This window comes from Bufo bufo, chromosome 2, assembly GCF_905171765.1.
Source record: "Bufo bufo chromosome 2, aBufBuf1.1, whole genome shotgun sequence".
Classification (NCBI taxonomy): domain Eukaryota; kingdom Metazoa; phylum Chordata; class Amphibia; order Anura; family Bufonidae; genus Bufo; species Bufo bufo.
In genome coordinates, this window is record NC_053390.1 from 251,105,450 (window position 1) to 251,249,628 (window position 144,179).

The window sequence follows — 144,179 nt, forward strand, 5'->3', positions numbered from 1 at the left end:
GGGTGGTAAGTTGTATGACCGAGCAATAAACCGTGAAAGTAGTGTAGTGCAGAATTGTAAAAAGTGGTCTGGTCATTAACCGCCTCACGTCCGCCCATAGGATATAAACGTCCTATGGGTGGACGTCTATTTCTGACAGCACGTTTTAGAACGTCCTGTCAGAAATAGCAGCTGCACGCTAATCGTGCAGCTGCTGATCGGGTTGCCCGCTGTCAGTGACAGCAGGGCAACCCTAAGACAAGGCAGGGACAGTGCCCAGGTGTCCCTGCCTTCACGATCGCTGCAGACACAGCGCTCACCGAGCGCTGTGTCTGCAGAGAAGGAAGTGCTGTCATGTGACCGGAGTGTGCAGGAGCTGTGTGAGGTCTCTCAGAGACCTCGATCAGCTCTGCTGTGAGGCTGTACAGCGCAGGATTGCTGCTGTACAGCCTCTATAGGGGTGCATTTGTCCTGTAACTGGGGCTACTATGTCAGCCCCAGTTACAGGAGAAATAAACAGTAAAAAAAAAAAAGAAAAAGTGAAGCAAATGTCCCCCAGAGGTCTTGTATGACCTTATGGGGGACGAAAAGTGTAAAAAAAAATAAAAAAAATAAAGGGTTGAAAAAATAAAATAAAATAAAGTTTGACATGTAAAAAAAAAAAAGTTCCCAAGTAAGGAATAAAAAAAAAAAATTAAAAATAGAAAAAATAAAATAAAATAGACATATTAGGTATCGCTGCGTCCGTAAAAAACAGCTCTATAAAAGTATCACATGATCTAACCCCTCGGGTGAACACCGTAAAATTTTTTTAAAAAAAACTGTCAAAACAAGCAATTTTTGTCACCTTGCATCACAAAAGGTGCAACACCAAGTGATCAAAAACGCGTATGTCCCACAAAATAGTACCAATAAAACCGTCACCTCATCCCGCAAAAAATGATCCCCTACATAAGAAAATCTCTTAAAAAATAAAAAAACTATAGCTCTTAGAACATGGAGACACTAAAACATCATTTTTTTGGTTTCAAAAATGCTATTATTGTGTTAAAGTGAAACAAATAAAAAAAAGTATACATATTAGGTATTGCCGCGTCCGTAAAAACCAGCTCTATAAAAATATCACATGACCTAACCCCTCGGGTGAACACCGTAAAAAAAAAAAAAAAAAAAAAACAGTGTCAAAACAAGCAATTTTTGTCACCTTGCATCAGAAAAGGTGCAACACCAAGTGATCAAAAACGCGTATGTCCCACAAAATAGTACCAATAAAACAGTCACCTCATCCCGCAAAAAATGAGCCCCTACATAAGAAAATCTCTCAAAAAATAAAAAAAACTATAGCTCTCAGAACATGGACACATTAAAACATATTTTTTTGTTTCAAAAATGCTATTATTGTGTAAAACTTTAAATAAATGAGAAAAAGTATACATATTAGGTATCGCACGTCCGTAACAATCTGCTCTATAAAAATGTCACTTGACTGAACCCCTCAGGTGAACGCTGTTAAAATAAATAAATAGAAACTGTGCTAAAACAACCAATTTTTTGGTCACCTTGCCCCATAAAGTGTTATATTGAATGATCAAAAAATCTTATGTACCCAAAAATAGTACTAATAAAACTGGCACCTTATCCCCTAGTTTCCAAAATGGGGTCACTTCTTGGGAGTTTCTACTGTAAGGTGCATCAGGGGCTTCAAATGGGACATGGCATCTAAAACCATGTGGAGTTCCTTTTTCTTCTGCGCCCTGTCGTGTGCCCATACAGCAGTTTATGACCACATGTGGGGTGTTTCTGTAAACCGCAGAATCTGGGTAATAAATATGAGTTTTGTTTGGCTGTTTAACCATCGATGTGTGTTAAAGAAAAAAATTTATAAAATGGAAAATCTGCCAAAAAAGTGAAATTTAAAAATTTGAATCTCCATTTTCCTTTAATTCTTGTGGAAACGCCTAAAGGGTTAACAAAGTTTGTAAATCGGTTTTGAATACCTTGAGGGGTGTAGTTTACTACAATGGGGTCATTTATGGGGGGTATCCACTATGTAGGCCCACAATGTGGACCTTCAGACTGAACTGGTCTTATAAAGTGGATTTTGGCACATTTTCTTAAAATTTGAAGAATTCCTTCTAAACTTCTAAGCCTTCTAACGTCCTAAAAAAATAAAATGACATTTCCAAAATGATGCCAACATAAAGTAGACATATGGGGAATGTTTAAATAATAATTTTTTAGAGGTATCACTTTCTGTTTTAAAAGCAGAGAAATTGAAATTTAGAAAATTGCGAATTTTTCAAATTTTTGGGTAAATTTGGGATTTTTTCATAAATAAAGGTGAAATATTTTGACTCAAATTTATGACTATCATGAAGTACAATGTCTGAATGACTTGGATAAATAAAGGCGTTCCAAAGTTATTACCACATAAAGTGAGATATGTAAGTTTTGCAAAATTTGGCCTGGTCAGGAAGGGGGCAAAGGGCCCAGATGGGAAGTGGTTAAGGGGGTTTAAGCTAGGGGAGCTGAGGTGGTTAACACACTCCTGTCAGATATCGAGAGATGCCCCTGATGAAGCGCAAAAGCGAAACCCGCGTCAGGCAGGAGTAGGTGTTTTATGGATATATGGTATGCTTTTACCAAGATCTGCTCTTGTGAGTATAATAAACCTTTTTATCTGACTGGACTAAGCAGAACTTTACTATTACTCTCTCGATATCTGACAGGAGTGTGTTGGAAGAGAGGAGTGTGCCTGTAGAAGGAGGTCTGGTTCTCTGTGTCCCAATATGCTGACGGCTCTGTGCTAGAGTGAAGATTCCCAGATTGGCTAATACAGCAGCGCAGTCCAGTTTTGAAAACTTTTTGGCTATTGGTGTGAACACTTCCCACTTTACATTTTGGATCTGCGACGCTGGCAATACAGGCAACGTACCGAAGTGTTTTTATATTTTATTGACATAATTACAGTGTGGGTTCACTAAGGGGGTATGACCACCGTGTAGGGAGCGTAATGGGGGTAAAAAAACTGTGTTGGGGCACTATGCAGGCATGATCACTGTGTAGTGGGCACTATAAGGATATAAATACTATGTAGGGGCATAATTACTGTGTGGGTGCACTACTGGGTATAAAAAGTGTGTGGGGGCACTATAGGGGTATGACCACTGTGTAGGGGTCACTATATGTGCACAAATACTATGTAACAGCACTATGCAGGCATGACCAGTGTGTAGGGGGCACTATGAGGGTATACATACTGTGTAGGGGCACTATGGCAGTGCTGCTGCTATTGTCCCTCTTTGGTCTTTTCAAAACTTATAAGAAGCGCTGTAGCATACCTTTCAACACTGTAGACCTTTGTTTACCAACCTGTGGCTCTCCAGCTGTTGCAGACCTACAACCTCCACATGTTGGTAATGGAAGGTCTACAGTATTGTAAAAGTGTTGTAGTAAAATGAAAGCTGTGCTGTGATTGGTTGCTATGGAATGAGAGGCAGCATCTTCCAGAATTCTGTTGGATGGACTTGACAACCCCTCCAGTATTTTAAGTTTGATCATGAATATATGTATCAAGTTTAGTTGAAATCCATGAAGACACATATGAGCCTATGAAGATCAAGCTTTCACACATATATATAAAATATAGCATCAAACTTGATATTGACAGCTGAGCACAACTTGCAACAGTAGGGAAATTCCTACTGACATCACAATCAGTGTTACAACACATTCCACAAGATTCCATGAACAGGTTGCTGAGGCTGCCAAAGCCTTAGTTGCCATTGGCTTCTACTACGATATACTTATGGGGTTTGTCTTTACATATAAATTATTTGGATTATTGCCCTGTTGTCATCTTTTGATAAAACCTGGGCGCCAAAAAACAGAAAGAAAAAGCATTTAACAATCAGCAAAAAGAAAGGAGAAGGAAGTCAGAGAGGGAAACCAGACATGCCAGATGGAGAAGACATACAAAAAGAAGGAATTTTCACCAAAAAGTAGGAAGATTAATTGTAAGAAATATGGAGAGCAGGTTGGTCAAGCATGCAGACAAAAAAGGTCCCTGAGAATATTTATTTCCTAAAAACTGTAAAAAACAGATGGGACGAGCTTGTAGTATACATTAAAATCAAGCTGACAACACTCTAAAAAGAGTCCATGTGAGAGAGGCGGCGAGAGAAAGGTAGTGCAAAACCAGGAGAAGAGGGAATTAGGAAGAAAAGGAAAGATCTGGCCCCAATTCAAGATCATGCTTCAGATGAATGTAGAAGTCTGTGAGGAATATCGAGTATGATTTCATTCCTACCATTTGCTCCAGGAGTGGCAGAGGAAATCAAACTCCACAGGGGGGCCCTGCTTCAAAGCGCAGCCAGATAGCAGAAAACTCATAGCAGGCCACATTTGGTTACATTTTACACCTCCATTCAGACAGCACGGATCCAGCAGGAAAACTTCCCTGCAGGGGGTCCAAGTCATTCCTTAGAACAAAAGCAACTATCAGACATCATGGAACCGGCGTTTCATAAGGAATTATGAATCGTCCATCCATCACAGGCATAAACCAGATATATATTTGCGACCCTGTAGCCAAGATGGACAGGCTCTTGCTCGTAGTTGGGTGGTAGGATGCCAGGGAGGGGAGATACGGAGATCTCCCCACAGAAACCTAATAATGGTACCATGTGTGGACTCTACCTGTAGCCGGAACCCAGGCAGACCCGTTGGTCCCAGAACTATCTCCCTGTGACCTTCTGGTCTGGAGCTATGGGCCCTAATGGGTTTTGTGGGTCGTTTGGCTGCCAGGACCAGAAGGCAGGGAGGGACGTGGCCGACTAAGGTGAAAAGACCCATGCAGGCAGAGTCCAGCGTCTTTTCTCTGAAGGGGGGTCACGCTAAGCATCGTGTTTGGAGGGACCTTTAAAAACTGCTGACATCACTGCCTCCCATGTGACGACAGCCAAGGATTACAGGAACCATTATTCATCAACCCAAAGGACTCATCCATCTGGTAAACTGACTTTTTGCTCTGTTTAATCCTGTTTGTACCATACCACCTGTATTCTGCACATCGGACCACTATATATATTCTCTGTTATATTGTGTACTGTCTAGTGAGCCCTTAAGGCAATTAAATATATAATTTAATCTTGTGCTGTCCTGTATCTCGATCACGAATCCCCACGTCCATGTTTCGGCATAGTTATATGTTACTGTGGGTTGGTTTCTCACCCTATATAATCCCGTTAGCGGACCAGGCTTATATCAAACGAGAAACTGGTGGCAGTATCCACGGGCTGAGGAAGCGCTGTTTAACTGGGGCAGTGAAAAGGCTGTCTCAGCTTGTCAGGGTTGTGAGCGAGTGTGTCTAACCCTCTGCATCTCTGTGCCCGCGTGGACAGGAGGCAACTGTGTAAACTGTACTAAGCTCACCTTACCTGCTCCTCTGGGAGGGCGTAACGTCACGTCTTGGTAACCAAGGGCATAACGTCACGTCTTGGTAACCAGTGACTATACCGTATCTCGTGAGCTCCACGTGAGGTGCGATATTCGTCACAAGGTCCAAGGAGAAAACAAAAGGAAGACCTCTAACATTTATCTTCCATAGTTTCCTTGGAGAAGGCACCTATGGCAAAGTGATACTGGCTACAGATTTCATCCGTAATGCAAGTGTGGCCCTAACAACAGTGAAGAAGAGAAGCTTAATAATCTTAAGTCAATACCTTGTAAAAAACCAAGTCCTTAGGATTTCCCACAAAAGCAACTTTCTAATTCACAGTTATTCTGTGTTCCACACTGAAAACGATGCATATTAAATCACCGAACTGGTTTCTGTAGGTAATTTAGTACAACTCCTATGTGAACCAACTCCACATCAACACTATGACATTTTTAACTGCAGAAATCATCTGTGGCTTACAGTTCTTGCACACTAATAGAATAGTTTACCAGGACATAAAACTAGATAACATTTTGCTGACTGGAGATGGCTATATAAAGATCACAAATGGACTAGCTCTTTATAATGTCTATGAAATGAGTCAATGCCACAGATTACCTGGAACACCTGGATATGGGGATCCTGAAATGATACTGGGACAGTCATATAATCGGGGTGTAAACTGGTTTGCCTTTGGTGTCATGCTATATGCCATGATATTCCACTGTAGAGCATTCCTGGGACACCATCAACAGTTCATAATATCAAAAGATTTAGGGAATTAGGAGAATTCCATATGCGCAAGGGAAAGACCGCTGGTCAATACTTGATGCTTGTGATCTATGGGCCCTCAGATAGCATTGATGCCCTCAGATGAATTGAAAACAGGCAAGATTCTATACTGGAAATCACTGCATAGGCTCAGGAACACTTCTAGAAATCATGGTCTGTGAACTCACTTTGCCATGCAATCTACAAATAGCTGTATCATGCAGGGAAGAAGCCATATGTCAACATGTTCCAGCAATGCCACCATCTTATCTGGGCCAACGCTTTTTTTAAATGGACTGAAGCAAAATGGAAGCTGTTCTGTGGTCAAATGAATCAAAATTTGTAGTAACTAATATAATGTAATAGCCAGCTCACCCCTTTGCATTTAATGCACTGTTCAAGCGCCCATAAACTAAAGAAAAAGTGCAGAATCCAGCATGTAATACAATCTTTCATTTCGACATGTCCTTGAGCCTCTAGAATCCTACATAAGACAAGAAAGGGACAACATTAATTTCCCAAAACTACAGCAATTGGTCTTCACAGACATTTACAGACTGTTGTTAAAAGAAGAGGGAATGCTACACAAAGGTAGACATGGTCCTGACCCATCAAGTTGTAAATGAGTTAATACTTTTCATGAAATGGTAAAGTTTCCCACTTTAAACATCTAATACGTGTTCTATGATCTACTGTGAATAAAATATGGGTGTATGAGATTTGCAAATTATTGCATTCTGTTTTTATTTACATTTTACGCAGAGTCCCAACTTTTTTGGAATTGGGGTTATTATAGTGTTTAAAGCCAAAATTAGGAGTCGGTTAAAAAAAAGGAGAGCTGACTGCATCATAGTGTTTTAAAATAGTTCCTATATGATTGCAGGTTTATTACATCATCATGTGCGATCAGATCAGATATTGACAGCACCATAAATCTATAATGCAGCGTGTTCGGGTTAGGGAAGCTGTGGCCGACACAAGGGCTATGTTTCACGAGCTTATCACGGTCATATAAATCAGCCCTTAATACCTGACTGTGAGATACAGAGAAATAAGCAATAACGATATGTCCATTTTTTATGTCATGTATGTCTCCAATATTTCTGGACTGCCTAGGTTCATTAGAGTTTGAAGCATCTTCTGGTGACACTTCCGGAGAGTGTAGGGTGGCTTTATTGTTCTCTTTATTTAGTTTGTGGTCCAAAGACCCAGTGTAAGTAAATTGTACAAACTGTGTATTTGTACACAAATTGCCACTATTTGATGCATCTACGGTTTCTATGCTTCTTTCCGACAAGCTCAACAAGGGGTGGACCTTCACCAGAAAGGGTATGGAGAAACTTCTATATATGCATTATGGTGGCTTTATGGGAACGAGATTCTGCTATGAGAGACCGGATAGAAGAGGTCCATGGCTGGGGTGTTAGGCGTTTCAGAACTTTGTTTATATAGGTGGATAATTGCAGGTAAGGAAAGAAAGGGAAGAAGGAGTATGGAAATTTACACTGTAGTTCTGCAAGAGGCAAGATGCGTTTTCATGAATAGTTCAACATAGCAGCTATTGAGGTAATCCCCCCCTCTTGTTTAAAAGTCTATAATATCCAATGAGAAGTGCCCTGCTGAAACTGGGAATTTAAAGTTAGAGTAAGAGATGCTGAGTAAAAGGTACTAAGGTGTTTCAGTGTGCTGATTTCAATAATTGCCTGATATATTGGTCCATGTAAAAGGATCTTTAGACTAATGGACCAGTGTGAAAAAAGGAGACTTTTGTATTACTTACCAGTAAAGTCTCTTTCTCGCTCTTCCTTGGGGGACACAGGAAACCATGGGTATAGCTCTGCTCCCTAGGAGGCGTGACACTAAGTGAAAGCTGTAAGCCCCTCCTCCATCAGCTATACCCTTCAGCCTGGAGAAGAGACTGCCAGTTGCGTGTCCAAGTAGTGAAAGATAACCACCAACCGGAAAAAAGAACTGTCAAGCCCCAACGGGGGCAACCAAGCCGGAACCACAACTGTAACCCAAATGAAGGGCGGGTGCTGTGTCCCCCAAGGAAGAGCGAGAAAGAGACTTTACTGGTAAGTAATACAAAAGTCTCCTTTTCTCGCCCATATTCCTTGGGGGACACAGGAAACCATGGGACGTTCCAGAGCAGTCCCAGAAGGGAGGGACCAGAACAAACTAGACCAACACCAGAGGCATCAATCAACTGTCGCCTGCAACACCAGACGGCCTAAAGCAGCGTCAGCATGCACCCTGTAGAACTTGGTGAAGGTGTGCAAGGAGGACCAAGTGGCCGCCTTGCAAATCTGCTCCGTAGAAGCCCGATTCCTCTGAGCCCAGGAAGCCCCGACCGCTCTAGTGGAGTGAGCAGTAACACCAAGGGGCGGAACCTTGCCCTTGGCGAGATAAGCCTCAGTAACAGCCATCTTGACAAAACGGGCGATAGCAACTTTGGATGCCGCCATCCCTCTGCGCGACCCTTCCGGGACCACAAAGAGCGAGTCAGTATGCCTGAAAGAGCTGGTTACTTCCAGGTAAATCTTGAGCGCCCTGACAACGTCCAGGCGATGAAGCTTCCTCTCCCGCGGGTGGGAAGGGGAAGGACACAAAGAGGGGAGAACGATGTCCTCGTTCAGATGAAAGGCGGAGACCACCTTAGGAAGGAAGGAAGGGACCGGACGAAGAACCACCTTGTCCTGGTGGAACACTAGGAAAGGTTCCAGACAGGAGAGTGCAGCCAATTCGGACACCCTCCGAAGAGAGGTGACGGCTACAAGGAAAATAACCTTGCAGGACAGAAGTCGCAAGGAAACCGTCCGCAGAGGCTCGAAAGGAGAAGCCTGGAGCGCTGAGAGAACCAGGTTCAGGTCCCAGGGCGGTACCGGAGGGCGGTACGGGGGAACCGCGTGAGCCACGCCCTGAAGGAAGGTCTTGACAGGACCAAGGGGGGCCAGTGGGCGCTGAAACAAAATGGACAGCGCAGACACCTGACCCTTCAAAGAACTAAGGCCTAGACCTTGGGCCAGTCTGCTCTGCAGGAAGGACAAAACGGTGGGGAGAGAAAAGCGGAGCGGAGGAATCCCCAGATCGGCACAGAACCCCAAAAAGGTCCTCCAGGTCCTATAATAGATCCTAGAAGAGGACGGCTTACGGGCGCGGATCATGGTGCGGACGACGTCAGGACGGTGGTCTCAACAACCACGCCGTCAAACGTAGGGACCCTAAACGCGGGTGGAAGATCGGTCCCTGAGAGAGAAGATCTTCCCTGGCGGGCAGCGGCCAGGGCGCGTCTGCCAGGAGCAGCATGAGGTCGGCATACCAAGACCGGCGGGGCCAGTCCGGAGCGACCAGAATCACCGAGACGCCTTCCGCCGCGATCTTCCGAAGGACCTTGGGCAGGAGAGGGATGGGAGGGAATATGTATGGGCGCGCGAAGCCTCGCCAAGGAAGAACGAGGGTGTCGGCTCCGCAAGCTCCCGGATCCCTGGCCCTGGACAGATAGGCGGGGACCTTGTGATTGAATTTTGAGGCCATGAGGTCCACGTCCGGTATGCCCCAACGAAGGCAAATGGCCTCGAATACCTCCGGGTGAAGAGACCACTCGCCGGGGTCGACGGTGGTGCGACTGAGGAAGTCCGCCGCCCAATTGTCCACCCCTGGAATAAAAATTGCAGATAGGGCCGGGACGTGGGCTTCCGCCCAACAGAGAATGCTGGTGACCTCCCGCATTGCTGCAGCGCTGCGAGTGCCCCCCTGGTGGTTTATGTACGCCACAGCCGTGGCGTTGTCCGATTGTACACGAACTGGATGACCCTTCAGCAGATGAGTCCAGTGTCGTAGAGACAGAAGGGCCGCTCTCAGCTCCAGGACATTGATCGAGAGTTTGGACTCCGATGGAGACCAAATGCCCTGGACGGATCGGGGAGGAAAGACGCCTCCCCAGCCCAAGAGACTGGCATCGGTTGTAACCACCAACCAGTTGAGTGGCAGAAAGGACCTGCCCAGAAGAGGGGACTGTAACCACCAGCGGAGAGATGACCGCACCGAAGGCGATAGATGGAAGGGATGATCCAGAGACTCCGGCGATTTGTCCCAGGAGGAGAGGATCGCCTGTTGGAGAGGGCGGGAGTGAAACTGCGCAAATGGGATCGCCTCGAAGCAGGCAACCATTTGCCCCAAGACCCGCATGCAGAAGCGGAAGGACGGTTGACGGTGGAGAAGGAGACCCCGAACCGCCCCACGGAGGATCAGACGTTTTTCCGAGGGAAGACGTACCTCCGCCGCTCCCGTGTCTAAAAGCATTCCCAGGAAGACTAGTTGTCTGGAGGGGGGAAGGGAGGACTTGGGGAAGTTGATGACCCAACCGAACCTCGCCAGAGTCTCTAGAGTGAGATCCACGCTGGCAACCGCTTGAGAAAGGGACGGAGCCTTGATGAGGATATCGTCCAAGTACGGTAGCAGAAAAACACCCCTGGAACGGAGTAAGGCCAAAACCGGGGCCAGGACCTTGGTGAACACCCGGGGGGCTGTTGCCAGCCCAAAGGGAAGGGCGACAAATTGGAAGTGGAGGTCCCCCACGGCGAATCGGAGGAAGCGATGGTGACACCGGGCTACCGGAACATGGAGGTAGGCATCCTGTATATCGATGGAAGACATGAAATCTCCCTGCTCCAGGGAAGCCACCGCGGAACGGAGGGACTCCATCCGAAACCGTCGAAGGAGGAGAAAACGGTTGAGCTTTTTGAGGTCCAAAATGGGCCGCACCGAACCTCCCTTCTTGGGAACTACAAAGAGGTTCGAGTAGAACCCTTGGAACCTTTCCTCTAGAGGAACGGGGGTAATCACCCCCCTGTCCAGTAAGGCTTGAACGGCCGCGGAGAACGCAGCCGCGCTTTTCGGGTCCCGCGGCGGGCGGGAGCAAAAGAACCGATCTGGAGGGAAGGATGCAAATTCGATTTTGTATCCGGAGGACACAATTTCGAGGGCCCAGGCGTCGGAGACGTGAGCCATCCAGACGTCCCTGAAAAGGAGGAGCCGGCCCCCCACCCGGGTGGGTGGGGGCGCGCCTTCAGGCAGAGGACTGTTTTGCTGCGGGTGTGCGGGCAGCCTGCGGCTTGCGCCAGGAGGGCTGCGCCCGAAAAAACGGCTTCCTACGCTTATCCTGGGGAGGAGCCGAAGCGGCAGCTGTGGTGGGAGCCCCAGAGGCCCTGCGGGAGGACCGAAAACGAGACGCACCAGGGCGTCCGCGGGGGGCGCCCCTGGCTTGGGGTTGAGGAAGATGGGTGCTTTTACCACCCGTGGCCTCCGAAATAAGTTCGTCTAAGCGGACCCCGAAAAGGCGGGAACCCGCAAACGTAGCCCCGCCAGGGGAACTGTTTGGAGGCAGCGTCCGCTTTCCAAACCTTCAGCCAGAGCTCCCTCCTGACGGCAACTGCCAGGGCGGAGGAGCGTGCAATAAGGGCTCCCGCATCAAGGGGGAGGCGATGTAGCAGTGGCCATGGGGGATGTAGCAGCGGCCATGGAGATGTAGCAGCGGTGGGAGGGAGGAAGGGGAGGCTGGAGCAGCCACTCTCACCATACGCTGTCTTCGCCCTCAGTCCATCCAGCGGGGGTCGCCCCTTCAGCTCCTGGCACCGCAGTGGCTGGAAGCCGGGGGAGGGACTTGGCGTGCGGGCGACCCTGAGCTGGCGGGACGCAGGGGAGCGAGGCTGCCCTGGTCCACCTTGTCTTCTGTGGGGGAGGCGGCAGTGCGGAATTACCGGCACTGGCGCAACTCAACCCCGGGAGAAACAGAGGGGTCTAATGCGCCTCTGTTGTCCCTGTAGGTAGAAAAAAATCGAATTAAAAACAACAAATAACGCAAAAATAAAAAATCATAGGAAAACAACCCTGCATAAGCAGGGGGTGTCTTGCCTCCTTGGACACTAAGCAAAAACTGGCAGTCTCTTCTCCAGGCTGAAGGGTATAGCTGATGGAGGAGGGGCTTACAGCTTTCACTTAGTGTCACGCCTCCTAGGGAGCAGAGCTATACCCATGGTTTCCTGTGTCCCCCAAGGAATATGGGCGAGAAAATGCTGACATCACAAATATTTTAGTGACAGCTCTAGGTGCTAATATAAAAGGTGAAAAGGAAAAATAAAATTTTTTAGCAATCTTGAAGAACTCTGTAGGAAGTTTATTCACGCGTGTACTTACATTCATATACTAGCAGAATTACCCGGCTTCAGTCTATTTCAGTTATTGTTTGTGTGTGTGTGATTAAAAGATATTCACAGTGGCCCCATAACATCGACATCCACAGCATCACCATACCAGTGGCTTCAACAGTGCTCCCCAGAAAAGAGACGTCCACAGTGCTCCCATAATAGTAACATCCAAGTGACCCCACAAGTGAAATCCACAGTTCGTCCATAACAATAAGATCCCCTATCACAGTGACCTCACCAGTGACCCATTGCAGTAATGAGAACAGTGACATCCACAATGCCCCCATAACAGTGATATCCACTAGGGCTATACAATTGAAGAAAATGGAAAAATGGAGGCAAAGTGACTTGTGAGCTTCTGTTGGCCAATAAGGGTTATGTGACCATGGGTATATCAGTTAGAATATGAATGAAGGACCTGCGAGCTTCTATTGGCTAATACTGGTTATATGATAATGCCATATTTGTGAATACCTTAAGAACATTATGTCCTAGAGAGCTGAGACCTGTATAAAACCTTTGTAAGCACCTGATGTAGCTATACGCCAAATCTAGTGCAGATCAGTCCAGTCGTTTGGCCATGAATAAAGAACCGAGAACACAGAAATTCATTTTTTTACACAGTGGGGAAAATAAGTATTTGATACACTGGCGATTTTGCAAGTTTTCCCACCTACAAACAAAGGAGATCTCTGTAATTTTTATCGTAGGTACACTTGAGAGACAGAATCTAAAAATAAAAAATCCAGAAAATCACATTGTATTATTTTTAAATAATTAATTTGCATTTTATTGCATGAAATAAGTATTTAATACAATAGAAAAACAGAACTTAATATTTGGTACAGAAATCTTTGTTTACAATTACAGAGGTCAGACGTTTCCTGTAGTTTTTGACCAGGTTTTCACACACTGCAGCAGGGATTTTGGCCCACTCCTCCATACAGATCTTCTCCAGATCTTTCAGGTTTTGGGGCTGTTGCTGGGCTACATTAAGTTTTAGCTCCCTCCGAAGATTTTTGATTGGGTTCAGGTCTGGAGAATGGCTAGGCTACTCCAGGACCTTGAAATGCTTTTTATAGAGCCACTCCTTAGTCGCCCTGGCTGTGTGTCTCGGGTCATTGTCATGCTGGAAGACCCAGTCACAACCCATCTTCAATGCTCTTACCGAGGGAACGGAGGTTGTTAGCCAAAATCTCGTGAAACACGGCCCCATCCATCCTCCCTTCAATACGGTGCAATCATCCTGTCCCCTTTACAGAAATGCACTCCCAAAATATGATGTTTCAACCCCCATGCTTAATGGATGGGACGGTGTTCTTGGGATTGTACTCATCCTTCTTCCTCCAAACACAGCAAATTAAGTTGATACCAAAAAGTTCTATTTTGGTCTCATCTGACCACATGACCTCCCATGCCTCCTCTGGATCATCTAGATGGTCATTGGTGAACTACAAACAGGCCTGGACATGTGCTGGCATGAGCAAGGGGACCTTGCGTGCCCTGCAGGATTTTAATCCATGACGGCGTATTGTGTTACTAATGGTAATCTTTAAGACTGCAGTCCCAGCTCTCTTCAGGTCATTAACCAGGTCCTCCCATGTAGTTCTGGGCTGATTCCTGACCTTTCTCAGAATCATCCTTACCCCACGATGTGAGATCTTGCATGGAACACCAGAGGAAGATTGACAGTCATCTTGTGTTTCTTCCATTTTCTAATAATTGCGCCAACAGTTGTTGCCTTCTCACCAAGCTGCTTGCCTATTGTCCTGCTGCCCATGCCAGCCTTGTGCAGGTCTACAATTTTGTCCCTGGTGTCCTCAGACAGCTCTCTGGTCTTGGCCATGGTGGAGAGGTTGGAGTGTGATAGATTGAGTGTGTGGACAGGTGTCTTGAGTGTGTGGACAGGAGTGCAGAGTAGGAGGGCTTCTTAAAGAAAAAGTAACAGGTCTGTGAGAGCCAGAACTCCTGCTGGTTGGTAGGTGATCAAATACTTATTTCATGCAATAAAATGCAAATTAATTATTTAAAAATCATACAATGTGATTTTTTGTCTCTCACAGGTGAAGTGTACCTACGATAAAAATTACAGACCTCTCCATTCTTTGTAGGTGGGAAAATTTGCAAAATCAACAGTGTATCAAAAACTTATTTTCCCCACTGTACTGATGTAGCAGAGTTAACAGTCACAACGCGTTAACTAAATGTGATAATTCACCAAGTATGTGTGTTAACTCTGCTGCATCTGTATATAAGAGACCAGCAGAATGACCCAGCTTTGCATGGGTATATTTTGACTATTTCCACAGTGTTCATACCACAGTGAACTCCACAGCACCTCACCCCCTTAAAATGTGACCTCCACAGCAGCCTACCTCCTTGAGGGTGACCTCCACAGCGTTAGCCCCCTTAACAGTGACCTCCACAGCAGCCCACCCAACTGTCACCTAAACAGCGCCCCGCTCCTTCACAGTGACCTCCACAGAAGCTCTCCTCCACAGTGACTTCCAGAGCAGCCCGGTCCCTTAACATGACCCCCCTCAGCACCTTACCCATTTAACAGTGACCTCCACAGCAGCCCTGCCCCTTAACTGTTACACCCTCACAACATCCCACCCCCTTTACAATGACTTCCACAGCATCCCGTCCCCTTAACACAGTGACCTCAACAGTGGCCTGCCCCCTTAACAGTGACCTCCACAGCTCCCCGCCCTTTTAAAATGTGACTTCCACAGCACCCTGCCCCTTAACAGTGACCTCCATAGCAGCCCACCCCCTTAACAGTGACCCCTCACAGTAACGTGCTGCCTTAACAGTGACCTCCACAACACCCCATCCTCTCACAATGACCTCCACAGCAGCCCTCCCCTTAACAGTGACCTTTACAGAAGCCTGCCCCCTTACCAATGACCTTCACAGAACCACGCTCCCCTTAATAGTAACCTATAACAGGGAAGAAAAATGGTTGAGTTGTTATGGAAACCTGGTCTAAAACTGTGTGTATGTCAAAACTGAAGGACCTGCAAGCTTCTATTGGCTAACAAGGGTCATGTGACCGTGTGTGTGGCAGTTAGGATATGAGCAAAGAATCTGCAAGCTCCTATTGGCCAATACATTTTTTGAGAATATCTCAAGAATCGTATGTCCTAGAGAGCTCAATCGTATGTCCTAGTGACCTCAACAGTGGCCTGCCCCCTTAACAGTGACCTCCACAGCTCCCCGCCATTTTAAAATGTGACTTCCACAGCACCCTGCCCCTTAACAGTGACCTCCATAGCAGCCCACCCCCTTAACAGTGACCCCTCACAGTAACGTGCTGCCTTAACAGTGACCTCCACAACACCCCATCCTCTCACAATGACCTCCACAGCAGCCCTCCCCTTAACAGTGACCTTTACAGAAGCCTGCCCCCTTACCAATGACCTTCACAGAACCACGCTCCCCTTAATAGTAACCTATAACAGGGAAGAAAAATGGTTGAGTTGTTATGGAAACCTGGTCTAAAACTGTGTGTATGTCAAAACTGAAGGACCTGCAAGCTTCTATTGGCTAACAAGGGTCATGTGACCGTGTGTGTGGCAGTTAGGCTATGAGCAAAGAATCTGCAAGCTCCTATTGGCCAATACATTTTTTGAGAATATCTCAAGAATCGTATGTCCTAGAGAGCTGAGACCATTATGAAAACCCAATGTACAGTGGATATAAAAAGTCTACACACCCCTGTTGAAATGTCAGGTTTCTGTGATGTAAAAAAATGAGACAAAGATAAATAATTTCAGAACTTTTTCCACCTATAATGTGACCTATGAACTTTACAACTCAATTGAAAAACAAATCTTTTAGGTAGAGGAAAGAAAAAAAATAAAAATAAAATAATATGGTTGCATATAAGTGTGCACACCCTTAGGCTACTTTCACACTAGCGGCAGGACGGATCAGACAGTCTGTTCACCCTGTCGGATCCGTCCTGCTGCTATTTCGGGGGCCGAGCTCCGGCGCAGCACGGCAGTTCCTGGTGAGAAGCCGCCGGACTAAAAAGTCGGACATGCGGTACTTTTAGTCCGGCGTCCTTTCGCCGCGCTGCACCGGAGCTCCGCCCCTGTCTCCATTATAGTCAATGGGGACGGAGCGGCGGCACGGTGAAATAGCGGCAGACTGATCCGACAGGGTGAACAGCCTGTCGGATCCGTCCTGCCGCTAGTGTAAAAGCAGCCTTAAACTAGTACTTTGTTGAAGCACCTTTTGATTTTATTACAGCACTCAGTCTTTTTGGGTATGAGTCTACCAGCATGGCACATTTTGACTTTGCAAGATTTGCCCACTCTTCTATGCAAAAACACTTCAGATCACCCCACAGATTTTTAATCGGATTCAGGTCTGGGCCATTCCAAAACATTAATCTTCTTCTGGTGAAGCCATTCCTTTGTTGATTTGGATGTATGCTTTGGGTCGTTGTCATGCTAAAAGATGTTCAGCTTTCTTGCAGAAGCCTGAAGGTTTTGTGCCAATATTGACTGGTATTTGGAACTGTTCATAATTCCCTCTAGCTTAACTAAGGCCCCAGTTCCAGCTGAAGAAAAAAAGCCCCAAAACATGATGCTGCCACCACCATGCTTCACTGTGGGTATGGTGTTCTTTTGGTGATGTGCAGTGTTGTTTTTGCGCCAAACATATCTTTTGGAATTATGGCCAAAAAGTTCAACCTTGGTTTCATCAGACCATAACACCTTTTCCCACAGGCTTTTGGGAGACTTCAGATGCGTTTTTGCAAAATGTAGCCTGGCTTGGATGTTTTTCTTCGTAAGAAAAGGCTTTCGTCTTGCCACTATACCCCATAGCCCAGACATATGAAGAATACGGGAGATTGTTGTCACATGTACCACACAGCCAGTACTTGCCAGATATTCCTGCAGCTCCTTTAATGTTGCTGTAGGCCTCTTGGTAGCCTCCCAGACCAGTTTTCTTCTCGTCTTTTCATACATTTTGGAGGGATGTTCTTGGTAATGTCACTGTTGTGCCATATTTTCCCCACTTGATGATGACTGTCTTCACTGTGTTCCATGGTATATCTAATGCCTTGGAAATTATTTTGTACCCTTCTCCTGACTGATACCTTTTAACAATGAGATCTCTCTTATGCTTTGGAAGCTCTCTGTGGGCCATGGCTTTTGCTGTGGGATGCGACTAAGAAAATTTCAGGAAAGACCAACTAGAGCAGCTGAACTTTATTTGAGGTAATCAGAGGCACTTTAAATGATGGCAGGTGTACGCTGACTCCTATTTAACATGATTTTGAATGTGATTGCTTAATTCTGAACACAGCTACATCCCCAGTTAAATAGGGTGTGCACACTTATGCAACCACATTATTATTATTTTTTTTAGTTTTCTTCCTCCCCCTAAAAGATTTGTTTGTTTTTCAATTGAGTGGTACAGTTTAGGCTACTTTCACACTAGCGTCGGGGTTCCGCTTGTGAGCTCCGTTTGAAGAGTCTCACAAGCGGCCCCGAACGCATCCGTCCAGCTACTAATGCATCAGTCTGGCAGCGTTCAGCCTCCGCGCTTCCGCTCAGGCAAGCGGACACCCGAACGCTGCTTGCAGCTTCGGGTGTCCGCCTGGCCATGCGGAGGGCAAACGGATTCCGTCCAGACTTACATGTAAGTCAATGAGGACGGATCCGTTTGAAGTTGACACCATATGGCTCCAATTTCAAACGATCCGTCCCCCATTGACTTTCAATGTAAAGTCTGGACGGATCCGTCTGAAGCTACTTTCACACTTACAATTTTTCTACAATATAATGCAGACGGATCCGTTCTGAACGATCCCAAGTCTGCATTATATGAGCGGATCTGTCTGGGGCAGACCCCAGACGGATCCGCTCTGAACGCAATTGTGAAAGTAGCCTTATAGGTCACATAAAGGTGGAAAAAGTTCTGAAATGATTTATCTTGTCTCATTTTTTACATCACAGAAACCTGACATTTTAACAGGGGGTGTGTAGACTTTTTATATCCACTGTACCCATTTGCACATTTGGTGCAGATCGGTCCAATAATTTGGCTGTGCACAATAAAAACAGGCAGACAGAAATATATATACACACTGTATATAAGAGATAATATATACTATCATTTTAAAACTTATGACTCCATATATTGTCTCTGCAGTAGTATTTATATTACCACTGACCAAAACTAAGCTGAAAGTGTAAAACCTCCTGAATATTATTTAAAAACATATACAAATGGAAAGGTTGTCTCAGCCATATATTTATTTTTATGAACGTTAATCAATTTTGTAGCCTTCTTGACTCCACACTGTTAGGCCTCATGCACACGACCGTATGTATTTTGTGGTCCGCAAAAAATACGGATGACATCCGTGTGCATTCCGTATTTTGCGGACGGAACAGCTGGCCCCTAATAGATCAGTACTATTCTTGTCTGTAATACGGACAATAATAGGACATGTTCTATTTTTTTGCGGAACGGAAATACGGACATACAGAAACGGAATCACACTGAGGTACCTTCTGTTTTGTTGCGGCCCACTGAAATGAATGGTTAAGCATACAGTCCGGAAAAAAAACGGAACGGACACGGGAAAGAAAATACGGTTTTTTATTTGGGAATGATATAGATTATATAACGGAGCCACAGGGGTCTTGTTCCATATACTGGCACAGCCTGCAGCCAAGTAAACAGATACCAGAGGGAGGCAGAGTAGAGGTGGTGGCAGCAAGCAACAGGTAAGGGGAGTGTAAGGCTACAGTCACACGCCGTGGTGGTTGCGGACCCGCAATTTGCGGGTCCGCAACACACCAGACCGTCACCCCCATAGAAATGACTATTCTTGTCCGCAAGCTGCGGACAAGAATAGGACATGCTCTATCTTTTTGCGGAGCTGCGTACCCAAAATCGGGGGCGCGCTCCGCAATTGCGGCTGCAGACAGCACACTGTGTGCTGTCCGCATCCATTCCGTCCCCATAGAGAATGAATGGGTCCGCACACTTTCCGCAAAATTGCGGAAAGGATGCGGACCCATTTTGCGGACGTGTGAATGGAGCCTAAAGCAGGAGAGTTTTTTGTTGTTGCTAAAGGAGTTGTGCAGGGGTTTTATATTGATGACCTCTCCACCCAGATCTCCTGCTGATCAGCTGTTTAAAGAGAAGGCTAGCGCTGCTAGCAGTGTTGTAATCACAATTACTTGCTACATTCACTTGAATGGAGCGAGTACTTGTAATTATACTACACCACCGCTACAGGGGAGATGACGAGTAGTGTAATGTAGAGGAAGCGTGCTCGCATGGAGCGCAGTCACCTCTTCAAACAGTTAATCGGAAGGGGTGCCTGTGTCCAGACCCCCGCCGATCAGATATTGACGACTTAGGGTGCATTCACACGACCGTATAAATGGATCCGCAAACGTCCGCAAATTTGCGGAACGGGTGCGGACCCATTCATTTCAATGGGGCCGCAAAAGATGCGGACAGCACACCATGTGCTGTCTGCATCCGTTGTTCCGTTCCGTGGCCCCGCAAAAAATATAGATCATGTCCTATTCTTGTCCGCAACCGCGGACAAGCTTAGGCATTCTCTATATAGTGCTGGCCATGCGCTGTCCGCAAATTGCGGAACGCACGCGGCTGGTATCCGTGTTATGCGGATCCGCAATTTGTGGACCGCAAAACACTTACGGTCGTGTGAATGCACCCTTATCCTGAGGATAGGTCATCAATATAAAACCCCTTGAATGTTGTCACAGACTCTGCCTTTGGGCACATTTTCCATAAGGGCTCACGCACGGAACAGCTGGCTCCTTATAGAACAGTACTATCCTTGTCCATAATGCGGACAATAATAGGACATGTTCTATTTTTTTGTGGGAACGGACATGCGGACATAAGGAAACGGAATGCACACGGAGTAACTTAAGTTTTTTTTTGCAGACCCATTGAAGTGAATGGTTCCGCATACGGTCCGCCAAAAAAACGAAACGGACACGGAAAGAAAATACGTTCGTGTGCATGAGCCCCAACTCTGACAACCCCTCAACAGATAATTACACTGTGTAGGGCCATCGAGCAAATCTGACAGGATCTTTTATCATGTTCGAAATAATCACTATAGCAGGCAGAAATTGCAGATCTCCAAAATTATAAAAATAGATTTTATTGTGCGACAAAAACACTTTGTGATAAATACTGCTGAGGTTCCAGACAATATCAGTCAATAAATATCATCCACTGTGGCATCACTGCTGTAAAAGAATCATTGAAAATGAATGGTCAAAGGAAATGTTCCAAAGAAAATGTCGACTGAAGGGTTTATAGAGCTAGCAGAGAAGTTTACAGAGTTGGAAATCCCTCGCATAGTCATATACAGTACTTCAATGATTTAAGTTTGTCTTCCAGTAGCTCCCGCTGAGTGAAGCTTAGGAGCTTACTACATACATTTACCATAATAAAAACACAGTATGCAGGAAGCTCCCTCCCTTTATACTGTATAAAGAGACCACAAAAAATGACAGAAATAAAGCAGAATGTTAGACCTAAAATTACTTGGTGTTAAAGAGTGAATATTCGCTGTATAACGGAGGTGGCCCATCAATTAAAAATGACTTTGTTAGATCAGAGAAATTATGTTTATCAATTGGATTTAAACATAATACATCTGTGACTACATATCGCTGTTACACGCTTGTTAAGGAGCCCCTGGTGTTCTTTGGATTTCTTCTCAGAATGCCTGGCTCCTGCCACCCAAATCCATAACTGGCAGAATGATTCCTGCTATTGTGCCAGGCAGCTAATAAGAATCAGCATTCTAGACATGGCTTTTTTTCACCAGCAAGAAAATCTTTATAAATTAGAGAATGACATTTCTTTCCCTGCTCTCGACAGATCTAGAGGTGGGCATAAAACCCCCCCCCAATAACCATAGTTCTTTAATAGACATACAACAATGATGGCTTTTTATCATCATTTACACTATATTCTAGTATACTTGCTAAGACACTGAATCTCCATTAGACAGGAAATGTTTCCGGCACAGTCTTACATTAGTCACTATATTGGAAAATCCAGAAATACCATGAAGTTCAAGCTCTGTCTTTAGCTGTGCTAGCTCCTTGGTCAAAGAACCTGGACAGACTTTCAAGTGTGCTATCTGGATGCCACTCTCTAGTAACATCTCATGAGCCTTAAGGAGCAGTTCACTTCGAACCAATAAACCTAGGACAGCAGAATGTACACGAGAACAAGCAGAGGCTCTTATTGACAGAAGCGATACAGATCCTACAGAAGAAAAAAAAAAAGCAAAATATTTCAATATAAGCATCAGGATAAAAAAGTAGATACAAGAGTAGGTTCATATGTGCTTAAAATGCTTCTACCCTAGGGTTACAATGATCACAGACTATATGCTTCAGTATTTTATCAGTAAGTAGTGCTCACCACAGGTCCACAGCTTTTTTCAGTGTTGACTACAGAACGGAATATAAATTTTTTAGTGTGTTTTATATTTCATTCACTAAAGGATTATACATTTTATAAAATATGAACAGGGGAGCCCAGAGCATGGGAAACATTGAATTTAGTGTACATTCATTATTTACCTCATACTAGGCACAGCTTGCTCCTACCGTCTTGACTTACCCTGTTCATTCACCCAGCTGTGCCATCTTTCTATCTGCTCTTTCACTGGAATTGCTGTACTTGCTACCCAATGTTGTACTACAGAGCAAAGGGAAGATTCCTGAGCCATAAGACTGAGCAGATGCTGGATCAATGGACACAGCAGATTACAAAGAAAATTGGGGTCAGCAAATACATTGGGCTCATCCTCCTCATAGAGTGTCATTGACCTGTAAGAACAAGGGGAAGAATAATTTTATTCACACCTTATCTGATTCTTTTTACAATTGGTGATACCAAAGTAGTGTCCTTCAAATAACCTGTCATGAAGAGAGGAAAGTGCAGCATAAAGATCATAAGGAGGTAGGCGAAATAAGAGAGAATGGAAGGTCTCCTCACAGCTCCAGAAATTATCTCTTAAAAGCTTCAGGAGGCCAAGAATGGCCCAGTCACTGTGCAAGGATCTCTCAGCTGGATCATTCAGGGAAGAAACAGCAAATCCAGAAACAAGGTCCCGCACACTTCGGTCCTCATCTTGCAGCAGATCAACTCCACACAGTATAGCACTGAACAAAAGAAATATAGTTTAAAAAAAAAACAACAATATGGGATAACAGAAAGATAAAGAGAAGATCTCCTGGGAGTTGTCTAACCTCACAGCCAGCTGTGTGAGACCAGGCGTAGTAGTTTGGAGTGCTCGTCTCACCAGGTCACCTCCAGCAATGTGCAAAGCCTCTGCTGCAGCTAGGCGCAGTTTCTCACACGATATTGCTGGATCTGCACATGCAAGGAGAGCAGAGAACCAGCGGGTAGCAACGGACAGATCTTTCCAAAGGTCGCTGTCAAGAAACAAAATTTATATCAGAGGACAAACCAGGAAGTGGGATTCGAGCATAGGAGGATAAAAGAAAGCTGCAAATTGGGTAAATTTGAAAAATATTGGGGAAAAAAACAAGGGAATAAAATAAAAATAAACTTTAGAGTGAAAAGTAGTTTATGGCACAACCCCTTTAAGGAGGTGTCTGAATGTGATAACACGGATTTTGTCCCAGACCTGCAGAAGAACCAGACAACTCCACAAACAGTGAAGATAATGCTAAAGTGGTGATAATGCTTTCTCTAACGCTGAGTTCTATTCGGTCTCAGAAATAAAATAAAAAAATATTTTATAGATTTAACTATGGGCTTGGAGTGGAGATAAGGAAAAAACGTTATCTGAACTTTCATTTGGAGGTCAGATAGAAACAAGATTTTGTGGGTTTCCATGTCTTTTTTTTTAATCAGATGTCATTAGGTTTTAAAACAAATAATACAGAAAGTACAAAACAATGGTGGTGCAACCACCATACCATAAACCCCAACCCCATCACCAAAATCACCCCCACCTCCATGCAGTCACTGATCGGGTCACTTCCACTAGAGCAGTGGTGGCGAACCTATGGCACGGGTGCCAGAGGCGGCACTCCGAGCCCTCTCTGTGGGCTCTCGCACCCTGGAAAAAAAAGTCTATGGTGTACCAATATGCCTTAGGGACTTTTCCTGCCATTCAGCAGCGCTGGGTGCACTATGAACAGCAGAGGCAGTGCACTGAATGTAGGCAGGCTATTATAGCTACATGATAAAGTACATGGAAGATATACTATATTGGACTGTAGTATTCAGGTTAAATTGCCGTGTTGGCACTTTGCGATAAATAATGGGTTTTGGGTTGCAGTTTGGGCACTCGGTCTGTAAAAGGTTCACTATCACTGCACTAGAGTAATCTATGATCAACAATAGGGCAATAACCGTATATGCAGCAAGGCCCCTGGCCTAGCAATCCAAACATTACATTGTTTCCTAAGACTGCCATAAAAAACAAGATTTTTGTGGACTCACCTTCAAAATCTCTTTCTCGCTTAGTTCATTGGGGGACACAGGACCGTGGTATAGCTGCTGCTGCGACTAGGAGGTGACACTAGGCTGAAAAGTGTTAGCTCCTCCTCTGCCGGCTATACTCTCTCCAGCCTGGAGAGAGCATATCACAGTTTATGCCCAAGCAGTAGGAGAAAAAAAACATACATGAAAGGAACCATAACCCAACCAATGTCAGTTGGACCGAACCAGAACTGAGAACCCTACCGGCAAACCAACTGCCATCACCTGCGGTAAAAATAGAACAATAATGGGTGGGAACTGTGTCCCCCAATGAACTAAGCGAGAAAGAGATTTTACAGGGGAGTCCACAAAAAACTAATTTTCTCGCTCGTATCATTGGGGGACACAGGATCGTGGGACGTTCCAAAGAGGTCCACGGGAAGGGAAGAACCACACACCCATGGACAATGTCCTCGCAGAAGCTTTAGACACCGCTGCCTGCAAGACCTTGCGGCCCAGAGCGGCGTCTGCTGACGCAAAGGTATGCACCTGGTAGAACTTGGTGAATGTGTGCAAGGAAGACCAAGTCGCTGCCTTACACAGCTGTGAGGCGGAAGCATGGTGGAAACGAGCCCAAGAAGCGCCCCGGGAGCGGTATGCCTCAGCAATTGCCGAGCTAATCCACCTGGCAATCGTCACCTTAGAGGCTGCCAAGCCCTTGCGGGGACCTTTAGGAACAATAAATAGGGAATCCGTACAGCGGAACGACCTAGAAATGGACTAGTAAATCCTCAGAGCCCAAACCACGTCCAGCTGATGGAGAGCTCGCTCCCTAGGATGAGAATCGTCTGGATGCCCTCCATCCTGATTCTGCGCAGGACTCTGGGCAGGAGGGGAAGGGGAGGGAATACGTACAGTAGAAGACTGGCATCGGTGGTAATGACCGTCCATGAGACCGGGAGAAAGGACTTCCCTGCCTCCAAGGTTGGGGCCGAGAGCCACCACCTGAGTGCCGAACGCACCCTTGGGGACAGGAGGATGTGCCAGTCCAAGGACTCCCAAGACAATAAAATTGCTCATTGAAGGGAAAGGGTGTGAAATTGTGCAAATAGAACTGCTTCGAAGGAAGCGACCATTGCACCCAAGACCCGCATGCAAAAATCTGATTGATGGACCTGAAGGAGCCTCCTACCTAACGAGCCCAATCTCACCTAATGAGATTAAACAAATAATAAACAGCTTCCCTCCGGGGAAGAGCCCAGGCCCAGATGGGTTGCCCCTGGCATATTATAAAAAGTTTGAGGACGTGCTTATTCCCAAGTTCACGGAGGTATGCAACGTACTTATACAAGGAGAAAAGCTGACGAGACAAACACAGGAATCTTTCGTTACTCTGATCCATAAAGAGGGTAAAGATCCAGAACAGTGTGGAAGCTACAGGCCTATCTCTTTATTAAACCTTGACCTTAAAATATGGGCAAAAATACTGGCTACCCGTCTTAGCGGGTTTCTCCCGGACTTGATAGGACCTGAACAGGCAGGGTTTGTGAGGGGGAGAGAGGGGAGAGATAACTCTCATAGGGTTTTTCATGCCATGCATATAGCTCAGACGAAAAAGCTGCCACTAATATTGCTAGGAATAGATGCCGAAAAGGCATTTGACAGAGTAAATTGGAAGTTCATGAGAGAAGCCCTTAGTAGGTTTGCCTTCCCTGAGGTTTTCATTAATGCTGTCTTTACTTTATACGAACAACCAAATGCCAGGTTGAGAGTTAATGGCACGCTCTCACCGACATTCGAAATTACAAATGGGACCAGACAGGGCTGCCCTCTCTCCCCCTCACTATTCATTCTAGTAGCTGAAACGCTGTTACAGGCAATCAGGCAGGACCCGAATATCACTGGGATCAGGTTCGGAGAGAAAGAGATTAAATGCACAGCTTTTGCAGATGACCTCTTATTTCTTGTAACAAATCCTAAAGTGGGATTAAACAGCCTAGAAAGAAAACTAGCAGAATATGGTGAACTCTCAGACTTCAAAGTGAACACTTCAAAATCAGAGATCCTCAACATAACACTTCATGAAGATATAGCCCTAAAACTTAAAAAAACTTCCCCCTTCTGCTGGTCAAAAGGACCTATAAAATACTTAGGAATCAAAATCCCACAGAATTTAGATGATCTACATAAGCATAATTTTCTGCCACTAAAGGAGGAAATCAAGCAAATGCTTCAAAAATATAATATACCTTTCTTGTCATGGATGGGAAGGAAGAATGTCTTGAAGGCCTATGTAATGCCTAAGATCTTGTATATCATGCAGATGGTCCCCATCCATATCCCCCGGAGATTTATTTTAGATCTGAAACAATTGTTTTCCAGATTCCTATGGTCTGGGAAGAGGCCTCGCATATCACACAAAGTTCTAGTAAAAAGCAGAGAGAGGGGAGGCCTCGGGTTACCAGATGTAGACACATACTATAAAGCGATACAGCTTAATAGGTGGATAGAATTAGCAGACCCAAAAAGACAGAAAGATGTTAAAGAACTGTGTGAATACAGTGTAGGAGATCCCTTCCAAAAATACCTCTGGCTCCCGGATAAAAAAGTAGATAAAATAGATAACATGGACCCTCTATTTAAAGGGGTATATGAAACATGGTGCTCTGAGAGGAGCTCTTTAGCCCCTATGCCATCCCCAATGATGCCAACGAACCTTCTTCCAGATCTCTTAGATCTACCAATAAAAATATTCCCAGAAGTGTGGTCTTCCTTAAGGCAGATCAAAGTGGGCGACTTTATGAAAGACAGAGAACATTATTTAAAAGAAATGATCACGGAATCAACAAGAAAGTCCCCAATCTTTTTTCTAATAGACTCACATGTTAAAGCTGTGTGCGGGAGAGCGGCTAGGAAATATAGGTTTCAGAGGTCTCTCACAGACTTTGAATCATTGCTCGAAACAACCCAGATAAAACAAAGAGGAGTGTCTGCAGTCTCTTCGGTGCTGGGAGGTCAGGGTGAGATCAAAAAACCGCCATACCTATTGGCATGGGAGAAAGAACTAGATATCGTACTCTCAGAGCAAGAAACTAAACAAATATTAGCAACATCACACGGATTTACACAATGCGTACGTATGCAAGAGAATCATTTTAAATTACTTGCAAGGTGGTACAGAACGCCTGAGTTCTTGTTCAAGAGAGGTCTTTCCGACTCCCGGCGGTGCTGGAGGTGTGAAGGAGGGGTGGGATCTTTATCGCATATTTGGTGGTCATGTCCCCAGATTGGAAAATACTGGGAGGAAGTAAATAAGGCGATTAAAAAAATAGCGCTACCTGACTTTGAGATAACTGTTGAGATGATAGTTATCTCGAAATCTTCCTCAAGTTACACCCCTTCAAAGAAAAATCTATATCAATAACACATTTATTAGCAATAGCTAAATCACTCATACCACTACATTGGCTGGACACAAAACCTCCCACAATTCAAGAATGGAAAGCTAAGGCTGATCAAATCTACAATTTTGAGGAGATGACTAGCTGGATAAATAGAAGTCATGATAGGTTCCTCAAGATATGGAACCTTTGGGATCTGGTGAAAGCAGATGGATAGGGTGTTTGTGAAAATGGGACGTTAAGACTACCTGCAAAATATATGTTAAGCAAGATGGCCTAGCCGATTTAATCCTCATGGCTTGAAACTAGCTTTCTGGAAATCATAGGAGATTTAGAACACATCACCCCCCCCCCCCCCCCCCCTCTTCTCTCCCATCCATCCCTTCTCCTTCACTCCCTTCCCCCCTCCTTCTCATTCACCTTCATTTCTAGTTAATTTATTGTGGTCCTGTTGGCCGCAAGTACTAATGGAAGAGTCAACATACAGGGTCAGAATGCGCTGAATAGGCAAATGTCATTGAGAGACCAAAGTGATAATAATACATCACAGATTTTCACTTGGGCATCTAGATACCGCTATGAGCTCTGATTCTGATTATTATCTCTGTCAGTTATTTGTACTGTCTTTTGCATAAATGTATAAGATTGTATTTGCAAGTAACTGTGTAATGATATATACTTTCTGAAAATAAAGAATATATAAAAAAAAAAAAAAAATCTGATTGATGGGAACCTGCGCCGGAAGAAAAGACGGACCAACCGCAGAAGGGCTAGCCGCTTGTCCAGAGGGAGGCGAACTAACGTTGCGTCCGTGTCGAGGACCATACCAAGGAAGGTGACGTAGGAAAGACTTCTGGAAGTTTACCAGCCAGCCAAAGCGTGTCAGGGTATCGAGAGTGATAGGTAGACCATCCTCGTTCTGACATAAGGTCGCCGCTTTGACCAGGATGTCGTCCAGATAGGGAATCAAAGTGATACCCTTGGTATGAAGAAGGGCCAGGAGAGGAGCGAGCACTTTCGTCAAGACTCTTGGTGCCGTTGCCAGGCAAAAGGTAAGGGCGACGAACTGGTAGTGGTGGGGACCTACTGCAAAGCGGAGGAAGCGCTGATGCGCCGGAGCAATGGGGACGTGTAAGTACGCGTCCCGGATGTCTATTAAAAAGAGGAATTCTCCCCGCTCCAGTGAAGCAACAACGGAGCGACGGGAGTCCATTCTGAAGTGTTGAACCCGGAGGAACCGGTTCAGCAGCTTGAGGTCCAGAATCGGTAGAACGAATCCTTCTTTCTTTGGGATGACAAATAGGTTTGAATAAAACCCTGTGAAGTGTTCCTCCAGGGGAACAGAGGATATCACGCCGTGAGCGAGGAGGGACCGAATTGCCTGAAAAAAGGCGATGACCTGATCCGAATCTCTGGGTGGCTGGCACAGAAAGAATTGTTCTGGAGGAGGAGAAGCAAACTCGATCTTTTAAACCGAGGTTACAATTTCGAGCGTCCACGCGTCTGAAATCTGGGCCTGCCAAATGTTCTGAAACAGGAGGAGCCGACCCCCCACCCATGAGTCCTTCATGCGGAGGACTGCTTGTTGGCCGAGGGACGAGCGGGCAGTGCTCACGGGCGCCAGGCTGGTTGAGGCCAAAAGATAAGCTTCTTCCGCTGGTCTTGCGTGGAGGACTTGGGAGGGGCTCCTGCTGTTGGTCGTGTACCCGAGAAGTGGCAAAAGGAGTGAGCCCGGGCATTTCAGGGCTTAGCGCGAAACGTGCGCTTGGATCTGCCCTGCGGGAGGTGGGTACTTTTACCACCCGTGGCCTCGGAGATAATTTCATCCAATCGGGCCCCAAATAATCGGGATCCGGAAAAAGGGAGGCCTGCCAGGGAACGCTTTGACGATGAATCCGCTGCCAAAACCTTAAGCCACAGTTCGCGCCGTAAGGCTACAGTGAGAGCCGATAAGCGGGCAACTAGAGCACCCGCGTCCAAGAAAGCCTCACAGAGATACTTCCCCGCCTGTGAGATTTGCAGGGCCAAAGATTGGAGCTCAGCCAGAGGGAGGTCCACCGCCATGTCCTGATTTAACCGGAGTGCCCATTCTGAGACAGCCTTAGCCACCCAGGCGGAAGCAAAAATGGGCCGAAGTGCTGAGCCACTTGCTACGAAAGCAGACTTAGCAAAAGACTCCATGCGGCGATCTACGGGGTCCTGGAGGGATGAGCCAGCGGCCACAGGAATGGCGGTATGTTTGGCAAGACGCGCGACCGGAGGATCCACCTTATGAGGAGAGGACCACTTAGCTACACAATCCGCCGGAAAGGGATACAGCAGTTTAAGTCGCTTGGATGTGGTAAAGCGACGATCAGGACAGTCCCACGCCTTTGCAACGACCACCGAAAAGTTGTCATGTAAGGGAAAGGCTTTAGGAGATTGTCTGGAGCGGAGAAAAGACACCACCTGGTGGCTCGTGGAGGGGGAGTCATCCTGCACCTGGAAGGTGTCACGGACAGCAGTAACTAGGCTCTTCACCATGGAAGCAATCTTAGAAGACTGTTCTGGATCCATGTCAGAGTCCCCAATCTCCCCATCGGACAGAACTTCCCCTGGTAGGGAGGATGCGTCCGAGCATGACTCATGTGGGAGTGGAGATGCTGAGGCGTCAGAGGAGGAATGATGTCCTGCTCTGGGCCGCTTATGCGAAGGTCTGCCCCTAAGCTGTTCACCCGAGGAGAGTGCGGACTGTGCAGGTGGGGATTTATCAACCAAACGACCCATGAGAGAGGGTGGATTGGGATATTTTCGATAAGGCACGGGCCCAGTCCGGATCCACACTGTCAGGGTGGTCATGCGGTTGCGTAGGCTCGGGGGGCAGAACCGGTCTGGGTGCACAGCATGCGGAGCATACGGAATCTGGCTGGCCGCTAGGGAACTTAATTTTGCATTTAGTGCATACATAATAAGTGGTGGCATGTGAGGGTCGCTAGTGGGTTCGGACAGGGCTGCTAACCAAACCCAATACTGGTCTCAAGGCTGGAGAGGGGTGTAACCGTCCTACCAGTTTGCAGGGGATGCAGGTCCTGTGTTCCCAGTAGAAGCGTGAGCTGAGTGAGGCAGCCTGAATCAGCGCGGTAAATGCGAAGGATCCTCCCATGGAGCCGCGGCGGGAAGCCTGGCCCCGCCGAATTGCAGCCTACATTTCCAGGGAAGCCGCGGCCTAAATTAGCCACCCAAGGCCGACCGTGATGCACTTCCGGTCTGCCGGGGAACAAAGGGACCCAGAGTAGTGCGGGCGGCCGCCCGCTTGTCGGGAACGGCCGCGGAGACCCCCCGGGGAACAAGCCTGGAACGGGTGCGACCCGAATTGCGAGTAGGCCCGAAAAGAAGCCGGGGCATGAGGTATCTGGCCTGCCTAACGGTGGCACCAGGGGAAAAAACGGGGGCCTCTTTAAGTGCTTCCCCGTGGTCCAGTAAAGCGGACGAGACCCGGAGAGAGAAAAAAGGGGGGGTAAAATACTCACCTATTCCCGATTACTCACCTCATCTTCATCCTTTTCTCTTCCCACTCCCTTAGTGGACCAGCAGGGTCACCTCTTCAGCAGCTGGAACCCGAAGTGGCAGGAGTCTGGTATGGCGGGAGGGTCTTAACGGATCCAGGTGACTCTTTGGCTGGCGGGAAACAGGGGAGCGAGGCTGCCCTGGTCCACCTTTTCTTCTGTGGAGAGGTCGGGCGGTGAGGGAAACCGACATCGGTCTTGCTCCCCGGGTAGACAGAGAGGCTAAGCGACTGTCTCCGATAACTAAAAGGAAAAAAACAACAAAAGGAAGCCGCCCTGCAAGCACCAAGGGGATCACCATAGTAGCAGGAAGTATGGCATTATCATCCGCTGGCCATAATGGCATCAACACGGATTCTGCCCAGTTGATGGTAAGGCCCGAGTACCTACCAAATCCATCTATGATACCCATTATAGTAGGAAGTGAGCGATGAAGATCATCCACAAATAGCAAAAGATCATCTGCATAAAGTGAGACCCATTCCTCGTTAACCCCGATATTTAAACCCTGCTATATCTGTAGATGACGGTAGTAGGGCCACCAAGGGCTCTATCGTCAAAGCAGATAACAATGGAGAGAGAGGTCAACCTTGGTGGGTACCTCTCCCCAAGGAGAATGGGGCGACAAGGCATTGTTCACCATGATTCTAGGTATGGGGGCAACATATAAAAGTTTTACCCATTTAATAAAAGAGGAGCTGTCACAGGTACTCAACACTATCAAACGCATGGGTTTCCATGTCTATTATTTGGATGATTCTATACATCCACAGGACATGCAGGAATTCAACCATCTTAAGGAGGAGGCTCTACCAACATATGAAAGCGGTAGATTTCTCCAACTTTTGTTAGACTGGCCTCCAAGGATGAAAGATAAGGTGTGATGTTCGCCCTGTATAAGTGTGATGGTGATTTTGTGATCTGTATTCCTAGATACTGGGAGGCCCAACCTGGTTTGGCCAGACCTTGTAGAAGTAGCCCAGTTGATGATATACCAAGATAAACACTAAAGAGCAGTACATTTTACTGTAAGTCCTAAAAAAAATCAAAAAAAAAATCATTCACATTCTTTCCATACTTTTGATCATTACAAATTCTCGTCTACAAGAAAGGCCAATGACATCAGCCTAAAACTTTCAATTACCTATGTACTAGCAGCAAGCTTAGAGTACAAAGGACATGGCCGCGGACTTGTGGTCCTCCTTTTCTTGATTCCAGTAGATACAGGAGGCTGTGTGCACACTGAATGGTCTTAGTGAAGGGAAGATGATGAACTGCCAGAGATGGACAAACTCTGTGCAGGTGAACAAAACCTTCTAAAAGCAGCCTGAGACTCCTAGAGTAATCCATGGTCAGCTGTTTGCACAACATATCCTGACAGAGAAAATTAAAATAATTAAACATTAAAGTGATCCATCCTGAAGTGATTATTATATTTTTTTTTATTTGGGCATACCTGCAATATGTCTTTTATAAACTGTCCAAATGGAACAGGGACATCTCCAATCTGCTTCTCAATTAGCCACCTAAGTACATTTGTATCTCCAGCCTGAAGGAGCTGTGACACTAGTTTATAACTGGAGTGTCCCAAGGAACTGATGGCCTCATTGCAGATATACTGGACCTGTGCCTTATGAAAAGCATCAGCTCCCACCTGTAAGAGATAAAATAGACATTCCAAGAGTATTCTGGCAATTAGAAGTTATTCCTTGTCTACTGTATCTGGTAGACTGGTGGGGCTCTGAGTGCTAGGAATGTGACCAGGAGCAGTTGAATGGAGTGGTGGTTGAGAATTTATACTACTGCTCCGTTTTCATTGTCTGTGGCACAGACTAAGGCCTCTTTTACCGTTTTTTTTTTTTTTCCATTTACAGGCTGTTTTTTCGGTTCCATATACAATCTGTATACAGAACCATTCATTTCAATGGTTCTGCAAAAAAAACTAAATGTGTTCCGTATGCATTCAGTTTCCTTTTTTCCGTTTTTCCATTCTGTTAAAAGATAGAACATGTCCTATTATTAAAACAGAAAGAGGGAGTGAGCACTCACAACACTCGGACCACAGGATATTAGGATCAATAGGATATTTATTAGGACCTGTTAGATCCAATCACATACATATAAAATCACTAAAATTGACTAGAAAATAAAAATAATTGGTACCAATGTATAAACTAACTGACAAGGGGTAACAATGATCCAGTATTAATAACACAATTCAGCAAGCAGTTATATATAACACTTGAGTTGCTAAAATATACTCCTGGTACTTGTGGTACCACAAACTGTAGACCTTATATTACCGCAGGCCGCTTCTCAGATAACCATGTCAAAAGGATACTTTTAACGGATAGTTTCCAAACAGTCTATGTCGGTATAATGGATTCAATGTCCCATAGAGCACTCCGTAATTGTTTTTAAATGGCAATGCAGCCGCTCAGGGTAGTATATTAAGACTACTTATATCCAACTCGGAGGTAAAGGTTCCTACCTGGTTCCTGATATTCACTCCCGCTACCGCGTCTCAGAGTCCTCCACGAAAGGCGAGCTGCGCCGGCTGCTTCGGCGTCTCGCGTCAGCCGTCTCGTACTGATGACGTCACACTATCGCGGGATTCAACAGGCAATGGTGGTACCTTGATAATATCCGTAGTTGTATGGTAGAGCGGTCTTTGTGAAAATGTTTCTCCTTTTTAAATTCTTATCGCATGGCCATGCAATGGAGATCCAAGAGATTAGGTGGGCGCTTCTCTCCTTAACACCAGACGCGTTTGGTTGGTGTTAAGGAGAGAAGCGCCCACCTAATCTCTTGGATCTCCATTGCATGGCCATGCGATAAGAATTTAAAAAGGAGAAACATTTTCACAAAGACCGCTCTACCATACAACTACGGATATTATCAAGGTACCACCATTGCCTGTTGAATCCCGCGATAGTGTGACGTCATCAGTACGAGACGGCTGACGCGAGACGCCGAAGCAGCCCGCCTCTCGTGGAGGACTCTGAGACGCGGTAGCGGGAGTGAATATCAGGAACCAGGTAGGAACCTTTACCTCCGAGTTGGATATAAGTAGTCTTAATATACTACCCTGAGCGGCTGCATTGCCATTTAAAAACAATTACGGAGTGCTCTATGGGACATTGAATCCATTATACCGACATAGACTGTTTGGAAACTATCCGTTAAAAGTATCCTTTTGACATGGTTATCTGAGAAGCGGCCTGCGGTAATATAAGGTCTACAGGTGGCCTTTTTGGACATTCTCCGACATAGTTTGTGGTACCACAAGTACCAGGAGTATATTTTAGCAACTCAAGTGTTATATATAACTGCTTGCTGAATTGTGTTATTAATACTGGATCATTGTTACCCCTTGTCAGTTTATTTATACATTGGTACTAGGGGTGGGCGATATAGACGATATAGGCGATATGCGATATAAATTTGTGCCACGATATGGATTTTGAGCAAATCGCCTATATCGCCGGACCGCGATATGATCCTGAGCCGGCACAGTGGAGAAGGAGAGAGTCCCTCCCCACTGTGCGCGGCTGCCGCTGACCACCAATGACAAAAGAGGAGGAGGGGAGGGACTGACAGTAAATCATTGAGTTTTCACGATCTCAGTGAGCGTGTGAAAACTCAAATCCGATGGTATATTCTAACCCCCAGGCGTTCCCATGGTGACAGGGACGCTTGCCTGGGGGTTAGAACATACAGGGCCACGCCGCTGACAGTAGAACATTTAAAAACTAATCAGTAACTTTAACTTTATTCATTGGTGATCTCTTTACTGTATACCTTACTAGGTCTTAGCTCCGGTAACAGCAGGCAGTGCGGGCGGGCGGCGCTCACTCACTGACGTCACGCGCCTGCTCCTCCCACTAGGTGGCACCGTTTGGGAGGGGGGGTGTCTGTGGATGGCACCGTTTAGGGGAGGGGGGGGATCTGGGGATGGCACCGTTTAGGGGAGGGGGGGGATCTGGGGATGGCACCGTTTAGGGGAGGGGGGGGATCTGGGGATGGCACCGTTTAGGGGAGGGGGGGGGATCTGGGGATGGCACCGTTTAGGGGAGGGGGGGGGGGATCTGGGGATGGCACCGTTTAGGGGAGGGGGGGGGGGATCTGGGGATGGCACCGTTTAGGGGAGGGGGGGGGGATCTGGGGATGGCACCGTTTAGGGGAGGGGGGGATCTGGGGATGGCACCGTTTAGGGGAGGGGGGGGATCTGGGGATGGCACCGTTTAGGGGAGGGGGGGGGGGCATCTGGGGATGGCACCGTTTAGGTGAGGGGGGGGGGGGATCTGTGGATGGCACCATTTAGGGGAGGGGGATCAGCTCCCTGCTGTTGTGTGCACAAAGCACAGGGCAGCAGGGAGAGTGTAAAGTCCTATTCACCCTAATAGAGCTCTGTTAGGGTGAATATGACAAGGGTTCTAGCCCTTAAGGAGACTAATAGTTATTAAATAAAAAGTAAAAAAAAGTTTAAACACGCCCCCCCAAATATAGAAAACAATATATCGCAATATATATCGCACATGCTTAAAATTATATCGCAATATAGATTTTAGGCCATATCGCCCACCCCTAATTGGTACCAATTATTTTTATTTTCTAGTCAATTTTAGTGATTTTATATGTATGTGATTGGATCTAACAGGTCCTAATAAATCTCCTATTGATCCTAATATCCTGTGGTCCGAGTGTTGTCAGTGCTCACTCCCTCTTTCTGTTTCTATTTGCCTTTTTTGGGTTGGGCACCCAAGTTGAGTTAGTAGCACCCGTCATAGCCACTAGTTGTGAGCCAACCACCTATCTATATGTCCTATTATTGCCTGCAAATCATGATCCGTGGCTCCATTCAAGTCAATGGGTCCGCAAATAAAACGCAACACATACCGAAATGCATCTGTATGTCTTCCGTATCCGTTCCGTTTTTGCAGAACCATCTATTGAAAATGTTATGCCCAATTTTTTCTATGTAATTACTGTATACTGTATATGCCATACGGAAAAACGGAAACACAACAGAAACAAAAAACGGAAAAACGGCCCACAAAACACCGAAAAAGCCATACGAAAGAGGCCTAAGATAACCTAGTGCAGAGATCAGCACTCTCCTGCACTCCAGCTGTTCTGAAATTACAACTCATTATTTCACTTCTATGATAGTTACAACAACAGCCAACTAAGGGTCCATTCACAAGTCCGTGTGTGTGGATCCGCAAAACACGGACATCGCCGGCACTTAATCGAAAATGCCTATTCTTGTCCGCAATTGTAGACAAGAATAGGACATGTTCTATATTTTTCGGGATCGGAATTGCAGACCCGGAAGTGCGGATCCGCAATTCCGGATACGGGCAGCACATCATGCTGCCCCATAGAAATGAATGGGTCCGCAATTTCGTTCCGCAAAATGCGGAACGAAATTGCGGACGTGTGAAGTGACCCTTAGTGTGCATGCTGGGACTTGTAGTTTCACAGCAGCTGGAGTGCAGAATGCTGCTGAACCCTGGTCTAGCAGATAATTTGTAATTACCAGAATACCCTTTAAAGCTGACTGAGCAAAATCTGGGAATCATAGACTTCCATCATTATTTTGTTGACAACTGCTCAACAGATGCTCTCACCTGAGATAGATGTTCCTCTACACTCATCTCCCTACAGAGTGTCTCGTGTACTTGACTTACAAAGTCCTCTCCACAACTGGGCAGTAACAGGCAAACAACTTCCAAAAATGCATTTCTAACCAGAAAGCACGTTTGTACTGGTGACAGCAGCCAAAGAAATGGGAGAAGCTGCTTTGCCGCTTCCTGTCTGACATCTTCTGAAATACTGAATAGAAAACACAGAAATATAAATTAAAGGGGTTATCCGACTCTTGGTAACTGATGACCTATCCTCTAGATGGGTCACGAGCCTCTGATCCTGCCGATCAGCTCTTTGAGAAAGACCCGGCTCTCCTGTGAGCGCTGCGGCCTTCTTGAAGTTTACCCTTGGCTAGTGACGTCATGACTAGTGTTGAGCGAACTTTTCAAGTTCGGTGTACAAGGTTCGGGTTATCTAAGAATTCCGTTATGGATTCTGCTACCACGGACTATAACTTATGGTCCATGGTAGTGGAACCCATAACAGAATTCTTAGATAACCAGAACATTGTACGCCGAACTTGAAAAGTTCGCTCAACACTAGTCATGACCATCGGTCATGTGGCCTAGGCACAGCTCATCTCTATTCAAGTGAACTCCCTAAGTGCACCTGCGCCGATGACGTCACCGAAAGAGAAGACGTCATCGGCGCAGGCGCACTGAGGGAGTGATGAGGAGGCGAGCGTCCTTCTCTCAGAGCGTCTGCGCCGAATGAAGACAGGCGCGGGATTTGAAATGCTGACAGGGCCAGCCGGAGGAGGAGAGTGCTCGCTGGCCCTGTCAATCAACAGGAGGAGGGGGCGTTTTTTTGCGGCGGCTACCAGCAAGTAGACGCCCTACTTGCTGGTAGTGAAGTCATTTGCATATTTTAAAAGATCGATTTTTAAGGAAACGAAGCCAGAGACAAAAGGGAATAGTCGTTAAATAAGGATTTTAACAAGCCCCCCCCCCCCTCCCAAAAAAGGGTTTTGGGGGTGACAGAAGCCCTTTAAGTAAGTGATTGACAGGTTATAAAAACCTGTTTTTTGGGCAAATAGAGCCACAGTGAGGTTTAATAAGGCCAGTTTAGGATTCTTCGTATTAGTCTGGACATGAGCATATGTTTAGGTTAGAGGGGTTAAATCTGATGACAGAATCCCTTTAATATAGGAAAGCTCTAAAATGTAAGAACATATACAACTTGGACTTGTACATTCTCACCAGTTTTCCTTTAACGCCAGTGACAGCAGAGCATGAATCTGCTGCAGTCGTCCATGTAAGGCATTGTGGGACACTCCATGCTTGGTATGAGGAAGGTCTTTTATCAGTTGAACAATTAGTGCCTGATAGTCCATCACCTGGACAACAGGCACAAGAGCATGTGCAGCCATGACACGCACAGCATAAATGGGGTTTTCTCTCAGGTACAACAGAGGCTTCATAAAACATCTGCATAAACATAATAGAAAATGAAGTTCAGCTCATCAAATGCATTCCATGATCCTACTGCGTATTATAAGTGATTTCGCTCGGAGTGACGTCACCTCAGCGATGTTGTCGATTTTTTTATCAATGGACTACGCCAGGCATGGCCAACCTGTGGCTCTCCAGATGTTGTAAAACTACAACTCCCACCATGCCCTGCTGATAGCTGTAGGTAGTCTGGGCATGCTGGAAGTTGTAGTTTTGCAGCAGCTGGAGAGTTTCAGGTTGGCCATCCTTGGACTATGCCATGTTTTATATAGTTTACTAATAAATACATTGTTTTATGGACATATTCCTTATTGCAAGTGCTGCAGGTTTTTTCAAGATTACCTAGAAAGATTTTACTTAATAACATATTGTAGTAGGCCTAGCAACGATTACCAAGAAACACCTTTCCAAAGGCCCATCACCTGGCTTCACTGTCTCCCCCAGGCTGTAGCTTGGCAAGCAGTGTAAGGATAGGATGCAGACTGGGATGCAGTATTTCTTTTGTCTTTGTAGCCTTCTGCAGTTCCTCCAGCAATACATCACTCAATCCTGGATATCTCCGCAGAAGAGCTCCAGCATGCAGTGTGCTCTGTACAGAACAATCCACATCACTACGAGACAGTCCCAGCATTCCAACAGTGAGGGCAGCTGGGTAAAATGGAAGAGATAGATATACTCATTACATTAAAGAGGTTTTCCAGGATTTAGTTACGGAGAACCTATCCTCAGGATAGGTCATCAATATCAGATAGGTTGAAGGTCCAACACTCAGCACCCCCACCAATCAGCTGTTTCTGCCAGGTGCTGGAAACTATATAGTGAACAGAAGGTTTCATTCACTGTGAAGTTTCCAGAGCAGCCATACTGAGGCTCAGCTTTCTTTCACTTGAACGAGAGCTGAGCTGAAGTACCCCGGCATGGGTACAGAATCTTACGCTTCTTGTTCCGTCTACTGTATAGTTTCTGGCGCTGGCAGGTGCCAGACCCTCACCAATCTGATAGTGATGACCTCACTTGAGGACAGGCCATCAAAATCAAGTACCAGAAAACCCCTTTAAATAATTCACAGTTAATGTCGGGTAAGGCTTTGGTGAAACACAACTTACTGAACAGCTGTAGAGCTGCATTGCGCATAGCCCAGCAGGGAGAGCACAGACTGTGGACTGCCAAGGACATCATAGGAACTGCATGATAGAGCAGTGTAGAGCGAAGGCTAGCAGATCGGAGCATGGTCTGTAGGGCATGAACTGCAGATACCTGGAAACCAATAAATATAGAAAAAGTCATGGATGTGTCCTACCTTCACAAAATGAACATATGTTGACTCTTTAGTTGACTCCAGGCTTAGTACCTGTGGAAGGTCTCGTGTCTGGTCCCAGTTAGAGGGCAAGGGCTCTTTAGCTAACGTGAGTAAAGACAGAACACAGGTTTCAAGAAGTGGATGCTGTGGTCCCTCTGCAGATAAGATGCCCTGCAGGAGAACTGGAAAGCCTGCAGCTCTGCGGGTAACAGAGAGAGAGTTCTGAGACTTTGCCAGTAACAAGGCCTGCAAAACATAATGCACGTTAAGAGGTAACAGAGAAAAGACAGGAAGGCCTGATTTATACAGTATATAGTGTATACCACACCTGCTCCATCATTCTTCTTGGCATCTCTCTAAACCTTTGATCCTCATGGTGAAGTAATGCAGAACAAAGCCTGGTAAATCCTGTGCTGCATCCGTCTACAGCCCCCTGCAGGCAAAAAAAGGAACATACAACCTTGAAAATCCAACACAGAGATCTTGTAAAGACATAGATATTTAACCATTTCCAGTGAGGCAGGTAAACTACTACTATGTGACAATGTAAAAGATTTTATCATCGCACTCTTATTACTACACAGGGCTGGGCATTCAATATGGTTTGTGTAATTATTTTTTTCAGGCTTCTGGAAAAATCTACTGCGTCTCCATGCAAGTTTAACCATATAATTCCACAAATAGTGTAATGATACACGAGAATGGAAAATTTTGCATACACCTCTGCACATTTCATATATTTTTTTATCTGAATGGAACAGCCTAAAACAGACCATTACTCAGGTTTAGCTGCTCCTCCTCAGTTCACATGCAGAGGATTTGCTGCAGATTTCCAGTGCTGATTCAGGACTGCAAATCTACAGTAATTTACAGCACAATTAAAAGGGGCTTTTCAAAACCTCATTCTCATTTAGCGGAAAAAATCTGCAAGAAAATAAGAGTATGCAGCAGATGTCCACAGCATGCTCATTCTTGTGCAGAAAAACTGTGGATTTTCACAGAGGATTTCCATTTTTGCAATGCATTAGGGTGAAACCAATAACAAAATCTGCATGTGACCCAAGAAGATTTTGCCACAGATTTGTTGGGGATTTGCAGCCAAGTATGCAACAGAACTTATCTGCCATGTGAGAACTTGGCCTAAAAGGTGGAGATTGCATTATACTTATGACCCAGCTAGTTGACAAGTCATAAAAGTTGACATGTTGTGCAACACCCATTTAAGCAATTCATCCATGAAACTTACCCAGTGACGACATCTAATGAATATATCGTGATAGGTTGCCATAGAAGCCTCTACTGTGGTGTCAGAAAGTATTGGTGTAGGAGCAGTAATCAACTTCTCTACAAGTGGCCCAAGAAACATTCCAATTTCCTGGCAGGGTTAGACGGATAAGCAAGTTAATAAAATAAGTCGACATTGCCATTCATGCCAAGCAGACTATTGGGTTCTTGAAGGCTCACCTTTAAGGAGACCCAGCAACAAGTCATGATGAGGCTGTGCTCTTCTGAAATGAGAAGGTCTTCCCGGATTTCATCTAGGCCTCTACCATGTGCAATCAAAGCACCAACAGCCTTGCCCATATCCTGAAAAGATGGCGCAGCTACCTCTGTGTGAGGTATAAGACTGTGTTAATGCAATGAACAGAGACAAATACATGATGTGACGGAGAGGTAGGCGGGGTCAGATGGGTCCAAATTGACAGAAGTCAGGACAACACAAGTAGGTGGGGGGTCAGCAATACCATAGTGCAAAATACCATCCCAGCAGAACTAAATACCACAGTGCAGCACAATATACTGCCCCAAAAGCTGTCCCCCTGTGGTGGATATCAATATCTTCTATCTGTCCTTCTCGGCTTCTACTTGTCTCTGATTAAGATATGGAGCAGGGGGCTTAGGAGGTGAGATGCGGGCACAACAGTTGAATTCAGGAGGGCATGTGCCATCACTGGCCAGGAACATGAGTACCTGGTTCTCACAACGTTAATTACCGCTGAGAGCTGCCAGGAGGGCTTTGACCCACCAGGAAGTTTCAGTAGACAGTCCGCCCCGGAGGTAGGCAAAGGGGGTTTACAACAGATGGACAGTGACACAGCGCATAAAAGTCCACTCAGGGCTTACCCGTGATTTATTTTTCAGTCCAGAACAACAGAAACCTGCTTGTCTGAGCACTAACTACACACGTATAAGTCCCTTTCTACACCAGGCACCTTGCTTCCGCAAAATGACTTTTTACTCACAGGCACCATGCAATGTCCGAGCTCAGTAATGAGTCCTCCAACACGGAATCTGCACCTCTTGTGCACATGCTGCAGGTGCAGCCAACCGTTCAGCAGACTAATCCTAAAGGCAGAGATGGACTAGGTATTGGGAACCCCTTTTCTCTGGCTTCCTAAGACATATGACAAGATTCTAGGGGAAATGTACCTTCCTTCAATAAATGTACTTGTCACGGTCTCACAATGATGACTTGCTGAAAGTCTAACCAAATGTGGTATTGCATAATTTAGTTGTTTTCCATTGCAGTGAGCACCATAAAGTCTGCTGTGTACATGATATGCTATAGAATTGTGAATAACCCTGTAATTACAAGAACACAGCTTTCTCATCCGTACTTGTGGTCTCGCTGGTATTTCAGCACTTAAATGAAGGAGGTTGAGCTGTAAAACTACACACAACCTGTGCACGGTGTGGCGGTGTGAAAGCAGCAATGCTATTTGAATCCTTACCTTTAATAAAGAGAAATAATTCTAGAAAACCTGTGAGTATAATGTTATTAGCACCTTACCTGAAGGCTCTGCCCTCCATGATTTGTGCAGCGTGCTCAGGATGAAGGATGCTATTTCTTGCAACAAGCTAACAAGATTTTGTAAGAGGTAACGCCAGCAGGTGGCATCATGAGCTTGTAAGATGGATTGTGAGAACGAGGAGACATCCAACAGGCATAACCGCAGAGCAGAGAGCACCCCTAAGTGGTGACAACATGTAAATGGAGTCTATATGACCAGCAAGTAATATGTTCTCCAGCTGTACAATGCTTTATCTAGTCCAGTGTTTCCCAACCAGCGTGCCTCCAGCTGTTGCAAAACTACAACTCCCAGCATGCCCGGACAGTCATTGGCTGTGCGGGCATGCTGGGAGGTGTAGTTTTGCAACAGCTGGAGGCACACTGGTTGGGAAACACTGATCTAGTCAACCAAAAAGAATATATGGATCCCCACTGAATCGTATGACATAATATACCAATGCAAAATATAATGAAACCATGCACAATTTTATTATAATTATCACAAAAATACGATTGACAAAACACAAAATTAAAAACACAATTAAAAAAGAAACTAGGGCTGGTGGTGCATGATTGGTGGGTCAGAAAATAAAGTGCAAGTGCAGAGTGATATCAGCAAAAAAAAAAAATAGAAAAATACATATCTTCATCAACAATGATGTAGTCACTAATTTGATCATTAAAGGGGTTCTGCACTTTGTTTAAACTGATGATCTATCCTCTAGATCAGGCATCTCAAACTCGCGGCCCTCCAGCTGTTGTAAAACTACAACTCCCACAATGCCCTGCTGTAGGCTGATACCTGTAGGCTGTCCGGGCATGCTGGGAGTTGTAGTTTTTCAACAGCTGGAGGGCCGCGAGTTTGAGATGCCTGCTCTAGATAGATCATCAGCATCTGATCGGCGGGGGTCCGACACCCGGAACTCCCGCCGATCAGCTGTTTGAGAAGGCAGCGGCGCTATAGCAGCACCGCGGCCTTCTCACTGTTTACCGCAGGCCCAGTGACGTCACGACTAGTATAAACTTGCGGGGGCGGGGCTAAGCTCTGTTCACTTGAATGGAGCTTAGCCCTGCCCAGGCCAGTCGATACTAGTCGTAACGTCACTGGGCCAGCGGTAAACAGTGAGAAGGCCGCGCCACACTGCTGGAGTACCACTGCCTTCTCAAACAGCTGAACGGCGGGGGTCCAGGGTGTCGGACCCCCGTCGATCAGATGCTGATGATCTATCCAGAGGATAGATCATCAATTTAAACAAAGTGCAGAACCCCTTTAAGCATTAATGCTTTATCTAGAACAGGAAAAACTTACTGGAAATTATCTATTATTACACAGATTTGATTAAAGAGGACCTGTCACCGCTCCAGACATTCCTGTTTTAATAGCTTCATGCATTCCCCATGTAATAACAATTCTAGAACATCTAGTCTTATGGCTCTATGTTGTGCCATTCCTTTATTATTTCTACTAGAAGTTATGAGTGAACTGCTAGCAGTCTGCAGTAAGGGTACAGAGGGGTGGTAACCAGTTGGGGGGTGTACCTGCACAGTTTGAGAATTGCAGCACTGATCGCACAGAATGAGTCTGGGCAGGTACACACAAACTGGTTACCACCCCTTTGTACCCTTATTGCAGACTGCTAGCAAATCATTCATAACTTCTAGTAGAAATAATAAAGGAATGGCACAACGTACAGCCATAAGAATATATGTTCTAGAATTGGTATTAAACAGGGAATGCATGAAGCTATTAAAATAGGAATCTCAGGAGTCCTCTTTAACTTCTCCTTGCACAGAAGCAATTATTCACTATAATGTTAGGGCTCTTTCACATCAGTGTTTGTTATTTCTGCTCTGTTATAGGAGCAGAACAACAAAACTAATGGGAGTGCCGGATTCGGCACACGACTGAAGCCAATGAAGCAAAACAGACCCTATTGGCTATAAAGGGATCTTTTTGGTTTCCGTTCAGGGGAATGCTTTCTTTTTAGCAGAGAAAAAGTCTTGCATACTATTTGCATCAAATTCTGCCCCGAGCAGAGCTTCCAACGCAGTTGCGAACCGAGCCTTAATCATACACATAGAGTATCTGTGAGTAATGAGAATAATCACACAAAACCAACCAGTAACCAGATGCTTACCATGGATGGGCTTCTTGCTAGCTGCATGTAAGAGGTTTTTCTGTGCACAACAATAATGATCCTTGAGCATCATGGTGAGATAGGTAACAAGTCCTAGAGCAGACAGAGAGACACCTTCGGCCAAGAACAGACACTCATTTGGCCTTTACAGGGAACAAAAGTGAAGCTATATCAATATTTAATAAAAACCTACTTTTTGCATAAAAAGTGACACTATGAATGATTTGCTGTTATGGTGTATTTTACAAAAAGAGGTGAAGCAGCTGCCAGAAACACATATTGTCCAACATTTGTAAAAATTAGTCATCTGATGACTCACATTATACAAACAGGACTTGAAACTGTTTTGAATTATTTTTTTATAATAAAGGGGTATTCCCATCTCAGACAATGGGGGCATATCGCTAGGATATGCCCCCACTGTCTGATAGGTGCGGTTCCCACCGCTGGGACCCGCACCTACAACGAGAACGGAAATGGGAGTGCACCGCACACACGCGGCCCCTGCTGCCATTCATTCCTATGGGGCAGACGGAAAAAGCCGAGCCAGCGCTCTGCTATTTTCGGCTGCCCCATAGAAATGAATGAAGGGAGGCTGCACCCTCCGTTCATTTCCCCGATACATTCTCATTGTAGGTGCGGGTCCCAGCGATGGGACCCGCACCTATCAGACAATGGGGGCATAACCTAGCGATATGCCCTCATTGTCTGAGATGGGACAACCCCTTTAAGGAAGCACAGATTTTTCTTCTTTATTCGTTCCCCAATAACGGAGAGAATAGTACATTGAAGGACGTCTTTATTCTTGCATAAAATAATTCCCTTCCCAGCGCTGCAGGACCATGTGACCTGCAGTCTGACCACCACATGGTAGTCAGAAGGAAATAAGCCTTTCTATCCAAGTCTATGACAGCTTCAATGTTAGATTCACAGACTTGCATGACACAGGCTGTATTAGTCATATGATCCTGCAGCACTGAGACAGTTATTTTAAAATGGCTGGTAGTTCCTTGAAGTACTACTCTTATCAGGGTTATAAACGGGTGACCAAATAAAAATACATTCTGAGTGCTTCTTAAAGGTCTAATCAACTTTTGTTTCTAGATGCAGACAGGAAGTCATTATTTGGTGCAGAAGAGGGCATTACACACAAAACTGAATGCAGATGGAGTGTTGGATCTGTTACATAATTCACATGTTTAAATTCATAAATATACACTCACCTAAAGAATTATTAGGAACACCTGTTCTATTTCTCATTAATGCAATTATCTAGTCAACCAATCACATTGCAGTTGCTTCAATGCATTTAGGGGTGTGCTCCTGGTCAAGACAATCTCCTGAACTCCAAACTGAATGTCAGAATGGGAAAGAAAGGTGATTTAAGCAATTTTGAGCGTGGAATGTTTGTTGGTGCCAGACGGGCCGGTCTGTGTATTTCACAATCTGCTCAGTTACTGGGATTTTCACACACAACCATTTCTAGGGTTTACAAAGAATGGTGTGAAAAGGGAAAAACATCCAGTATGCGGCAGTCCTGTGGGCAAAAATGCCTTGTGGATGCTAGAGGTCAGAGGAGAATGGGCCGACTGATTCAAGCTGATAGAAGAGCAACGTTGACTGAAATAACCACTCGTTACAACCGAGGTATGCAGCAAAGCATTTGTGAAGCCACAACACGCACAAGCTTGAGGCGGATGGGCTACAACAGCAGAAGACCCCACCGGGTACCACTCATCTCCACTACAAATAGGAAAAAGAGGCTACAATTTGCACGAGCTCACCAAAATTGGACTGTTGAAGACTGGAAAAATGTTGCCTGGTCTGATGAGTCTCGATTTCTGTTGAGACATTCAAATGGTAGAGTCCGAATTTGGCGTAAACAGAATGAGAACATGTATCCATCCTCTGATGGCTACTTCCAGCAGGATAATGCACCATGTCACAAAGCTCGAATCATTTCAAATTGGTTTCTTGAACATGACAATGAGTTCACTGTACTAAAATGGCCCCCACAGTCACCAGATCTCAACCCAATAGAGCATCTTTGGGATGTGGTGGAACGGGAGCTTCGTGCCCTGGATGTGCATCCCTCAAATCTCCATCAACTGCAAGATGCTATCCTATCAATATGGGCCAACATTTCTAAAGAATGCTAGCAGCACCTTATTGAATCAATGCCACGTAGAATTAAGGCAGTTCTGAAGGCAAAAGGGGGTCCAACACCGTATTAGTATGGTGTTCCTAATAATTCTTTAGGTGAGTGTAGACATCTATACTAAACCATCTCAATCTAAGGGCTCGTTCACACGACCGAATGGCTTTTTCAGTGTTTTGCGGGCCGTTTTTAACGGATCAGTTTTTCCGTTTTTTGTTTCAGTAGCGTTTCCGGTTCTGTTTTTCCTTATGGCATATACAGTATACAGTAATTACATAGAAAAAATTGGGCTGGGCATAAAATTTTCAATAGATGGTTCCGCAAAAACGGAATGGATACGGAAGACATACGGAGTACATTCCATATGTGTTCCGTGTTTTTTTTTGCAGACCCATTGACTTGAAAGGAGCCACGGAACGTGATTTGCGGGCAATAATAGGACATGTTCTATCTTTGAATGGAACGGAAATGGAATGTATACGGAGTAGTAGAGTACATTAAATTTTTTTGCGGAACCATTACAATGAATGGTTCCATATACGAAACGCAAAAAACGTTTGCGTGAACAAGCCCTAATCTACATGTTTTTCATATAAACTAGTTGATAGGGAACAAATACTAATCACCTGTCTGGAACTTCCCTCCAGCACTACAAATTCCAGAAACCCAACTATACAAATAATAAGGGCAACGCAGTTATACACTGTTGGAATATGAAAAGAGATCAGCTAGAAGGAGCTAGGATAAAAAGCCTATTTTACAATATGGCAATGCTGGGGTGTTACCTGTTCAAAGATCCAAAAGCCTTACTGTACATACTAGCCATCCTGTCGGGCCGCCAGCCACATCTGTAAATCATGAAGATGTGATGCTTTCAGCATTAATAATGTAGGCGCATCAGACACTTATGCACCTGGCCAGTGGCCGCAGGTGCCCTCCTGAATTCTACTATATTGCCATCCTCAGGGCGATGATACAGTTTCATAATGTGGTGCGGGCGGCAGTATTTTTTGCTGCACTATGTTATTTGGTTCTGCACTACAGTATTGCTGGCCCCGCCTACTTCTGTTGTCCCATCTTCTGTCAAGTTAGACCCGTCTACAACATGGGGCCACTTTTAAGTATTTTTCCAGGGCCACTTTAAATTCCCAGTCCGCCCCCTGGGATGGGGTGACGGATCTCCCATGCACTGCACCCAACAACGATCTTGGCTGAATTATGGGTCTAAGTTGAAAGAGCTTGGACTGACATATCATAGGAGGATATTCAACATCTGAATGACTGTTACCATGCCAGAGTGGCAGCCTGTATCATAGCAAGGAGATATGCCACCCAGTATTAATGTGACCCTGCCTTATCGTGTACCCTGCTGCAGAACTCAAAATAAAGGGTGCACCACCTTGGTTGTGGGATCAGTGCCCCACTAGCAGCTTATACTTTGTCAGTCTCAGCTCAATCGCATAAAGTTTCTTTTTTCATTTTCCACTAGTGTATATTACAGGAGGTAAGAATGCTCCGAAAATGAATGTCGGTCTTTCACAAGCATTCTGAATAAAATAAAACTTTTCTCTTCATAAGAACAGCACTGTGTAAAATGGAATCTGGAATAAAGTGACAAGTAAAAGATTAAAGGTCCCTTGAAGTTCTACTAGTAATACCATTAAATTCTTTACATTTAAAACAAGCTATATATGCCATGTGCCTATCTTTATAATGATAATAATGTATCAGAAATGAAGAAAGATACAGTAAATCTTAGCCCTTCCATTGCTGTTTTCTCATTTTCTGATTCCCTAAGCACCTTTGCAGCAAAGTCTTCATAAGAAGAGCTCCAGATTCTGCCATCGGTACACGAGGACTACAGAGAAATGCCTGCCCTAGTTCAAACAGACTAACAGTCAGCTCTTCTGAGGCTGGCAGGAAGAAACGGGCAAGCAAATCAGACGCCATTTCACGTAACTGTGGGGTAAAGAGTAATGCAACATATTAGAGAGCTAAAAATGGGAATTACATTTGTCAGCTTTTCATTGTGTGTACATTTTCTATGACTATAACCCCCTAACAACAGCCTCATGTAATTCAGCTTCCTTGCATTATCAAGAGGGGGCTCCCCCTGTAACCTAAGCAATATGATCATCGGTGGAGACCGGGAAATCGTGAAAGCCATGGACAAAGGGCTGTCTAAGGGCCCTATTACACAGGTCAAGCTCGTTCCCGATAATTGGCCCATGTCAAAGTGCCTCCGATCACCCAACAAGCAAGCAAATGGGTGATCACATCATTCATTCAGTACCTAAAAGTGTTGTTAGTCAGCAGCACATCTCCCTGTGTAAACAGGGGATGTGATAATGACAATATGCAAACTGAATCGGGTGCGAATGATAGTAATGATGATAGTTTGTCCCAATTCATTTTGCATTGAGTCGTGTGAAAAGCCCTTTAAATGAGCATTGTTTGAACGTGCCACCATTGGCTCATGTAACAGGACCTTTAGCTTATCGAGTGTCTGTACATTTTATATGCACAGGCAAGAATGTACTGCCATACAGACATAAAAAATAAAAAAAAAATAAGTAAAAACTCCCCTTATATTTAGGCCTCTTGCACACGACCGTATGTATTTTGTGGTCTGCAAAAAACTGATCTGCAAATAATACGGATGACGTCCATGTGCATTCTGTATTTTGCGGAACGGAACAGCTGGCCCCTAATAGAACAGTACTATTCTTGTCCGTTATGCGGACAATAATAGGACAAGTTCTATCTTTTAGCGGAACGGGTATACCGAAATACGGAAATGGAATGCACACGGAGTACCTTCTGTTTTTTTTGCGGACACATTGAAATGAATGGTTTCCGCATATGGTCCGCAAAAAAACCCGTAACGGACACGGAAAGAAAATAGGTTTGTGTGCAAGAGTCCTTAGATTTATCTATGCTAACTTCTAAAGAGGAACAATATCTTGTATTTAATCTTCAATGGTAATACTACCGAAATAAAAAAATAAGAAAAGGACTGACATAACTAGACATGCACCAAATTCTTTTTACCATGGTTTGTCAAAAGAAGCTCCCCCGGGCAAAAAAATGCCTTAATAAAATATTACTCATCTATGTCATCCCACAACTTCGATCCTACATGCCAGCCAGGCTTTGTTTGTTTGCCTTGCCTGTATACCACAAGTGACCACTTCAATCACTGGTCTCATTTGGTGCCATAAATGGCTGAGGCCAGTGATTGGCTGCAGTGGTTACATGCAGTATACGAGATGCCAACACTGCAGCCAAGAAGCAGTAGTTACATAGTTAATACGGTTGAAAAAAGACAAACATCTATCAAGTTCAACCAAGGGATAGGTGGGGACGCGAATCCCAGAAGGAAGTAAGACTCAGATTTCTACACGTTTTCATAAGCATTAATGTTTTTAACTTTTAAGAATTCATCTAAACCCTTTTTGAAACGGTCCACTGTTCCTGCTGTGACCACGTCCTGAGGAAGTCTATTCCATAGATTCACAGTTCTTACAGTAAAGAAGCTTTGAAGCTTCTGGAGACTGAACTTTTTCTTCTCCAGTCGGAGGCAGTACCCCCTTGTCTTTTGAGCACATTTTACATGGAACAGCTTTTCGCCGTATTTTTTGTATGGCCCATTTATATACTTGTATAGGTTAATCATGTCCCCCCTGAGACGTCTCTTCTCAAGACTAAATAAATTAAATTATTTTAATCTTTCTTCAAAACTAACATCCCCCCATGCCCCTTATTATTTTAGTCGCTTTCCTCTGTACTTTTTCCAGCTGCAGTGCATCCTTTCTATGGACTGGTGCCCAGAACTGAACTGCATATTACTCTTTGTAAAGTGGTAGTATTACATCCCTGCCCCTGAGTCCATGCCTCGTTTAATGCATGAAAATATCCTGGTGGCCTTAGAAGCAGCTGATTGACATTGTATGCTGTAATTTAATCTACCATCCACAAGGACACCCAAATCCTTCTTTATAAGTGACTCTCCCAGTGCTACATCCCCTAGGACAGTGGTGGGCAAACTTTTTTGTCAACTGAGCCAAATATCGCCAAAAACACGATTGAATTTTTTTTGGAGAGCCATATTTTTAAAACCTAAAATATATAGGAAGGAAGTGCATGCTGAAGTGAATGGGTCCATGATGTGGGCTGCACACGGCCGTGTGCAGCCTGCATCATGGACCCATTCACTTCAATGGGTCCAGGATCCGGGATATGAGTGCTACAGAGTGCTTCCATGGTGCTTCTGGCTGTGCCTCCGCACCGCAAAAAAGTAGTGCATGCACTGCAATTGTAATAGACATGTCTGATTTAGGCTACTTTCACACTTGCGTTGTTCTTTTCCGGCATAGAGTTCCGTCACAGGGGCTCTATACCGGAAAAGAACTGATCAGGTATGTCCCCATGCATTCTGAATGGAGAGTAATCCGTTCAGTTTGCATCAGGATGTCTTCAGTTCAGTCGTTTTGACTGATCAGGCAAAAGAGAAAACCGTAGCATGCTACGGTTTTATCTCCGGCTAAAAAAACTGAAGACTTGCCTGAATGCCGGATCAGGCATTTTTTCCCATAGGAATGTATTAGTGCCGGATCCGGCATTCAGAATACCGGAATGCCATTTCCGTCCTTCCGGTATGCGCATGCGCAGACTGAAAAAAAGCTGAAAAAATAAATGCCGGATGCGTTTTTGCCGGATGACACCGGAAAGACGGATCGGGCATTTCAATGCATTTTTTCGACTGATCAGGATCCTGATCAGTCTTACTAATGCCATCAGTTAGCGTACATTTTGCCTGATCCGGCAGGCAGTTCCGGGCGACGGAACTGCTTGCCGGATCTCTCTGCCGCAAGTGTGAAAGTAGCCTTACCTCTACATATCCACAAGTATTTTAGCCTCCGTACCTTTCATACTGCAGCCATGGACGCGGTCATACACGCACTCTCCACATACATGGACGCGGTCATACACGCACTCTCCACATACATGGACGCAGTCATACACGCACTCTCCACATACATGGACGCGGTCATACACGCACTCTCCACATACATGGACGCGGTCATACACGCACTCTCCACATACATGGACGCGGTCATACACGCACTCTCCACATACATGGACGCAGTCATACACCCACTCTCCAAATACATGGACGCAGTCATACACGCACTCTCCACATACATGGACGCAGTCAGTCATACACGCACTCTCCACATACATGGACGCAGTCATACACGCACTCTCCACATACATGGACGCAGTCATACACGCACTCTCCACATACATGGACGCAGTCATACACGCACTCTCCACATACATGGACGCAGTCATACACGCACTCTCCACATACATGGACGCAGTCATACACGCACTCTCCACATACATGGACGCAGTCATACACGCACTCTCCACATACATGGACGCAGTCATACACCCACTCTCCAAATACATGGACGCAGTCATACACGCACTCTCCACATACATGGACGCAGTCAGTCATACACGCACTCTCCACATACATGGACGCAGTCATACACGCACTCTCCACATACATGGACGCAGTCATACACGCACTCTCCACATACATGGACGCAGTCATACACGCACTCTCCACATACATGGACGCAGTCATACACGCACTCTCCACATACATGGACGCAGTCATACACGCACTCTCCACATACATGGACGCAGTCATACACGCACTCTCCACATACATGGACGCAGTCATACACGCACTCTCCACATACATGGACGCAGTCATACACGCACTCTCCACATACATGGACGCAGTCATACACCCACTCTCCAAATACATGGACGCAGTCATACACGCACTCTCCACATACATGGACGCAGTCAGTCATACACGCACTCTCCACATACATGGACGCAGTCATACACGCACTCTCCACATACATGGACGCAGTCATACACGCACTCTCCACATACATGGACGCAGTCATACACGCACTCTCCACATACATGGACGCAGTCATACACGCACTCTCCACATACATGGACGCAGTCATACACGCACTCTCCACATACATGGACGCAGTCATACACGCACTCTCCACATACATGGACGCAGTCATACACGCACTCTCCACATACATGGACGCAGTCATACACGCACTCTCCACATACATGGACGCAGTCATACACCCACTCTCCAAATACATGGACGCAGTCATACACGCACTCTCCACATACATGGACGGACGCAGTCATACACGCACTCTCCACATACATGGACGCAGTCATACACGCACTCTCCACATACATGGACGCAGTCATACACGCACTCTCCACATACATGGACGCAGTCATACACGCACTCTCCACATACATGGACGCAGTCATACACGCACTCTCCACATACATGGACGCAGTCATACACGCACTCTCCACATACATGGACGCAGTCATACACGCACTCTCCACATACATGGACGCAGTCATACACGCACTCTCCACATACATGGACGCAGTCATACACGCACTCTCCACATACATGGACGCAGTCATACACACACTCTCCACATACATGGACGCGGTCATACACGCACTCTCCACATACATGGACGCAGTCATACACCCACTCTCCAAATACATGGACGCAGTCATACACGCACTCTCCACATACATGGACGCAGTCAGTCATACACGCACTCTCCACATACATGGACGCAGTCATACACGCACTCTCCACATACATGGACGCAGTCATACACGCACTCTCCACATACATGGACGCAGTCATACACGCACTCTCCACATACATGGACGCAGTCATACACGCACTCTCCACATACATGGACGCAGTCATACACGCACTCTCCACATACATGGACGCAGTCATACACGCACTCTCCACATACATGGACGCAGTCATACACGCACTCTCCACATACATTGCCGGATCTCTCTGCCGCAAGTGTGAAAGTAGCCTTACCTCTACATATCCACAAGTATTTTAGCCTCCGTACCTTTCATACTGCAGCCATGGACGCGGTCATACACGCACTCTCCACATACATGGACGCGGTCATACACGCACTCTCCACATACATGGACGCGGTCATACACGCACTCTCCACATACATGGACGCAGTCATACACCCACTCTCCAAATACATGGACGCAGTCATACACGCACTCTCCACATACATGGACGCAGTCAGTCATACACGCACTCTCCACATACATGGACGCAGTCATACACGCACTCTCCACATACATGGACGCAGTCATACACGCACTCTCCACATACATGGACGCAGTCATACACGCACTCTCCACATACATGGACGCAGTCATACACGCACTCTCCACATACATGGACGCAGTCATACACGCACTCTCCACATACATGGACGCAGTCATACACGCACTCTCCACATACATGGACGCAGTCATACACCCACTCTCCAAATACATGGACGCAGTCATACACGCACTCTCCACATACATGGACGCAGTCAGTCATACACGCACTCTCCACATACATGGACGCAGTCATACACGCACTCTCCACATACATGGACGCAGTCATACACGCACTCTCCACATACATGGACGCAGTCATACACGCACTCTCCACATACATGGACGCAGTCATACACGCACTCTCCACATACATGGACGCAGTCATACACGCACTCTCCACATACATGGACGCAGTCATACACGCACTCTCCACATACATGGACGCAGTCATACACGCACTCTCCACATACATGGACGCAGTCATACACGCACTCTCCACATACATGGACGCAGTCATACACCCACTCTCCAAATACATGGACGCAGTCATACACGCACTCTCCACATACATGGACGGACGCAGTCATACACGCACTCTCCACATACATGGACGCAGTCATACACGCACTCTCCACATACATGGACGCAGTCATACACGCACTCTCCACATACATGGACGCAGTCATACACGCACTCTCCACATACATGGACGCAGTCATACACGCACTCTCCACATACATGGACGCAGTCATACACGCACTCTCCACATACATGGACGCAGTCATACACGCACTCTCCACATACATGGACGCAGTCATACACGCACTCTCCACATACATGGACGCAGTCATACACGCACTCTCCACATACATGGACGCAGTCATACACGCACTCTCCACATACATGGACGCAGTCATACACACACTCTCCACATACATGGACGCAGTCATACACGCACTCTCCACATACATGGACGCAGTCATACACACACTTTCCACATACATGGACGCAGTCATACACACACTCTCCACATACATGGACGCAGTCATACACGCACTCTCCACATACATGGACGCAGTCATACACGCATTCTCCACATATATGGAAGCACTCACCACATACAGATGCATTCATACACACACTCTCCACATACATGGACACACTCATACACACACTCAACATATACATAGATGCATTCATACATGTGCTCACCATATACATAGATGCACTCATACATGTGCTCACCATATACATAGATGCACTCATACACGCACTCTCCACATACATGGACGCACTCATACACATACTCTTCACATACAGGGGCGCACTCATACACACAGTCACCACATACATGGACGCACACATATACAATACACATATATAGACACCCAGCTTTCCTGCTGTGCCTCTCCCCCATACTCTAATGCCTCTGCACTTGTGCCATGCAGGATAGCAGGGAAGCTGGATGACATTACATGATAAAATTCACCCAGCTTTCCTACTGTACTGCAGGTTACATGTGCACAGTCTGGGAAAGCTGAATATAACCGCAGTAATTCCCCTGCTACTCACATCAATGGTGCAGTTGTGGCAATACACCTGATGTTTAGCTTGCTGGGCATGGAAGATTGGAAGGTTCAATCAGGCTGCAGGAATCGCGGGTAGAAAAGGGGCGGGGCTATTATAGCTCCGCCCACAACGGTCCGTCCTGTTGCTGGTCACTGTCCATCATAAGAACAGAGGAGAGGGAGAGGTGGAGCAATGTCACTGATGTCAGGTCAGTGACAGAGGTGCAAGGGCAGGACTCTGGACCCGATGCAGGAGCAACACGCCCTCTCTTGCTTTATGGAACGCAAATGCGTCCCACAGGCAAGATTCCTCTGTAGTGCAGGATGGGTTGATTTCGCCGTGGGAGCCCGCACCAAAGAGCCGCATTCAAGAATCTAAAGAGCCGCTTGTGGCTCGCGAGCCGCACTTTGCCGACCACTGCCCTAGGACATATGAAGCACAGAGATTATTACTACCAAGATGCAGAACTTTACATTTGTCCACATTGAACCTCATTTGCCAAGTTGATGCCCAATCACTCAGAGTGTTCAAGTCAGCTTGTAGTTTATGGACATCTTCCATAGACTGTACAGTTCTACACAGCTTAGTGTCATCTGCAAAAATAGAAATGGGGCTATTTATCCCCTCCTCAATATCATTAATAAATATTACTGGATGTACTAACAGCCCCAGCGCCACAGATATCGGCTCCTTTCTCTTCTTTTGTAAATACAGAGCTAAAAAAAACTATTTAGGAAATCTGCCTTTTCCTTATCTTCAGTGACTACCCCCCTCCTTTACCATTATTTAGGGGACCTACCTTCTCAGACATAGTTTTTTTTAGCATTTATATATTTAAAAAACTTTTTGGGATTTGTTTTGCTTTCTTGGGCTACCTGCTTTTCGTTTTGTATCTTTGCTAATTTTATCTCCTTTTTGCAGACTTTAAGCTCTTTGTAATCTTCAAACGCTACAGCTGACCCCTCAGATTTGTATTTTTTAAATGCCCTCTTTTTGTCTTTTTTTGCTCTTTTGACAGTAGCTGTAAGCCATGGGGGGTTTAATTTTAGCCGTTTATACTTGTTACCTAAAGGGATACATTTTTTTGTGCAATTACTCAATGTGGATTTAACCACTTGCCATCTGGGCCATTTGCCCCCTTCCTGACCAGGCCTAATTTTGCAAAACTGACATATCTCACTTTATGTGGTAATAACTTTGGAACGCCTTTATTTATCCAAGTCATTCAGAGATTGTTTTCTCGTGACACATTGTACTTCATGATAATCATAAATTTGAGTCAAAATATTTCACCTTTATTTATGAAAAAATCCCAAATTTACCCAAAAATTTGAAAAATTCGCAATTTTCTAAATTTCAATTTCTCTGCTTTTAAAACAGAAAGTGATACCTCATAAAATATTTGTTACTTAACATTCCCCATATGTCTACTTTATGTTGGCATCATTTTGGAAATGTCATTTTATTTTTTTAGGACGTTAGAAGGCTTAGAAGTTTAGAAGCAATTCTTCAAATTTTTAAGAAAATTGCCAAAACCCACTTTTTAAGGACCAGTTCAGGTCTGAAGTCACTTTGTGGGGCCTACATAGTGGATACCCCCATAAATTTACAAACTTTGTTAACCCTTTAGGCGTTCCACAAGAATTAAAGGAAAATGGAGATCAAATTTTTAAATTTCACTTTTTTGGCAGATTTTCCATTTTTATCCAATTTTTTCTTTAACACATCGATGGTTAACAGCCAAACAAAACTCAATATTTATTACCCAGATTCTGCGGTTTACAGAAACACCCCACATGTGGTCATAAACTGCTGTATGGGCACACGGCAGGGCGCAGAAGAAAAGGAACTCCACATGGTTTTTAGATGCCATGTCCCATTTGAAGCCCCCCTGATGCACCCTTACAGTAAAAACTCCCAAGAAGTGATCCCATTTTGAAAACTAGGGGATAAGGTGCCAGTTTTATTAGTACTATTTTTGGGTACATATGATTTTTTGATCATTCAGTATAACACTTTATGGGGCAAGGTGACCAAAAAATTGGTTGTTTTAGCACAGTTTCTATTTATTTATTTTTACAGCGTTCACCTGAGGGGTTCAGTCAAGTGACATTTTTATAGAGCAGATTGTTACGGACGTGGCGATACCTAATATGTATACTTTTTCTCATTTATTAAAGTTTTACACAATAATAGCATTTTTGAAACAAATAAATTATGTTTTAATGTGTCCATGTTCTGAGGGCTATAGTTTTTTTATTTTTTGAGAGATTTTCTTATGTAGGGGCTCATTTTTTGCGGGATGAGGTTACGGTTTTATTGGTACCATTTAGTGGGAAATATGCGTTTTTGATCACTTGGTGTTGCACCTTTTGTGATGCAAGGTGACAAAAATTGCTTGTTTTGACACAGTTTTTTTTTTTTTTTTTTTACGGTGTTCACCCGAGGGGTTCGGTCATGTGATATTTTTATAGAGCTGGTTTTTACAGACGCGGCAATACCAAATATGTCTATTTTATTTAATTTTTTCTATTTTTTTCTTTATTCCTTACTTGGGGACTTTTTTTTTTTTACATGTGAAACTTTTTTTTATTTTATTTTTTCAACCCTTTATTTTTTATTTTTTTTATTTTTTTTATTTTACACTTTTCGTCCCCCATAAGGTCATACAAGACCTCTGGGGGACATTTGCTTTACTTTTTCTTTTTTTTTTCACTGTTGATTTCTCCTGTAACTGGGGCTGACATAGTAGCCCCAGTTACAGAAGAAATGCACCCCCAGAGATGCTGTACAGCGCAATACTGTGCTGTACAGCCTCAGTGCAGGCCTGATCGAGGTCTGTGGATGACCTCACACAGCCCCTGCACTCTCCGGTCCCGGCGGTCACATGACCGCCGGGCCGGAACAGGAAGCGCACAGCGCTTCCTGCTCTGCATACACAGCGCTCAGTGAGCGCTGTGTATACAGCGATCTACAAGGCAGGGACACCTGGGCACTGTCCCTGCCTTCTCTAAGGGTTGCCCTGCTGTCACTGACAGCGGGCAACCCGATCAGCAGCTGCACGATTAGCGTGCAGCTGCGATTTCTGAAAGGACGTTTTAAAACGTGCTTTCAGAAATAGAGGTCCACCCATAGGACGTTTATATCCTATGGGCGGACGGGAGGAGGTTAAAGCTCTCCCATGTATCCTCAGTATTATGTGACAGTAGCTGCTCCCAGTCTATGCCCTGAAATGCTGCCCTCAACTCAGGGAAATTAGCCTTTTTAAAATTCAGTGTCTTTGCTCTGCCTGACAGTTTGCTTTTTATAGTTTAGGGGGTATACAATTATATTGTGGTCACTTATATCTAGTGTTTCTCGAACAGTAAAATTACCAACAAGCTCTGCATAATTAGAAATTACCAGATCCAACAGAGCATCGCCCCTAGTGGGAGCTTCTACAAACTGGTCCATAAAGTGGTCCTGCAGCAAGTTGAGGAATTTTCTCCCCTTTGCAGTTGAGGCAGAACCATGACCCCAGTCTATGTCTGGGAAGTTAAAATCTCCCATTATGACCACTGTACTAGCCTGTACCACCCGCTCTATTTAGTTATACAGTTGCATTTCTATCTCTTCTGTGATGTATTTAGAACTTTATGGTTTTGACATATCCCTGCCCTGACTCCACCATAAAGCAGATTTGCTCATGGAAATTATGTTTAATATTTGAAGTTGGTTTACCTCATTAGTGCTGTCCTGCATACATCCTAACAGTGCCTGCATGCTGCCAGCTGACAGGAAATCCCAGCATCCTTTCTGCTTTGCAGAGTTTAGTAGAATAGAAACATCTTCTGTAAACATAGCACATAGGTAAAACTGAGCATTCTTTAGAATAGGAATAGATTATAAACAAAACATCTAAAAAGCATTCATACTAGCAAATAAACCATATTAATTAGAAAACACATATTCAAGGTCTATAATATATCAATATAATGTATATAAATTATAAGCAGGCTAGACCTTATGGTGCCTAAGGATGGGTGCAGATTAAAGCGAATCGATTCTAAACTAATCGAATAGTTATGAATTTCACAAAAAATTTACTGGTGCAACGTAGTTGAAGCTTTTGCAATTCGTTTCAGAAAAGTGATCAGAATGCCACAGATACCTCTCACCCCACTGTTCTCACTACTAGGGGACCTCTTGGCGTCATTTCCAGGTAAGGCCGGCTGAGTTGAAGCTCGGGGCGGTGTGTGAGACAAATGCACTGTATGATATTGAAATGAACTCGGCCCGTCAAATGATTTTTTTTTTGTGCGGCCCATATATCAGGTCGAATTTGAGACCCCTGATCTAGATTGTCACTATTAAAACACCACTTGTAAACCCAGACTAAAGTATCCATAGATAAATGCAGCTCAATTGTGCCTAGGGTAGCACCAGCGGTAAACAATGCCCTGGAAACATGTTTTACTTTTTCCATCAAAACAGAAAGGGCACCACTCACGTGGGGGTTGTCCTTTTTTCCTCTGTGGACTCCAACGGTCAGTAAAAATTTCCAGCACGGAGCAAAGTGTGATCAAGGCACTGCATCGTCTCTGGTAATTGGCCGCAGGGGTCAGTGATGAAATGCTCAGATGAAACATCCAGTCGGTGAAGTCTGTTGCAGTAAATATGGATAAGAAAGATACATGAGTAACCACATCTAAATTACGAAAACCAGTGCCATTCTGAAGCATGCATGTTAAAAATGATTGCAATGTTCAGTAGTATTATTAAAGTAGTACTCTGGGATATTTTTTTATTTGCCTATATAGTGCAGTATAGGCCATTATCAAAGAATAAGACAGAGGGGTGAAGTCTCATCACACAGTGACAAAGAGCTGCTGTCCCCTCATGCTTCAGGGTCTCAATGTTTTCTTGTGTGATGCAGCTGAGCTTGTCTGCCCTCTCTGACTTGTCATCTCTTTCCCCTGTGAGCTTTTACATGAAGGAGGCAGGGAGACCAGTGTGAAGCTACGTCTCATAGAACTATACTGGAGGGTCAGCACACACAGATACTACAGGCAGTGTAAGGTTTATATAATTGTAGATAATCACTGTATACTCTTGCCTACTATATATGTCCACCCCTGGTCCTTTAGATAGGGGAAACATTATATTATCAACAGAATACAGAAATAAACAGAGGAAGATGCAGAGCAGACAGGGGAGAGGTCATCCTGTAGTTCACAGGAAGTCAGTTACAAGGGAGAGACCAAGTTCCTGTTTACATTAGAGCAAGCTCTGGGCTGTAGATCAGACTCACATGACCAGGTTCCCATAATGAAAAGGTTCAAAATGTATGAATGCAACCGAGTTAGGGTGTAAAAAAATTACACTGCTAGAATACTGGTGGTGAGTTAGTAATATATGTAAAATAAAAAAAAACAGAGTGCTTCTTTAGTAAAGTAACATTGTGACTAGGAATGAGAAAATAGACTTCGGATGCTTCATCTGAAGTCAATTCGCATAAAACTCTGAATACTGTACGGAGCGAGTGCTCCGTACAGTATTAGGATGTATTCGCTTCAATAAGCCGAAGTTACCTGTATATTACTATACAGGTACCACCTGAAACCAAGCCCGAATTCGGTACAAAAGGTTTTTTTACAGTAGAAATTAATTTACAACGTTATAACCCAAAGTCTCGCGAGAGTTCGCAAAGTAATAACTTCGGCTCATCGGAGCTAATACATTCTAACACTGCACGGAGCGCTCGCTCTGTACAGTATTCAAACAAAGTTTTATGCAAATCGACTACGGATGAAGCATCCAAGGTCAATTCGCTCATCCCTAATTGTGACTAAAAATATATCGATCCTAAATTGGTGTTTTCCCATCAAAGGGACTGCATATCACTAGAAAATGTGACTACCTCCTCATCAGTGGAGGTCCAACTGCTGAGACCTCTAAAGGTCCCTTTACACTGCCTGAGTATCAGGAACCCCCGCTGATCAGCTGTTACAAGTGGAGGGGCACAGAGGATAGGTCATTATTTTAATTTCCTAGATAACCCCTTTAAGGCTAAATGCACAAGACCAGGATTGGTCATGTATATTGTATTCTATGAGAATTATAAACTCTCATGCACTCGAGCAGATTTTTTCCGTGCAGATTTTGACCTACGGTGCGGATTTTAACATCTTGAGCATGTCAATTTATTTTATATTTCCTGACCGGATTTTCTCTATTCACTTCAATGAGGACAGTAAAATCTGCATGTGGAAATTCCACACCAAATCCGCATGTAAATCCGCACCAATTGACCAAACGGATTTCCATGAGGACACCTGCGGATTTCAGTGCGGATTGTCTGCACACATAAATCCCGAACGTGTGAATTTACTAAAGGCTTTTTTCAGATATTCTCCATGAAGATGCTCCCAACCCCTGCCCAGTTAAAGGAGCAGTGTTTCAACTCCCTGCACAGTGGGTGGCCTGAAGTGCTGCAAAACTGCTGAAGGGACCTTAGCCCCTTTGTATTCAGAATCAGGAATCATTGATAAGAATACTATGGTATATGCTAGCAAATTGTAATAATATTCTATCCTATACGAGACATTCTGTCATATGGCCAGCATAGACTTCTATTATGACGGAATGCCTCTTACAGGCTTCTGTGGTGCATGCCGTCATACAATTCTGTTATGGTCCATAGTAGCGGAATCCATAACAGGATTCTTCCATAACCCGAACCCAAACTTTGGACGCTGAACTTAAAGGGATTCTGTCACCTGGATTTTAGTGACAGAGCTTTTAACATCATCACATCAGTCTGCTCGTTTTGTATTAAAATATACTAGGATTACTACCCTAAGTGTTGTCCCTTGTCTAGAAAATAGCTTTTATTAATATGGTAATTACCTGAGTAAGGAGCCCTAGGGGCTGTCCCTCCGGCTGTTGGAGCCCAGACGCGCCCCTTCTCCTGGAGCCCAGCACCGCCCCACTGCTAATTTATTCACTCCTCATTGCCGGCTTGCGCATGTGCAGTGCGTCCTGTGAGGCCGATTCCAGGCGCTGACATGTGTATCCACAGCGCATGCGCGAGATTATGGCTCAGCAAAAGCATTACGTCCGGTGATGAGGAGTGAATAAATTAGCAGTGGGGCGGTGCTGGGCTCCAGGAGAAGGGGCACGTCTGGGCTCCAACAGCCGGAGGGACAGCCTCTTGGGCTCCTTACTCAGGTAATTACCATATTAATAAAAGCTATTTTCTAGACAAATGACAACACTTAGGGTAGTAATACTAGTATATTTTAATACAAAACGAGCAGATTGATGTGATGATGTTAAAAGCTCTGTCACTAAAATCCAGGTGACAGAATCCCTTTAAAACACAAGTTCGCTCAACACTACTCCCAGTGCCATACAGATATGTGAAATAGTTGTTAGAACAAACCTTTTGTTCCATGGGCAGAAGTTCAGTGCCACAGATATATAAGAACTAGGCCTCATGCACACAACCGTATTTTGTATCAGTGTTCGATCCACATTTTTTGCGGATTGCGCACACCACCTGGATACTTCCCTGATGAGATAATTTATGGCGGGACCATGGCTTGTGAGACCTTACAGTCAAATCATTGTTTTTCAGATCTGTACAGAATGAAGTAAACTGATCTCATGTTTTTTATGGAAATTTATAAGCATCTTAGGTAGAAAAGTGGAGTCGTGTTTGTAGATAATTCTGTCTTCCATAATCATGCTTCTCTTATTCGGAAGGCTTGAAACTTCCCAAAGCGTTTCTCTGCTGTAATGGCTATCAAGAAAGCTGTTTTATAGGAGGGATGTTTTAAACGAAACTGAATATATTGGTTTAACCACTTAATGACCAGCATGTTTTGGGCCTTAGTGACCAAATTTTTTTCATCACTTTCCAATAGCTATAACTTTTTTATTTTTTTGTTGATATAGCTATATTAGGAGCTTGTTTATTGCGGGACAAGTTGTAGTCTTTTAGTGGTGCCACATAACTTACTGATTAACTTTTATTAACTCTTTCTGGGAGGGATGGGTTTTTATGTTCTAAATTATGTGGCATTAATTCTTCGGCGTGAATAACATAACTGTGTAATTACAGTAATGCCAAATATATTTAGTTTATGTTTCACTACTTTTGCAAAATAAAAACCTTTTAAAAAAATAAAAAAATGTTTTTACATCACCATATCCCAAGGCCCATATCTTTTTTATTAATTTTTTTGTTTCAGCATAGCTGTGTGAGGGCTTGATTTTTAAGAGACAAAATTATAGAATTCATAACACTTTTTGATTGATTTTTATTTCAAGTTTGATGGTGAATAAGCAAAAAACACCAATTCTGGAATTATTTTTTGCATTCACTGTACAGGATAAATTGCTTAATAAATGTGTAGTGCTAGCCATTATAGATGTGGCGGTGCCAAATATGTGGAAGGGATTTTATTTTAGCAATTTTTTCAATTGAATAGCTTTATTTTCCAATGGAAAAAATATATATTTTTAACTTAGAATCTTTTTTATTTAATAAAAAAAAATGTCAACTATTTACTAGTCCTACAAGGGGACTTTAATATGCAATTTTTTTTATTAATTCATTTGATTAATTTGCCTTTGACAATTCGTTTTTTTTAACAGAATCGGCAAAATAATTTTGTCCGACCCACTGTTTTGCCTCGCTGCCTCCCTCTCCTTCACTGCCGATCTATAGATGTGTAATAACCCCTGCACTGCCAGTCTAAAATATATATATGTTTATTATATAGACTGGCAGTGCAGGGGTTACTGTACATAGACCGGCAGTGCATGGGTTATTATATATATGTAATAACCTCTGCACTGCCAGTCTATTTAGTCTTTGTATTTTTTCAGTTTAATTAACAAAAATAAGAAAATCGAGATTCAAATAGAAAATCGCCCATAGGGTTGAAAAAAATTTAGATTTTATTTTTGGGCAAAATTGCCCAGCCCTACTTCTGGGGGTATAAATGATCAAAGTAAAACTCAAAGTGGATGGACCAGGAGGGGATGGACAAGAGGGAGAGACAAACTGGAGGAGAGAACCAAAGTATGTGAAGTGTCCATGTGTGGTAACTATGTATCACTGTAAATTTTAAGGGATTTTATAAGCTTATATTGTAATTAGAGATGAGCGAATTTCATATTTTGAGGACTCCCCTGCATAACGGAAACGGGACTGATCAGTTTTGCAGCCCATAGACTTCTATTATACCTCTAAGGCATTCCATTATGCATTCCGTCATAGAATTGCGTTATGGTCATTGGTAACGGAATCCACCTTTTACCAACAAACGAAGTGTGAACGAATTTCAAAATATGAAATTTGCTCATTTCTAAATTTCTAATTGTAATCTTTGTTGATAAGCTGAGAAAATGTAATTATTGTTTTTCATAAATACAAAAATGTCTCTCTGTATATGACAATTCTTTCTTTCTGTTTTTACATTTATATATTCATATAACTGACAATAGCTGTAGCAGCAATATTTGTGCTATACAATATACGGTATCTTCGCTCTATAAGACACACCTAGATTTTAGAGGAGGTAAATAAAAAATATTTTTCATCAGAGCCCCAGTCTTTATCAGATCTCAGATCAGACCCTCAATCTTCATCAGACTCCCAATATTCATCAGACCTCATATCAGACAAACTTACCTCTCCTGCTTTGGACAGAGCCGTCACTTGAGAGATCCAGCTCACTCTTCCTGCTGCATTGCACTGTGATCTGACGCGTGCACTATGTCCTGATGCTGTCAGAACACAGCGCGGGACCCGGTTGAAGACCAGGGAGTGGGGAGTAAAACCAGCGCTAGCAGCGCTACACTCACTTCTCCATGATCCTACTGTACTAATGAGCGCTTCCAGAATGGAATCACTCTTTAGTATTTGCTTTATAAGACACACTGCAATTCCCCCCCCCCCACACACACACTTTTGGGGGAAGAAAGTGTCTTCTAAAACAAAATCTTGTATCTAAATTTATTCATAAATATTTCTTACAATCTGCATATTGCTTCGAACTTTGTTTTCTGTTGCACTGAACCTCTGTCCTTGGAACAAAAGGTAAGCAGGTATGCTCTAATATGCTCTAAAAACTTTCAGTCATCTACACAGCCCTGGGAGTAGTTCATTGGGTCAAAAGTAGCCGACAGACTCCTTGTAAGTGTGGTCATATTCAGACTAGGCTGCAATGAACCCACAATTTAGTCGACAAGCACTGAATGAGATCTTTGATCTGGCCATGTATATTAGTAGTTAAAGGGCTTCTGTCACCCCACTAAAGTGATTTTTTTTTTTTGGGGCTAGTTAAATTAGTTATATAGCGATATATGAAAATATAATTGTGTTACTTACATTGATCGAGCAGTTTATTCAAAAAACGAAGTTTTATCATATGCAAATTCGGTCTCTACCAGCAAGTAGGGCGTCTACTTGCTGGTAGCTGCTGCAGAAATCCGCCCCCTCCTCTTGTTGATTGACAGGGCCAGCCGGGATCTCCTCCTCCGGCCAGCCCTGTCGGAGTTTCAAAAATCGTGCGCCTGTGTTGAATCGGCGCAGGCGCTCTGAGATGAGGAGGCTCGTCTCCTCAGAACTCCCTTAGTGCGCCTGCGCCGATGACATCACCGAAATAGAAGACGTCATCGGCGCAGGCGCACTGAGGGAGTTCTGAGGAGACGAGCCTCCTCATCTCAGAGCGCCTGCGCCGATTCAACACAGGCGCGCGATTTTTGAAACGCCGACAGGGCTGGCCGGAGGAGGAGATCCCGGCTGGCCCTGTCAATCAACAAGAGGAGGGGGCGGATTTCTGCAGCAGCTACCAGCAAGTAGCCGCCCTACTTGCTGGTAGAGACCGAATTTGCATATGATAAAACTTCGTTTTTTGAATAAACTGCTGGATCAAAGTAAGGAACACAATTATATTTTCATATATCGCTATATAACTAATTTAACTAGCCCCAAAAAAAAAAATCACTTTAGTGGGGTGACAGAAGCCCTTTAAACTAATATTTGTAAAGTTGACATAATGTAATGTATATGTCGGAAAAAAGAAGAAACGCTGTCCAATTATTGACATCATGCATACTGTATATCATTTTGCTTTAACTTAAATAAAGCTCTCACCAATTGCCTGGGCCACAGTTTCCTCTTCAGTACGTCCCTTGCGGAGGGCAGACATGGCTCCATCCCGAAGCCTCTCTAGAACTCTGCGAAGCACCGCCTGCAGTTGCTGTCGAAACCCTGGATTATCACAACCCATATTGTAAGGCAGATATTTCTTGAGTAGTTGCAGCTCATGAGAAGATGGGGGTTGATTAGTCCGAGGACCACAACACAGTAAACTCATTGCATCTAGACGTACGCCATCATCAGCAGATTCCAGACACAGCTGCAGCCTCTCTTCTGCTTTTACCATTTGCCCTGAGACTACCTTCTGTGCCCGTGCAAGGCTGATCCAGCCACGTAGATGTGGTATACCTGAACCACACAGTTGCTTTGCCAAAAATTTGGATGAGTCGCTAAATGTGCGCAGAGTACACGGGAGAATATGAGTAGCTGCATTATTTTGTAGACTACATTCTGTGGAGCTTAGTGCATCAGAAATAGGTGCAAGCCAAATTTCTGCCCAAAGTTTACCTAGCTCCCCTTCATCCACTATGCCCTCCTGAACCCATTCTTGTTTCTGAAGAGAAATAAAAGTACGGTAAGTCTCTGCAGCCGGAGGGCAGAGGTAATTTGTCTCCAAACAGCAAAACAGATGGGAAGGGAGCAAAGGGTAGAGAGCCAAAACCTGTAAGCAAAACCAAACTTGTCAACTCTAACAGAAACATGGCAATAGTACATATTATAGGTGATTAATGATAATATACAGGATATTAGTTCTGACCTTCTTAGAACCCAGAAACGGCAACAGAGTGCAAAGTACAGTATATCTTGATCGTGCCTGCCAGGAGATTTCGATGATTTTCTGCAGCAAATTTTGAAGCATTGTCTCTTCTCTTATTGCCAAGAGCTGACACTCGTTATGGTGTATGTGTAAATAGTGCTGGAAGCAGCAGAGCACCAGAGCAGTCATACCATCCACCTGTGCATGAATTAGGTTACATAACACCTTTGATATATATGGTAAAAGTGTTAGAATAAGACAAAGTTAAATACTAATGACCTATGACCTCAGGATATATCAATATCAGATCTGTGGGGGTCAGATTCCTGTCACCCTTGCTGACCAGCTGCTTGAGGGGGCCGCAGAGCTTGGGTGAGCACTGCAGCCTTTTCCTTGGTCTGCAACGTTACGTCAATTGGTCGCATGGCTTTCTGCAACTCAGTCCCATGTAATTGATTGGCATACAGCTGCAATATCAAACCCAGCCACTATAAAGAGGCTGCAGCGCTCAGCTGAGTACTGCTGAGTACCGGAGTCTTTTCACCGAGCTGAGAAGGGGAGAGAGTCAGACCCCCTCTGATCTGATGGCTATCAATATTTAAAGGGGTGTCAGAGTTCAATAAAGACTTGAGCCGGCCCTGTAATGTGCTATATAACAAATCAAGCAATGCTCAGGCCTTTTCTCACCTGCAACTTCCAGTCATATGCACTTGTGCTGCACCGCTGACGTCATCTTTCTGGCTGCAGCAATGATATCTGTGCACACAGGTCACTGTGCAGTCCATCAGTGGCCTCAGCAATACAAAAGACGGCACTGCTGCAGCCAGGAAAACAAACAGCAATGTGGAGCACCGGAGCTCATCGTTGGAAGCTGCAGGGGAGAAAAAGGCTAAGTATCGCTTATTTTAGCACACTTACAGGTGCTGCCTGAATTATATTGAACTCTGACAACCCCTTTAACTCATAGGCTGCCTGAATTTTGATTGAACTCGGACAACCCTTTTAACTCCTCGATAACCCCTTTAAGACAACATCACAGGAATAGCTACAATATAAATCAAGATACTGCAAATGGCAACCCCCACTAAAAATTTTTTTAAATATTTTGGACAAATAATGTAACAAGAAATTCTTACCTGTATTTCCGCACCAGTCCACAGAAGATTCATCACACGAGAGGCAGTCTCACTAGTACCTGTCAATAGAGAAGCCCCTTGCATTCTGAGCAGCACAGTCAGGTGCTCCCGTATACGCTGTAACCAGAGGCAAAGCACTACAAAAAAAAGGGGCAATTTCAGTCATTTGTTGTTTTTAAAGGGGACCTGTCTGCGGCAAAAACCACCCCAAACCGCCAGCAGTACCTTTAAGTAGCCAGCAGTGTGTTTCTAATGCTGATTTTCTTCCTGCAGTCAGAAGTGGTAAAAGCAGGAAAAAACATTCTTTTATCCCTTCAAGTCAAGGTAACCGTGCCCCCTTCCCTGCCCCTTCGCCTGTGACTGACAGCTGTTCGGCAAAGCAAGCTGATCTCTCTGCATATGCGCTGTCAGTCACAGGAGAAGGGGCAGGGAAGGGGGCACGGTTACCTTGACTTGAAGCAAGGAGACCGCTGCCCCCTTGACTTCAAGCCTGACTGAAAAATAGCGAACGCAAGGGATAAAAGAACGTTTTTTCCTGCTTTTACCGCATCTGACTGCAGGAAGAAAATCATCATTAGAAACACACTGCCGGCTACTTGAAGGTACTGCTGGCGGCTTGGGGTGGTATTTGCCGCTGACAGGTTTCCTTTACAAAACTAATGGGGTCATTTATCGAACTGGTGTAAAGTAGAACTGGCTTAGTTGTCCATAGCAACCAATCAGATTCCTCCTTTCATTTTTCACAGCTCCTTTGGAAAATGTAAGGTGGAATCTGATTGGTTGCTATGGGCAACTAAGCCAGTTCTACTTTACACCAGTTCGATAAATGACCCCATAAATGTGCTAACCTTTGAATATTGTACCTTGAAAACTGTAATATGGTTCCGTTGGCTGTGCACATAGGCAGGCCACAGCAGGAAACAGGCACTCCAGTAAGGTCGTAGTCTGAGGATAGACAAATTATACAGTAAAGATACTGGCTATAAACCTGCGTGCATACACGTACAGTAGATATTCAGCTTTTTTGCAATACATCCTTTATCATTCTCTAAATCAAAGCATGTTACATAACAGAACGACACATTAAAAGATGTGGCTGCATTTTCTGCAGCTGAGAGAGCAAGTGGTCTGATGTATAGGCGAATGTGCTATGCCAGAAGTTCCTTACAGTCAGCTACACTCCTAACTGGATGTACACTTTAACATATATAATTTCATGTGCATTTAGATACAAAAGATGAACTCCAGAGTGCCAGCCTTCATTTCAATTTGATTGATCTTAAAATTTAATAGAGACAATCCACTAAGCTCATTCCTGTTACAACAATATTTCACGATGTTACCTGGCCTAAAGAACAGAATCTACAGGTGAGAAGATCTCCACGACCACAGGTGAGCAGCCCTCGTAATACTGCCAACAGTCCAACGTCACTGGTTGTGTGCCTAGGGTGAGACACATGTAGTTCTCCAAACTGTAAGACCCCGGTGGCTGCAAGATGGATGTAAAAGAAATACATCGGAAGCTGTCCTTAAAATCCTCACAGGTAAAAGGTCTATATGACATGATAGCTATGATGCCTCAATAGCAGTGTTTTTATACTAAATCAGTATCTATAAAAGATGTAAAAAAGATGACAAGCACAAGTAATATTGGAAAGAGAAAAAAGGCACAAGGTACACAAAGAACCAGAACAGCCGGGTTAGCAATCAGAAAAAAAGAATACATGGGGGAGCATGCCTTGGCCTAGCAGTTTTTATTGCCCAAGGAAGGGAAAGATGAATGAGGAGGAAAAATGCTCCTGAAATAAACTGCAACAAATCATCAGATGAGGAGCAGCAGGAAAATAAGCCTAGAAGGATCATAATTAGTAGAAAACGTCAGTCCACAGCATTAGATGCTGTCCTCCAGCAGGGAAGGTCCCCAAGTGAAACGATTTTGATCACAAATGGATAATAGGAAGCATCTTGTTCCCCAAGAAAGCATCTGGTAATCCAAAAGAAGCACAACTGAGTCTGATAAGAAGATGGGAGTAGGTGGAAATTCTGAAAAAGCTTCCAGGGGTGGTACCTGCTGCAGGGTGTTGCTAAGCTGTGAATCCTTAGTAGGAAGTACTATCACTAGATCTCACTCAGAGGACAAGCAAGAGTACTTGATCAGGACTGTTGGAGGAGTTTTTTTTATTTTATTTTTATATTGAAAATTAGGGTCCATTCACACGTCCGTAGAATGGGTCCGGACCCATTCATTCTCTATTCGTTGCGGAACGAATCCGGACCCATTCATTCTCTATTCGTTGCGGAACGAATCCGGACCCATTCATTCTCTATGGGGCCGGAAGAGATGCAGACAGCACACAGTGTGATGTCCGCATCCGCATTTCCGGAGCGCGGCCCCGATCTTCCGGTCCGCGGCTCCCGAAAAAAATAGAACATGTTCTATTCTTGTCCGCAATTGCGGACAAAAATAGAACATGTTCTATTCTTGTCCGCAATTGCGGACAAGAATAGGCAGTTCTATGGGGGTGCCGTCCAGGTGTATTGCGGACGTGTGAATAGACCCTTATGGTGAGAAACTCAAGGCGTACATACCAATAAACAAATTATCACATAGTGACATAAAATAGACTGGCAATAATAAAATGGATTAACAATAAAAAAAATTACAAGGATATATATCCAGATAAGTCACTTGCTGCGGGCCCAGCAGCTAATTCATGGATTCATGCTGTAAAAATTAATAGAACATGAATAGAACATCGTTTTTTCTATAACCAATATGGCAAAAATGTATCGATGTAGATATAACTGTATAAATTCTGCAACACTAGTTACATCAACATCAATACATTTTTGCAATATTGTTTCAGGAAAAGACTATGTGGGTCATTTATTAACAGATATATGCTACTTTCGTGGCGTATGTCTGGCGCAGATTCTGTCGCATGGCATGTTACGGAAGAATCTGGGACTTCTTCCCCATTCATGCCAGATCTATAAAAAAAAAAGGGCGTGGCATGGGCGGAGACAGCAGGTCCATCTCATTCATCATTTTCTAAATGTATATTGGTATATATGGTATCAGCGCTGGAAAAAAAGAGACATGGGGCACAATCGAGTAATAAATACCTGTTCAGCTGGATGTAGGTTCGGAAATGCTCCTAGTACAGGTTCAATCTTCATAGCACTAAACAGTGCGAGGTGGGTAGCAGTTCTTCGTGCTCTACTTCAAAAAAGGCGCGCGCCGCTCCGGCCGGCAGCTGGCGCGTGCACGAAGGAGCGTGTTGGTAAGGTCCCTGACGAAGAAGTCTGCTGACTTCGAAACGCGTAGGATTTGTTTTTGGTCCTCGGAAGTATCCGTACGACAGCTGTGACGTCACACGCTACGCTCCCGGATTCCCTTACCAACACGCTCCTTCGTGCGCGCGCCAGCTGCCGGCCGGAGCAGCGCTCGCCTTTTTTGAAGTAGAGCACGAAGAACTGCTACCCACCTCGCACTGTTTAGTGCTATGAAGATTGAACCTGTACTAGGAGCATTTGAACAGGTATTTATTACTCGATTGTGCCCCATGTCTCTTTTTTTCCAGCACTGATACCATACCTTTGTATTTGATATATATATATTTTGTGGATCGAGGCAACCGATTTCCTTTAGGTACTCAGCAGCGGCTCTGTGCGCAGCAGTTCACAGAGAAAGGACATATTGTGATAGCGCAGATACAATTACTAAATTTTATATTGGTATATATGCCTTGAGCTTCTCACCATAATTTTCATGATTATTTTACATGAGTACATGAGTATCTGAAGGTACTGGTTACAAGGAGTATTGCCGACTTTCTATAGGAGAGTTTTTCTTGGTTATGTGTGGGGGTCAGACCCCTGATGCACAGAAACTCTTGTAAATCCCACCAGTCACAGCTTAATCAGTTCAAAATATTGAACCTAAAAATAAATTGGGGTAAGAAGTGGAGGTTCACTTTAAGCTGTTTGGACATCAGGAATTACTCTTAATTTAGCAATGGACACTTTCACATGCCTCTGTATGCAAATACGGATGAGAGTTCATTCCTTTGAGCCCAGATAGCACACTGACAAATACATCAGCATGATCTGTCAAAACTGGAATAAACTGACTTATATGCTCCGAACAAGAATCAAGACATCTGGATTACTTGCACCATGAGAGAAGGCAAGCCTTATATTGAAGGAATTCTCCTACTAGGAGGAGACCTAAACATAGCTTTCCACCCACATATGGACACATCCACAGGACGCTCAATAGGATACATAAAACATTACACTCTGCCCAATTAGTAGATACTTGGAGACATATCCATCGCAGATTGAATGAATCCATCCTCAGCAACCAACAATATAAAAGCTGCATAGAAATCGCCCTAATAGATTACTTTCAAAGGAATATAGATGAAACACTACCCTTTACAACAGTTTGGGAAGCCCACAAAACAGTCATTAGAGGTGAATTTATTTCAATAGCTTCACAGCTCAATAAATCTAAACAAGAAACTATATAGTGAGATTCAACAACTAGAACTACACACAAATCATCTAACTCGAGTCCAAACGACAACAATTGAGAGACATACTAAACGTGCAATCAGCTACATTTTATGTCATGGAAAAACAGACTTTTCATACATGGCGACAAAGTGTCTAAATTAATGATGTCCCTCATAAAAAAACGCAAAGCGCGCACGTACATACTCTCAACAAAACATCACTCAGGCTCCTGAGTTACAGACGCCAAAGGTATAACTGACGCATTTTGTCATTATTATAAATCCCTATATCAACTGAGAGCACAAGACACTACTGATCAAACAATTAGGAGACAGGAAGAGATCAAAGGCTTCCTCTCATCTCTTAGTCTCCCAACATTGTCGGAGGACCAACAAAGAGAGATCAGTAGGCCGTTTACGCTACTGGAAGTCCAGTCCATCCTGTCGAAGAGCCCTACGGGCAAAAGCCCAGGACCCGATGGTCTCCCTGTCTCATATTATAAATCCCTATGAGAAATTCTTCAACCCCTTCTCCTGCGCTTTTGTAACGCTGTGCTACAAGGCTCTGCATTACCGAGACAAGCACTTGAAGCACATATCTCCCTCATACACAAAGAAGGGAAATATCCAGAATTATGCAGTAATTACAGACCAATATCCCTTTTGAATAATGACCTAAAAATATATGCCATCCTTGTGTAGCAGCGTTTAAGCCCCTTGCTACCAACTCTGATATCTCCCGAACAGGTTGGTTTTGCAAAAGGTAGAGAGGGCAGGGACAATTCCATCAGACTCCTAAATCTTATGCAACAGGCTAAAATATCTCGCTCTCCATTGATCCTCTTAGGTACGGATGCGGAGAAAGCATTCGACAGGGCGGACTGGATCTTCATGACTGAAACCCTAAAACATTTCCATATTCCCGAACCCTTTATCAAAGCTATCTCCCAACTATGTACTCCTGCCCATATGCACGAGTCCCGGTCAATGGCCTATTGTCAGACCCATTCGATATCTTAAACGGTACTCGGCAAGGCTGCCCTCTGTCCCCCTCGCTATTCATTCTAGTGATGGAGACTCTAATTCAAAGCGTTCAACAACACCCTGCCATAGCAGGATATAAGTTAACACAGTAGATCACAAAGCGGCAGCCTTTGCTGACTATCTTCTTTTGATCCTCACAGACCCTGTAAAAGAATTACCAGCAGTACTAGATACATTCACCAGATTTGGTTCACTCTCTAACTTCAAAATAAACCTGAAAAAGTCAGAAGCACTAGGCATACGCACCAGTTCATGCTACACTTATGGAACAATTTAAGTCAGGCACCCGCACCTCATGGCGTTTGAATGAGAGGATTCTTCACTCAGCAAAATATATAGAAGGGTCGCGCAGATATATTAAAGAATTTTTTACATATAATGACACGGGGGAAGTTAATATTAAATCGGTATGGTGTGCGCACAAGGCCTTCGCTAGAGGGCATTTTCTTAGTTTAGCAGCAAAAGATAAAAGAGAAAGAGAAGCTCATAGAGTACGTCTAGTTAATTCTATCATTAAAAATAGTTCCCTAAATAAGAAAGTGTTTTGTGCAACACGTGAGAAAGAATTGAAAGAGCTGAGGCGGGAGTTACATGACTTGGATTTATACAAGTATGATATGGCACTCAGGCGGATGAAAGCCCAATAACTATGGGAGGGATAACAAGGCAGGCTCCTTACTGGCATCTAGGTTAAAAATGAGGCAAGGCAAAATGAAACTTCCCTATATACTTAGTGATACTGGTACAAAAATTTTTGATCCTCAATTGATAGCGGAGGAAATGGCTAAATTTTACTCGTCGCTTTATAATCTTAAAATAAATGACACAACGATCCAACCTTCAGTAGAGGGAATTGATAAATTCTTAGAGGGGGTTAAATTACTCACTATTTCCCAGTCACATCTAGAAGTTCTTCAAGCAGAAATTACTGTTGAAGACATAAATAGTGCCATTAGAGGTTTAAAACCAAATAAAGCCCCTGGTCCGGATGGCCTTACAAATAGATATTATAAGGAATTTAAAGAGTATCTGGTACCTTCACTCATGAAACTTTTTAATGAAGTGAGGCAGGGGGGGGACTTTCCGGCTGAAATGCTGGAGGCCACTATTATCACACTGCCAAAACCTGGTAAGTCACCAGACAGACCAGAGAATTTCCGTCCAATCTCGCTGTTGAATACAGATTTAAAATTATATGCAAAGATTTTGGCGGTGAGATTGGCGGAGATTCTTCCTAGCTTGGTCCATAAAGACCAAGTGGGATTTGTAAAAGGCAGACAGTCAGCAGACAGCACCAGAAGATTCATAGATTTGATTGAACTGGTGGAGCGACGTGGAACGCCTTGCCTTCTCTGCTCCTATCTTTGGATGCGGAGAAGGCGTTCGACAGGGTCCATTGGGGTTATCTGGAGAAAATATTAGACAAATTTGGTATTGTGGGGGAAGCAAAAACAGCAATATTGGCTATGTATTCTAGACCATCGGCTAAGGTTCTGGCTTCTGGTTTCATGTCTAAGGTGTTTCCCATTACGAATGGAACTCGTCAAGGGTGTCCGTTATCACCCCTAATTTTCACCTTGGTCATGGAACCATTGGCAGAATACATTAGGGGAGCAAGTAATGTTTCGGGAATACAAGTTGGAGGGACCGAACATAAAATAGGATTATTTGCGGACGACGTTATCATAGCATTAACTGAGCCGGCCAGATCATTAGTCGCAGTTATATCCATTCTGGAAGAATTTAGTGCCGTTTCGTACTACAAACTTAATGTTAATAAATCAGTAGTGTTGAATATGGGTTTATCTACTGGGGAACAAGCATTCATAGAATCTAAATTCCCGTTTAAATGGGCGGAAGATAGTATTACGTATCTGGGGGTAGAATTGCCATTTCCGTCTAAAAAACTATTTAAAGTAAACTACGAACCGCTGATAGGTAAAATAACTGAGGACATTAAAACATATGCATGTAAAGAAATATCGTGGGTAGGTCGGATAGCAACAATAAAAATGATGGTGTTGCTGAAAATTCTGTATGTGTTCAGAAATGTTCCAATTTTGGTGTCCAAAAAATATATAGCGAAATTACAATCCTTGCTGTTACGCTTTGTATGGAAAAATGCTAGGCATAGAGTAGCAGCTGATACTCTTTATAAACCAACTGCTTTGGGAGGTCTAAGTTTCCCTAACTTACTATATTATTACTACGCAGTTCTTTTGACGCCTATAAGACAAAGCCTGTTGGATCCGGATCCTCCGTTATGGGTGCAGATAGAGACAAATATGTCGGCTATAAAAAATACCAGGGTGGCTTTACAATGCCCGTATATTGATCCGGTAGGTAATGAACCCAAGTCAATAGTGATCAAAGCAGGGTTAGCGCTGTGGAAGAATGTAATTCTAGCCAAAGATTTAATTCATATGAAAAGATCAGATATACCATTAGAAGCTATAGAGCAAATGATACCAGATATTTCCTTTATCTCATGGAGACAAAAAGGAATTAAAACGGTAGGGGAGGTGTGGAGTGACTCAGGGATGCTACAATTTGCTGATATATCTCATAAATTTGAGATCCCTAATAGAGAGTTTTCTAAATATTTGAGGCTGAGATCCTTATTGAATTCTTTACCAGAAGAAGTGGGGAAACCAAACTCATTATTTGCTACATTTTTTTTCAGTATAAACAATAAGGAGAAGGGTATTTCAAAAATTTATCGGTTACTCCTTGAAATTTATAATAAAAAGTCTGTGTCGGGTTTAGATAAATGGGCCAAAGATTTGAATATGCCTTCAGATCAAATTGCATGGGAACATATATTCCCGCTCTCCCAGAAACACTCTAAATGTTCGTATCATTTGGAGGCTACTAGGAAAATAATCTATAGATGGAAGTTTTAAACCTGTGTTGGAGGTGTGGGAGGCATGATGCACATATTCTGGGAATGCACAAAGCTGGAGCATTTTTGGAGAGATGTGTCTAACATGCTTACTTCATTTTTTAACTTAGCTTTCCCCTTTACTCCAGATCTAGTCTTATTACTTAATGGGTTGCATTTAGTGCCAAAGGTATATTGTACGATAGTTTTTCATATATTAACGGCTGCCAAAATTCTCATAGCTAAATATTGGAAGTCTAACAGGGTTCCGGACATTTCAGAGATAATCAATCGAGTCAGCTTTCATTGTGAAATGGAAGGTACCTTGGCCTCGTGTCAGGGAAGGTTTAAACAATACTTGAACAGCTGGGGGAAGTGGAAAGAAAAATTTTCATCTGCCAGTGGATGAGAAGAGAGTTGGGGGAGATCTTTGGGAGTAGGTGTTCCTTATTTGTTATGGTAAGGAGTGTATAAGTGCATAGGAGGATGGAGACCATTGTCAGACCCTTGAATCACCAAGTGAGCGTTATGAATACCGTTCACGCATATGTCATAAATGTAAAGGGGGCATTAATATGGACTATGGACCATGGACAGGTTGTTGTTATTATTTTGTTGTTCTTATTTGTTCTCTTCCCTATGTCCCTCCCACCTTGTCCCTAACCTGATGCGGGCATATAATGGAGAAAATGTCATGATGTCTGTACAAGCTGCTATTTTCTAATGCCTGTATCACTTTGTCTTAAAAATTTAATAAAAATATTGTGAAAGAAGCACTAGGCATAAATATCTCTCAAGAAATAAAGAACAAACTTGAAAGCCAATTTCCATTTAAATGGGCAATAAATTATATAACGTATTTAGGAATCAAACTAAGCGCACGTTGGGCAGACCTGACTAAACTTAACTACATAGCACTACTACAAAACTCTTTAAATGAAATAGAATCCTGGACAGCTCCCTTCATATCCTGGATAGGAAGGAAAAACTTACTAAAAGGACTCATTCTCCCAAAATTCATTTACCTGTTTCAGATGTTACCGATCAAGATACCCAAGACATATTTTATAAAAACCAGATCACTATTCTCAAATTACTTTTTGAAAAACAAGCGACCCAGATTGGGTTTCTCGACACTAACACTACCCAAACAACTAGGTCGTCTGGGGTTCCAGATCTATCCTTGTATCATACAGCAGCAGTACTTTCTAGAATAATTCACTGGGCTAGACCCACAACAGACAAATTACATGTAGCACTAGAATCTTCCTCCCCGATACCCCTGAAGACACTGCTGATAGCACCAACTGCCTACTAAGGCTACTTTCACACTCACGTTTTGTGCGGATCCGTCATGGACGGATCCGTTCAGATAATACAACCGTCTGCATCCGTTCTGAACGGATCCGTACCCATTGACTTACATTGTGTTCCAGGACGGATCAGTTTGGCTCAGTTTCATCAGACGGACACCAAAACACTACAAGCAGCGTTTTGGTGTCCATCTCCAAAGCGGAATGGAGACTGAACTGATGCAAACTGATGCATTCTGAGAGGATCCTTATCCATTCAGAATGCATTAGAATGCAAACTGATCCGTTTTGGACCGCTTGTGAGAGCCCTGAACGGATCTTACAAATGGAAAGCCAAAACGCCAGTGTGAAAGTAGACTTACACATACTAACCTTTAAAAAAGCCCTAACTCAAGAAGTAACACACTTATTGAAAGTACAGGCATCACATCTCCTACTGGCCCCTTCCCCGTTAGCTACAGTGAGAGACCCACTGAGGCTATACACTGCACAAAGACACCTGGATTCCCCAGGCCGTTTACACACCATGGACATACCTCTAGAAAACGTCATGGAAAATGGACCGGTGAAGTCTCTTGTCGACATAAATAATTCAACAAAAGAAACCTCCTAGAATATAATAAACTCAAAAAGGCACTTCACTCCTATATCACATGGGCAATTGGACAGACAACTGACAACTCAAAACCCTAATGGCACAACAGAACACACCGGCCAAGGTGCTATCAAAACGTTACAATCTACTCCTAACTAGACCGGTCCCACCTAAAGGAGCCTATACTGTATATGCCTCTGGGAAAGAGACTTAGGAATTAAGCTATCACCCAAAGCAATCTCTAACATTTACAAATGTTCACATGGACCATCTTCTTGTATAAAACTACAAGAACATTTTTGATACGGTCCCGATGGTATATAACCCCGGTTAAAACTAATATTTGGTATCCATCTATCCCTGACACTTGTTGGAGATGTAATTTGGAAAGAGGGACATACACATTTGGTGGTCCTGCTCGAAACTAACAATGTTCTGGAACGCTGTCTTAGAGATTGCCAAAAACATCTGTTCATGAACAACTATACCTTCACCTGCCTTGACATGCTTAGGTTGGAATGAAGAGAAACAAAATGTGCAAAGTAAATCCCTTCTTTCGTTTCTACTAGCAGCCGCTAAATTTCTAATCCCCCCGTTGTGGAGACCGACAACTTACCCCACAATACCTCAATGGTTGCATAAAGTGAACCATATATACAGTATTGAAGAGATTGTCGCGATAACCCAACACACCCAGAGTAGATTTATGACACTTTGGGCCTCATGGGTTGCATATCGCAACTCTACCTTTTTCCTTAACCACATGTCGGAAGAAAGTAACCCACAGGAAGTTGCCAAAAGAGATATATGAGACGAAACAACCAACAGTGACAATACTCACTCTTTCTACACCTCCGTATATATTAATTAGTGGTCTCGGGCTCACATCCCCTCTCCTCCTCCCCTCTTCTTACCCCTTTCTTTCACGTTCTACTCCCTATCACACACAAACATTACATACTTACCACATGGTTATTGTACAAGTTATTTAACTTATTCTTTTGTTTACACAAGGCAATTCATCCAGTTATTAAAGTTGTTTTACTGAAGTCAATCAACACAAGACAAAGACAGACAAGACTTTTCCCAAACTACACAAATCAAAGTCTTACAGATTCCAACATCAGAACTGGGACTGCGGCACTATTTCCTCTAGTATACCAATACGAACGGTCTAACTATTTACTATGCAATACTCATCCAAACAATGTAGACTGGAATATATTATATGCTGTGTACTACAGTAGATTGTACTATATTGCCTTCCCATTATAATGCCTTGTATTGTCTTTCATATAAATGATTGTTAAACCACAATAAAAAGAAAATTGAAAAGAAAATCTAGATTATGTAAAATAGGTATTTACAATATAGGTTCCAATTCCTCACCAGTCTCAAAATGCTGTACAAGGTTCAGAGCAGCAAGAGCTGCTGACTCCACTACTGGTCCTGTATTTGCCAGGGAGGCCACAGCAGTCCCAGCTAATAATCGAGCATCACGGCTGAGATTCTTTAAAAAAATAAAATAAAATAGTTAAAATATATATTGCATGATAGCAGACGATGTCAGTATTATGTTACACCAAGGGCAACACATACATGTCCTCTCAAGTGTCACTACAAGTAAAATTATTTTTTGTAACTTCTCTATGTCTTCACCATAACCCAAAATTTTAATAATAAATAGCGTAAGAGGGTTTGTAAGAGGGTAGAGGAAACCTTTACACTGGTAATACTACCCTCAGCAAACCCTTGCAGCATCACAACAAAGGTGCTATACAAAGATGAAAATGAAAAATTAGTACATGTGTACATAGTGGCAGAATTCAGACACATATAGGATACTTTTATGTATTTTTTTAAGCATGCAACTATAGGAAAAAGCAGCGGCCAATCTGTGCGCATAGGTCAGCTCTTTTTCCTATAAAATGCAAGTATGGCCACTGCTGCTGAATTGCAGGGTGGTCGTAATACCTGGACACAAGAAGTGCATAATGTGATGAAAAAATTTATTAAGCCAGCAAAAGAGGCATTATGGACAGGACAATCACAGTACATTAGTGTCTTGTAATAACTTGGTCTACATGATAAATGCCATTTGCTGAAGTGAGACAACCCCTTGAATATCGGAGGTTTTTTCGTTTTCATTTTTCTTCCCTGTCTTCACCTTATTTTTCGTTCACATAGTCACATGAGGGCTTATTTTTTTGCAGGACAAGTTGTACTTTCTAATGCTGCCATTTAACATGGCATACAATGTACTGGGAAGCAGGAAAGAAAATTGGTTGGAATCTGAAAAAATGGCAATTCTGCCACAGTTTTACAGGTTTTGTCCCTATGGGGTTCCCTATGCGGTAAAACTGACTTGTGCTATTTATTCTCTGGGTAAGTGCAAATACAAAGCTACCACATTTGTATAGGTTTTCTTGTGTTTTAATAATGAAAAAAAATAGAAACTTTGAAAAATATATTCTAAACCTCCATAACTTTTTTATAGTTATGTCTATGAGTTATGTGGGGGCTAACTTTTTGTGGAACGATCTGTAGTTTTTATTGATACCATTCTGGAGTGTGTGTGACATTTTGATCACATTTTATTCAATATTTTGGGGTACGCGAAGTGATGAAAAAATGTGAATCGACCTTTTAGATTTATTCCCTTTACGTCATTTGCCGTATGGGATAAATATTTTTAAGTTTTAATAGTGCAGATGTTTTCAGACGTGGCGGTTCCTATTATGTTTATTGTTTATGTATTTATTTTTTTATTCTACGCATACCCACATGGGTGAATAAAAGCATTTTATTCATTTTTTACAGATTTTGCTGCCTTTTTGCTACTTTGTGTATTGGGCAATAGTCAAGTCCCTTCGGGTGTGCACCCTTTTTTTTAATGTTTTTTTTAGAGATGGCTCACCTACTAATCAACATATGGAGTAGTGGGTGCTCCTGCTAAAAAGATCCACCCAATCTTCACAAAATTTGAATTAGTATAAATAAATAGTAGGGCACACCTACACTTGGTTACACATGGAGTTGGTATTTGAACAATGCAATTTTATTGAACATCTAAAAATAATAATAAAATCGTATAATGTAAAATACAGATATCACATGCACATATATAATAAAAATAATATGATAAAATGGAAGTAGAGTCTCTATAAATCCTTGATGTACATAAATCCCAATAAAGTGGCTTGATGTAAATAGCGATGTTTGTCTTGATAGTTTCACCAACCTGACCGATTGGAGTGAGACATGCGTATCTTTTATGCGGATAGTCTTTTTTGGTGCTCAATTGTATCAATTGTGCGCACCATAAGAGAGCAAATTACTTTTGAGGTAGTCTATAGTATAATGTATGGTACTTGAATATCGCTGTTTGTATCTAGATTCAGCATTAGCTTACTCACTGTTTCGCTGGATTTGCCGGTTTGCTGTATATATCGTGGCATCCCACGTGTGACTTGATTTTTGCAAGCAGTGATCCGGCCTCCAGAAATATGTCCAGCGGTATGTATCTCACATGGGACTTGGGGGATCTTCGGTGACTAGATGCGGATGTGCCTGTATAGTGAATCTCTGGTAGTGAACTTGTGCATATAGTCAATTTGGCGCAAGACCAGGTTTCACTCAATGTATGATTTTTCGGCGTTCCACTTGTAGGTCACGTCACCGATCCCTCTCCCTGTTAGTTACCTGAAGCGCTTCAGTTTTCGGATTAATTTCTTACTTCATGAGAATTATTTAGCATTTACCATACGCGTTTTGGAGTTAACTACGACTCCTTCCTCCTTCCCTTTTTTGTTTAAGTTAGATGTAATGCTGCCAGATTTTTGCTATATATATATATATATATATATATATATATATATATATATAAATAAAATTTTATTTTATTTTTTTAGCCCCTCTAGGAGGCTACAATATGCAGTAGTCAGATTTTTTTTTTGCTTAGACTGTATTTCCATAGAACTACAGTATAAGTTCTATTTGCGGTTATCCTATGGAGGCCTGCATCCTGCCGCATAAGAACTGCAGCTCTGATACGCTCAGTCAGAGAGACTCAGTGCATCAGAAAGAAGGAACGCCTCCAACAATCGCCACACAGGGGAGTCGGTCCTAACCTGTAAGCGCGTGCTTCGAATTCATCGATCATCGGCATCTAAAGGGGTAAATGCTATGGTCAGCATTATTGCTGGTCGTAGACATTAGCCCTGGGCCTCTGCTGTTTGAAATAACAGAGACCCGCTGGCTAAGGCGCCTAGGAGCGGGTGCCATATTTAAAGTCCATAAGAGTTAAAGGGGTTTTGTGAGATTTTAATACTGATGACCTATCCTCTGGCACGGGTGCTCCTGTGAGCGCTATGGCCTTCTTTCAGCTTTTCCTAGGCCAGTGATGACACATTCATCTGTCGTGTGGCCTAGATACAGTTCAGCCCCATTGAAGTGAATGGGGCTGAGCTGCAATACCAAGCACAGCTGCTATAGAATGTATTGTGCTGTGCTTGGCGAGTGGTGAAGGCTGCAGTACTTTACAGAGCGCTGGTGCCTTCCCAAACAGCTGATCAGCGGGGGTCCTGAAAACCCTTTTAAACATGCATACAGCAGAGCAAAATGAAGAAAAGATAGACTTTTTAGTTACATCCCGATATAATCAATGGATCAGATGTATAGAATTGGCATAAAGTACTAAAATTGTTATACCTGGTCTGTAATTATTTGCAGGAGTGATTCCAGTATGCTTTCCACAAGGTTTGGTGTACAGGAAGAATCCCATACCAGTAGGCCAATACTGTCTGCAAGCTCTCGAAACAGCTGAAGGCACAACTAGAGGGAACACAATGACAGAATGAATATCCTAAAAACAGACCCAGCCTTCTTAATTAAAAACTAATCTGAGAAACCAATGTTAAAAAAATAAACTTTAAATAAAAACAACAGTAAAATTAATTTAATCGGGAGTTGAAGATAAAGTACAAGTTGAAAAAAGGTGCTGTCCAGCGATATGTGAAAAAATTGAAAAAGATGCAACTTTTTAGTATATTTTGCATTTCAATTACTCAACAATTTACCCTTTACGGATGCAGCCTATTTTGGTCTTAAAGGGGTTCTCCTCTCTGAGCCTAGTATGGCCGCGATGGTAATAACCACCGTAAGCGTTGGCCAGTGGAGGCTGAGTTATATACATGGCCGAGTGGCTGGCGCTCTGCTGTTTCCATGACTCTCATAGCAGTGAATGGGAACTACGCAAACAGTATAGAACAGCAGGCTATGCTGTTTCTGTACGTTCTGCAAGATTTTCAACTTACTTTAACACTGAGATGACAGTAATCAGCACTTTGAGCAAATTCTCCATGTAACACTGAAGATAAAGTTAAAGACATTTTTGAAAGTAAAGCTTGTAGATTTTTTGCAAAATATGTCCGTCCAGAGGGGCTTCCTTCCAAACACATACATACTGCAAAAGATAAAAACATGCAGACTGCAATGACTACATATGTGACAACAAAATCCAAATAAATATAAGCACAAAGCATAAATATAGGCAGATACATACAAACTCTACAATTCTAGTCAATAGGACACGTTATAAGGACACTTTCACACTAGCGTTTTTCTTTTCCGTGACTGAGTTCCGTCAAAGGGGCTTAATACCGGAAAAGAACTGATCAGTTATATTCCTATGCATTCTGAATGGAGAGAGATCCGTTCAGGATGCATCAGGATGTCTTCAGTTCAGCCACTGAACGGCGTTTTGGCATGCTGCGGTATTATCTTCGTCCAAAAGTCTGGATCAGTTGCCGGAATGCCAGATCCGGCATTAAATTTACATTGAAATGTATTAGTGCCAGATTAAAAATAGCGCAATGCCGGATCCGTCCTTCCGGTCTGCGCATGCGCAGACCGGTAAATATGTGAAACAACTATATAACGGATCCGTTTCTCCGAATGACATACGGAGAGACGGATCCATTCTTGCAATGCATTGGTAGGATGGATCCGCATCCTGATCCGTCTACAAATGCTGTCCATTTGCATGCAGATTGCCGGCGACGGAACTGCTTGCCGGATCACTCCGCCGCAAGTGTGAAAGTAGCCTAAGAATAATATATTAGGGAGTCCTACCTGTATGCAGTTCCACAAGCTGGAACACCTATGATAAAAACGACAATGACAAATTATTTATAAGAATAGCTGCACATCATTAAGCATTTTAAGGAAAATGCCATTATTTAAATCTTTTAATAAACGTATGTGCCATTAGAGAACAATGGGCTGACATAGTCTGCAGTCATCTCATTACAGATCTGGGGGATTAAAAGGGTTATCAAACTTCAAGAAAAGCAAAAAATACAAACTAATGTAAACGTTACAAACAAAAATAAAAGATACACTACTCTCTTCTTCCTTCCTCTAGTGATCCAACTATTGGCTGCAGCAGTCACATGCATGCTGCTGGCATTATGGCACCGTGCAGGGTGTTTTTGGGCTTCTGGTCCTTGCCACCTATAGGTGCTGTGTTGTGGCAGTCACCCTGTGGAGCTGTATAGAGTAGGGAGCCACTCACAAGAGGCTGTCTTGATGTGTTGAGTGGGCCTCTGCATTTTGATCAAAACCTATACTAGGTGCCTCAATATATATGTTTATAGACTGCGCTGAGAAGCAATGCATCTGTGATCCATATCTTTTTTTTGCCCTACAATTAGCACAATGCTAAGCAATGGTTCCATTACAATTACAAGTAAAAGACTTGACTTTTGTAGCCACTGATTAGCTGCAGCAGTCTCAAGTTGACCTCCTGTATACGCAGACTGGGAGGACTGTTGGAGCTTCTGCACTGAAAATACCGGTGGGGACAAAAAAAAATTTGTTTGAGAACATAGGCATTCCGTTATAGAATTCCGTTATGGTCAGTGGTAAAGGAATCCATAACGCAATTCTGCTTTTACCACCAAACGAAGCGTGAACGAATTTCATAACATGACGGCACCTGGGGGCGGTGAGTGGCGAGCTGATGGCACTGTGGGGAAATGATGCACTAGGGCTGATCGCACAGGGGGGAACGAAGGGTGTTGGGGACTGATGGCAGGGGGTCTGATGAGTTTTTATAAAAGGACAGTCTATTAATTAATTTTTTCTAAAAGCCAATTGGAGTTCCGTCTCTGAGCTCTGTGCCACATTTAAGGGAAATATGCTCTATTCCAAGTATAGAGGTGAGATCCGCACCTATCAGACATTGGGGCATATTCTAGCAATATGCCCCCAATGTTTAAAATGGGAATACCCTTTTATTGTTAAAAAAAAAAGTTTCAGCAAGAAACTTATATATATATATATATATATATATATGTAAAATAACAATGAAAGCGGCACAGCGATCAGAAGAGTTGCAGGGTGCCAGCGGCTGTGGAGGCGATCCAACATCCATTAAAATAAAAAAGTTCCATGGCACTCCCACTGATGTGATTCAAAAGTAATGTTCTTTAATCACCAAAGTGACGTTGCAGCCCTCTTACTCGGACTTACTGCTTGAATCAGGCTTCAATAGCCAGCAAGTCAGCCTGCTTTCCCGGCATAACTCCCAGACTGACAGCCTGGGATGTGCTTTATTTCCCCCTAACGATCCCAGCTGGACTACACCTGGGTATCCCTCAGGGAAAACATGCCCTAAAGGGGGTGGACTGGGGAAGTCCCAATACCAAACCTACCTTCCCAGTCCAAATAAAATCCAGCCCTTGAACTTTAACAACAATAGCTTTAGCAACTACGTTTGCGGAAGCCTGCGACATCTTTCTGGATTTTACTTACCTCACCCAGTTAATGAACCCGAGTGGGACATACACCCCTTCCAGGACTTTACCGTACACTTTACCACTAATATATATATATATATATATATTCCTGCCCATCTCTTAACAGGTTAACCTGGTGTGCTGACCACATCCATGTCTGTTCCGCGTCACCCGCCAAAAAATAGAACATGTATTACGGACAAAAATTGGACAGTTCTATAGAAAGCTGGTCGTTCTGTTACGCAAAATGTGTAATGTACACAGCTGGTATCTGTGTTTTGTGTATCCGCAATTTGCAGACCGCAAAAGCGGCAACGGCCATGTGCATGAGCCCTACAGGGGTTCTCATCACATTTTGTCTAATTAGCACATGGTACTAACCTGTGGAGGGAAGATGTTTTCTTGCGTACATTTACCTTAATAAATATGAACTACAATGTAAGAAAACTCTAGTAGAAGTGTTTTATGTCAACTTAATCTCACCTCCTTACTCTGTAAGAGGCAAGCCAAAAATGGTTCTCTGTGCTGTGCCACAAGGTTTGGTCTGTCCTGGGAAATCCTTTCTAGAACCTGAGGAAAACAACAGAGGTGCATATGTTCACTCAGAACGTCATTTTATTAAACCAATCAATAAGGAATCATTTCCTTTGCACAAAACACTATAAGAGCACCTCATATACGTTTGTAAAGTAACAGAATTTTATAACTGTAGATTTCATGTGTTTCCAGTCAGTCTATTCATGAATATAAACATATAGATTAAATACACGTAAAGAAATATTAGTAGCCAGGATTACTAAGGCTACTTTCACACCTGCGTTCGGGTGTCCGCTTGTGAGCTCCGTTTGAAGGGGCTCACAAGCGGCCCCGAACGCAGCCGTCCGGCCCTAATGCATTCTCAATGGAGGCGGATCCACTCAGAATGCATCAGTCTGGCGGCGTTCAGCCTCTGCTCAGCAAGCGGACACCTGAACGCTGCTTGCAGCGTTCGGGTGTCCGCCTGGCCGTGCGGAGGCAAGCGGATCCGTCCAGACTTACAATGTCAGTCAATGGGGACGGATCCGTTTGAAGATGACACAATATGGCTCAATCTTCAAACGGATCCGTCCCCCATTGACTTACAATGTAAAGTCTGGACGGATCCGTTCAGGCTACTTTCACACTTAGAATTTTTTCTAAGTTATAATGCAGATGGATCCGTTCTGAACGGATACAAACGTCTGCATTATAGGAGCGGATCCGTCTGAGCAGACATCAGACGGACCCGCTCTGAACGGCAGTGTGAAAGTAGCCTAATCAAGGATTTTTGGGGTTTTACATTACCAATATATCGATGACTTATCCACAGGACAGGTCATCAGGTCAGCGAGGGTTACACCCGGCACCCCCACCAATCAGCTGTTAGCAGCAGTAGTGGTTCCAGAAGTAAACAGCGTACGGACACGGAATACCACAGCTCTGTGCACTGTGTAATGGCAATTCTCAAGTATAGCAGCTAAGGGTTCATTCACATGTCCATTAGGTAAATACAGTATTCTGTCCTGGCAGAGGGGCACTGCCAGATCCCCATTCACTATAAATGGATTTGACAGACATCAGTCAGGCTGGTCCACAGCATAAATACCAGATTTCTGCCAGAAAACCACTGCTGCACGCAGCAGTATGTCTCTGGAGAATGCCAGCATTCGGATCTCATTATAGTGAATGGGGATCTGGCGGTGCTTGGCTATGCCTGATTCGGTAGCTCTGGTAGTCTGCTCCTCTTCCTGAAGAGAGTACCGGATTTACCTAACGGAGATGTGAACCTATCCTTAGCTCCAATGTACTTGAAAAGGAGTTGAGCTGCAATACCCAAGAACAGCCAATACACAGTGTACAGAGCTGTAGTGTACCTGTCGAGCTGATCGGTGGGGTGACACCCCGACTGATCTCATACTGATGACCTATCCTTTTTTGGTCCTGGAAAGGCTTCATTCTGTGAATGGAGTTGACACAGAGGCAAAAAGACTACACTATGGATCCTGTGTCTCCGATAGACGCATTCTCTCCTAGAAGTAATGCAAGGGAATAATACAGCATGCATCAAACCACAGAATATATAGGGGAAAACCTTTATGAGTCTCTATATAGAGTAGAAGACACACAGAGGGATAATACAAGCCTACTGAATTCTACAGGCACTGTACATATAGATTATTTTAGGCATCTGTAAGCGTGGATCCCGACAGAAGAAAACTTCACTTCCTCAGTCCTGCATGTAATGAATGCCGCAATGTAGGTCTGTCATGCAACTACCTACTGCTGTCAGACCCCCTTTAATTTACCTTTTCTAGCTTCAGGAAAAAACTGGAAGAGCTGCTACAAGCCATCTGCGTGGTGAAGATATAATGGAGTAATGGAAGCAGCTCATCACCAGAAAGGGTTTTCAGTACAGGTGCTGCTGCTTCTAACGCCTGGACAGCCTCATCTAGATGCTTGTCTTTACAGCGCTTCACTGATGATCTGCGGAGAAATAGACAATACCATGACAAAAGGATTGCCAAAAGCAGAAGATGTGGGAGTGGGCAGCACATAGTTAGCACTGCTGAAATCCCGGGGATCAAATGTGACCAACATCTGCATGGACTTTTACCATCATCCCCTCTAATGCTACTACAAGTGAGCCTGGAAGAGGCTGGGTTCAGACTGAATCATTTCTGTCTACACAGTGAGCATGGCAGTTTTACGTTGCTAGGAATTTCATAGCTACCAATGGTAGTAACAGTTCCAGCATCAGTACAACACACATAGTGAACTTGCCGGCTGTAGTGCAGTGCATTTTTGGACGCAGCAGAAGGTGTTTCTGTGGCAGAAGCAATGCCAGTGATCATTGTCCCAATACTATATAAAAATGCAGAAATCTTTAAATGGATTTTCCAGGATGTTTATAGCCTCAGGATAAGCCATCATTCAGATCGGTGGGTCCTACATTCCACGCTGCCACCAGTCAGCTGTTTGGGAGCAGCGCTGCAGTATCCAGCTCTGTCCACTCCACAATGGAGAGAGATTGGTGGCTCCAGCGCCGGAGCTACTCCGGAATGTTAAAGGGGTTGTCCAAGTTATATTTATTGATGACCTATCCTCAGGATAGGTCATCAATATCAGATCGGCGGGGGTACGACAGCCGAGACCCCTGCCGATCAGCTGTTTGAAGAGAAGGCGCGCGCCGTGCCAGCGCTGCCTCATTTTCATTGTTTACAGGTGTAATTACATCCAAGCCGTCCCATTCATTTCAATGGGACGGCTCGTTCCTATACACTTCTATAGGAGTGATCCGTCCAATTGAAATGAATGGGACGACTTGGATGTAATTACACCTGCTCACTGCTGCAGATGCAACGACGAGCAGGTAAACAATGAAAAGGAGGCAGCGCTGGCATGGCGCACGCCTTCTCTTCAAACTGTTGATCGGCGGGGGTCCCGGCTGTCGGAACCCCAGCTATCTGATATTAAATATGCTGCCTCTGTATACATACATTTAGCATCAACACAGTCTAGGGGCCTCCATTACAGTCCTCGGGAAGCCACCCAGCTCTCCAAAGATCCTGAAAGATAATTCTGCCATTATAATTCCCTTTTCCCATATTGCTGCATAATCAGGCAGGTTTGCCATGCGAGAGGTTTCACCAGCTAGGTAACCACCAATGAGATATACGGGAGACCAATGTAGTCATATAGCATACTCACTGTTGTCCTGATGCCATATGTATGTACCAGGTGTGGTCACCATTATGATGACCCTGTGGAGGTTTTTACCCAGCTCTCCCACACTGTTATGTAGTGATAATTCCCCCCATATGGCCAGACTGACTTATCACCCTGCTTTCCTACGACCCTGCACAGCACAGACTACTGAGCCCCAATACATTGTGTGTGTCTATGATACAGTATCAGAGCAGCAGGACATCACAGCCCTGCACAGGATGTTACCCAGCTTTCCCTCACTGCACAATACCAGTTCTGCCTAGATACACACAGATATACTGTAGGATAATTAGTCGGATTGCTATTCAGGAAACCAAGGTAAGAAACCTTTTGCTTTTTTAGCCCAAAAATATGATTCCCAAGTGTCCATAGTCTTTAAAAGGGGATGACCAAAGACGCTCTGTCTGGTAGTCATTTCCCATTCTGAACACTGCCCCTGTGATGGGACCTCACAGCATTATAATGATCTATAATGCTGCGTATCCCAGCCCGCCAGCGGCTGTAATGAACTGTACTCACATAATGCCATCAGTTCAAATCATTACAGCTAATGACGGGCAGGGACACACAGCATTATAAATCATTACAAGGCCTCATGCACACCACCGTTGTGTGTTTTACGGTCCACAAAACACAGATGGCGTCCGTGTGCGTTCCACAATTTGAGGAACGGTGCGAAGAGCCATTAATATAACTGCCTATTCTTGTCCGCAAAACAGACAAGAATAGGACAGGTTAAAAATTTTTTGCAGACCACGGAACAGAGCAACGGATGCGGAAAGCACAGAGTGCTGTCCGCATCTTTTGCGGCCCCATTGAAGTGTATGGGTCCACATCCGAGCCGCAAATACTGCGGCTCGGATGCGGACCAAAACAACGGTCATGTGCATGAGGCCTTATGCAGTATAGTCCCATTACAAGAGCAGAGTTCAGGCCAGGAAACTATGCTCCCACACGGAGCGTGTTTCCCCACTGTCAACTCACTTGTCTGGGATGGGCCTAAGTGTATGGTCACACATTCAGGTTTATGCAGTTTCAGAAGTGAAAATCAGAAGTGGATCATAAAAGGAGAGAACATATTAAGGGCTGATACTTCTCGTTTACTCCCGGGGGCGGTTTCGCGGCGGCAGGCCGGGGGCGGTTTCGCGGCGGCGGTCTCGCGGCGGCAGGCCGGGGGCGGTCTCGCGGCGGCAGGCCGGGGGCGGTCTCGCGGCGGCAGGTCGGGGGCTGTCTCGTGGCGGCAGGTCGGGGGCGGTTTTGTGGCGGCAGCAGACTTTTGTCCGCGTCGAAAATAAAGGAAAACGAAATGGTGCTGTAAACCTACCATAACATGTACATTTTGGTGCGAAAACGCTGAGAAATCTACATAAAAACTTGTGCAGCAGCAGCAGCAGGCACTACGCCTTACACCGCAGGAAGCACATAACCTGCTCACTGCTATCAGGCAATGTGCAGTAATGTACGGACAGCTCGTCAGTACACACTGCATGGCTATATGAGGGAAGATGGACGGGCACTCACTCTGCGAACTGCCTGAGCGCCTGCACCGCTGAACACAGTGAATGCAGCCCCCGCTCCTGGTAGAAACGAGCACACTGCCCGGGCTCCTGCACCATCTCTCCAGCGTGTGCCATCCTGGAAGCAGCCATCAGCTGTCACCCCTGACCTCACCACAGTGTACTTTCCACCAGTGGTAACGATGTACGCGCTGCACATCGCCCCCTGCTGACGCGGAGGAGAACTGACACCGGAAAGCAGCTGCTCTGCAGCTTTGACCATGGGGCCGACGTGCACCGGTCTCTATGAAAGCAGAGCAGTTTTCCACTGTATTTGTGTCTTGTGATGCAAATACAGTTGATATATTACAGCAGGAGCCTGTGCTGCAATCCTGAGGGGTCATGGGGACAGGACAGCAGCATCCCTTATACAGGGTGAAACCTGGGTCAGTATTGTCGACCAGCCTGCTTTTACTTCGGGATCTACACAGGACAGTGAAAGAGTACTTTATGAGAAACTGCCAAGAAGTTGAAATGAAGGTCAGAGAATTGTACATGTTGTTAGGGTACTTTCACACTTGCGTTAAACTGTTCCGGCAGTGAGTTCCGTCCTAGGGGCTCTATACCGGAAAAGAACTGATCAGTTTTATCCTAATGCATTATGAATGGAGAGTATTCCGTTCAGGATGCATCAGGATGTCTTCAGTTCAGTCACTGTACGGTTTTTGGACGGAGAAAATACCGCAGCATGCTGCAGTATTTTCTCTGTCCAAAATTCTGGAACATTTGCCGGAATGCTGTACCCGGCATTATTTTCCATTGAAATGCATTAATGCCGAATCCGACCCCAAGTGTTCCGGAAAAACGGATCGGGGTTTGCAGTCTGCGCGTGCTTAGACCTTTAAAAATGTGAAAAAGATAAATACAGGATCCGTTTTTCCGGATGACAACCTGAGAGACTGATCTGGTATTGCAATGCATTTGTGAGACGGATCCGTCTACAAATGCTGTCTGTTTGCATAGCGATGGAACGGTGAAAGGTATGAAAGTACCCTAAGCCCTGCTTGGTGACTCTCCTCCACATCGCAGCCTTCTTATCCACACTGTAGTTCATTCAAAACATTTCTTGATTTTTCCTGTAAGAAGAAACCACTTTTCTTTTGAATTCACAACAGTAAATAAAAAAAAAGTCCATACCTCCCCAACCATCCTGCATTTCAGTGGCTGAGGTATGTCCTGATTTCAGCTGAATCTGCATTCTGAGGATGCAGTGGTGACACAGAGAGCCCCCAGCTCCCTGCTCCACCATTCACCGGCCGCACTTCTCCCCAACAACCATGTGCCACAGACACAGCCCTGACTTGAACCCAATCAAACATCTCCGGAGCGACTTGAAAATGGAGGTCTAACCAATGGTCCCCATCCAACCTGAGAGAGCTTGAGAGGATCTGAAGAGAAGCCTGGCAGAAAATCTCCAAATCCAGATGTCTAAACCTTGTGGCATCATCCCCAAGAAGACTGGAGACTGTAATCACTGGCAAAGGTGCTTCCACTAAGTACAGAGTAAGGCTACATTCACACGACCGTATGTGTTTTGCGGTCCGCAAATTGCGGATCAGAAAAACACGGATACCGGACGTGTGAATGTAGCCGGCCCTATCATAGAAATGCCTATTCTTGTCCGCATCTTTTGCAGCCTCATTGAAATGAATGGGTCCGCACCCGTTCCGCAAAATTGCGGAACGGATGTGGAGCCAAAAATACGGTCGTGTAAATGTAGCCTAAAGGGTCTGAATACTTATGTCAATGCAAGATTTTAGTTTTTCCTCTTCAATAAATTAGCAAAGATTTTGAACCTTCTGTTTTCACTTTTCATCATGGGGTACTGAGTGCAGAATGATTTATTTTTGATTTATTTTTTAAGACAAGACCACAACATAATATGTAAGAAAAAAAGTGAAATGGTCTGAAGACTTTCCGAATGCATTGTATGTATACACTCCTCAACAATTAAATAGAACCGTTCACCACTCCTGACATGTCTGTGTTAATAGCCTCATGCATCCCCCATGTAATAACCATTCTAGAACATCTAGTCTTATGGCTCTATGTTGTGCCATTCCTTTATTATTTCTACTAGAAGTTATGAGTGAATTGCTAGCAGTCTGCAGTAAGGGTACAGAGGGGAGGTAACCAGTTAGGGGGTGTACACTGTGCAGGTACATAGCCCCAACTAGTTACCACCCCTCTGTACCCTTAGGCCTCTTTCAGGCGGGCGTTGCGGGAAAATGTGCGGGTGCGTTACGAGAACACCCGGGATTTTTCCGCGCGAGTGCAAAACATTGTAATGCGTTTTGCACTCTCGTGAGAAAAATCACGCATGTTTGGTACCCAAACTTGGGATCGGTGTTCTGTAGATTGTATTATTATCCCTTATAACATGGTTATAAGGGATAATAATAACATTCTGAATACAGAATGCATAGTAAAATAGCACTGGAGGGGTTAAAAAAAATATATATTTAACTCACCTTAATCCACTTGCTCGTGCAGCCCGGCATCTCCTTCTGTCTCCTTTGCTGAACAGGACCTGTGGTGACGTCACTCCGGTCATCACATGATCCATCACCATGGTAAAAGATCATGTGATGACCGTAATGACGTCACCACAGGTCCTGTTCAGCAAAGGAGACAGACGAGAAGCCGGGCTGCGCGAGCAAGTGGATTAAGGTGAGTTAAATTATTTTATTTATTTTTTTAACCCCTCCAGCGCTATTTTACTATGCATTCTGTATTCAGAATGCTATTATTTTCCCTTATAACCATGTTATAAGGGAAAATAATAATGATCGGGTCTCCATCCCGATCGTCTCCTAGCAACCATGCGTGAAAATCGTACCGCATCCGCACTTGCTTGCGGATACTTGCGATTTTCACGCAACCCCATTCAATTCTATGGGGCCTGCGTTGCGTGAAAAACGCAGAATATAGATCATGCTGCGATTTTCACGCAACGCACAAGTGATGCGTGAAAATCACCGCTCATGTGAACAGCCCCATAGAAATGAATGGGTCGCTATTCAGTGCGGGTTCAATGCGTTCAACTCACGCATTGCATCCGCGCGGAATACTCGCCCGTGTGAAAGGGGCCTCACTGCAGACTGCTAGCAATTCACTCATAACTTCTAGTAGTAATAATAAAGGAATGGCACAACGTACAGCCATAAGAATAGATGCTCTAGAATGGTTATTACATGGGGAATGCATGAAGCTATTAAAACAGACAAGTCAGGAGGACAATGTTGCGTGTTATAAAGGGAAGTGTTATGTGTTAAAATACACGTGTGTGTGTGCATTCATTTAGTTTCAGGCCTACTTATGCAGGGAGATGTTCCTGACACATTGGACAGGAAAATGCTAGTCAGATCCCTTTTTGTTCTTCTGTGGGTGAAGCCACAGGAGGTATATAGATACTGAGGATCTCCCATTGTTCTACTGTATCTAGTGGTGAACGAGGTGAGCTTCAGACCATATATCTGAAGTCGATTCTGTCAAAAGCGTCTCCATACAACATTCAAATGTATGGGCTCCGCCAAGGTGAAATTCGTTATCTCCAAAGTCACGCGAGACTTCGGTGAATAACTTCGGACATCAATCATTCAAATTGAAAACAATTAAAACTGGGATCCGAAGTCGGCTTTGGTACTTCTCATCTCAGTTTTAAAATTGTTTTCCCCCTGCCTCACTTTTTTAGACCTGGCGTGACCTTTGCGCCGCAATCTGCGTGATAAATATGACTAATATAGGCATATTTCTGGTTAGTAAATCACCCTCTAAGTGTCTTTCCTCTCCCCTACTAATCCTATCCTACTTTACGATCCCCTAATAGCCCTAACCCCTTGTGCTGCTGTTATCTGCCCAGCAAACTCCTTTTCTCTCAGTCCCTTATTGTGTACCCCTTACTTATAGGGACAGTTAGAGTCAGGTGGGTTTTTGCGGTCATTGGTGAAGTTTTAAGTGGTGTGTTGTATTGTGCTTGTAGAATTGTGGGTGTGCAGTAGTATTGTAAGTCATTGTAAGGGGATAGTTGATGCGTTGTAGATATATATATCGTGCCACGGGTAGTGTTCGTATACTTAATACATATTGATGGTTATTATGTGTACTGAAGTATACTGATACTATACTGTGTTTCTATATATTTTATGCAATGTACTTGTCACGGCACAGTGTGGTAAATACACTCCACACTGAACACAGAAGGGAAGGGAAAAGGTATTAGGCCTGGAACCTAGGGAAAGGGAAATGGTCACACCTAGTGAGTCCCTACGCCAAGCCCTGACTGCTATCATTATGAACAGACCTTGTTGGTAGGAATGTTCATACGCAGGAACCTAAGCCCAATCTCACCCTAACAGGTCCCTGCAGATAGTGTCAGGACACGGATGGCCTATTCCTTCCCAGACAAAGGAATAGGAGACCCCCTCAGGCCTAATATCAGCAGGTAGGGGAAAACAACAAAAAACAAAGAAGATAAACTTAACTTCCAGAAGTATGCGGACGAGCAGGAACTCAGAGAGAACCAACACCAGGACTTGCACAAACAAGGAGCTATCAACCGCATAGCATGATGGGTGAGGCCAGACTAAATAGAGGAGAAGGAATGACCAGTTAAGCTACACCTGAGACAAGAGGTGTGGTCATCCCCAGCAAGAACACAGAAAAGTGAAACCAAAGAGGCTGTCAATCACATGCAGCCAGTCTCCTCGATCTTCTAGTCCCTGTCACAGGCGGGACCGTGGCAGTACTGTGTGTTAGATTTGTGTACAATAAAAGTATTCTTGTTATTAACAGTGTCGTGACTTAGAGATAGTTATACCAAGGAAAGAAACGAGGCAACCCCTTGTGACCTTTGCAGATAGGCGGAATTATTACTAGTGGTTATTAATATTCACGTATTATTATTTACTTATTAATTATAAAAATTCTGTAGCGATACGATTGTAGAAATGCATGGGATCACAGCGGAAGTTGCATGTGTGCTGTGACCGCGACCCCTGATTAACAAAAAATCCAGCAGAGTTTGATTTTTTGTGATTCAAGGGTTGTGACACATATGGAACTTGTGCTGCAACCCTATTCACTTCTATGGGATCACTGCTGTGTATTTGAGTGTATATATATACACACACACAGTATATATATATATATATATTTTTTTTTTATTATTATTTTTTTTAAAACATTATCAGTAACTCAAAATGGTGCCAAAAAATACAACTTGTCTAATAAAAAACAATCCCTCTTACAACTACATTGAAAGAAAAATAAAAAAAAGGTCAAAGGTGATGACCCATCCTCAGGATAGTTCATCAGTATCTGATCAGTGGGGGTCTGACACCCGGGACTGAGAAGGCACCGGAGCTCCTGTGAGCTCCACGGCCTTCTCTCTGCTTTTCCTAGGCAAGTGACGTCACGTTCATCATTCTCGTGGCCTAGGAGCAGCTCAGCCCCATTTAAGTGACTGGGGCTGAGCTATGATACCAAGCACTGCCACTATACTATGTATGGCACTGTGCTTGGTAAGCTGTGAGAAGGCAGCAGAGCGCACAGGAGTTCTGATGCCTTCTCAAAACAGCTGATCGGCGGGGGTCCCGGGTGTTGGATCCCCACCGATCAGATACTGAAGACCTATCCAGAGGACAGTTCATCAGTAAAAAATCTCAGAAAACCCTTTAGCTGTAAATAATGTGTAAGTTTCTGATGATACATTTCCTTTAGCCCCTTAATACAAAATGCCATACATATAAATGGCTGGTAGTGAAAGGGTTGTCCACTTTTGTAATATTGATGACCTATCCTCAGGATAGGTCATCAATATCAGATTATGACATTATTTTACCCACATGATGAACGCCATAAAACAGAAAAATAAAAAATGGCATAATTACTTTTGTTCATCTTGCCTCACAAGACTATGAAATAAGAAGTAATCATAAAGTCACATGTACCCCAAAATGAAAATGTCAACCCATGAAAATGTGAAATCATTAATTAAAATGTCAACCCATCCCCCTCGCACAGCTCTGTTCATGGGCAAACGAAAAAATTATAGCTCTTAAAATATGGCAACGTCAAAATGCTAAAGTAGTAGAACAAACGAAATATACAGTACATATCTGTACTGACCTGCGGAATAATCATATTACTTCTGCTGCATGGTGAGCAGCGCAAAATTTATAAGGCAAAAACACTTCCTAATTTTGTTTTCTTTCCTCAAAGTAAAAGTTAACAAAAGATAATTTGTAAGTTATATGTGAACCAAAACGTGGCAGTTTAATTAGCCCCTTAATGCAGAACAATTTACACGATCGTCATCAGTGGGTAATAGTTCCTGCAGGATTCCATACGTGTAAGTTGTTGCTGACTGTGTGATCAGGAGTGAGAGTGTCTGCGATTGACAGCCACCCTCCTGCACTAACCTCTGAAGCAGCTGCCGTGTGGACCAAAGTAGTGGGTCAGCCCTCACATTACAGATCGTGACATCCCTGGATTTAATAAAGCACTGGCCTGGCACATCCGCGGTGTAGGGCGAAGTGATCAAACATGTGCAGTGGTGCTCCATACACCAAGTGAATCGTATATAAAGCATATGTTTAGATTTCAGTGCGTGGCCAATTTAGATTGATTGTTCTAAGGTTATTTTCGGACAGGGGTCCTTGAGCCCACCAGAGGAAATTATTCTCGGGTCCCAACCCTATATATCATCAATAATAGGTTTTGAATGATTAAAGAAATCATCTCCAATGGCAGAGCCAAATGAGCTTTTGGTCATGGACCTTTGGGGCCTACTGGAGGATCCTCTGGTAGTCTGGTAAGCCAGTCTCTGTCTAAGGTACAAAAAAACTTGAAAGCAATGCCTTGTATTTTGACTATAAGTAACTTTCCTTTTCTTAAAGGGAACCTGTCACCTCCAAAACACATTTTAAACCGACATCATTACCTTACAGTAGCCCCCAGTTCCTAATCATGTTTTTCATTCCTCCACTGGTTGTTGTATACTTTATAAAAACACTGTCAGAATCAGCTTGAAGTCAAGTGGGCAGAGGACCCCTTGCTTTAAGTCAAGCTAAGCCCGCCCCTTACCCGTCCTCCCTTCACTGTGTTTGACATCCTGCTGTGAGGCTGGGATCGTGCAAGTCTCGAGCATGCGTGGTGCGCTCCTTGTCACTGCGCGATCCCGTCTCCGTCTCCCGCACTCAGCCGGCCGCTTTCCTCTCTCTGCGCATGCGCCGGGCGAGCGCGCACGATGGAAAAGCCCGTCGCATATGCAGAGAGAGGAAATCGGCCGGCTGAGTGCGGGAGCCGGAGACGGGATCGCGCAGTGACAAGGAGCGCACCGCGCATGCGCGAGACTTGCACGATCCCAGCTTCACAGCAGGATATCAATCACAGTGAAGGGAGGACGGGTAAGGGGCGGGCTTAGCTTGACTTGAAGCAAGGGGTCCGCTGCCCACTTGACTTCAAGCTGACTCTGAGGTTAGCGAAAACACAGATTAAGGCCTCTTTCACACTTGCGTTGTTGGGATCCGGCATGCACTTCCGTTGCCGGAGGTGCCCGCCGGATCCGGAAAAACGCAAGTGTACTGAAAGCATTTGAAGACGGAACCGTCTTCCAAATGCTTTCAGTGTTACTATGGCACCCAGGACGCTATTAAAGTCCTGGTTGCCATAGTAGGAGCGGGGGAGCGGTATACTTACAGTCCGTGCTCCAGAATGACGTCAGAGCGCCCCATGCGCATGGATGACGTGATCCATGTGATCACATGATCCATGCGCTTGGGGCGCCCTGACGTCACTCTGGAGCGCCCGGGGAGCCGCACGGACGGTAAGTACACTGCTCCCCACTACACTTACCATGGCTGCCAGGACTTTAGCGTCCCGGCAGCCATGGTAACCATTCAGAAAAAGCTAAATGTCGGCTCCGGCAATGCGCCGAAACGACGTTTAGCTTAAGGGCGGATCCGGATCAATGCCTTCCAATGGGCATTAATTCCGGATCCGGCCTCGCGGCAAGTGTTCCGGATTTTTGGCCGGAGCAAAAAGCGCAGCATGCTGCGGTATTTTCTCCGGCCAAAAAACGTTCCGTTCCGGAACTGAAGGCATCCTGATGCATCCTGAACGGATTTCTCTCCATTCAGAATGCATGGGGATAATCCTGATCAGGATTCTTCCGGCATAGAGCCCCGACGACGGAACTCTATGCCGGAAGACAATAACGCAGGTGTGAAAGAGCCCTAAGGCTACATGCACACGACCGTAAGTGTTTTTCGGTCCGCAAAAAAAAATGGGTGACATCCATATGTCATCCGTTTTTTTTTTGGCGGATCCACTGTAACAATGCCTAAAACTGACAAGAATAGGATGTGTTCTATTTTTTTTGCGGGGCTACGGAACGGACATACTGATACGGACATCCGTTTTTTTTTTGGCGGATCCACTGTAACAATGCCTAAAACTGACAAGAATAGGATGTGTTCTATTTTTTTTGCGGGGCTACGGAACGGACATACTGATACGGACATCCGTTTTTTTTTTGTGGACCCATTGAAATAAATGAGTCCGCATCCTATCTGCAAAAAAAAATGGAACGGACACGGAAACAACGTTCGTGTGCATGTAGCCTAAAACAGCGTTTTTATAAAGTATACAACAACCAGTGGAGGAATGAAAACTATGATTATGAACACACTGGGGGCTACTGTAAGGTAATGATGTCGGTTTAAAATGTGTTTTGGAGGTGACAGGTTCCCTTTAAGATGTAGTAGAGGTTTTGCGCCACACATTTTCCTGCAAACCTGCAGTAGCAAAATCGAATTATGGAATATGTTGATTCAAGTCCGGAGCCCAATGACATTAGTGTTTGAGGGACTTGATTACAAATGGAAACCCTGTGCATGTAGCCTGCAAATACAGGTATCAACAGTAGGATACTTATCGTATGTTCTAAAATGTTTTCCTGTGTGGCACGTTACATGGTTTCACATCTTTTTTGCTTTGCTGGAACATTACAATGATCTTATCGAAGTAAACAGCTCCTGACTTAATCCTTCCCCCTCCTCTTCGCTTTTATTACCCTCAGATAACTCCAATCCTTTTGATAGATCTGTTTCCAAATCCCTTAATTCCTTATACAAAGGGAAAGGCATTTGTTCTATTTTCTGACACCGAAATCTGTAGGAGAGAGTGTGATCTCTGCTCACCTACCCTTTGGTGTGTGTGATTAACTCTAGAAATGTATTGCTTTTTTATTAAAGCCCATCCTGGAAAATGGTTACAGTGTACCTAAACTTATACATAAAGTTTATTAGAACCTACTGTAAATACCCTAAAATGATTTTTTGTAATATACTTTATTTATTTGTTTATTGCTTTCTATGTGATATAGGCACCGGACGTTAAGATGACTATAGCACTTTGCAATCCATATTCCAGTACATTGCTGTGTATAGGAGTACGGATTCCCCTGCAGCAGCACTGAGCGCTGCACAGGCAGGAGCTTCATAGCATATTGTTGCTCCTGTCTGTCAGCCATGTGCTCTGGAGCTTGTACAGTGCTCAATGCGGCTGCAAGGGAATCCGTACTCCCATACACAGCAGTGTACTGGAATATGGATTGCAAAGCGCTATAAGTACCTGAACCTCAGGTGCCTATATCACATGGGGGAAAAAAGCATATTAGAAAAAATTATGTATTTTATTTATAAGTTTAGGTACACTTTAATAAATACAAAAATAAACTGTAATATGAAATGTGTACACATACTGCTGTGAATGTGTTCAGCGGCGTCCCTATAATCTGGTGTGTACCGAAGGACAACTTAAAGGGGTGGTCAGGTTTCAAGAGAAAATTGGACAACTCGGGGTCAACCTATAATAAACAGTGATGGCCAGTTTGCAGTGTTCGCCAATGAACACATGCGGGCTGCCATCTTGACTCACCCGTCCGGCGATGCACAGGTTAGCCCTTACCTGTGCCGGGAGCCGGTCTGAAATCAAATGCGGTCAGCGGGAGCAGGCAGTTCCGAGAACAGCCTGATGAAGGCCCCCGGCGGCTGGTCTCGGAACTGCCTGCTCCCGGTGACCGCATTTGATTTCAGACCGACTCCCGGCACATGCACAGGTAAGGGCTTACCTGTGCATTGCCGGACGGATGAGTCAAGATGGCAGCCCGCATGTGTTCTTTGGCGAACACTGCGAACTGACCATCACTGATAATAAAGAATATACTCAACATTAAAAATTGCAACACCAAGCAGCAAAAGTTGGGAATAATGAAAATCACAGGAATTATACACATGTTAAAGGGGCTGGCCACCATACGCATAAAAAAAATATAGGGTCCTAGATAATAACTAATGCCACAAGGTATTTGTATCATGAGAGATATACTGTGTACATATCATTTTTCTAATGTGTTCAGCATAGCACACTCTCCCATTGATGAGAGGCTGTGTGGGCGGAGCAGCTTCAAAGTGAAAGTAAATATCCCAGCATGCATCACAGCAAGCATCTTCAGAGGAGTGATCACATGACATCCCTGGCCAAACAAAACAAATCATGTTTTTTCTGTGTCACCATTTTCTGAAAGCTATACTTTTTTTTTTTTTTTTTTTCTGCCAATCATCTTGTGCATGGGTTCATTTTTTCCAGGAAGAGTTGATGTTTTTATTGGTACCATTTTTGGGTACATATGATTTTTGGATCATTCAATATTACTCTTTATGGGTCAAGGTGACCAAAAAAATTGGTTGTTTTGACACTGTTTTTATTATATTGTTTTACGCCATTCACCTGAGGGGCTAGACCATGTGATATTTTTATAGAGCAGGTCGTTACAAATGCAGTAAAATGCAGTTTCAAAAAAAAAAATCTGTTTTACACAATGAAAGCATTTTTGAAAAAAATGTAATGTTTTAGTGTATCCTTTTTCTGACAGACATATTTTTTTAATTTTTTGGGCGATTGTCTTATGTAGGGGCTAATTTTTTGTAGGATGAGATGATGGTTTTATTGGTACTACTTTGGGGTACATATGACTTTTTGATCGCTTTATATTACGCTTTTTGTTAGGCAAGGTAACCAAAAATGGCTGTTCTGGCACAGTTTTTATTTTTTTGTTTTTTACAGTGTTCATCTGACAGGTTAGATCATGGGCAATTTTATAAAGCAGGTTATTACAGACGCGATGATATCAAATATGTCTACTTTCTTTGATTCAGTTTTACATAATAAAGCAAATTTTTGGCAGAAAGAGTTGACATTTTCATTGGTTCCAATTTTGGGGACATAATATTTTTTGATCATTCAATAGACCAATAAAATAGGTTGTTTTGGCACACTTTTTATTTTATTTTTTTACGGCATTTATCTTTTGGCGGAAGAGTGTGTGATATTTTTAAAGATACGTTACCTAATTTTGTCTATTCTTTTTATTTATTTTGACTTTACACAATAAAAGCATTTTTGAAAAAAAAACATGTTTTTGTGTCTTCATTTTCTGAGGCCATATTTTTTTCATTTTTTGTGCGATTGTCTCATGTAGGGGCTCATTTTTTTCGGGATGAGGTGACGGTTTGATTGGTACTATTTTGGGGTACATATGACTTTTTTGATCACTTTTAATACTTTTTTGAGGAAGCGAGGTGGGAAAAATTTCAATTCCATCATAGTTTTTCTCTTTTTTTTATGGCGTTCACCGTGCGGGGAAAGTAACGTGATCGATTTATAGATCAGGTCATTATGGACGTGATGATACCAAACGTGTAGTGTATTTAATTTTTTTAAAATTATTAATCAATTAGAAATGCGTGGCTATAAGAAGAAATTAGATTTTTTTTTCCTTTTTTTCTAAATTTTTTTAACCCACTTGGTTCTTGAAGATTCAGTGGGTCTTATGGTTCACAATACACTGCAGTACACTATATAGTAAGCCTGATATAGTAAGCCTGATCCTTTAGCAGGAGCCTGATCAGCTCTAGCTCACAGCCAGATTAGCTCACAGCCAGATGCCTGTGAAGGCGTCTGGTTGCCATGGTAACCATCGGGATGCTGCCACAGGAGCGCAGCGCCTGATGAGGGAGTTCTCTCCCTCTGTTAACCCATCAAGCATCGGGCCGCTGCCACAGCACAGAAGCAGCCTGATGGGAGCTCCCTCCATCTCTTAACCCCTTCCATACAGCGGACCTTATGCACTGATGTCGGCCATTTCAAGCAGAGTGTGAGCTGTATATTATAGCTGACACTCTGCTAACCGCTCGGCCATCCTGGCTTCTTACCGACATCCTCTGTGGCCAATGGGGATGTCGGTAGTTGCTTTGAATGCACTGAGGCTCGCTGAAGAGACCCACAGCATTCATGCTGCAATTTATGGCAGACCAACATAAAAAATGAGCAATTGACAGTAATAAACTCATTTTAAAAATACATGATTGTTCAAAATTAAAAATAAAAAAAAGATTTTATAGGCTCATATATGAGCTTCAAAATCATAAAAAAAAAAAAAATTAAAGTTTAAATAAAAAATAAATACCTAAATAAAAAAATAAATACCTAAATAACAAAAAATATAAACATCATGGGTATCACCGCGACCAAAAATGCCCGTACTGGCATTGGCATAACAGAAAAAAAAAAGGAAAAAAATGTGATCAAAAAGTGACACACACTCCAAAATCATATCAATAAAAATACAGATTGTCCCACAAAAAACGACCCCCTATACAGCTCAGTAGATATAACTATAAAAAAGTTATGGGGGTTAGAAAAGGGTGATGTAAAAAAAAAAAAAAATTTTCCAAAATTTACGTTTATTTTTACACTATTTACACATAAAAAACCTATACATATGGGGTATCGTAATCGTACTGACCCAGAGAATGAAGGGTATGGGTCAGATTTCCCGCAAACAAAATGCTTTGGGGGGAAAAAAAACAGTGGAGGAATTGTGTTTTTTTTCTAATTCCACCCCATTTGGAATTTTTTTACCGCTTCCCACTACATTTTATACCATAATTAATGGTGGCATTAGAAAGAACAACTTGTCCCACAAAAAATAAGCCCTCATACAGCTATGTGAACGGAAATCTAAAAAAAGTTATGGCTCAAGGAAGATAGGGAAGAAAAATGAAAACACAAAAACTAAAAAACATCCAGTATCCTAAAGGATAAAGCCATCTAGGATGGACCAACTGGTTACACATGTAAATGCAAATCTATGAAGAGGGGAGGGAGGAGGAGTCAGCAAGAGTTGAGTGCGACAGGAGAGACACACACACAGACAAAGACTGCTGCATCTAGGATGTTTATATCTCAGTACAAGTGCTTTATTGCCATCCTTAGAGGTCAGTACTTTTCTGTAATGTCCTCGATGATCCTCAGGATGCTTCTGAGTAAGGCCTCTTGCACATGAACGTTTTTTTTCCGTTTACGTTCCGTTTTTTGCTTTCCGTATACGGTCCGTATACAAAACCATTCTTTTCAATGGATCCACAAAAAAAATGGAAGGTACCCCATATGCCTTCCATTTCCGTATTTCCATTTTTCAGTTCTGTTCAAAGAGAGAACATGTCTTATTATTGTCTTCATAACGGACAAGGATAGTACTGTTCTATCAGGGGCCAGCTGTTTCGTTCTGCAAAAAAACGGAATGCACACAGACGTCATCTGTATTTTTTGCAGATCTGTTATTTGCGGACCGCAAAATACTGAAAAAGCCATACAGTCGTGTGCAAGAGACCTAAGAGAATTTTAGGCAGCAGATTATCCTCTACATTCTGTGTGCAGTGTATAGGAGCTAGTCTCCACCACCTGCTCTGGGAGAACTACAAAGTAAAGATCTAGCATACAGAAGAGTAAACTTGTAAATAAATGACAGAAACAAGTCATATAATGTTCAGAAATAGTGTTATTCATCATGTACATATACTGTACTACTGATTACTGCAAAGTATATTGAAAGGTTAGGTACACTTAAAACATAATGAGAGGAGTAATTCACGGTAATATTTTAGTTAGTGTGTTGGCGTATTTATGTCAAATTTATCAAATGGCACACTATGGTCCTGATTTATTATAGACCGGCGCATATGCTAGCCCCTCCCCACAGCCCCTTTTTGGGAACGTGGCAAAAGCAGGGGAGAAACATCACTTTTGCACAAGTGGTGTTTAAAGAGTCGCGAACACATTGTTTGTGACTTTTTCACGCCAGAAAAATGGCATTAAATAATGATAAATTAGACCATTGTGAAATGTGGTACATTCTTAAACCTAATACTTTGTAGTGAACCAAATTAACATATCTAACCACACCCACTTTTCAAAACTGGAGTGAGTGATCTAAAAATGCAGAGTCACAAAGTTTTGCACAGTAATTGGCTGGATCGGTCACACCTTGTCAATGTGAGGTCTGTGCTGCAGCATTGGAAACAGAGAGGAAAGGGGAGCCACCACACTTTCAATGGATCTGTGCTTCCAGATTTATTGAAAGTGCTAATTTTGGTGCCGACGGCTACGGAGAATGGCTGAATGGTGGGGGTGCAGGGTGTTGGGCCACCATGTATCAGATATTGAGTCTGAAAAGCCATTTAAAGGGAACCTGTCACCTGGATTTTGGGAATAGAGCTGAGGACATGGGCTGCTAGATGGCCGCTAGCACATCCACAACATCCAGTCCCCATAGCTCTGTGTGCTTTTATTGTGTAAAAAATACGATTTGATAGATATGCAAATTAACCTGAGATGAGTCCTGTCCCTGAGATGAGTCCAGCGTGAAGGAGCCCAGCACCGCCCCGCATCCTTCGAATATCCTCCTTGCTCCCCAACGTCACAAAGCTAGAGCGCCATAAACTCGCGAGCTAGCGCATGCGCAGTGTCGGCATAGTGTTCCTTCTCTGTACTGGCATCAGCCTCAGGGAACGAACTTCACATGCACTAGCTCGCGCATTGCGATATTACGGCGCTCTAGCTTTGTGACATCGGGGAGCAAGGAGGAGATTCTGAGGATGCGGGGCGGTGCTGCGCTCCTTCACGCTGGACTCATTTCAGGGATAGGTCTCATCTCAGGTTGATTTGCATATCTATCAAATCGTATTTTTGACACAATAAAAGCACACAGAGCTATGGGGACTGGATATTGTGGATGTGCTAGCGGCCATCTAGCAACCCATGTCCTCAGCTCTATACCCAAAATCCAGGTGACAGGTTCCCTTTAACTGTATCTATGTATATAGGATTGATGTCCTGCATGTAGGGGCATGCACAGATCTCATGGGGGCGTTAGCTATAGGGAAATTTAGTATGGGCTCCACCCAGTTTCTCAGTATGTGTGCGTCAAGCACTCCAAGGTCAACACAAAGCACAACACGAGGTCTTGCGCTTAGGGTGTTCTTACCTCTCTTGGGCCATATCATGTCTTCAGGTACGTCCCCGGTTAGGTGTGTCTATTAAGACACTGCCATGTTACAGTATCCATATTAGGCCTACGATATTGACTAGGCTGCGAGTATATTACTACTATGTTACCTATATATACACTGCGTGCAGAATTATTAGGCAAATGAGTATTTTGACCACATCATCCTCTTTATGCATGTTGTCTTACTCCAAGCTGTATAGGCTCGAAAGCCTACTACCAATTAAGCATATTAGGTGATGTGCATCTCTGTAATGAGAAGGGGTGTGGTCTAATGACATCAACACCCTATATTAGGTGTGCATAATTATTAGGCAACTTCCTTTCCTTTGGCAAAATGGGTCAAAAGAAGGACTTGACAGGCTCAGAAAAGTCAAAAATAGTGAGATATCTTGCAGAGGGATGCAGCACTCTTAAAATTGCAAAGCTTCTGAAGCGTGATCATCGAACAATCAAGCGTTTCATTCAAAATAGTCAACAGGGTCGCAAGAAGCGTGTGGAAAAACCAAGGCGCAAAATAACTGCCCATGAACTGAGAAAAGTCAAGCGTGCAGCTGCCAAGATGCCACTTGCCACCAGTTTGGCCATATTTCAGAGCTGCAACATCACTGGAGTGCCCAAAAGCACAAGGTGTGCAATACTCAGAGACATGGCCAAGGTAAGAAAGGCTGAAAGACGACCACCACTGAACAAGACACACAAGCTGAAACGTCAAGACTGGGCCAAGAAATATCTCAAGACTGATTTTTCTAAGGTTTTATGGACTGATGAAATGAGAGTGAGTCTTGATGGGCCAGATGGATGGGCCCGTGGCTGGATTGGTAAAGGGCAGAGAGCTCCAGTCCGACTCAGACGCCAGCAAGGTGGAGGTGGAGTACTGGTTTGGGCTGGTATCATCAAAGATGAGCTTGTGGGGCCTTTTCGGGTTGAGGATGGAGTCAAGCTCAACTCCCAGTCCTACTGCCAGTTTCTGGAAGACACCTTCTTCAAGCAGTGGTACAGGAAGAAGTCTGCATCCTTCAAGAAAAACATGATTTTCATGCAGGACAATGCTCCATCACACGTGTCCAAGTACTCCACAGCGTGGCTGGCAAGAAAGGGTATAAAAGAAGAAAATCTAATGACATGGCCTCCTTGTTCACCTGATCTGAACCCCATTGAGAACCTGTGGTCCATCATCAAATGTGAGATTTACAAGGAGGGAAAACAGTACACCTCTCTGAACAGTGTCTGGGAGGCTGTGGTTGCTGCTGCACGCAATGTTGATGGTGAACAGATCAAAACACTGACAGAATCCATGGATGGCAGGCTTTTGAGTGTCCTTGCAAAGAAAGGTGGCTATATTGGTCACTGATTTGTTTTGTTTTGTTTTTGAATGTCAGAAATGTATATTTGTGAATGTTGAGATGTTATATTGGTTTCACTGGAAAAAATAAATAATTGAAATGGGTATATATTTGTTTTTTGTTAAGTTGCCTAATAATTATGCACAGTAATAGTCACCTGCACACACAGATATCCCCCTAAAATAGCTAAAACTAAAAACAAACTAAAAACTACTTCCAAAAATATTCAGCTTTGATATTAATGAGTTTTTTGGGTTCATTGAGAACATGGTTGTTGTTCAATAATAAAATTAATCCTCAAAAATATAACTTGCCTAATAATTCTGCACTCCCTGTATGCTGTTCATGGTTACCAGGGGCATAGGCTGTGTATCTCACAAATGTCCAGAGACTATTCTTTGATACATTTGTACCACTGTGTTTAATCCCCTATAGGGGTGTGTGACACATTGTATCATAATTTTTGTGGTGCATAGCTCGGGCTGTTGTGAGACACAGCGTATGGCCTGGTACCCGGCTAGTGCTTACTGGCTCTGTGGTGGTACATGGTTGTCCAGTTGAGGGAATGCCCTTCGCTTCTCTGTATACTCTCTCCATCTTGCCTTTTTTCCTTCATATTTTATACATATTATGTAATAAAGTTGATATTTTTTTCAATATATTATTTCCACTGGCTTTTTTGTTATGACAAAGCACAACACCCCAGATTTTTTTTTTTATTAAGCAGAAATTTTATTTTAAGTAAATTGTAATAAAAAGTCGCCTTCAACTTCACCCACTTCATCCAACTTCTATGCCTAAAAAAGTTTCATAGGTGCTTCATAAGTAAAGCGCTCATTTTGAACACCATATTTATACCAGACAATTCACATTGATAAATCTGCGTTACCTAAACTGGTAAAACTGGTCAAAATTGACACGTCCAGTGTGTTTTTGAGTATATTTCAGCCAAGATTGATATACATGAGCCCCTTCCCAATTAAAAAACTTGAGCCGGTCAGTATGATGGATTTCAAAATGGCAGCCAAAAAAGTTTCCTCCGCCAAATAATGTAACTTCCCTCCAAATTAAATGGGTATTCCGGTTGATTAACCCGTTCGCTACCAGTGCCGTAGCTGTACGGCGCTGCAAACTAGGTACGAAATACCAGCGCAGTACAGCTACAGTGGGGTGTTCACCCGGTCCCTGAGCGAAATCGCTCAGTGACCGGGTGAGGATGGCTGCTCAGGACGGCAGGCAGACATCTTCCCTAGGGGTACAGAGAGATTTTTCTGCCCCCTGCAACATGGATCGCTGCGATTGGCCGATTTCTGCAGACTGGCCAATCGCAGCTCCGGATGATTTTTCATTCATCCAGGAAGCTGCAGGGGGGTGGAACAGGGTTTGTACAGGGGTGACTGGTGCTGAACTTGTCAGCACCTGTCCCCCCTGGGCCAGCGCTGCTATTGGCTGGAACAACGCTCCAGCCAATGGCAGCGTTACAGCTGCTAAGGAAAGGACTGAACTTCCCTGCATGCAGCCATTCTAGCTGGTGACTGCATGCAGAGAGGTTCTGTGCCCCTCTGTGCTGCTGGTTGGCTTGCTGGGATTTGTGGTGCACCACCACTGCGATTTCAACTGTTCCTGTAAAGAAGAAGAAAAGAAGAACATCTGGAACTGCTGCAGTGATTTTTTTTCCATTTGCAGCAGTTCTAGATCCCTAAACCACCCTTCGTCCCTGTCCCTTCCCGTCCCTCCTACCTCCCCCCTCCTTTTTTTTACGGACGCCTTTGGTCCGTGTGTTTTTTTTAATTTATTTTTTATTCTTTTTTTTTTACAATTTTCCAGCTCTGCACAACATTTTCTGCGTGTGAGCTGTGACCAACAAGTGACCAACAAGTGCTGTTCAGTGCATACCTGCATGATCAGCACCTGGGGATTATTTTTTGCGCTTTTTTTATTTCCACTTCTGTGTTAATTTTTTTTGAAAATTTTATCTTTTTTTGGGGGGTCAAACAGAAGAAACTGTAGTTATATATAGAGAGCTTTATATTTCTATATATATAGATATAAGTAAAATTTTTAGCCAGTGTTCACTTTTCAACCACTGTAGTGAATTTTTATACTACAGTTTTTGCACGCACGCTCTGTGTGCATGCGTGCTGCAGAGCACCGATAACTAGTGTGCTGATTTACATCTGCACATTTTTATGGGGGTTTTTTCGGTGAAAAAAGACCTGCAGTTAGTGGTAGGCAGTTATATATATATATATATATATATATAATATATATATACATTGCTCAAAAAAATAAAGGGAACACTTAAACAACACAATGTAACTCCAAGTCAATCACACTTCTGTGAAATCAAACTGTCCACTTAGGAAGCAACACTGAGTCACAATCAATTTCACATGCTGTTGTGCAAATGGGATAGACAACAGGTGGAAATTATAGGCAATTAGCAAGACACCCCCAATAAAGGAGTGGTTCTGCAGGTGGTAACCACAGACCACTTCTCAGTTCCTATGCTTCCTGGCTGATGTTTTGGTCACTTTTGAATGCTGGCGGTGCTTTCACTCTAGTGGTAGCATGAGACGGAGTCTACAACCCACACAAGTGGCTCAGGTTGTGCAGCTTATCCAGGATGGCACATCAATGCGAGCTGTGGCAAGAAGGTTTGCTGTGTCTGTCAGCGTAGTGTCCAGAGCATGGAGGCGCTACCAGGTGACAGGCCACTACATCAGGAGACGTGGAGGAGGCCGTAAGAGGGCAACAACCCAGCAGCAGGACCGCTACGTCCGCCTTTGTGCAAGGAGGAACAGGAGGAGCACTGCCAGAGCCCTGCAAAATGACCTCCAGCAGGCCACAAATGTGCATGTGTCTGCTCAAATGGTCAGAAACAGACTCCATGAGGGTGATATGAGGGCCCGACGTCCACAGGTGGGGGTTGTGCTTACAGCCCAACACCGTGCAGGACATTTGGCATTTGCCAGAGAACACCAAGATTGGCAAATTCGCCACTGGCGCCCTGTGCTCTTCACAGATGAAAGCAGGTTCACACTGAGCACATGTGACAGATGTGACAGAGTCTGGAGACGCAGTGGAGAACGTTCTGCTGCCTGCAACATCCTCCAGCATGACCGGTTTGGCATTGGGTCAGTAATGGTGTGGGGTGGCATTTCTTTGGAGGGCCGCACAGCCCTCCATGTGCTCGCCAGAGGTAGCCTGACTGCCATTAGGTACCGAGATGAGATCCTCAGACCCCTTGTGAGACCATATGCTGGTGCGGTTGGCCCTGGGTTCCTCCTAATGCAAGACAATGCTAGACCTCATGTGGCTGGAGTGTGTCAGCAGTTCCTGCAAGACGAACGCATTGATGCTATGGACTGGCCCGCCCGTTCCCCAGACCTGAATCCAATTGAGCACATCTGGGACATCATGTCTCGCTCTATCCACCAACGTCACGTTGCACCACAGACTGTCCAGGAGTTGGCAGATGCTTTAGTCCAGGTCTGGGAGGAGATCCCTCAGGAGACCGTCCGCCACCTCATCAGGAGCATGCACAGGCGTTGTAGGGAGGTCATACAGGCACGTGGAGGCCACACACACTACTGAGCCTCATTTTGACTTGTTTTAAGGACATTACATCAAAGTTGGATCAGCCTGTAGTGTGTTTTTCCACTTTAATTTTGAGTGTGACTCCAAATCCAGACCTCCATGGGTTAAAAAATTTGATTTCCATTTTTTTATTTTTGTGTGATTTTTTTGTCAGCACATTCAACTATGTAAAGAACAAAGTATTTCAGAAAAATATTTAATTAATTCAGATCTAGGATGTGTTATTTTTGTGTTCCCTTTATTTTTTTGAGCAGTATATATATATATATTTTAGTTAGTGTCGGTTTAGGATTTTGCACGAACGCACCATCTGTATGCATGCATTTTAAAACCACCAAGCACTGTAGTGAATTTTTATACTACAGTTTTTGCACACACGCACCATCTATGTGCGTGCGTGCGTGCTGCAGAGAACTGATAAGTAGTGTGTTCATTTTTGAGGTTTTTTTTTAACATTTTTTGGTGGGGAAAAAAAGAGTTGCAGTTAGTTAGTGGTAGGTAGTTAGTTTTATATATACATATAAATTTATGTTAGTGTCAGTTTAGGATTTTGCACGAAAGCACTATCTGCGTGCGTGCATTTTACAACCACTGAGCAGTCTCCAGTGTTCATTACTGATCGGGTCTGCTCAGTTTTCACAACCTTTTTCTTTTTTGTGCAGAAGAGACTTTTTTTTTTGTGCAGAAATCATTATTTTTTTGCTAATTTTTGTTTTCCTTTTTTTTCTCCTAAATGTATTTTCCAATTTATTACAAGCCCCTTCATGTGTGAAAGCACCTCATACACACCCCACACTAAATAAAGTTTTACACATTTCACACATTACACCCCAATAAAATAAAAACGTCCTGTCCGTCCCAACGAGTTTACTCAGCTGAAAAGGCATACGCCATGCTTGCCTCTGATACTGAGTCAACCAGTGTGGGAGAAGAGGATGCCACTTTCCTCTACCCCGTCATTATCATCCGGTGATGAGGGACCCTCTAGAAGGCGCCCCAGGGTAGCAGCGGAGACAGCCCCCCAGAGTGACCCCATATGGACCCCACCCCCTGACTATTATCAGCCCCAAATTATCAGCCCCTGAGTTTGTGGGCAGCTTAGAAATTCTGATAGATTGTGCGGGCTTCATTGAAATTGAATCTTTTAAAATCTTTTTCTCTGAAGATTTAATAAATTTGATGGTAACCCAAACAAATTTATACGCCCAGCAATTTATTTCCCAGAACCCCAGATCGCCCTATGCTAGACCCCTAGGTTGGACCCCAGTAAGTGCAGCAGAGATGATGACCTTTTGGGGGCTCTTGCTGCATATCGGTGTTGTTAAAAAAACAAAGATTACTTAGTATTGGAGTGTGGATGTCTTGTACCACACTCCAATTTACAGTAGTGCCATGGCCCGTAATCGATTCCAAGCAATCCTGAAATTTTTGCATTACAATGATAATGCACAGTGCCCACCCCAGAATGACCCCGCATTTAACCGTCTGTACAAAATTAGGGCCGTCCTTGACCACTTCAACACAAAGTTTTCAGAAGTGTACATCCCAGGAAAAAATGTCTGCGTAGACGAATCCCTATTACTTTTCAAAGGGAGGGTAAGATTCCGCCAGTACCTGCCCAGCAAGTGGGCATGGTATGGCATAAAAATGTATAAAATCTGTGAGAGTAGCTCTTGGTACACTTACTAGTTCTGGGTTTACGAAGGGAGGGCACCCGGATTGAACCCCCAGAATGCCCCCCCGTCCTAGGAGTTAGTGGGAAGATAGTGTGGGACTTACTGCACCCACTGCTGGATAAGGGTTACCATCTCTAAGTGGATAATTACTACACGAGTCTACCGCTGTTCCAGTCTCTAGCTTCCAGAGGTACTGTGGTGTGCGGCACAGTACGCAAAAATCAGAGAGGCCTCCCTAGATCCCTGGTAGGGCAACCACTAAGAAAAAGAGACAGCCGTGCTCTCCTCAATGAGAACATGTTGGTGGTTAAGTACAAGGACAAGAGGGATGTCCTTTTACTGACCACCATTTACACTAACACCAGCTCCCCTGCTGCTGTACAAGGTACCACAACCACTGTCTCCAAGCCAGACTGCATTCTGGACTACAATAATCACATGAGGGGTAGGGGGTTGATCTTTTTAGATCAAGTTCTGAAGCCCTACAATGCCACACTAAAAACAAAAGTGTGGCACAAAAAGCTTGTCGTGCAAATCGTACAGATGGCGCGGTACAATGTGTTTGTGCTATTTAAATCTAGAGGCCATCCAAGAACATTCCTACAGTTTCAAGAGGTGGTGATAAAGGCCCTAATTTTTTCTAGCCAAGCAATCGAGGGCCCCAGTACTTCTGCAAGTTACGGTGCCCAAGTTGTACCAGGGCAACATTTTCCTGGTGAAGTCCCCCAAACAGCGAGAAAGGGAAGGACCCAAAAAAGATGCAGGGTGTGTTCCAAAAGAGGGATAAGGAAAGACACCATTCACCATTGCGAAACCTGTCCTGAAAGGATTGTTTCAGAATCTATCACTCATCCATGGAATAATTTCATACTTGATGTACCCTGTAATTTTACCACCTTATAACTGATTTTGTCCACAGAGCTTACATATCCACTTTTCACCAACCACTACATATTAATGTCTGTAATACACCTGTTTGGTCAAAAGTGCCCTTTTAACCCCTTAAAATGTTTGTACGGGGGTGCTCTTTCCAGAATGGGGTCACTTCTTGGGGTTTTTAATTTCTGGGGACCTCAGGAAATTAGTTTTTATGCGACATGGCACCTAAAATACATGTCTGTTTATTCAGGCCTGCAAAAAACATTTTTTGCACTTTGCCTCCAGAGGCCTGCTGTGCGCCAATACAACAGGCAACAAGCACATATCGGGTGTTTGCAAAAAGGGGAGAAAATGGGGAACATATACTGGGGTGCACTTTCTCCTTTAACCCCTTGTGAAAGTGAAAAATTGGGGTCTGCTAGTAATTTTTCATTTTTACAAATGTGGGATTTGAAATGCTTTCTCTAGTATTTCTGCCTTCTGTGAGTCACGTGTTTGCTGAAAAGTACCCTTTCTACCACTTAAAATGTTCGTACGGGGGTGCTCTTTCTGAAATGGGGTCACTTCTAGGGGTTCTTCATTTCTGGGGACCTCAGGAATTTATTGAATGTGACATGGCACCTAAAATAAATGTCTGCCAATTCAGGTCAGCAAAATCCATATTTAGCTGTTTGACTCTAGAGCCCTGCTGTGCGCCCATACATCATTTTTTTTTTTAGCACATATGGGGTGTTGGCGTATTCGGGGCGAAATGGGGAACAAAATGTGTGGTGAATTTTGTCCTGTTTCCCCTTGTGAAAGTTAAAAATGTGGGTGTAAAGCTACTTTTTCTGGATTTTTTTTTTAATTTTTAATTTTCACAGCCAAGCGTTTCCTAATTCTGTGAAACGCCTGATGGGTCAAAGTGCTCACTACACAGCTTGAAATTATCCTTGAGGGGTGTCGTTTCCGGAATTGGGCCCTTTTTGGGGGTTTCCATTGTAAGGCCACCTCAGGGTGTCTTCACATGCGACATAGCTCCCAATTACCATTCCAGCTAAATCCTCTCTCCTAACGCCATTGTCACGGCTGAGGGTGGGGAAAACCCTCAGCCGTGCGGTGTCAATAATAATGGGTAGCTGCTGGGCCAGGACAGGAAACAGGGAGCAGGTCACCTCCTATAGCGTCCCTAAATCTGACCCTGACTCCTAGCTGTATGAGCCAACCCTGATGGTAGTAGGGCTCATACTCTGGAACCTAGGGTCCCTACTAGCCCTCAGGATAGCCCTGGAACTAGGAGCAGGGTAAGACGACCTGTTCCTCCTAGGCACGGATAAACAGGAGTCTCACTGGCCAAGCTGCAAGGAATGGGGAACATATACAGCAGATGGCAATGGTAGGTAGTGAAACTAGTACAACACCTACCTGCCACAGACACACAAACTGGAACCCGTGCAGAAGTGCTAAAGTCCACACCAAATACTAAAGGACACAGCACACACACAAAGCACACAGGAACCCAGAAACCATAAGCTGCAATAAACATAGAGACACCACTAGACATATAATAAGATAAGAACATCTATGTCTAAACATTACTTATGACCACAAGGGTGGCCCTCACTGGACAGATGGTATATGAGACCAGGAGGATGACTCCAGCAAACACCATAGCTGGAGTACCCCTCAGCTACTTGCATCCAGCAGGAGCTAAATAGCCCAAGTAGCCACACCCACACACAGATACACCCAGTGTTCACTCACTAGGAAGGGAATTAACCCTTCCAACACCAGGCAAGGGAAGAAAGCCACTTAAAGGGAAATACACACAAACATCACACTCCACCTGTTACCGCCGGCAACGGCACGCGAGGCAACCATGTCCTGGGAAACAGCCACAAGGCCGAGACACTGCCACCGCATGCACACAACACCACACGTTGCCACGGGCAACCGCAAGTGAAGGAAAGTGTCACAAAACACACCATAGGCCGTGACAGCCATATGGTGCTCCTTCCACTCTGAAGCCTGCTGTGTGCCCATACATAATTTTTTGAGCACATATGGGGTGTTGACGTATTCAGGTGAAAATGGTGAACAAAATGTGGGGTGCATTTTGTCCTGTTACCCCTTGTGAAAGTGAATAATTTGGGTGTAAAGCAACTTTTCTGGAAAAAAAAATACATTTTTCATTTTCATAGCCAATTACATGAATCCCCTTTGAGGACAAAGTTCTCACTACACATCTTGAAATATTTCTTGAGGGGTATAGTTTCCAGAATGGGGTCACGTTTTGGGGGTTTCCACTCTAGGGGTACCTCAGGGTGTTTTCATATGCGACATAGCTCCCAAAAGCCAATCCGGCAAAATCTGTCCTCCAAAAGCCCTATGGCGCTTCTTTCCTTTTGAACCCTGCCATGCATCCATACATCATTTTTTGAGCACATATGGGGTGCTGGCGTATTTGGGGGGAAATGGGGAACTTTTACCTTGTGAAAGTTAAAAATGTGGGTGTAAAGCTACTTTTTCTGGAAATTTTTTTTAATTTTTCATTTTCACAGCCAAGCGTTTCCTAATTCTGTGAAACGCCTGATGGGTCAAAGTGCTCACTACACAGCTTGAAATTATCCTTGAGGGGTGTAGTTTCCGGAATGGGGTCACTTTTTGGGGGTTTCCATTGTAAGGCCACCTCAGGGTGTCTTCACATGCGACATAGCTCCCAATTACCATTCCAGCTAAATCCTCTCTCCTAACGCCATTGTCACGGCTGAGGGTGGGGAAACCCTCAGCCGTGCGGTGTCAATAATAATGGGTAGCTGCTGGGCCAGGACAGGAAACAGGGAGCAGGTCACCTCCTATAGCGTCCCTAAATCTGACCCTGACTCCTAGCTGTATGAGCCAACCCTGATGGTAGGAGGGATCATACTCTGGAACCTAGGGTCCCTACTAGCCCTCAGGATAGCCCTGGAACTAGGAGCAGGGTAAGACGACCTGTTCCTCCTAGGCACGGATGAACAGGAGTCTCACTGGCCAAGCTGCAAGGAATGGGGAACATATACAGCAGATGGCAATGGTAGGTAGTGAAACTAGTACAACACCTACCTGCCACAGACACACAGACTGGAACCCGTGCAGAAGTGCTAAAGTCCACACCAAATACAAAAGGACACAGCACACACACAAAGCACACAGGAACCCAGAAACCATAAGCTGCAATAAACATAGAGACACCACTAGACATATAATAAGATAAGAACATCTATGTCTAAACATTACTTATGACCACAAGGGTGGCCCTCACTGGACAGATGGTATATGAGACCAGGAGGATGACTCCAGCAAACACCATAGCTGGAGTACCCCTCAGCTACTTGCATCCAGCAGGAGCTAAATAGCCCAAGTAGCCACACCCACACACAGACACACCAGGTGTTCACTCACTAGGAAGGGAATTAACCCTTCCAACATCAGGCAAGGGAAGAAAGTGTCACGGCTGTATGTGAGCAACAAGAGCATACACAGTGAATTTAGCTACTGACCGGACCCAAATTAGGGAGGATAAAGGGTGACCCCTGTCAGACCCTAAAAGCTTTCCCTATGCTGCTAAGCACATGTCCGGATCCAAATGGTGGATCGAGACATGCCCGCGTACCTAAGGCTGATGACCACTGTAACCCCTACAGTATATGGACGGAACCGGGGCCCCCGATCCAGTCAGCAAACAAACAGAAACACACAATGTCTGCACACTTAACTGAAGGAGCTGCAGCAACAGTGAAAACAGATCCAAAGTCAGCTGACAATATCCGAGGTACTTGCTTCAGCAGAACACAGGTCCAGTGAAATGATATCACACAAGTGAAGATACTCAAGCGAGAGATACAACTCAAATGAAAAATATAATCCGCACCCTACAAAGGAGAAGGGGTGATTTAAAGGCAGAGAAATCAAACACAGGAGGGACAGCTGGGAGGAAGGAAACAGAAAGTAAAGACCTCATCACAGGGGCGGAGAAACAGAGCAGAGAGAACTCCTCCAAGCTCTAGTAGTGACATCATCACAGGGGTGGAGAAACAGAGCTGTGAGAATGTCTCAAAGCTCTGGTAGTGACAGTACCCCCCCCCCCCCTCTACGGGTGGACTCCGGACACCCAGGACCCACCTTCTCAGGATGAGCCCTATGAAATGCCCTGATGAGGCGAGTGGCTTTAATGTCCGATGTTGAGGAAGGGTGGCAGGTATACATAAATATATATGCATGCCTACTGGGCATGCATATATATATGTATATGTTAGCCCCTCAGAGGGCGATGTGCGCAGATGTGCCCAGCACCTGCGCCCATCTGCCTCTGATATTCCCCAGGGGCTCATTCATGCCCCTGTGGGAATTCATATAATGTGCCCCCTGATATATATGCATGTGCCCCCTTAATAGATGTATATGTTAGCCCCTCAGAGGGCGATGTGCGCAGATGTGCCCAGCACCTGCGCCCATCTGCCTCTGATATTCCCCAGGGGCTCATTCATGCCCCTGTGGGAATTCATATATGTATGTGCCCCCTTTAATAGATATATATATCTATAATGCCCCCTGTATCCTATAATGCCCCCTGTATATCATATATATATCCCCATACCATATAAATCCCCCCCCTACATGGACACAGATGCATCAATGTAAATGTGCCCCAAGCATTTACATTGATGTAATCTGGGTGAAGGCGCCAGAATGACCGGACAAGGTCCGGTCATTCTGGTGACCTCAAAAGGATTCAAATTCAATAGAATTTGAATCCTTTTGTTCTAATTATCTGCAGCCCTGCTGGAGATAATTAAGCATAATAGAGAGAGAGGAGATACCTCCGCTCACTCTATTATGCGCATTCTGGCATCGCAATTACCATTGCGATGTCCAGAATGCTAAAAGCTACAGGCGGGAGATAAAAGGATCTCCCGCCTGTCAGCAAGTGCACGCGGCCCTGCGGTGCGCGTGCAGGGACGCGCGGGCAGGTGCGGTGACGTCATCTCACCGCGCCGGCCCACGTGTCCTGCACTGTGGTGCGCGCTGCTGTGTGGGCGGTACGGCAGTGCGGGCGGCCGGACATATAAGTCCGGCAGGCCTGCACTAGTTAAAAGAGAGCCGGCCGCCCACCCACCCTGAAGGAAGGAGACCCCCTTGGACTAACGAGCACCCCTAGACGAACGAGCGACCCCTGGACAACGAGCATTAACCCTAAGTATCTCTATATACCCCCCCTGCACTATCTATATACCCTCCGGACCCCCCCTGCACTATATCTATATACCCTCCGGACCCCCCTGCACTATATATACCCCTGGACCCCCCTGCACTATCTCACTCCCCTGGTAACCCTCACTATATACCCTCCTGCTATCCCCTGGTAACCCTCACTATATACCCTCCCGCTATCCCCTGGTATATATCCCCTGGACACTACATACCCCTGATAACCCTACCCCACATACCCCTGGTAACTCTCTGTATCCCTACCCCTTTACCCCTATTACCCCTGATCCTGGTAACCCTTTACACCCCTTGTTGCCCTGATTCCTGATACCCTAATCCCCTCCCGTGGTATATTTGTGCTTGGTGGTCGGCTTGTAAGACCACCATCTACCTTCGTCTGCCCCGTAGGGATAGTATACAGTACTAGGTGGGTGGGCTGTTAATATTGAATGTGTGTATCGTATAGTTAGTTTATGGGTGGAATTGGGAACGTGTAGTGTAGTTGAGTACTGTATAATTAGTGCTGTAATGTTAGTGTATTGCGTAGTGTATTGTTAATAAATACTGTTATATTTGTATCTGTGTAACGCGTAATTATTGGCGATAGTTAGTTAGTAAGGCGCATGCAGCTAGCATAGTGATTAGTGTAAAGCATATCAAAGGTATTGTTATTATTATATAAAGGTATAAATAGGCGGAGTTATCAATAGACGGTTCCTCCTATTTATGAATATTAATTACCGATATTTGCATAAATATTGGTGATTAATATTCCCCCTTTACATTGGCGAGCCAGGCCCACTGCGTGGATTTTGCGCTTATTTTGGTCTTAAGGCTGAGGGTCGCTAGTACTGTGAATTAGCGGGCAGGAGAGACGCGGTCAGCGGAGTGTCTGAGCGTCTAGGACCCGATAATTCGGACAGGAGAAGCGATACTTCCCTTAAGAGCACCAGAAATAAAACAAAATCTTTTGCAGAGAATCTATAATTGTTCTGTGAATTAATATTTTTGTATTTGCTTTACACGGTCACCGTCGCTGGGGTAAGAGAAGAAGGATACGTCACGGAAAGAGATCCATCTTCGTTGGAGGTACATAAAAGTCCAGCTGGTCGGAAAGAAGCGATCCGGAAGAAAAGGACTTCTTTCAAGCAGCTGCAAGGGACAAGAAAGTACAGCACCAACAAGAAGATGGACGCTCAGCAAACGGTGAGTATGAACTTCTCCACACTCCAACACTTAGCCAAAAACAGCACTTTTAATCCCATTGTTCCTACTACATATAAATCCGCTGAGCTGCTGTGGTCCGCTTTACTGGACCAGGTGTACGCTCATGACCTGGTTTGTATTAGTAGTCGTGTCTTTAACAAGACCACCAAACGCCTCCAAATGCTAGCCAAATTGGTTCTTTCCTATGAGGATACCATTTGGAGGGCGGAACACACAGAGATACTTGCCAGCACAAGAAAGGCAGGGGAGGCTGCGGACAAAGCAAACTTCCACTGCAATTGTTGTGTTGATAACTATAGAAGAATTCACACACTAGAGGTTCAATTACAAGACGAAGCCCAGTGTACAGTCGAGAGGGGCAGAGAAATCTGTGTGTTAGAGTCGAGACTCTCAGATAAGGACAGTCTCTACTCTGACATGGACAGAGAGCTACTCAGGCTGTACACTGAGATTATTCAGTACAGGAACAATACGGTATCTACGGATTCCCTGATTGTTCAGATGAGGGAGGACCTGGCTGCAAAGACGCAAACCATTGCAGACTTGCAGCGGGCAATCTCCAATTTGTCCAGGCCTAGTACCAACGGTATGGTGCCCACGAAACAAGTTTGTGTTTCGGAAATGGCACAGGGGGAGACAGCGGCGGCAGCGCCAGGGTCTTCGACTGATAATACATCCGCATTGGTAGACACTAGGAGACAGGTGGAACGGTCTCTACAATTCACCCCGTCATCCGGGGAGAATAGGGGTAGCAACCGTTACCAGGACAACGGTTGGGGAGAGGAAAGTGGAGGGGTATATTCCGCTTCCAATCCGCCAACACGTCCGGAGAAACAGGAAGAGGTGTATCCTAACCATTCCAGTATGGAAAGGATAAACTTCCTGTTACGGATCTGCAAGGAGATCCCGAAATATGATCCCCATGTAGATCCGTTCGCTTCATGCGATATTTTCGAAGGTCACTGTAACAAATATTCAGTGGCTCCGGAATATCGCATGGAGCTGTTCAGATTATGGTTACCAACACACCTTAATCAAAGGTATGAGGTAACGGGGAGGATGCGACCCACGAATGGCCAGTTTCATGATAAGGAGGAGCGCCTCTCCATACTCACGAGACTTGCCACGGGTCATTGGGATGTCACTCCAGAGGTCCTGTCAAAGTTCAAGCCTACTATACATGATGAACCCTTGTCATTGTGTAGTTGGTTTGAAGCGATGTACAGGAGGGTTACCAAAGATCAGGGTATTGGGATTCCACAAGGCATGGTGCGCATGTTTGTGGAAAAATTCCCATATCTTGATACTGCAATCCGGCTGAGTGCAGCTAGGGAGCCATCCCTCACGGACGCAGCCATGATTATTGAGCAGTGTAGACAAGACATACTGCTCAGTAAGAAGTCTGTGAAAGTGAGGGAGAGTGTGCCTGTATACGGTAGGTCGCAAGACGACCGGGTACAACACACGAGGTATGCATCAACTGTCCGCCCCACGGCCCCACCGCTGGAAAGGGCAGGAAACTTTCGTTGTTTCCTGTGCTTACAAGAGGGGCACATAAAAAGAAATTGTCCACAGTGGTTAAAGATTAACCGGACAAATTCGGAGAAAAACGGCAATAATAACGGTTTCAGGATGAAGCCTAATTATGCCAGACCTGTGGGGGAACAGGTTGATATGAATCTGGGACATTCATCAGGACAAGCACCAAAATGCGTGGCGGTCATGAATGTCCCAGGGGGCGTGGATTCAAGAGATTCCACACCTAAGGATCAGGAACAGAGCACAAGAGTGGCAGTATGTACCACACAAATACCTACTGGGAGTCTGGTGGATATCGATTGAAGATTAGGGGTCCCTAAAGAATTGGCACCAGTATGTCCAATCATACTGGATCCTTCAGGGAGACCCCATATAAAAGCCACGATAAAAGATAAAGAAACGGAAATCATGCTTGATACTGGGGCGGAAATATCCATTACCAATATCAAACATGATCTACTCCCCAACAGCCCCCAGTGTGTGGTGATCGGATTTGATCACCAACAAGGGGGGGTGAAGGCCCACAGAATTGATGAGGTAATCGTTCAGATTACCAGGTGCACTAACCTCAGGATACCCATGTGGTATTACCCCGGTTCTGATAACATTATCGGAACCGATGTAATGACACAAAATGGGTGGATCCTGGATCTGGCAAATTGCATTGTGTGGAAGGGTCCCAGACGAGCCAAGGTGTTTGTCTTTCAACGCCAGTGTCTGGGACCACCTTTGCCAGCAGTAGATAACTCTACTGATGTGCTGGAACACAAGTGGCCTGAGGTCTCGCACAATCCAGACCTTGAGCCTATTGTGTACGAGCACCCTGATCTGTGGGCCCAAAATAAGAATGACTGTGGCAGATTGATTGGTGTTTTGGTGGACATACAGGGTCCTGACCCTCCACCTCAACGCCAATATCGATTTCCACCAGAGGCCACCCATTCAATTATGGACACTGTCCTTGAATTGAAGACTAGGGGTGTGGTCATTGAGGGCAACTCGAAGTGCAACAATGCCCTCTGGCCAGTTAAGAAAAAGGACACAAACGCATGGAGGCTGACCATAGACCTCCGTGTCCTTAATAAATACACCCCAATGTCAGCCCCAGTGGTGGCCCAAACTCCCGACATCATGGCCAGAATAAGTGGCGAAAGCCGCGTATTCTCGACCATCGATGTTGCCAACGGGTTCTTCTCCATCGAACTCACCGAGTCGTGTCGGTACAAATTCGCTTTTACGGTGGGGGACAAACAGTACATGTTTGCTGTACTGCCCCAGGGGTTCCATAGCAGCCCCACGTATTTCCATCAGGCATTGGCGGCTGTGCTGAGTGTGTTCTCACGGCCGGAATGCCTCCTGCAATACGCGGATGACCTGCTTTTGCATACAGAAACCTTGGAGGAACACTTGGTTCTGTTGAAAGAGCTGCTGGGACTCCTGGCAAAGTCAGGACTCAAACTGAGTCCCCATAAGGCAAATTTGGCTAAAGCGGAGGAAACTTTCCTTGGGGTCCAAATTTCCTGTGGAACCAAAGGAATCATGACGTCCCGGGTGGAAGCCATGGTAAAGTTACCCAGGCCTGGCACCCATCAGGATTTGAGAAAATTCCTGGGGGTTGCCAACTTCATGAGGGAGTTCATAGAGGATATGCGGGCAGTGGCTCAGTGCCTGGTTCCCTAAAGGTCCCAGACACTGCTGCTAGTTTTGCCAGTTCGTCTGCCTGGTTGTTACCTGCTGTCAAAGGTTCGTCCCCTTTTTGATGCGCCGGGATTTTTATGATGGCTGCTTCCGCCACGTGTGCCATACCCCACTCCCACAGCTCCTTCAGGACTGACACATGAGCCAGAGGTTTGTTTTGGCTGTCCACAAATCCTCTTCTCTTCCAAACGTCCAGGTGCAATGTGAGGGAGCGAACTACATATGCTCTGTCGCTATATATAACTCGTTTCCCTGGAGGGTGAAGAAAACTAGCTCAGTCTATGAAAAAAGGGGATAAGACATTCTTCAGATATATAAATGAAAAAAGGAAATTAAAACAAGGAATAACTAAATTAAAAACAAAGGACGGAAGGTATGTAGAAGAGAATAAAGGGCTAGCCGACTGCCTTAATGAATACTTCTGTTCAGTTTTTACAAAAGAAAAAGGAGAAGGACCTCCACTAGAAAGAATGACTATTAAATCGTTTGATGCATGTATCCTTACAGAGGAAGATGTTCTAAGTTTGCTGTCTAAGGTGAAGACGGATAAGTCACAGGGGCCTGATGAGATACACCCAAAATTATTAAAAGAGCTTAGTGGTGAGCTGGCAAAACCGTTAACAGATTTATTTAACCAATCATTAGTAACAGGAGTCGTCCCGGAAGATTGGAAATTGGCAAATGTCGTGCCCATTCACAAGAAAGGTAGTAGGGAGGAATCGAGCAACTATAGACCAGTGAGTCTGACATCAATAGTAGGCAAATTAATGGAAACCCTATTAAAGGATAGGATTGTGGAACATCTAAAATCCCATGGATTGCAAGATGAAAAACAACATGGGTTTACTTCAGGGAGATCATGTCAAACAAATCTTATAGATTTTTTTGACTGGGTGAATAAAATAATAGACGGTGGAGGTGCAGTAGACATCGCATATCTAGATTTTAGTAAGGCTTTTGACACTGTCCCACATAGAAGACTTATCAATAAACTGCAGTCATTGAGCATGGACTCCCATATTGTTGAGTGGATTAGGCAGTGGCTGAGAGAACATTCAAAACAAGGTAATGTTACCAGTGGGGTTCCACAGGGATCTGTACTGGGACCGATTTTGTTTAATATCTTCATAAGTGATATTGCAAAAGGCCTCGCTGGTAAGGTTTGTCTTTTTGCTGATGACACAAAGATATGTAACAGGGTTGATGTTCCTGGAGGGAAACGCCAAATGGAAAAGGATTTAGGAAAACTAGAAGAATGGTCAGAACTCTGGAAACTGAAATTTAATGTGGATAAGTGCAAGATAATGCACCTGGGGCGTAAAAACCCAAGGGCAGAATATAGAATATTTGACACAGTCCTGACCTCAGTATCTGAGGAAAGGGATTTAGGAGTAATTATTTCAGAAGACTTAAAGGTGGGAAGACAATGTAATAGAGCAGCACGAAATGCCAGCAGAATGCTTGGATGTATAGGGAGAGGTATAAGCAGTAGAAAGAGTGAAGTGCTTATGCCGCTGTACAGAACACTGGTGAGACCTCACTTGGAGTATTGTGCGCAGTACTGGAGGCCATATCTCCAGAAGGATATAGATACTCTAGAGAGAGTTCAGAGAAGAGCTACTAAACTATTACATGGATTGCAGGATAAAACTTACCAGGAAAGGTTAAAGGACCTTAATATGTATAGCTTGGAAGAAAGAAGAGACAGAGGGGATATGATAGAAACTTTTAAATACATAAAGGGAATCAACTCGGTAAAGGAAGAGAGCATATTTAAAAGAAGAAAAACTACCACAAGAGGACACAGTTTTAAATTAGAGGGGCAAAGGTTTAAAAGTAATATAAGGAAGTATTACTTTACTGAGAGAGTAGTGGATGCATGGAATAGCCTTCCTGCAGAAGTGGTAGCTGCAAATACAGTGAAGGGGTTTAAGCATGCATGGGATAGGCATAAGGCCATCCTTCATATAAGATAGGGCCGGGGGCTATCCATAGTATTCAGTATATTGGGCAGACTAGATGGGCCAAATGGTTCTTATCTGCCGACACATTCTATGTTTCTATGTTTCTATACCGGATTGCAGCGCATACCCATCTGAGTGACAGCCCGGTGTCATTCGAGGAGGAACAAGCTAAGGATCCTCTTCTAATGACACACATCCAAGTACCACAGCATCCCTGGTCCTTACAACAGGGGATCCTGTGTTACGACACCGGTACTCAGTCGCTTCCTCTCCCGGTGGTTCCACAGCATCTGCAAACAGAGCTGACGCGGTTGAACCACCAAATGTTTGGACATCTTGGCCGGAATAAGCTCTTGCCTCTCCTGAGAGACAAATTGTACTGGCCTGGAATGTCCAACACAGTAGAGGACGTTACGCAACAGTGCCTGGTGTGCGCTCAGGTTAACCCAAGGGCGTCAGCCCTGAAGCCGGGGTTACAGCGGGTTCCTCCTGCTGATGGTCCATGGTCCGCTATCCAAATTGATTTCATCGGACCTTTGCCAACTGGGAGTCGTAACTGTCGTTACGCCCTGGTGGTAGTGGATGTCTTCTCGAAGTGGGTAGAAGCCATCCCTACGGTCAAATATACGGCCTCCACCACTGCCCGTGTTCTCTGGGAACAAGTTCTGTCACGATGGGGGATCCCCAGATTGATAGAATCCGACAGAGGGACTCATTTCACGGGTAAGGTCATGAAAGCGCTTTGTGGTCTCCTAGACATAAAGCAAAGGTTTCATGTCCCTTACCACCCTCAGTCGGCGGGCATCGTGGAGCGGATGAACCGGACCATCAAAACCCGGCTTTCCAAGGCACTGCTGGAGAAAGGTTCCTCTTGGATAATCTCCCTTCCAGCTGTGCTAATGGGTATCCGAGCCACAGAGGCCTCTAGTACCGGTATCTCCCCATTTGAACTCATGACCGGACGTAAAATGCCCCTATGTCTACCAAACGAACCCCAAGTGTCGGAGCCCACGAAGAACGCCATCGCCAGAGACTTGTTTCTTCAACAGGTTCAGCAGAACCTGAAGGAGTTACTGCCTCATGCAGCTATACGGTTACACAAACCGTATCTACAGGGGGAAACGCCTATGCCCTCTGTAGGAGAAATGGTAATGGTGAAAGTCTTTCGTCGGGTCGGCCCATGGGACGCAAACTGGGAGGGACCGTACAAGGTCCTTGAAGTAATGGGGGACACCATGCTGAAGGTACAAAGGCCTATCACGAGCAAGAAGAAATCCCGTAGACGCCAGGAAGTTTTTTGGATTCACATCGACCAGGCCAAAGCCACCCGAGCCTCCCCAACTCAATAACGCATACCGTTCCGAGTTGGGTGAGGGGGGGGGAAAGGGCTTGGTGGGTCGAGTGTGAATCCAATCCACTTAACACATTCCATCTCATTGCAGAACACAAGAGGGAGACACTCCATGGGACCACACTGCCAGGGAAGAGCTAGGCATCCTCTGAATGAGATACGTACCCAGCTTGTGACACTAGTGGTAAGCATGTTGATGGCGGGCTCAGCCTCTTCAGGGGAGGACCTGGGGACTAATATTGGTATGGCCAGCATATCACTTGATGGACCCGGCCTTTTAATGGTGGAATGTTTGGATGGCAAAATCCTGGAACCATACAAGAACGTTACCTTTACACCAGGTCAATGGTATCTGTATGGTTTCCAGAGAGAGGGTTTTGCCAATGGTGTAATTCAGCATTATACCCCGGTGGAGAATGTGTCTGCCATACAACATGACTTGCACGCCCTCTGTCTCAAGGAATACAGGCATTTTCAGGACTTGGACCCTGTACCTAGCAAATCCTTAAGATGGGTGTCTAGGAATCCACACTTGCACCCTTACCAGCAAGTGAGAGCCAACACTACCACAGTGTTGTGTACGAAGGAGGGTTTGCTGAGTCCTGAAGATGTCACTGGGGCAGAGTACAGCGGTTGGTATATCCTGAAAGCTACCTTCCTAGGGAAGGATAGCAGAGATGGGTTGAGGGTTAGGACATATTTCGATAGGCCCATTCCGGTAAAAGGCACCCTGAAGGCTTATTGTATGTTGAGGGATTCCCAGATGATTATCACCAGGGAATCCTGTTATGTACAGGGCCATGTATCCACAGATTACGTGCGAACCAGCATAATGATGTTAAAGTTAAACTGCAGTGACTCTGATCAGGCCATTTGGAATAATCAGAGTGGTCCGGTAAAACTGGAGGGTTTGTATCGAGCCACAGTTTTAAAGGTACGGACCGATGCCAAGGACCCAAGGTATGCGCAGTTAAAGGGGTCTCCATCCATACGGTCTTTCATGATCACGATCATGAGAGACAACTGCGTTCCTGAGGTGACGGGATACTATTTCGTCACCTATGCCCACTGGGAACAGGATACCCAGATGGTGATGTTGGACACTAATCCCTGGAGGTGGGATTTAGTGTGCAATGGGGTGGACACCCCTACAGTGGATGGATGGATGGATGGTACCCCTATGACTGAGGAATACCGGGGTAGGTATGTGTCTTCCGATTGGACAGACCCCAGGGGCAGGGACATTAACTTTGACATCAATATAGATGGTTCATTCAAGTGGCCTTTTTGCGAGGCAGCCGACGAAGGGTGCTGGACCTTTACTCAATGGGTCTATCTGTCTCAAACCAAACCCGTAGGGAAACTAGTGTTACAGGCTGGAGAAGACGATCAATGGTATCCATTCAAAGGACGGGGACGGGTCTGTGTTACTATAGTAAGGGTCCCCTACGAAACAGAAGGTCTCCAACCAGTAAGACCACATTCGGACTCTTGCACCACCCCTATCCATCAATTGGCAGACCCTATAGCTCCTCAACTGTCATCCCCCTGGAAGATCATCACGGATGCAAAATTCATCCTGTTTACCTGGAGAATTTCCGTAGATGACTTCCGAGTCGATCACTGGGATCACAGGTGTGAGGAGTTCGTTAGGAACCAAATTGACATGGTAAGAGGTTGGATAGAGGCGGGGCAAGAGGTCAGGAAAGACGACTCTCGACTCAGGAAGAACAGGGGGAGGAGAGACCTGGTGGCTATGGGACTTGGCGGAGGTGCTTTGGGAGTGGGTGCCCTGAACACTATGGACATGGAAGTCCTGAGAAGTAAGCTTGGGGAGGTTGCGCGACACGCCGGGGAAGGATTCAAGACCCAGATTGATGTAGACCACGTCTTAGAGGGTTTACAACACTCGCACATTGATGCCACTACCTCTCTATCTTCTGCTATACGTGAGAAGTTTAGGAGGTTAGTTGTGGGTCTTTTGGAGGAGCAGGATCGGGCCCAGCTTGCTCTGGCGTGTACGCAGGTCCACAGCGAACTCTCGGACAACCTTAAACATATTGTCACGGCACTTCACAACGGCCACTTCCCATTCAACCTCCGTCAGCGAATAAGTCCACTGATTTCTCCTTTTGCCATTAATCACACCAACTGGTGGGTGGTTCAGTGGCATGGATGTCAAAATTTAACCTGCACTGCTTCGTCCCTGGCACCTGTATCCGGTCGCATCAGACAAGGATACAGTGTCATCAATCTAGGAACGATGATTAACAACCAGACGGTGCTTCATCCCCAGCTCCCCTCGGGCGTTCTAACCTATGAGGAGGGCCATCCCTTTTTGTTTGATACAGAGGGATGTCGGATAAGGGAGAATGCCATCCTCTGTCAGGGTAGTCGGGAGCGGATGCTCAGACACCAGTGTTGGAACACCGAGGGGTCCTGTGAGATGAAGGCCAACCCAATGCCCTCATCCTCTTTGAAATATTTGGGGCAGGGGTATTGGTGTTGGTACCAAGGGAGTGATCCATCGTATGCAATTTCTGGGCTTAACTGTACCGAACGAGGAACACTCCGCCCCGGAGCGTACTGCACCCTTAGTCCCGTTTTAGGTTTGAACGTCGCAGAGCAGCAAGAAAGAACCCCGATTACCCCAGAGAAAAGACTTGACATCCGCCCCAATGTTCCTGTAAGACTTCAGAAGATTCCTCTTGGCTTCGGCAAAGAACTTAGACATCTCCTGATGGATTTCGGCCAAGAGGAAGAGATCATACAACGTCTTCGGGAGACGGAAAAGCAAGCCACCATTCAACTCACCCATGACCGAACAAAGATTATCGCGGTTGCCACCGCATTGGACAAGGACTCAAAGGTTTCGTGGTGGGAGAGTCTTTTCGGATACAGTCCAAAGGCAACGTCATTTTTCAATTTATTGATTCACCCGGTGATAGTGCTTCTGGTTCTGGTTGGACTCATGTACCTTGGACTATGGTGGATGTATCGGAGAGTCAAGAGACTAACGGACCAACTCAACCAGAACCAGACGGCACTTCACGAAAACAACCGCCGAAGGCTCAGGACTTGACGTCACAAAAAGTCCTGAGGCCTAATCGCCCAAAGAACAAGACAATTGGACTGAACTCTTGGATTTAGGGGGGGGGGGGGGGGTGGGGGGTTGTGTGTAAATAGGTGGTGTGAATGGGGATAAGATTAGGGCACGATAGGGACAGGCCCCCTCTGGTTTCCATTTGCCACTTTGACCCCTGAACGGTAAGGATCATAAGGGAATAACCTGGATGTGTAGTGCAACGGAGGTATTCCCGTTGTTAGAATTTAGGTACCGTGACATCACCTCTATTGAAAGAAAAACATATATATATCTGACCTGCCTTGTAAAGACTGATTCAGCTGTCCATGGGAGAACCGCACCCATCCTTCGATCAAGATGGAACAAGACAGGCTTAAGAAGAGTTGGCGCAGAATAGAGACTGAGACTGTAAGGGTGGACCCATTCCAGATTCCTTGGGCGTGGACGACACCTGAAGATCGACAGCAATGCCGAGACAGCGAGGGTGTGGTCATTCTAAACTTATCAGGAGTGACCGACACCGGAAGAGTGAGAGAAAGACAAGTCAAAGACTGCGAGGATCAAGCCACTCCGAAAGTCCAGAAAGAAATGACAGTAGGAGGGGCTAACACCGTAACAGTCAAGGCAGAAGAGAGTTCCTGGGAAACAAAGACGACGGTGTATCCTGTGGATGGAGGAGTCGGTTACGGTGAAGGGCAGGTCGGAGGAAGTCGTTGGGTTAGATGATGTCTAGGTACCTAAGAGACAGGGTGCACTCCGGTTTTCCTGGACCATCACCGAGGATGGGGTTGAGGGGGGCAAAAGATGCCTCCACCCTTCCCCCAAGATATTGTCGTATCACCGACAACAGGGGGATTGTTGAGGAAGGGTGGCAGGTATACATAAATATATATGCATGCCTACTGGGCATGCATATATATATGTATATGTTAGCCCCTCAGAGGGCGATGTGCGCAGATGTGCCCAGCACCTGCGCCCATCTGCCTCTGATATTCCCCAGGGGCTCATTCATGCCCCTGTGGGAATTCATATAATGTGCCCCCTGATATATATGCATGTGCCCCCTTAATAGATGTATATGTTAGCCCCTCAGAGGGCGATGTGCGCAGATGTGCCCAGCACCTGCGCCCATCTGCCTCTGATATTCCCCAGGGGCTCATTCATGCCCCTGTGGGAATTCATATATGTATGTGCCCCCTTTAATAGATATATATATCTATAATGCCCCCTGTATCCTATAATGCCCCCTGTATATCATATATATATCCCCATAGCATATAAATCCCCCCCCTACATGGACACAGATGCATCAATGTAAATGTGCCCCAAGCATTTACATTGATGTAATCTGGGTGAAGGCGCCAGAATGACCGGACAAGGTCCGGTCATTCTGGTGACCTCAAAAGGATTCAAATTCAATAGAATTTGAATCCTTTTGTTCTAATTATCTGCAGCCCTGCTGGAGATAATTAAGCATAATAGAGAGAGAGGAGATACCTCCGCTCACTCTATTATGCGCATTCTGGCATCGCAATTACCATTGCGATGTCCAGAATGCTAAAAGCTACAGGCGGGAGATCAAAGGATCTCCCGCCTGTCAGCAAGTGCACGCGGCCCTGCGGTGCGCGTGCAGGGACGCGCGGGCAGGCAAGGTGACGTCATCTCACCGCGCCGACCCACGTGTCCTGCACTGTGGTGCGCGCTCGCGCGCCGCTGTGTGGGCGGTACGGCAGTGCGGGCGGCCGGACATATAAGTCCGGCAGGCCTGCACTAGTTAGAAGAGAGCCGGCCGCCCACCCACCCTGAAGGAAGGAGACCCCCTTGGACTAACGAGCACCCCTAGACGAACGAGCGACCCCTGGACAACGAGCATTAACCCTAAGTATCTCTATATACCCCCCCTGCACTATCTATATACCCTCCGGACCCCCCCTGCACTATATATACCCTCCGGACCCCCCCCTGCACTATATCTATATACCCTCCGGACCCCCCTGCACTATATATACCCCCGGACCCCCCTGCACTATCTCACTCCCCTGGTAACCCTCACTATATACCCTCCTGCTATCCCCTGGTAACCCTCACTATATACCCTCCCGCTATCCCCTGGTATATATCCCCTGGACACTACATACCCCTGATAACCCTACCCCACATACCCCTGGTAACTCTCTGTATCCCTACCCCTTTACCCCTATTACCCCTGATCCTGGTAACCCTTTACACCCCTTGTTGCCCTGATTCCTGATACCCTAATCCCCTCCCGTGGTATATTTGTGCTTGGTGGTCGGCTTGTAAGACCACCGCCTACCTTCGTCTGCCCCGTAGGGATAGTATACAGTACTAGGTGGGTGGGCTGTTAATATTGAATGTGTGTATCGTATAGTTAGTTTATGGGTGGAATTGGGAACGTGTAGTGTAGTTGAGTACTGTATAATTAGTGCTGTAATGTTAGTGTATTGCGTAGTGTATTGTTAATAAATACTGTTATATTTGTATCTGTGTAACGCGTAATTATTGGCGATAGTTAGTTAGTAAGGCGCATGCAGCTAGCATAGTGATTAGTGTAAAGCATAGCAAAGGTATTGTTATTATTATATAAAGGTATAAATAGGCGGAGTTATCAATAGACGGTTCCTCCTATTTATGAATATTAATTACCGATATTTGCATAAATATTGGTGATTAATATTCCCCCTTTACATCCGACACCGGAACCCACATCCTCTCCTCAGGACCATAACCCTTCCAATGAACGAGGTACTGAAGACAACCGCGGACAATGCGAGAGTCCACAATTCTGGAAACCTCAAACTCCAGATTGCCATCAACCAAAATCGGAGGAGGAGGCAAAGAGGAGGGTACCGTGGGCTGGACATATGGTTTTAAGAGAGATCTGTGAAATACATTATGTATCTTCCAAACCCGTGGAAGATCAAGACGGAAGGCAACAGGATTGACGACTGACAAGATTTTATAAGGCCCGATAAACTTGGGACCCAATTTCCAGGAGGGAACCTTCAGTTTAATATTTCTTGTAGACAACCACACCAGATCACCCACATTCAGGTCCGGACCAGGCACACGTCTCTTATCAGCCACACGCTTATATTTCTCACTCAACTTTCTAAGATTACTCTGAATCTTTTGCCAAATGGTAGACAAAGACGAGGAAAATCTCTCCTCCTCAGGCAAACCAGAAGGAGCCCCTCTCAAACTGCGGATGGAACCCATATGCACCAAAGAATGGTGACTTATCAGAAGATTCCTGACGACGGTTGTTCAGAGCAAACTCAGCAAGAGGGAGAAATGAACACCAATCCTCCTGGTTCTCTGCCACAAAACAGCGCAAATATGTCTCCAGATTCTGATTGACGCGTTCAGTCTGACCATTCGACTGCGGGTGAAAAGCAGAAGAAAAGGACAGCCGAACCCCCAGGCGAGAACAGAAAGCCTTCCAGAATCTGGACACTAACTGCGTGCCTCTATCGGAAACAATATCAGAGGGAATGCCATGCAATTTAACAATATGGTTGACAAAAGCTTGTGCCAACGTTTTAGCATTGGGTAAACCAGGGAAAGGTACGAAATGAGCCATCTTGCTAAAACGGTCCACCACCACCAGGATCACCGACCTCCCTGAGGAACGAGGAAGATCCGTGATAAAGTCCATGGACAGGTGTGTCCAAGGACGGGAAGGTATGGGTAACGGGAGAAGGGGACCTGAAGGCCGTGAACAAGGGACCTTAGCGCGAGCAGCCACAAAACCCTCCACCGACTTACGAAGAGTCGGCCACCAAAATCTCTGAGCAATGAGATCTACCGTGGCTCTACTCCCGGGGTGACCAGCAAGAACAGTATCATGATGCTCCTTGAAGAGTTTGTGACGTAACTCAGGAGGCACAAACAACTTCCCAGAAGGACAACGGGCAGGTGCCCCAGTCTGGGCAGCCTGGACCTCGGCCTCCAAATCAGAATACAGAGCAGAAACAACTACCCCCTCCGCCAAAATGGGACCCGGGTCCTCGGAGTTTCCTCCTCCCGGAAAACAGTGAGAGAGAGCATCAGCCTTCACATTTTTGATCCCAGGGCGGAATGTAACGACAAAATTGAATCTGGAGAAGAACAGAGACCATCTGGCTTGTCTCCGATTCATACGCCTGGCCGACTCCAAGTACGCCAGATTCTTATGGTCGGTAAAAACGGTGATAGGGTGCCTGGCCCCCTCCAACCAATGGCGCCATTCCTCGAAAGCCAACTTGATGGCCAACAACTCCCTATCTCCCACATCATAGTTTTTCTCTGCCGGGGAGAGTTTTTTAGAGAAAAAGGCACAGGGTCGCCATTTTGCAGGAGAAGGGCCCTGGGACAAAACCGCACCCACACCGACCTCGGAAGCATCCACCTCAACAATAAAAGATAAGGAAACATCGGGATGCACCAAGACGGGAGCAGACGCAAAATTCTCTTTAATCTTAGAAAAAGCTGCAAGCGCCTCCTCCGACCAAGAGGAAAAATCCGCCCCCTTTTTTGTCATGTCAGTGAGGGGTTTGACAACAGAGGAATAATTCAAAATGAACTTTCTGTAATAGTTCGCAAAACCCAGAAAGCGCATCAATGCCTTCTGATTCTCAGGAAGCTCCCACTCAAGTACAGCACGGACCTTCTCCGGATCCATGCGAAAACCAGAAGCAGAGAGGAGAAAACCCAGAAATTGAATCTCCGATACCATAAAAACACATTTCTCCAGCTTGGCGTACAATTTATTTTCCCGCAGAATCCGCAGAACCTGAAAAAGATGATCCTGATGGGTCTGAACATCAGGGGAAAAAATTAAAATATCATCAAGATACACCAATACAAATTTCCCCATTAAATGGTAGAAAATACTGTTAACAAAATGCTGAAAGACGGCCGGAGCATTCATCAGGCCGAAAGGCATAACAAGATTCTCGAAAATGCCCGTTAGGGGTATTAAAGGCCGTTTTCCATTCATCCCCCTCTCTGACCCTGACCAGGTTGTACGCGCCTCTCAAATCCAATTTGGAAAAAACCTTGGCCCCAACAATTTGGTTGAAGAGGTCCGGGATCAGAGGAAGGGGATAGGGATCGCGAATCGTGATACGGTTCAGCTCCCTAAAATCTAGGCAGGGTCTCAGAGAGCCATCTTTTTTTTTAACAAAAAAAAAAACCAGCGGCAACAGGTGATTTTGAGGGACGAATATGCCCCTTATCGAGACTCTAGGAGATATAGGTTCGCATTGCGATTCTTTCCGGTTGTGAGAGATTGTAGAGGCGTGCTTTTGGCAGCTTGGCGCCGGGAATGAGGTTAATGGGACAGTCAAACTCCCGGTGAGGAGGTAGCTCCTGAACACCGATCTCGGAAAACACGTCCGAGAAATCAGAGAGAAATGATGGCACAGTTTTAGTAGACACCTCTGCAAAAGTCGCTGTGAGACAATTCTCTCTACAAAAGTCACTCCACTCATTTATTTGCCTTCCTTGCCAATCAATAGTGGGGTTATGTCTAGTGAGCCAGGGTAACCCCAAAACTAGAGGAGAAGGCAATCCGTTAAGGACAAAACAAGATATATCCTCCACATGAGTGTCACCTACAGCTAACCGGATATTGTGAACAATGCCCTTCAGGGATCTCTGTGAGAGTGGAGCAGAGTCAATAGCAAAAACAGTTATATCCTTTTCTAATGTGCAAACCTGAAAACCATGCATGGCTACAAATTGAGTGTCAATAAGATTGACGGCCGCTCCACTATCGACAAAAATCTCACAAGAAATGACTTTGCTCTCTAGCGCCACCCTGGCAGGAAGGAGAAAACGGGAACTGCAGGTCAGAGGAAAAGCATCAATTCCTACATCAACTTTGCCCAAAGTAGCAGATGAAGCAGAGTTTGATGATTTACCTTTTGAGGTTTTTCTCTTATTATCACTCTTACAGTTCAAGAATCTCCTAGACGGACAAACATTTGCCAAATGACCTATGCCCACACAACAAAAACACACCATACTCTGAAGACTAAATCCTCTTTTATCAGGGGCAAGTCGACCTAGCTGCATGGGCTCCTCCTCAGAGGTGACCGAGACAGGATGAGGCCCCTGCACACTGAATGAGTCCGCACCACTGCCCCTAGACTGACAATGGCTGGACAGAGAAGTCTCGTTTCTTTCTCTTAGACGCCTGTCAAGGCGTACTGCCAATGACATGGCAGACTCTAAGGACGTTGGTCTCTCATGGAAAGCAAACGCATCTTTCAATCTCTCTGAGAGACCATGACAGAACTGACTCCGGAGTGCAGCATCATTCCAGCCTGAATCAACTGCCCATCTCCGAAATTCAGAACAATAAAGCTCCGCAGACAGTTTGTTCTGGCATAAAAAACGTAAGTTAGATTCGGCCAGAGCAACACGATCCGGGTCATCATATATCTGCCCCAGGGCCACAAAAAATCTTTCCACGGATCGAAGGGAGGGATCCCCTGATGGCAGCGAAAAAGCCCAAGTCTGAGCATTACCCCTGAGCAGGGAGATGACAATCCTCACCCTCTGCTCCTCATTACCAGAGGAATGGGGACACAAGCAAAAATGGAGTTTGCATGTCTCTCTGAAGCGAACAAAATTCTCACTGCCCCCGGAGAACGTTTCCGGAAGTGAGACCTTTGGCTCGCAACAGACTCCATGGGCCGGAGCAGAGCCCAATGCTTGAAGCTGAGTCATAGATTGACGGAGATCCGCTACCTCCAAAGAAAGACCCTGCATGCGGTCAACCAGGCCAGAAAGCGGATCCATGTCAAAAAGGATGGTTTTGGCGGATTATAATGTCACGGCTGTATGTGAGCAACAAGAGCATACACAGTGAATTTAGCTACTGACCGGACCCAAACTAGGGAGGATAAAGGGTGACCCCTGTCAGACCCTAAAAGCTTTCCCTATGCTGCTAAGCACATGTCCGGATCCAAATGGTGGATCGAGACATGCCCGCGTACCTAAGGCTGATGACCACTGTAACCCCTACAATAGTGGAAGGGGCACGGCCACCGGTGCCCTGCTCAGTATATGGACGGAACCGGGGTCGCCTCGGATCCAGTCAGCAAACAAACAGAAACACACAATGTCTGCACACTTAACTGAAGGAGCTGCAGCAGCAGTGAAAACAGATCCAAAGTCAGCTGACAATATCCGAGGTACTTGCTTCAGCAGAACACAGGTCCAGTGAAATGATATCACACAAGTGAAGATACTCAAGCGAGAGATACAACTCAAATGAAGAATATAATCCGCACCCTACAAAGGAGGAGGGGTGATTTAAAGGCAGAGAAATCAAACACAGGAGGGACAGCTGGGAGGAAGGAAACAGAAAGTAAAGACCTCATCACAGGGGCGGAGAAACAGAGCAGAGAGAACTCCTCCAAGCTCTAGTAGTGACATCATCACAGGGGTGGAGAAACAGAGCTGTGAGAACGTCTCAAAGCTCTGGTAGTGACAGAAAGCCACTTAAAGGGAAATACACACAAACATCACACTCCACCTGTTACCGCCGGCAACGGCACGCAAGCAACCATGTCCTGGGAAACAGCCACAAGGCCGAGACACTGCCACCACATGCACACAACACTACACGTTGCCACGGGCAACCGCAAGTGAAGGAAAGTGTCACAAAACACACCATTGGCCGTGACAGCCATATGGTGCTCCTTCCATTCTGAAGCCTGCTGTGTGCCCATACATAATTTTTTGAGCACATATGGGGTGTTGACGTATTCAGGTGAAAATGGTGAACAAAATGTGGGGTGAATTTTGTCCTGTTTCCCCTTGTGAAAGTGAAAATGTGGGTGTAAAGCAACTTTTTCTGGAAACTTTTTTTATTTTTCATTTTCACAGCCAAGCGTTTCCTAATTCTGTGAAACGCCTGATGGGTCAAAGTGCTCACTACACACCTTAAAAGATTCCTTGAGGGGTGTAGTTTCCAAAATGGGGTAACTTTTTGGGGGTTCCCATTGTAGGGCCACCTCAGGGTGTCTTCATATATGACATAGCTCCTAATTACCATTCCAGCTAAATCCGCTCTCCAAAAGCCATATGGTGCTCCTTCCACTCTGAAACATGCTGTGCGCCCAGGGCTGGCCTTAGGTGTTAAGGCGCCCTGTGCGAGCTAATCTTGTGCCCCCCCCCCCCCCCCCCGGTTCACCTAAACATACACAAAGAGGAAAACAATCTTTGTAACAAATAGTTTTTCACACAACCTCGGGCCGGCCTGCTGTAAGAGACCGACTGCGGCACTTCCAGATTATTTTCTGTCCGCCGCCACAAAACAATGGAGCTTATAGAACAGACTACACAGTGTAGAGGTATACTGTATATTGTGTGGCACAGTGTATGCTATATGTGTATAACAAACATATTTCATATGAAAACTTACAATTACTTGGCTTGGCCCTTAGGGATCTCGGACACCACTTCAACACTTTGGCCGGGGGCTCAGTGGAGCTGATGTGTTTTATCCTAATGAGAAAGATTTCATGATAAGGATTTGGAGAAGGGGCAGAGGGATAGCAGAGCAGGGAGAGGCTGGTGCTGCTACTAGGGGGTCATACCATGGGGGAGTAATAAAGCCCACCAGAATACCCCCCAGTAGAAATAATTCTCCTTATAATGTGACAGTGCAAAAAATACCCCCTTGTAATGCCCCCAGTTGAGCTAATGTCCCCATAGCCTGTGCCCCCATAATGTGCCAGTATAAAATACCCCTATACAGTGCCCCCATAGTGCTCCTCTCTCCCCTTCCTTCTAGTGCCCCCCATAATGTACCAGTATAAAATGCCCCAGTAGATGCCCTCAGTGTCCCCCTTAATTTGCAAGTATAAAATACCTCTTCTTAGTGCCCCCCTTAGATGACCCCATAGTACTCCTCTCCCCCCTTCCCCATAGTGCCGACCATAATGTGTCCCAGTATAAAATTCTATATAGATGCCCCTATAGTGCCCCCAATAATGTGCCAGTAACAAGAGCAACCCCCCCAATCATGTGCCAGTAATAACGGCTCCCCATCATGTGCCAGTAATAACGGCCCCCCATCATGTGCCAGTAATAACAGCCCCCCATCATGTGCCAGTAATAACAGCCCCCCCATCATGTGCCAGTAATAACACCCCCCCAATGTGCCAGTAATAACAGCCCCCCCAATGTGCCAGTAATAACAGTCCCCCCCAATGTGCCAGTAATAACACCCCCCCAATGTGCCAGTAATAACAGCCCCCCCAATGTGCCAGTAATAACAGTCCCCCCCAATGTGCCAGTAATAACAGCCTCCCCCAATGTGCCAGTAATAACAGCCTCCCCCAATGTGCCAGTAATAACAGCCTCCCCCAATGTGCCAGTAATAACAGCCCCCCCAATGTGCCAGTAATAACAGCCCCCCCCCCAATGTGCCAGTAATAACAGTCCCCCCCAATGTGCCAGTAATAACAGCCCCCCCCCCATGTGCCAGTAATAACAGCCCCCCCATGTGCCAGTAATAACAGCCCCCCCAATGTGCCAGTAATAACAGCCCCCCAATGTGCCAGTAATAGCCCCCCAATGTGCCAGTAAAAGTATTGCATATACAGTACAGACCAAAAGTTTGGACACACCTTCTCATTCAAAGAGTTTTCTTTATTTTCATGACTATGAACATTGTAGATTCACACTGAAGGCATCAAAACTATGAATTAACACATGTGGAATTATATACATAACAAACAAGTGTGAAACAACTGAAAATATGTCATATTCTAGGTTCTTCAAAGTAGCCACCTTTTGCTTTGATTACTGCTTTGCACACTCTTGGCATTCTCTTGATGAGCTTCAAGAGGTAGTCCCCTGAAATGGTTTTCACTTCACAGGTGTGCCCTGTCAGGTTTAATAAGTGGGATTTCTTGCCTTATAAATGGGGTTGGGACCATCAGTTGCGTTGAGGAGAAGTCAGGTGGATACACAGCTGATAGTCCTACTGAATAGACTGTTAGAATTTGTATTATGGCAAGAAAAAAGCAGCTAAGTAAAGAAAAACGAGTGGCCATCATTACTTTAAGAAATGAAGGTTAGTCAGTCAGCCGAAAAATTGGGAAAACTTTAAAAGTAAGGGCTATTTGACCATGAAGGAGAGTGATGGGGTGCTGCGCCAGATGACCTGGCCTCCACAGTCACCGGACCTGAACCCAATCGAGATGGTTTGGGGTGAGCTGGACCGCAGAGTGAAGGCAAAAGGGCCAACAAGTGCTAAGCATCTCTGGGAACTCCTTCAAGAGTGTTGGAAGACCATTTCAGGGGACTACCTCTTGAAGCTCATCAAGAGAATGCCAAAAGTGTGCAAAGCAGTAATCAAAGCAAAAGGTGGCTACTTTGAAGAACCTAGAATATGACATATTTTCAGTTGTTTCACACGTGTTTGTTATGTATATAATTCCACATGTGTTAATTCATAGTTTTGATGCCTTCATAGTCATGAAAATAAAGAAAACTCTTTGAATGAGAAGGTGTGTCCAAACTTTTGGTCTGTACTGTATATAAAAAAACAAAAAAACACTTATACTTACCTCAGTGTCAGCGATGTGATGCAGGCCTCTTCCGGCCTGTGTCCCGCGCTGTACGGCTCAGGGGGCGCGATGACGTAATCGCGCCGCCTGTGCCGGCCTCTGATAGGCTGCCGGCCTAGTGCCTGCAGCCTATCAGAGAAAGGGACACGCCTCTCCCTTCCCTGCCTTAGCACAGCCATCTGTATCGCTGTCCTGACGACGGCCATACAGATGACTATGGAGATGAGCGCTTCCACAATGGAAGCGTTTATCTCCCTGTGCCCCCGCCGCCGCCCCCTATCGCGCCGCCAGCTCGGGGGGGGGGTGCAATTGCCCCGTTGCCCCCCCTGGATCCGCCAGTGGCTGTGTTGGCCGCCGGGCGCCCCTGTTGCGATGGCCCCCTGTGCGGCCGCACAGCTCGCACACCCCAAAGGCCGGCCCTGTGTGCGCCCATAGATCAGTTTTTGAGCACACATGGGGTATTTATGTAAACTCCAGATTCAGGGTAATAGATTTTAAGTTTTGTTTGCCTGTTAACTCTTGATGTGTTGCAGAAAAAAATAGATTAAAATTTAAAATCTGCTAAAAAAAAGTGAAACTTTCAAATTTCATTCCCATTTTCATTTAATTCTCGTGGGGCACCTAAAGGGTTAACAAAGTTTGTAAAATCAGTTTTCAGTCGCTTGAGTGGTCTAGTTTCTAAAATGGGGTGATTTATGGGTGGTCTCTAATATGTAATCCTGAAAAAATTGGGGTTTGGAAATGTTCTTAAAGATTTTAAGATTTGCTTCTAAACTTCTAGCCTTCTAAAATGTCATTTTCAAAATGATTCAAACATGAAGTACACATATGGGGAATGTAAAGTAGTAACTATATTTGGAGTTATTACTATCTATTATTAAAGTAGAGAAATTGAAATTTTGCTAATTTTTCTAAATTTTTGGTAAATTTGGTATTTTTTTTATAAATTAGAATTAGTCATGAAGTACAATATGTGACGAGAAAACAATCTCTCCCGTCCCTTGTAAAACACTGAATCCTAAAGTGAGTTTATCAAATGCCCCTGTGGCTCTATATTCATAAAAAAGCGGTTTATATCACTTGTCAATCAGTTCAAAATGTGTCCAAGGGGACGTCTCATGGTGAAAGGTGCCCGGCTGCAGCCATCTCGTTTAGGTGCCCAGCGCCGCCTTCTGAGCTGAAATCGCCGCCCTCCCTTTCATTCGATCCTCCTACCTCAGGGAACTAAGCGTCCTTGTGCTCAGCCACGCCCGCCTGTGAAGGAGCCCAGCACCGCCTATGTCTCCTCCTTTCATCAACGATAGATAGCCGTAATCTCGCGATGCGCGAGCTCGCGCAGTGCCGGTATAGTGTTCCTTCCCTGTGCTGGCATCAACCTCAGGGAAAGAACTGTGCATGCGCGAGCTCGCGCATCGCGAGATTACGGCTATCTATCGTTGATGAAAGGAGGAGACATAGGCGGTGCTGGGCTCCTTCACAGGCGGGCGTGGCTGGGCACAAGGAAGGTTTGTCACCTGAGGTAGGCGGATTAAATGAAGGGAAGGGCGTCGATTTCAGCTCAGAAGGCGGCGCTGGGCACCGAAACGAGATGGCTGCAGCCGGGCACCTTTCACCATGAGACGTCACCCCTTGGACACATTTTGAAGTGATTGACAGGTGATATAAACCGCTTTTTTTAGGAATATAGAGCCACAGGGGCATTTGATAAACTCACTTTAGGATTCTGTGTTTTACAAGGGACATCGCCATATGTTTAGCTTATAGGGCTCATTTCTGATGACAGAATCCCTTTAATACTTTCACACATTGGAAGTTAATTTTCTACAAATTACATCAGTTAAAAGGGTGTGTCCAGACTTTAGCATCACTCTGTAATGCCTCATGCAGACGTCCGTGTCAGTTTTGGATTAGTGTTAACACGGACCGTGTTCAATCCGTGTTTTCTCCCGTGACAGATCCGTGTTGGGTCCGCTTTTTGCTGTCCGTGTTGCATCCGTGTTTTACTGACACTGAACAGCTGAAAAATAATTTTCAATGAATCTCTTTTTAAATGATCCGTGAAACACGGATGGCATCCGTGGTTTTCACGGACCCATAGACTATATTGGGCGTGATGGATCCGTGAATACGGACAAAATAGAGCTTGCATCCGTGCTAAAAAAACGGACCCACGGACCGTGCTGAAACACTGATGTGTGAATACACATATTAAAATGAATAGGGACGTGTGCTGTCCGTGGAGAACACGTACAGCACACGTCCGTGGAACACTGATGTATGAATGAGGCTTAATATGGTTCTTCAAGCTCTTATATAGGCCTCTGTGGAAGATGCTTGGGAAAATCCTATTACTATCCTTGTTATTTTTACTCTATTTCATTGGTATACTTTATAATGTTACCTCATGTTTATCCCCTGCAAGAGTTTTTTTTTTTGCAAATTGTTGCCCTTAAAAATCTAATAAATACTTTTGAAACATCAAAACTGCCCTTAAAGCCACATCACAACTTAGGGGGTCACTTATTAAGACCGGCGTTTTAGACATAACTTCGGCGTATCCAGTCCCGGTCTAAATGTGAGCCAACTTCCTTGCTGGGTTACATTTAGACCATTTTCTACGCCTAAGGCCTCATGCACACGACCGTGGTGTGTTTTGCAGTCCGCAAATCACGGACGGCGTCCGTGCGCGTTCCGCAATTTGCGGAACAGCACGGACAGCCTTCAATATAAATGCCTATTCTTGTCCGCAAAGCGCGGACAAGAATAGGACATGTTATATTTTTTTAGCGGGGCCACTGAACGGAGCAACGGATGTGGACCCATTGAAGTGAATGGGTCCGCATCCGAGCCGCCAAAACGTGTGCATGAGGCCTAAAACAGACGTAGAAAAAACC

General features: G+C 44.7%; 1 protein-coding gene across 2 annotated transcripts; it reads right to left on the reverse strand.

Moving 5' to 3' along the window:
• Window positions 1-20,314: 20,314 nt before the first annotated feature.
• LOC120988717 (thyroid adenoma-associated protein homolog) lies at window positions 20,315-91,796 on the reverse strand. 2 transcript variants are annotated; one of them, XM_040416369.1, is made up of 31 exons: window positions 91,656-91,796; window positions 88,715-88,892; window positions 86,874-86,960; window positions 84,724-84,751; window positions 83,907-84,055; window positions 83,302-83,424; window positions 79,981-80,101; window positions 69,582-69,727; window positions 69,102-69,183; window positions 68,239-68,375; window positions 67,103-67,300; window positions 66,340-67,006; window positions 59,680-59,832; window positions 58,911-59,020; window positions 48,127-48,284; window positions 44,168-44,310; window positions 42,030-42,209; window positions 40,703-40,848; window positions 40,485-40,613; window positions 39,567-39,671; window positions 39,290-39,484; window positions 39,045-39,195; window positions 38,361-38,586; window positions 37,687-37,914; window positions 36,469-36,673; window positions 32,292-32,489; window positions 31,980-32,209; window positions 22,686-22,871; window positions 22,353-22,598; window positions 22,054-22,262; window positions 20,315-21,693 (listed from the first exon to the last, which is right to left on the reverse strand). In XM_040416369.1, the coding sequence occupies exons 1-31, from the start codon at window positions 91,781-91,783 to the stop codon at window positions 21,407-21,409; spliced, it is 5,529 nt and encodes a 1,842-aa protein (XP_040272303.1). In that variant the 5' UTR covers window positions 91,784-91,796; the 3' UTR covers window positions 20,315-21,406. The 2 variants fall into 2 exon arrangements, with proteins under 2 accessions (XP_040272303.1, XP_040272304.1); XM_040416370.1 differs by lacking the exon at window positions 83,302-83,424.
• Between the last annotated feature and the right edge of the window lie 52,383 nt (window positions 91,797-144,179).

Excerpts from the sequence above, each read along its gene's own strand:
- LOC120988717 (XM_040416369.1), bottom strand. The coding sequence starts at position 91,783 with ATGGCTGCTTCCAGGATGGCACACGCTGGAGAGATGGTGCAGGAGCCC. Across the intron at positions 84,056-84,723 it reads GCTTGTGGAACTGCATACAG|TATGTATGTGTTTGGAAGGA; the intron begins GTAGGACTCCCT and ends TATCTTTTGCAG. Across the intron at positions 67,301-68,238 it reads GGACTGGTGCGGAAATACAG|GTGGATGGTATGACTGCTCT; the intron begins GTAAGAATTTCT and ends ATTCATGCACAG.